At 36.0% G+C, this 120,512-nt stretch overlaps 1 protein-coding gene across 4 annotated transcripts; it reads left to right on the top strand.

The window, feature by feature from the left end:
• Positions 1–433: 433 nt before the first annotated feature.
• Positions 434–119,188, top strand: CNOT6L (CCR4-NOT transcription complex subunit 6 like). 4 transcript variants are annotated; one of them, XM_030877938.2, is made up of 12 exons: positions 434–511; positions 48,416–48,537; positions 50,964–51,150; positions 52,487–52,572; positions 76,014–76,103; positions 86,825–86,893; positions 89,561–89,718; positions 91,061–91,215; positions 101,522–101,673; positions 104,485–104,712; positions 106,906–107,108; positions 111,866–119,188. In XM_030877938.2, the coding sequence occupies exons 2-12, from the start codon at positions 48,426–48,428 to the stop codon at positions 112,076–112,078; spliced, it is 1,653 nt and encodes a 550-aa protein (XP_030733798.1). In that variant the 5' UTR covers positions 434–511; positions 48,416–48,425; the 3' UTR covers positions 112,079–119,188. The 4 variants fall into 4 exon arrangements, with proteins under 4 accessions (XP_030733798.1, XP_030733795.1, XP_030733796.1 ...); XM_030877935.2 differs by lacking the exon at positions 434–511 and adding an exon at positions 753–872; XM_030877936.2 differs by lacking the exon at positions 434–511 and adding an exon at positions 760–801.
• Positions 119,189–120,512: the final 1,324 nt, after the last annotated feature.

The following is a 120,512-nucleotide window of genomic DNA, read 5'->3' as shown; positions in this document are numbered from 1 at the left end:
CAGCCTCGGCTCCAGCAGCAGCAGGCGCAGCAGCAACCCCCGCAGCGGCGGCAGCCCCGGCGCCAGGAGGCCAAGGCCAAGGCCAGGCTCTGTGCGGCTCTCCGAGTAATAGCCGCGGCTCCGGCGGCTGCGGGGGCGCAGCTTCCTCCAGCAGGGCCCTTCGCGTCGGCGGCCGCGGCCGCGGGGCCTCTCCTGCGCGCCCAGGGTCACCGTCCCCGAAGCCCGGCGGCGCGGCCCCCTCCCAGCCCCCCATCCGTCTCCTCGCTCCCCTCAGCCGTCCTCCTCGCCGCCGCCTCTGCCGTTTCTCGGCGGCCCGGCCCGGCCTGCCCGCCCCGCGTCCCCTCCGGCCGGTGCCTCTTCCCCCGGCGGGCTGCCTGCATGTCTTTGCTGCCCTCAGCCCCGCCGCCACCGCCGCCGCCGCCTCCCCCGCCGCCGCAGCACCAGCACCAGCAGCAGCCGCCCCGCCGCCGCCGCCGCCGTCGCCGCCCGGACCCCGGCGCGCTGAATGCAGGTGAGGAGGGGGCGCAGGCCCTCGGCGACCCCAGGCCCGGGCGCCCTGCGCGCCCGCCCGCGAGTCGGGATCCGGGCCCTGCCCGCCGCCGCCGCGGATTCCCTTCGGGGCGGGCGGTAGCGAGGCCCGCCAGTGGGTGTTTGTGTTTGCGTCTGCGGCCGCGGCTCCGGAGGGGAAGCATCTGTGGGGGCCTGGCGCGCGCGCGCGCGCGCGTGTTTGTGTGTGTGTGTTTCCCCTGCCGCGGGGAAATGGCTGCTGTTGCTCCTTCTGGGCCAGAGGAAGAGAATGAGGTAGAGTGTTTTTGTGCCTCCGAGTAGGATCGAGAGTGTTGGGAAGAGGAGCGCGTCCCCGGGGAAATGAGGTGGGAGAAGGACAGATGTGCCTGGGGGTGTGCGAGTTGGGACTTCGGCGGCCGGGGAGGCGGCCTGAGGACCCACAGCGAGTGGGTGTGTGTCGGGTGCGGGGATGACCCGCGTCTCTGTCTGAAGCGGCGAAGGTTCCGGGGTGTGCGTGCGTGTGTGTGTTTGGAGGGGGGTGGTCCGCGCCCAGGGCCCGGGACTCTGGGGGCGGGTTCCGTGTGTTTGGGACCCCCGAGTGGCGTGTCCCTCCCCCTTTGTGGCCGAGGCTCAGGAGCCTCGCAGGTGAGAGCTGCTCCGCGGGGTCCGGAGAGGGTGAGTGTGTGTTCCGCACACACACAGCAGCGGGGCCCGGGAGCTGTGGGTCGGGGCCGCGCCGCCGTTCCCGGGGCCGCGGCAGGAAGCGCGCCGGCCTGCAGCGCGGCCTAACCGCCTCGGCGTCCGCCCGCCCGCCTGCCTGCCTCTCACCAGCCTCCCCGGACGCCTCCCGGGGCGCCGGGCCCGCGCGGGCCCAGGGCGCTGCCTAGGGCCTGGGCAGGTGAGGGTCGGAGGCGGGACGCACCGATCGCCGTCGCCTTGGCCGCCCCCACGTCTCCTGAGGAGAGGCGAAGGCATATTTCGGCGTTCCGACCCGCAAGCTCTACCCTCTGGCCGGCGGTGGGACCCGAGAGAAAGTGAATCAAAGCAGTAAATCTCGAGAAGACGCGGTGTCGAGATCCCTTCTTTTCATCCTTTCCTTAAGGCTGTGTGGAGGGACTGAGTACATATTTTCAGCTCTTTTTTCGTTGCAAATACTTTTTCGTTGATAATACTTAAGCATTTTTTTTTAAGGTAAAATTTTTCTCGGAGGGGCGGGGGAAGAAATGGAAGCTGGCTTCCCTGCCCTATGGTGTTGGTAGGATTGGATGGATTTCGTGCATTTGAAATTGTTTTATCCTGCCTCCTAGGGGGAAAGGGGTGTACACGCCGAGCTGAGGAGGTCGGTGAGGAAGAGGAAGTTACTGGAGCTGTCATCCTCCTTAGCACAGCCGACTCTTCAGCTTAGGCTGTTTAGATGCATTGTGTTCAGGGAGTTTAGCTGAGCCTTTTGTACACATGGGAAGCACAGTACTATATTTTAGGAGATACTACCTTATTGCCTCTAGTTATCTTAGTTGTCAGTCAAGATAGTCACGTATAAACAAGTTTTCCCTCACAGTATCCGAAACCTAGATCAGGCAGCCCGTATGGTCTACTCCAAGTGTGTGCTCTTCGAAGGCTATTTTGAGAGTAGTTTAAGCAGAACGCAACTGTAGAGGTAAATCTGCTGTCAGTAGGCATACAGTGCATTTCAGAACCAAATATAAATGGTATTTGAATGATTATTTGCTCTTTACTTTATCTACTCCACCCTCTATTTGCGTCTAGTTAGCTCATCTAGCTAAAACCCTATGGATGAAGTCGTCATACAGATTCCATCCTTGCAGGCCATGCTCTGTGTAATGGTCAGAGATTGCTCCTTTCTGAACCTGGTCTCACAAAGAAATGTTTCCTGCTGTTCACTGGGAAGTGAGCAGAAGAGCAGGAGGGGTGGAGAGCTGTTTTCTATGAACACTACTGGAAAAACAACACATGTTGTTCAGTGGAAAAAGGACTTGTTTTAGGGACCTCAAAACTCTGGCTATGCCACTTTTCTTGGCTGTTTTACCTTAGGCAAGGTACCTAATGTCTGTAAGTCTGTTTTCTCATAGGTAACAAGGGGATAAGACGTTTATAGTAAGGTTGTCCTGAGGATAAATTGAAAAAACATATGTTTGGCACATAATAGCTGCTTAGTTAAATACTAGTTCTTCCTCTTGCAGCCCTGACTGTAGGCATTGAAAAACATGTATAAGTACAAATACTTACTGGATTACTGAGAGAAATATTATGTCACCTTAAGTTAAAAAATCAAGACAACAGAACATTTGAGTCCTTTGATATGCATAAAGTATATATAAACAATGTTAAATGTATTTTAGAAGTCCTTTTTCCTTGAACTGACTGTCATTAAAATAGCCTAGTGTACCAGTTTATGGAGACTATCTAGTCATACTTGATTTGTTTTCATATTTTCGAATAGGCCATCTTTCAGTTTCATTACTGTTTTTGTGAGTTCTTGCTATGTAGCCCTGGAAAAAATTGTTTAAGCTATATATAGCACATATATGTTCCAATATAATCAAACATCAAAAAGGATCAAGGACCTAGAGTTTATTTATATAGATCCACAAACTATAAGTGCCACAGAATTGCTATGTAATTGTTTTAGTTCATGTTGACTGATTCTGGAGAAAACAAAACAAAAACTTTTGGAATATTTTCCTGAGTGGAAGCAAAAATCTTCTATCAACTTTCAGTAATTTTCCATTTTTATTATTCTGTGTGGAGTGGTAAGTGGGCTGTTCATTTAATTTTAATTGTATTGTGCTGGAAAAAATAATGGTATGGAGTTTAAGGTAAAGACAACAGAAAGGTTAAATAAAGCATTTTTTCTTTTTCTCTTTTTTTTTTTTTTTGGTGACGGCAGGGTGAAGATGATGTGGGAGGAGTTTCATTGGTTTAAGTTTGTAATGTCTCTGTTTACTAACACCAGGTTTCCTTAGGCCTTATATCATTATTATTTATATCAGCAATGTTAAGCTTAAAAAAAAAAACCTAGTAAAGCACTAAAATTTCAACACATTTTTGAAGTATTTTTGTGAAGGATAGGCGGGAGAACTTTATTAGAATGCAAAATGTCATGGTTTTGTTAAAGTGTATCTGTTATGGGTGTATGTGCATTTACAGTGAACAGAATTATCTGCCATATGGTTATATTGAAAGGAAGAATTCTTAATTTAAAAACTATGTGATAATTTTTAATACTTTAAAAACAATAAAATGGAAGTGAATTTTGCCCTTAACTAGGTATTTGATAATTTTCATTAGACATTATGAATTATGGTATTTTAAAACACTTTGTAATTTTTTTTAAATTGGGAGAATTGAGGAGGACATTTTTCTGTAATAATCATGAAAACAGGTGGTACTGAAATAATATGTTAAGATATGTGAAGAGTGAAATTTATTACTAACAGTGGACTCTTCTTGCTATCATTTTAAAGTAATTACAGTAAAATCAAGGTGGAAAATTGTTTAGGTTTTAAAATTTAATGTTACTTAAGTGGCCTTTTAAACAGTCTTTCCAAAATATCCCTTATAAATGTCTTTAATTAGGGGGAATTGAAATACTTAAGGTTTATGCATGTTTTACTTTGGGTAATGCTAATTAGGGTAATAAATATACCCCAGAATTTCAGTGGCTTAACACATGTAAGTTTGTATTTTGCTCACATAACAGTCCAGTGCAGGTGCTCCTTGTTAGCAGGCTTGTGGCTTACCTCCATGTGGTAATTGAGGAACCCAGACGCCTTACATCTTATGTCTCCACCATTCCCTGGAGCCTTGGAGCCCTGCCTGTTACCCACAGGACATTTCTTAAGAACCCCCAAAGACAAACATCTGCCCACATTTCATTGGTGATAATTTGTCACAGAGCCTTATTTGAATGCAAGGGGGATGGGAATGTAGTCCCTGGGTGGTGGACAACTTGGGGCATTTCATGATGTTATTTTAGATGGTAGCATATATTTGTGAAATTATGTCTGAAAGGTAAATTATAATACTAAAAATTGCTTTCCATCTTCAAAGCGTAAAATTGTGTGAAGGGGTGGGGAGTAGTGGGAAGAGAAGGGAAGGAATAAGAGCCACAGGAGGAGAAGAAGGACATTTCTTCCAAGGTAGGTTTGAATGACAAGTAAACGTCAGCAGCTATTTAAAGATACAGATTTTACAAAGACCATTACAATTGGATTTTATAACCTTTAGTGGGTCTCTCCTTTGCCATCCAGTTATTGCTTGCCGTTGTGGTCTACTGGGTTCTGGCTGTTTGAGTTATTTCTCTTTGTACTTTGAAATCAGTTGACTTTGAATTTCAGTTTCTGAGGTATAGTTTCATGGGAAACATATTTTTAAATTTTCTTTTTTCTGTTGGGATAGAGCATTACTATTATTATTGTTTTAAAATATCATTTAGATGGACCTTACTGTGTTCTAGTGTTTTCTGTTGCTGTTTTTTGTAATTCTAAAGTCATTATAATTAATATTTGTGAGGCTTAACCCAGAAAGAACAATAAAATCATCAAGTAAACAACAAAGGCTCAATTATTAACTTGTGTTCATGTTTCATAATGAAAATACTACAACTTTCTTTGACCACCTGCACTAATACTGAACCATAATACATTAATTTTATTTCTGGACTTTAATTTTAATTGAATTGCAGCTTACTCTTTTACTGCGTAGGATTATTGTAAAGTGAAACCTCAGTTCTGGGTATACTTTTATTTGTCTTTATTCTAAACAGTTTGGTTAGGAATCTGGGGAGTTTTATATGTGTCTGTATTCTCCAAAAGAAAGATTTTTGAGTAGTCTGGCTAACTTCTCCATGTTAAGTATTTCTAATGTTTTGCATTTTGAGCCTCTTCTGTACCCATTATTATACTTCGTTCTAAAAAGAAAGTAGAAGAGACCCTTGTGAAGCTTATAGCTTATGAATAAGGTAAATAAAGCATATAATTTAGTTGTTTCAAAACAATAAATGAACAAGTGCGAGTCACTACAATATAAACTGTTTGCAGACATTCTGTGAGGGAGTAACGTAAAATGGAATGGTGAGTGGGCCAGAGACTACTCAAAGTTGAGAGATTTGTTTTGGTAACAGCTTTTTTGAGATATAATTCACTTATAGAAGTAGCCCATTTAAAAAATATCTCAGTAGTGTTTAGTATATTCACATTTGTGCAGCCTTCACCAAAATTTATAGAACATTTTAGTCACCTGAAATATAAATCCTGTATTCTTTTGAGTTATCACTCATTCTCCCATACCCCTAATTCTAGGCAATCACTGATGTACTTGTATTTCCATATGAATTTTAGGGTTAACTTATCAATTTCTGCAAAGAAGCCAGCGAGAATTTTGATAGGAATTGTGTTAAGTCTGTAGATAATTTGGGGAGCGTCACCATCTTGACAGTATTAAATGAGTCTTCCTATTTATGAACGTGGGATCTTCCCATATATTTAGATTTTTAATTTCTTTTGACAGTGTTTTGTAGTCTTCAAAGTTTTACACTTTTTTTGTTGCATTTTCTCTTAAATATTTTATTCTTTTAGATGCTGTTGTAAATAGAACTGTTTTCTTAATTTCATTTTTGGGCTGCTCATTGCAAGTATGAAAAAATACAACTGACTTTCATGTATTGATGTTGTATTCTGCAGCCTTACTGAACTTGTTTATTAGTTCTAATAGTTTTTTAAATGAATTCCATCTGCTTTTCTGTATAACAAGGATCATGTCACCTGTAAATAAGTATAGTTTTTCTTCTTTTCCAATCTGGATGCATTTTATTTCATTTTCTTGCCTAATTGCCCTGGCTAAACATTGTTGAAAAGCAGTGTCAAGAGCAGATATTCTTGTCTTATTCCTGATCTTGGAGGGGAAAGCATTCAGTCTTCCACTATTTGATATTAGCTAATGGGGTTTTCATAGATGCTGTTTATCAGGTTGAGGAAGTTTCCTTCTGTTCCTAGTTTGTTGAGTGTTTTTATCATGAAGGGGTGTTAAGGTTGAGTTTTGAGGGAAATATGAAATATGAGTTAGAAAAGTGAAGATGCTAAGTCCAGTGATACATGGCAGATAATGATGCTTAACTTGTTTGGGAAAGAGGGGCTAGCTTTCCCCCCCTCTTTTTCCCTCTCCCTTCTTTTCTCTCTTCCCTACCCCTTTCATGATCTCTCATTGTCTTCCCATTAATCCCTATACACATTTGGAGGGCCCTTAATCCTTTACTGAAGATTTTCTGAATAATTTGGGTTTTTTGATCAGTGGAGAATATTGTTTCTTTTGAAAAACATTAATTAAAAACAGTGTGGAGAATTTTTTTTTTTTTTTTAGTTTGATAGCTAGGTTGGAGCAGGACACAGGAAGCAGAGAGAAACTAAATCATAAATGAAGTACTAAACATAGAGTTAAAAAGAAGGGAACAAACCTTTGTGATAAAAAATGCATGGTTAATGAAGAATTCCATGTTTACTTTGAACCTGGCTGTCACCTGACCTTTTTCCCAAAACATTTCAGCATCAATGGTTTCACTTTTGTAACTTTTCTGCATAGTTTTCTAAAAAGTTTAATAGATTTCTTAGGAAATTTTGCTCTGCAAGGTAAGGTTATGATGCACTTGATGTGGTGATTATCCTTCATTTACTTTTTGAAATTTTAATTACACAATTGCATGCAGCTGCGTTCTGATTAGGTAATTTAAAAAAAATTAATCATTTATTTTTGGTAGAGTTGGGTCTTTGTTGCTGTGTGTGGGCTTTCTCTAGTTGCGGCGAGTAGGGGCTACTCTTCGTTGCAGTGCACGGGCTTATCATTGCGATGGCTTCTCTTGTTGGGGAGCATGGGCTCTAGGTGTGCGGGCTTCAGTAGTTGTGGCTCACGGGCTCTAGAGTGCAGGCTCAGTAGTTGTGGCGCACAGGCTTAGTTGCTCCGTGGCATGTGGGAAATTCCGGGACCGGGGCTCGAACCCGTGTCCCCTGCATCGGCAGGCGGATTCTTAACCACTGCGCCACCAGGGAAGCGCCATGATTAGGTAATGTTAAAAAAAATATATTTCTGGGCTTCCTTGGTGGCGCAGTGGTTGACAGCCCGCCTGCCGATGCAGGGGACACGGGTTCGAGCCCCGGTCCCGGAAGATCCCACATGCCACGGAGCAGCTGGGCCTGTGAGCCATGGCCGCTGAGCCTGCGCGTCTGGAGCCTGTGCTCCGCAACGGGAGAGGCCACAACAGTGAGAGGCCCGCGTACCGCAAAAAAAAAAAAAAAAAAAAAAAAAATTTCTGTGTTTCATGTTATGTCTCAGAAATCAAATAACTTTGGGTTTAGCCAAGAATCTTTCTGTTCACAAGGCAAAAATTGATAAGTAGTAACAGAATTTTTGTTTTGTATCCTCTTTTGTAGCAGGATTATTACTTTTCATTAATTTTTTTCAGTCTACTTTAAAATCTCATTATAGGTAAAAATTTTCTAATTTTTTGAAGAAATAAGTAGTTCACTTTGCTGTGTGAGAGACTCATCATTCATGCTGAATGGACAGACGCCTGGTAATTGTGGTCTTTTATATTGTTTTCCTTTATTAACAGTAGAAATTGGTGACACAAAATAGAAGTTACGACACTTTATCTTTCTTAATAGTCATCTTTTGCAGAGAGAACCTCTCTCTGTAATCTCATAGTTTAGAATCTTTTTATTTTTCTCTCCCCAAATTACTTAGATTCCCTAAATGAGTAAAATAGTTCAGTTATATAATACCAGTTACAAATACTGATAAGAGAATAGAACTAGATTTAGGATATACCAACCTTAATGTCTTTCTATACACAGACTTTGCTGGGATCTTTACATGTATATCCATAGCTCTTTGATCATAATGTTTATATTTAAACAAAACCAAAAAACTGACAAGGTATGTTCTGCTATAGGTTCATATGTAGTGCAATCTGCTGCAAAATCTACATATAAATTCATGAAATAATATATTGTGAATTATGTACAGGATGATAACCTTGAAATAATAAGAATTTGAATCACCAAAAGTATATCTAACCTATTAATGAATATTTATTAAGCTTCTACTGGCTATAAACTGTTAAATTCAGGGTTCTGGGGAATAAAAAGTTCAGAATATAGTCTTTTATACCAGGAAGTGGAACTAATATTTATCAGACTACTGAGTACTAAGGACTGTGAAAGTCATCACCTTCCCTTTTAAATATGTAATCAAAATTAGTGTTCAGAAAAGTCCTGTGAATTAGACAGTATGATTCTCATTCTCTAGCTGGTTAAGAATGTGAGTCTTTGATCCTTCACTTTCTAGCTCTTGGGAAACTCATTTAACTTCTCCATGCTTCAGTTTCCTCATCTGTAATAAGGAGATAGTAATTAATAATCCTTATCCTACAGGGTTGTTGGGAGGGTTAAATGAAGTAATGCCTGTAAAGTGCTTAAAACAGTATGCGGCACGTCTGAAGTAAAAAAGCAAAACAAAACTAAAAAACGCAATATATGTTAGCTGTACTGTTTCTTATTGTTAGGAGCCATATGAGTTAAATAACAAATCTTAAATATTGATAAAACTAATATTTAAAACGATCTGTTTGACTCCAAAATATTTACTCTTATACAACTTACACTTATAGGGGATTTAAGCCTGGATAAATAGCAAGCAAGTGAAGGCAGAATATGCTAAGTGACAAAGAACATTAAGTGCTGTACCGTATAGCAGAGTACATATGGGGTTGTAGCCTACAGCGATAAAGAGAGGAGGTGGAAGTTGATCTCACCTTTATAGTTAGGAGGAAAGGAAAAGTTAATGGATTACTGCAGCATTCTCCTTGCTTGTTTCCCAACATCCATTATTGCTGCTTTAACTTCTGTTTCTTTGTAGGCATTGTCACCAGAGAAATCCTTTTAAAATTCTTTCAATATTGCTGAAATTCCCTACTTAAAATCCTTAATAATGTTACTGTTTTTTGGTTGCCTATTATGAGCTTAAGGGTAGGAGTTGGTAAGATTTTTATGTAAAGGGCTGTATAGTAAATGTTTTGGCCTTGTGGGTCATGGAAGATTTCTGTTCTATATTGTTGTTGTTGTTGTTTGTTAAATAAACAATCCTTTAAAAATGTAAAACCATTCATTGCTGGCAAACCAAGCTATAGTTTGCTGACCCTTGTGCTAGGAGATTTACATGAATTAACTTCTTGTTAGAATCCTGGCAAAGTTGATATTATTAATTCCTATTTTATAGTTGAGGAAACTGAAGGTTAGAGAGGCAAATTTGATGAAAGTCACATAGCAAGTAAATGACACAAGAGATTGAATTCAGATTTAGGTCATGGGAATTCCTCAACTTGTATACTTCCCAGTGTATCCTGCTGCTGCTTATTGCTTTTAGAATAAAATGGCGCTTTCATGGCGTTGTATGTAAGGTCCATCATGTTACTGGCCTCTTGTACCTTTCCAGTTTTATCATTTATTACTCCTCCTCCTTCAAACATATTCTCTAGCCTAGCCAACTGAGTGACTTAGATATAGCCTAGTTTGTGCTTTATACATGCCTACAATACCTTATACTCTACGACCTCACTGACTTTCTTAATAACTCACCTTAGATGCTCCCTACTCCAGGAAACCTTGCCTCACACTTCCAGTCTTTGCTTTATGCTTTTTCTCTGCGCTCCCCTAGCATCCTGTGCATTCCCCTTTTATGACATTTACCAGACTGTATTTTGTTTACCTGGTTTATGTCTCTGCTTTCTCGTTAGACTGAGATTTTTAAGGGCAGAGATATACTAAATGTTTAGTATATTTTAGGGGCTTAGTAACTGTTTATTAAATGAATGAATGAATCAAATGGCATTGCAGATGGTAGAAATTACATCAGCAGATACGTAGTAGCAGAAAGGTATGAGTCCAAATCAATAGAATTAGAAATGAAAAAGGAGAAATAAAAACTGACACTGCAGAAATACAAAGGATCATGAGAGATTACTACAGACAACTATATGCCAATAAAATGGACAACCTGGAAGAAATGGACAAATTCTTAGAAAAGCACAACCTTCCGAGACTGAACCAGGAAGAAATAGAAAATATAAACCAATCACAAGCACTGAAATTGAGACTGTGATTAAAAATCTTCCAACAAACAAAAGCTCAGGACCAGATGGCTTCACAGGCAAATTCTATCAAACTTTTAGAGAAGAGCTAACACCTATCCTTCTCAAACTCTTCCAAAATATAGTAGACGGAGGAACACTCCTCAACTCATTCTACGAGGCCACCATCACCCTGATACCAAAACCAGACAAAGATGTCACAAAGAAAGAAAACTACAGGCCAATATCACTAATGAACATAGATGCAAAAATCCTCAACAAAATACTAGCAAACAGAATCCAACAGCACATTAAAAGGATCATACACCATGATCAAGTGGGATTTATTCCAGGAATGCAAGGATTCTTCAATATACGCAAATCAATCAACGTGATACACCATATTAACAAATTGAAGGAGAAAAACCATATGATCATCTCAATAGATACAGAAAAATCTTTTGACAAACTTCAACATCCATTTATGATAAAAATCCTCCAGAAAGTAGGCATAAAGGGAACTTTCCTCAACATAATGAAGGCCATATATGACAAACCCACAGCCGCCATGGTTCTCGGTGGTGAAAAACTGAAACCATTTCCTCTAAGATCAAGAACAAGATAAGGTTCTCCACTCTCACCACTATTATTCAACATAGTTTTGGAAGTTTTAGCCACAGCAATCAGAGAAGAAAAAGAAATAAAAGGAATCCAAATCGGAAAAGAAGAAGTAAAGCTGTCACTGTTTGCAGATGACATGATACTATACATAGAGAATCCTAAAGATGCTATCAGAAAACTACTAGAGCTAATCAATGAATTTGGTAAGGTTGCAGGATACAAAATTAATGCACAGAAATCTCTTGCATTCCTATACACTAATGATGAAATATCTGACAGTGAAATTAAGGAAACGCTCCCATTTACTATTGCAACAAAAAGAATAAAATACCTACGAATAAACCTACCTAGAGAGGCAAAAGACGTGTGTGTATGCAGAAAACTATAAGACAGTGATGAAAGAAATTAAAGGTGATAACGAACAGTTGGAGAGATATACCATGTTCTTGGATTGGATGAATCAACATTGTGAAAATGACTCTGCTACCCAAAGCAATCTACAGATTCAGTGCAATCCCTATCAAACTACCAATGGCATTTTTCACAGAACTAGAACAAAAAATTTCACAATTTGTATGGAAACACAAAAGATCCCGAATAGCCAAAGCAGTCTTGAGAAAGAAAAACGGAGCTGGAGGAATCAGGCTCCTGGGCTTCAGACTGTACTACAAAACTACAGTAATCAAGCCAGTATGGTACTGGCACAAAAATAGAAATATAGATCAATGGAAAAGGATAGAAAGCCCAGAGATAAACCCATGCACATATGGTCACCTTATTTTTGATAAAGGAGGCAAGAATATACAATGGAAAAAAGACAGACTCTTCAGTAAGTGGTGCTGGGAAAACTGGACAGCTACGTGTAAAAGAATGAAATTAGAACACTCCCTAACACCATACACAAAAATAAACTCAAAATGGATTAAAGACCTAAATGTAAGGCCAGATACTATAGAACTCTTAGAAGAAAACATAGGCAGAATACTCTATGACATAAGTCACAGCAAGATCCTTTTTGACCCACCTCCTAGAGAAATAGAAATAAAAACAAAACTAAACAAATGGGACCTAATGAAACAAAATCTTTTTCACAGCAAAGGAAACCGTAAACAAGATGAAAAGACAACTCTCAGAATGGGAGAAAATATTTGCAACTGACAAAGGATTAATCTCTAAAATTTACAAGCAGCTCATGCAGCTCAATATCAAAGAAACCAGCAACCCGATCCAAAAATAGGCAGAAGGGACAGGAATAAAGACGCAGATGTAGAGAATGGACTTGAGGACTCGGGGAGGGGGAGGGGGAAGGGTAAGCTGGGACGAATTGAGAGAGTGGGTGGACTTATATATACTACCAAATGTAAGATAGATAGCTAGTGGGAAGCAGCCGCATAGCACAGGGAGATCATCTCAGTGTTTTGTGACCACCTAGAGGGGTGGGATAGGGAGGGTGGGAGGGAGATGCAAGAGGGAGGAGATACGGGGATGTATGTATATGTATAGCTGATTCACTTTGTTATAAAGCAGAAACTAACACACCATTGTGAAGCAGTTGTACTCCAGTAAAGATGCTTAAAAAAAAAAGAAAATGGGCAGAAGACTTAAATAGACATTTCCCCAAAGAAGATATACCGATTGCCACCAGACACATGAAAGGATGCTCAACATCACTAATCATTAGAGAAATGCAAATCAAAACTACAGTGAGGTATCATCTCACACCAGTGATAATGGCCATCATCAAAAATCTACAAACAGGGCTTCCTTGGTGGCGCAGTGGTTGAGAGTCTGCCTGCTGATGCACGGGACACGGATTTGTGCCCCGGTCCGGGAAGATCCCACATGCCGCGGAGCGGCTGGGCCCGTGAGCCATGGCCGCTGAGCCTGTGCATCCGGAGCCTGTACTCTGCAACGGGGGAGGCCACAAGAGTGACAGGCCCGCGTACTGCAAAAAAAAAAAAAAAAAAAAAATCTACAAACAAATGCTGGAGAGGGTGTGGAGAAAAGGGAACCTTCTTGCACCTTTGGTGGGAATGTGAATTGATACAGCCACTATAGGGAACAGTATGGAGTTTCCTTAAAAAACTAAAAATAGAACTACCATACGACACAGCAATCCTACTACTGGGCATATACCCTAAGAAAACCATAATTCAAAAAGAGTCATGTACCACAGTGTTCATTGCAGCTGTATTTACAATAGCCAGGACATGGAAGCAACCTAGGTGTCCATTGACAGATGAATGGATAAAGAAGATGTGGCACAATATATACAGTGGAATATTACTCAGCCATAAAAAGAAATGAAATTGAGTTATTTGTAGTGAGGTGGATGGACCTAGAGCCATACTGAGTGAAGTAAGTCAGAAAGAGAAAAATACCGTATGCTAACACATATATGTGCAATCTAAAAAAAAAAAAAAGCTTCTGATGAACCTAAGGGCAGGACAGGAATAAAGACACCGATGTAGAGAATGGACTTGAGGACACGGGGATGGGGAAGGGTAAGCTGGGATGACGTGAGAGAGTGGCATGGACATATATACACTGCCAAATGTAAAATAGATAGCTAGTGGGAAGCAGCCACATAGCACAGGGAGATCAGCTCGGTGCTTTGTGACCACCTAGAGGGGTGGGATAGGGAGGGTGGGAGGGAGGGAGACGCAAGAGGGAAGAGATATGGGAACATATGTGTATGTATAGCTGATTCACTTTGTTATAAAGCAGAAACTAACACACCATTGTAAAGCAATTATACCTCAATAAAGATGTTTTAAAAAGAAAAATAAAAGGTATGAGTCCAGATTCAAGGAGGAGTGGGACATTGAGTTAATATCTGGTTAACTTCCAGAGCTTCAGTGGGAACAAGGAGGTGATAAGGCAAATTGGAGCATGATTATTATGGAGGGGTTTGAATGAGGAATTTAAGTCTTATTCTAGGTTTAATTCTAGAGCACCAAGTGTGTTTTTTACATCTGTAAATTGGGGTTCTCTTAGTAATACCTGAACTTTATGTCATAATATCGTTTAGATGATATTTTATAGGACATGGCTGTATAATTGTTTTGTTTAATAGTTATTAATAGTTATTGCAGATATGGCTCTAGAATCAAGTAATTATCAATACTACTATTAAAGACTTTGGGAGCATTGAGTGATTTTGAGAGGCTGGTGGCAGTTTGGAAATAATTATTTAAGAAGTTTAATCTGGTTGAGGTATGCAGAATCAGTTGCGGAGATCAGTGTGGGAGGAGGGAGGCTCTTTTTTAAAGAATTAAAATTAAAATATGAAGTGGTAAGTCAGGAGAGAGATGTGTCAATTGGGATAGAAAAGAAAGCTTTTAAGTGACATCAATGGTTGAATATGAAGGAAGAAGTCAAAGATAACTGAAAAATCAGAAGGAGGATACAATTTGGGGAAGATAATTATGAATTTTATATTAGACAAATTGATTAAAATTGGAATTATTTCTATTTTTGCCTGAATTTAGGTCCTACTTACTTTATGCCTGAATACCCTCAGGATTGGTTTTCCCCTTCCTCCCTCTAATGCATGGGTGTTATGTTTGGATATGGGTGGATGTTTGGTTGTATGGACTCTTTGGCAGTCTGCAGAAGTCTGTGGAGCGTTTTTGGAATAATGATTTTTAGTGAATGAAATAAATAAGATTAAAAAGGAATGTGTTGGGCTTCCCTGGTGGCGCAGTGGTTGAGAGTCCGTCTGCCGCTGCAGGCGACACAGGTTCGTGCCCCGGTCCGGGAAGATCCCACATGCCGCGTAACAGCTGGGCCCGTGAGCCATGGCCGCTGAGCCTGCGCGTCTGGAGCCTGTGCTCCGCAACGGGAGAGGCCACAGCAGTGAGAGGCCCGCGTACCGCAAAAAAAAAAAAAAAAAAAAAGGATAGGATTAGCAGTACTAATACACATATAGTATATATTGTGTGTATAAATTGTACACAAACTTAGGTCATTTTTACTTTTATTAGTTTACAAGTTACAGTACTTGTAGCACATTTCACGATTAATCAACTTGGTCAAGAACTATTGCTCCATTCAAATTTTATTCTTAGCAGCTCTTTTATTGAATTTACACACATTTCTTCATTGAACTACAGTTATTTGTAAACACTGTTAAATATTCTTTGTGGAAAGCAACTTTAAATACATTTTAGAAAGAGATGGGAAATACATAAATGTTTACAATATAATAATCATTGTTTACCTTTTGCTCATCTTTCCTAGACTATAAGGTGTTTAGGGCAAGGAACATAGTTCTAATAATTAAAAGTAATGGATTTTTGATAAATGTTTATAAAGCATTACATTTTCTTTTAGTCTTTTTGTAAAACAACTTCGAAATAAAATTTTTAAAAATCGTTAATAAAACAATTCACTCTTCTCAAATGGAGAAATAATAGACATGCATTAGGTGCAACTGGGTTTTAGAAAATAGCAAATTTTATTCCTTGATTCTGTGATTCTGGGTAACTGCCTATTGTTCCTAGTATGTTGTAAGTATGCTGTCCTCATTTTATCAGCCTCAGAACAAGAAGAAGGAAATTCTGTATTGGTTAGCTCAGGAGGAAGGTAATGAGTTTAAGTAAAAAAACAGGAAATTTGTTCTTCTGTGACCTTTGATGAGTTTGTGAATTTGGCATTTTGACTGCGGGGTTGAATTTCAGAAGAGTTTTATATTTAGTTTGCTTTGTTGCTTTTGCAGAATATCTACCTGCCAAGAAAAAATAGGAATCCAAGTTAAAGGCTCTGCTGCCTTTGTGGGAAATAATGGACAATACTCTTCCTTTTGCTGACAAAATCTGGGTATCTGTATTTTACAATGACTGGTTTTTGCTTTCACATAGAGCCAAAGTATCCTTTTCCTGGAACCAAGCGTGACTCAAAGCCTTTGTAAGTTCTCTTTTTCTTTATCCTTTTAAGCAACTATTTTAGGAGCTGTTTTAAAGCTGACACCCCTTCCCTTCAAACCTTTTCCACTCAGCACAAAGCACCACCTTATTGGCAGTCATTTGTATGAGTAGAGTGGGTACTCTCCTTAGGCATTTATTCATGTCAAAAAGTTAAGGATTAGCTCTGTTGTTTAATGCTATCTGTTTTGGATCAGCCTGAGTCTGCATTGGCCTTTCCTTTTAAATTCTTTCATAATTAAGATGCTGGCACCTAGGAACCCTTTCCTGGATGGAGCTTTTCTTTGTGCCTTATCGAGTTTTATCCCAGACAGAGTTTAGTTACTAAGGCTTTTCTGTTTTATTTCTCTTTTTAATGGAGATTTGTAGATTTAGATATGGTTTTTCTAAATTCTAAACCCTGGTTCTCAGATAAGTAAAACTAGGTTTAACACCTCTTTATGTATATTTTGCTATGTATATCTAACGTTGGAACATTGTGCAATTTGGTTCAGGTCAAAAAGTATGGGACAACTATTATGATTACTGTCAGACTTTAATGTTAGTCAATAAAACGTTGTATTCAAGATTTAATTAAATTGTTTTCCCAAAGAAATAGAAAAGCTAAAACAATTAGAAAAGCTGTTCATTATGAAAAGTGTTCTTTAGTTAAATCCTTAGTTTTTTGTTTTTTTTGTTTTTTTTTTTTTTTTTTGCGGTACGTGGGCCTCTCACTGTTGTGGCCTCTCCCGTTGCGGAGTACAGGCTCCAGATGCGCAGGCTCAGTGGCCATGGCTCACGGGCCCAGCCGCTCCGCGGCATGTGGGATCTTCCCAGACCAGGGCATGAACCTGTGTCCCCTGCACCGGCAGGCGGACTCTCAACCACTGCACCACCAGGGAAGCCCAAATCCTTAGTTTTTGATACTACTATCATGTTCAGTTTCCTAGTAATGAAAACCAAATGATTTTTTAAAAATAAATTATTTATTTGTGGCTGCATTGGGTCTTCATTGCTGCGCGGGGGCTTTCTCTAGTTGCGGCGACGGGGGGCTACTCTTCGTTGCGGTGCGCGGGCTTCTCATTGCGGTGGCTTCTCTTGATGGGGAGCATGGGCTCTATGGGCATGGGCTTCACTAGTTGTGGCACACGGGATCAGTAGTTGTGGTGCACGGGCTTAGTTGCTCTGTGGCATGTGAGATCTTCCCGGACCAGGGATCGAATCCGTGTCCCCTGCATTGGCAGGCGGATACTTAACTACTGTGCCACCAGGGAAGCCCCCCAAATGAGTTTTTGAATTAGTGTTTAAATTTTCTTGATGCAATACGACATTCATAATTTATACACAGATGATTTTTTTTGCTTATGTAAACAGACTTAAGGCATTATATTTGTGAAATATTAGTGAATTATTTGATTTTACATACTGCTAGAGAGGCAGAGCCTGAAATTAGAAGGTAGGAGAAAGAAAAGATGAAGTATTTTATTTTGTTATGAAGTGTTAGCATGTTACTTCAGTTTTTTTCACATTTAACACGTTGTGCTGAGTCCAGTTTTTCTAGTGGATTTGTTATTTTGAGTCATAGGAACTCTCATACTCTTGACATGCTTACCTTTTTTTTTGGCTGTACCACACGGCTTGCAGGATCTTAGTTCCCTGACCAGCGATTGAACCCATGGCCCCTGCAGTGGAAGCAGGGAGTCCTAACCACTGGACCACGGGAATTCCCTTGATACGCTTACTTTTAAAAGTGTGGCTTATCTAGATGATCTGTGATCCTCTTAAAACTGCCCTTGCAGCCTGTCTTAGTTTGGGTCTGAACATATTTACTCTTTCTTTACAGCAGCAAAGATCTTTTCATTTCTGGTAGGTTTGAAGCAACAGACGTTGCTGTGGATTCTTGTTTACTCTTCGTTTAGATTGCACAGACAACTGATTTAGGAGAATACTTTTCTTTGGGTACTACTTTTTGATTAGGAGATTTAGGAGACTGCTTGCAGTAAACTTTCTGATCTTAAATTGTAGACATCTTTGTGAATAGAGTACTCTTGCTTCTGTTTTTTCCCTTCCCACTTAACTTTAGTAGGTTAACCATGGTGGAGAAGAGGATTTCGAAGGAGAATTTCCAGCATTCAGATAGTGACCTTTGATGATTAGTATGTTAAGGAGAATGCTGGAGAATAGACTTTGCGTGTTTATCCTTGAACACTTGCCAGATGTATTGGATAGTTCCCTCTTGACTTCATAATAGCATCTTGAGTACACAACAGGGTGGAAACCTCGTTGTCATCCTGTGGCAATTTTCCTGCTTATCCTGGATATCTTACAACTGCCCTTCAAAGAGGGATGTGAGGTATATTGGAGTTAGGCTGATAGAGAATTTAGAGGACAAGCGTACAAATTTTAAAAATCACAAATCATTTTTCTTATTTATTTTGTCAGTGTCTGAATTTGTGATTAAAGTAGGAAATGAAAGAGAGGAACTGCTAGTGTGAGAATTCATTAGACAAATGGGAACATTGTTTCCCTGTGTTATCTCAAAGTTTATTGAATAGTAAGCCGCACTGTAATGGATGTTACATTTGTTGTGCCTGTATCAGAAAATTGAACTGTTTCTGAGTCAGTATGTACTCCATTCAGGTTACTTGGATTCAGCATGTTAGGGTTACGATTGTAATAGGATTTGGGTATTCCTGGGTATCGTTGATTTTACAATGTTGTGTTAGTTTCAGGTGTACTGCAAAGTGATTTAGGTATACGTATACATATATTCATTCTTTTTAGATTCTTTTCTCATATAGGTTATCACAGAATATTGAGTAGAGCTCCCTGTGCTATACAGTAGGTCCTTCTTGGTTATCTTATACATAGTAGTGTGTGTGTATTCAACCCAAGCTCCTGATTTCTACCAACCCCCCCACGTTTCCCCTTTGGTAACCATAAGTTCTCTATATATCTGTAAGTCTGTTTCTGTTTTGTAAATAAGTTCATTTGTACCTTTATTTTTAAATTAGATTCCAGATATGACTTACTTCAGTTAGTATGATAATCTCTAGGTCCATCCATGTTGCTGCAAATGGCATTATTTCATTCTTTTTTATGGCTGAGTAATATTCCAACCATAAATCGTTATCCATTGTTCTGTCCTTGGGGACATCTGCTTTATCCATTCCTCTGTCCTTGGGGTTTCTGAGGGGACTGTATATATGAAGAAAAATGGGAATTGAATTAGCAATTCATTAATATATAGGCCTTGTGCTGGGCTGGTTTAAAATTAAGGCCTGTATGGACCTCCTACTCCTCATCTCTTCTGTTTCTAGATCAACTTTTTGAAAATCAATTTGCCTAAGAATGAGTTTGCTGAGATTAGAAAAATTAATTTCTTTCACTCAGCAAAATTATTTTGAAATTTATGTTGCCATGTGTATCAATAGGTCTGTCTTTTTTTCATATTCCATAAAGTTCTTTTATTTTAGTTTTTATTCTTTTAACCTTTTTTTTCAAAAAAAGTTTGAAGTATAGTTAATTTCCAGTGTTGTATATGTTTCAGGTGTACAGCAAAGTGATTTATATACAGCAAAGTGATTTATATATATAAATTCTTTTTCATTATAGGTTATTACACGATACTGAATATAGTTCCCTGTGCTACATATATAGGGGGTCTTTGTTGTTATTTGTTTTATATATAGTGGTGTGTATATGTTGATCCCAAACTCCTAATTTATCTCCCTGCTCCCCTTTCTATCCCCTTTGTTTTCTATGTTTGTGAGTATATTTCTGTTTTGTAAATAAGTTCATTTGTATCATTTTTTTAGATTCCCCATATAAGTGATATCATATGATACTTGTCTTTCTCTGTCTGACTTAACTTCACTTAATATGATAATTTCTAGGTCCATCCATGTTGCTGCAAATGACATTATTTCATTCTTTATTTTTTTTATTGGACTATAGTTGCTTTACAGTGTTGTGTTAGTTTCTTCTCTACAGCGTTGTGTTAGTTTCTTCTCTACAGCAAAGTGAATCAGTTATACGTAAACATATATCCACTCTTTTTCAGATTTCCTTCCCATTTATTTCATGTTTTCTTATGGCTGAGTAATATTCCATTGTATATATGTACCATATCTTCTTTTTTTTAAATTTTTTAATTTAATTTTTTTTTTATACAGCAGGTTCTTATTAGTTATCCATTTTATACATATTAGTGTATACATGTCAATCCCAGTCTCCCAATTCATCACACCACCACCCCCGACACTTCCCCCCTTGGTGTCCATACATTTGTTCTCTACGTCTTTGTCTCTATTTCTGCCTTGCAAACCGGTTCATCTGTACAATTTTTCTAGGTTCCACATATATGCGTTAATATACAATATTTGTTTTTCTCTTTCTGACTTACTTCACTCTGGATGACAGTCTCTAGATCCATCCACGTCTCTACAAATGACCCAATTTCATTCCTTTTTATAGCTGAGTAATATTCCATTGTATATCTGTCTCACATTTTCTTTATCCATTCATCTTTCGATGGGCATTTAGGTTGCTTCCATGACCTGACTATTATAAATAGTGCTGCAGTGAACATTGGGGTGCATGTGTCTTTTTGAATTATGGTTTTCTCTGGGTATATGCCCAGTAGTGGGTTTGCTGGGTCATATGGTAGTTCTATTTTTAGTTTTTTACGGAACCTCCATGCTGTTCTCCATAATGGCTGTATCAATTTACTCACCAACAGTGCAAGAGGGTTCCCTTTTCTCCACACCCTCTCCAGCATTTGTTGTTTGTAGATTTTCTGATGGTGCCCATTCTGAGTGGTGTGAGGTGATACGTCATTGTAGTTTTGATTTACATTTCTCTAATAATTAGTGATGTTGAGCAGCTGTTCATGTGCCTCTTGGACATCTGTATATCTTCTTTGGAGAAATGTCTATTTAGGTCCTCTCTCCATTTTTGGATTGGGTTGTTAGTTTTTTTGATATTGAGCTACATGAGGTGCTTGTAAATTTTAGAGATTAATCCTTTGTCAGTTGCAAATATTTTCTCCCATTCTGAGGGTTGTCTTTTGGTCTTGTTTATGGTTTCCTTTGCTGTGCAAAAGCTTTTAAGTTTCATTAGGTCCCATTTGTTTAGTTTTGTTTTTATTTCCATTTCTCTAGGAGGTGGGTCAAAAAGGATCTTGCTGTGATTTATGTCATGGAATGTTCTTCCTGTGTTTTCCTGTAAGAGTTTTATAGTGTCTGCCCTTACATTTAGGTCTTTAATCCATTTTGAGTTTATTTTTGTGTATGGTGTTAGGGAGTGTTCTAATTTCATTCTTTTACATGTAGCTATCCAGTTTTCCCAGCACCACTTATTGAAGAGGTTGTCTTTTCTCCATTGTGTATTCTTGCCTTTTTTATAAAAGATAAGGTGACCATATGTGTGTGGGTTTATCTCTGGGCTTTCTATCCTGTTCCATTGATCTATATTTCTGTTTTGGTGCCAGTACCATACTGTCTTGATTACTGTAGCTTTGTAGTATAGTCTGAAGTCAGGGAGCCTGTTTCCTCCAGCTCCGTTTTTTTTCTCAAGACTGCTTTGGCTCTTCGGGGTCTTTTGTATCTCCATACAAATTTTAAGATTTTTTGTTCTAGTTCTGTAAAAAAATGCCATTGGTAATTTGATAGGGATTGCATTGAATCTGTAGATTGTTTGGGTAGTATAGTCATTTTCACAATATTGATTCTTCCAATCCAAGAATATGGTATCTCTCTCCATCTGTTTGTATCATCTTAAATTTCTTTCATCAGTGTCTTACAGTTTTCTGCATACAGGTCTTGTCTCTCTAGGTAGGTTTATTCGTAGGTATTTTATTCTTTTTGTTGCAATGGTAAATGGGAGTGTTTCCTTAATTTCTGTTCAGATTTTTCATCATTAATATATAGAAATGCAAGACATTTCTGTGCATTAATTTTGTATCCTGTAACTTTACCAAATTCGTTGATTCGCTCTAGTAGTTCTCTGGTGGCATGTTTAGGATTCTCTTTTTATAGTATCTTGTCATCTGCAAACAGGGACAGTTTTACTTCTTCTTTTCCAGTTTGTATTCCTTTTATTTCTTTACTTCTCTGTTTGCTGTGGCTAGGACTTCGAAAACTATGTTGAGTAATAGTGGCGAGAGTGGACATCCTTATCTTGTTCCTGAACTTAGAGGAAATGCTTTCAGGTTTTCACCATTGAGAAGATGTTTGCTGTGGGTTTGTCATATATGGATTTTATTATGTTGAGGTAGGTTCCCTCTATGCCCATTGTCTGGAGTTTTTATCGTAAATGGGTGTTGAATTTTGTCAAAAGCTTTTCCTGCATCTATTGGGATGCTCATATGGTTTTTATTCAGTTAGTTAAAATGGTATATCGCATTGATTTCCCTATATTGAAGAATCCTTGCATCCCTGGGATAAATCCCACTTGATCATGGTGTATGATCCTTTTAATGTGTTGTTGGATTCTATTTGCTAGTATTTTGTTGAGGATTTTTGCATCAGTGTTCATCAGTGATATTGGTCTGTAATTTTCTTTTTTTGTAGTATCTTTGTCTGGTTTTGGTATCAGGGTGATGGTGGCCTCATAGAATGAGTTTGGGAGTGTTCCTTCCTCTGCAAGTTTTGGAAGGGCTTGAGATGGATAGGTGTTAGCTCTTCTCTAAATGTTTGGTAGAATTCACCCGTGAAGCCATCTGGTCTTCGACTTTTGTTTGTTGGAAGATTTTTAATCGCAGCTTCAATTTCATTACTTGTGATTGGTTTGTTCATATTTTCTATTTCTTCTTGGTTCAGTCTCGGAAGTTTATACCTTTCTAAGAATTTGTCCATTTCTTCTAGGTTGTCCATTTTATTGGCATAGAATTTCTTTTAGTAGTCTCTTAAGATGCTTTGTATTTCTGCAGTGTCTGTTGTAACTTCTCCTTCTTCATTTCTTATTTTATTGATTTGAGTCCTCTCCCTCTTTTTCTTGATGAGTCTGGCTGATGGTATAACAATTTTGTTTATCTTCTCAAAGAACCTGCTTTTTGTTTTATTGATCTTTGCTATGGTTTTCTTTGTTTTTATTTCATTTATTTCCACTCTGATCTTTATGATTTCTCTCCTTCTACTAACTTTGGGTTTTGTTTGTTCTTCTTTCTCTAGTTCCTTGTGGTGTCAGGTTAGATTGTTATTTGAGATGTTTCTTGTTTCTTGAGGTAGGCTTGTATTGCTATAAACTTTCCTCTTAGAACTGCATTTGCTGCATCCTATAGGTTTTGGATCGTCGTGTTTTCATTGTCATTTGTCTCTAGGTATTTTTTGCTTTCCTCTTTGATTTCTTCAGTGATCTCTTGGTTATTTAGTAATGTATTGTTTAGCCTCCAGTGTTTGTGTTTTTTATGTTTTTTCCCTGTAATTGTTTTCTAATCTCATAGCGTTGTGGTCAGATAAGATGCTTGATATAATTTCAGTTGTCTTAAATTTACTGAGGCTTGATTTGTGACCCAAGATGTGATCTATCCTGGAGAATGTTCTGTGCGCACTTGAGAAGAAAGGGTAATCCGCTGTTTTTGGATGGAACATCCTATAAATATCAATTAAATCTATCTGGTCTATTGTGTCATTTAAAGCTTGTCTTTCTTATTAATTTTCTGTTTGGGTGATCTGTCCATTGGTGTAAGTGAGGTGTTAAAGTCCCCCAGTATTACTGTGTTACTGTTGATTTCCTCTCTTATAGCTGTTAGCAGTTGCCTTATGTATTGAGATGCTCCTATGTTGGGTGCATATATATCTATATTTGTTATATCTTCTTGGATTGATCCCTTGATCATTATGTAGTGTCCTTCCTTGTCTGTTGTAACGTTCTTTATTTTAAATACTGTTTTATCTGATATGAGTACTGCTATTCCAGCTTTCTTTGGATTTCCATTTGCATGGAATATCTTTTTCCATCCCCTCACTTTCAGTGTGTATGTGTCCCTAGGTCTGAAGTGGGTCTGTTGTAGACAGCATATATACGGGTCTTGTTTTTGAACCCATTTAGCGAGCCTGTGTCTTTTAGTTGGAGCATTTAATCCATTCATGTTTAAGGTAATTATTTTTTTATTTTTATTTTTTTTTGTGGTACTCGGGCCTCTCCCTGTTGTGGCCTCTCCCGTTGTGGAGCACAGGCTCCAGATGCGTAGGCTCAGCGGCCATGGCTCACAGGCCCAGCCACTCTGCAGCATGTGGGATTTTCCCGGACCGGGGCATGAACCCGTGTCCCCTGCATTGGCAGGCGCACTCTCAACCACTGCGCCACCAGGGAAGCCCTATTGGGTTTGTTTTTGCAGGTCCTTTTCTTCTCTTGTGTTTTCCACTTAGAGAAATTCCTTTAGCATTTGCTGTAGAGCTGGTTTGGTGGTGCTGAATTCTCTTAGTTTTTCTTGTCTATAAAGCTTTTGATTTCTCCATTGAATCTGAATGAGATCCTTGCTGGGTAGAGTAATCTTGGTTGTAGGTTCTTCCCTTTCATCACTTTAAATATATCATGCCACTCCTTTCTGGCTTGTAGAGTTTCTGCTGAGAAATCAGCTGTTAATCTTATGGAAGTTCCCTTGTATGTTATTTGTCATTTTTCCCTTGTTGCTTTCAATAATTTTTGTTTCTCTTTAATTTTTTTCAGTTTGGTTATTATGTGTCTCGACCTGTTTCTCCTTGGATTTGTCCTGCCTGGGACTCTCTGTGCTTCCTGGACTTGGGTGGCTCTTTCCTTTCCCATGTTAGGGAACTTTTCGATTATAATCTCTTCAAATATTTTCTCAGGTCCTTTCTCTCTGTCTTCTCTTTCTGGGACCCCTATAATGCGAACGTTGCATTTAATGTTGTCCCAGAGTTGTTGTAGGCTGTCTTCATTTCTTTTCATTCTCTTTTTTTTATTCTGTTCTGTGGTAGTGAATTCCACCATTCTGTCTTCCAGGTCACTTATCTGTTCTTCTGCCTCAGTTATTCTGCTATTGATTCCTTCTAGTGTAGTTTTCTTTTCAGTTATTGTATTGTTCATCTCTGTTTTTTAAAATTTTTAGGTCTTTGTTAAACATTTCTTGCATCTTCTTGATCTTTGCCTCCATTTTTTTTTCCGAGGTCCTGTATCATCGTCACTCTTATTATTCTGAATTCTTTTTCTGGAAGGTTGCCTATTTCCACTTCACTTAGTTTTTTTTCTGGGGTTTTATCTTGTTCCTTCATGTGGTACATAGCCCTCTGCCTTTTCATCTTGTTTGTCTTTCTGTGAAAGTGGTTTTTGTTCCACAGGCAGGATTGTTGTTCTTCTTGCTTCTGCTGTCTGCCCTCTGGTGGATGAGGCTATCTAGGAGGCTTATGCAAGCTTCCTGATGGGAGGGACTGGTGGTGGGTAGAGCTTGGTGTTGCTGTGGTGGATAGAGCTCAATAAAACTTTAATCCACTTGTCTGCTGATGGGTGGGGCTGGGTTCCCTCCCTGTTGATTGTTTGGCCTGAGGTGACCGAACACTGGAGCCTACCCTGCGCTTTGGTGGGGCAAATGGCAGACTCTGGGAGGGCTCACGCCAAAGAGTACTTCCCAGAATTTCTGCTTCCAGTGTCCTTGTCCTCACAGTGAGCCTCACTACAGCCACCCCCCGCCTCTGCAGGAGACTCTCCAGCACTATCAGGTAGGTCTGGTTCAGTCTCCTATGGGGTCACTGCTCCTTCCTCTGGGTCCTGATGTGCACACTAGAGTTTCACATTAGAGTTGTCTCTGGATATATGTCCAGGAGTGGGATTGCTGGGTCATATGGTAGTCTATGTTTAGTTTTTTAAGGAACATCCATAGTGTTCTACATAGTGGTTGTACCAATTTACATTCCTACCACCAGCATAGGAGGGTTCCTTTTTCTCCATACCCTCTCCAGCATTTATTATTCATAGACTTTTTGGTGATGGCCATTCTGACTGCTGTGAGGTGATAACCTAATTGTAATTTTGATTTTCCTTTCTCTAATAATTAGCAATGTTGAGCATCTTTTCACGTGCCTGCTTGCCATCTATATGTCTTCTTTGCCAAAATGTCTAGGTCTTCTGCCAATTTTTTGCTTGGGTTGTTTTTTTAATATTAAGCTGTATGAGCTGTTTGCATATTTTGGAAACTAAGCCCTTGTCGGTTGCAGTGTTTGTACATATTTTCTCGCAGTCCGTAGGTTGTCCTTTTATTTTGTTTATGGTTTCCATTGCTTTGCAAAATCTTTTTAAGTTTAATTAGGTTTCATTTCTTTATTTTTGTTTTTATTTTCATTATTCTAAGAGGTGGATCCAAAAAAATATTGCTGTGATTTATGTCAGAGTGTTCTACCTATGTTTTCCTCTAGGAGTTTTGTAGTATTGGTCTTACATTTAGGTCTTTAATCCATTTGAAGAGATTGTCTTTTCTCCATTGTATATTCTTGCATTCTTTATCGTAGATTAGTTGACCATAGATGCTTTGCTTTACTTCTGTGCTTTCTGTCCTGTTCCATTGATCTATATTTCTGTTTTTGTGCCAGGACCATGCCATTACTGTAGCTTTGTAATATAGTTTGAAGTCAGAAAGTGTGATTCCTTCAGCTCCGTTCTTCTTTCTCACTATTGTTTTGGCTATTTGGAGTCTTTTATGTTTCCATACAAATTTAATTTTTTTCTAGTTCCATAAAAAATGCACTTGGTAATTTGATAAGGATTGCATTGAACCTGTAGATTGCCTTGGGTAGTATGGTCATTTTAACAATATTGATTCTTCCAATCCAAGAACATGGTGTGTCTTTCCATCTATTGTGTCCTCTAATTTCTTTCATCAGTGTCTTATAGGTTTTGGAGCACAGGTCTTTTGCCTCCTTAGGTAGGTTTATTCCTAGGTATTTTATTATTTTTGATGCAGTGGTAAATGGGATTGTTTCGTTAGTTTCTCTCTGGTATTTTGTTGTTTGTGTATAGAAGTGCAGCAGATTTCTGTGTATTATTTTTGTATCCAGCAGCGTTACCAAAGTCATTGATGAGCTGTAGTAGTTTTCTGGTAGCATCTTTAGGATTTTCTATGTATAGCATTGTGTCATCTGCAAACAGTGACAGTTTTACTTTTTCTTTTCCAGCTTGGGTTCCTTTTATTTCTTTGTCTTGTCTGATTGCTGTGGCTAGGACTTCCAGATCTATGTTGAATAAAAGTGGTGAGAGTGTCCATCGTTGTCTTCTTCCTAATCTTAGAGGAAATGCTTTAAGCTTTTCACTCTTGAGTATGATGTTAGCTGTGGGTTTGTCATATATGGCCTTTATTATGTTGAGGTATGTTCCCTCTATGCCCACTTTCTGAGAGTGTTTATCATAAATTGATGTTGAATTTCATCAAAAACTTTTTCTGCATATATTGTTTATATTTTTTTTGTTCTTCAGTTTGGTGTATCACGCTGATTGGTTTGCACATATTGAAAATCCTTGCATCCCTGGAATAAATCCCACTTGATTATGGTGTATGATCCTTTTAATGTATTGTTGGATTTAGCTTGCTAGGTGAGGATTTTTTTTTTCTTTTTTTTTTTTTTTTTTTGCGGTACGCGGGCCTCTCACTGTTGTGGCCTCTCCCGTTGCGGAGCACAGGCTCCGGACGCACAGGCCCAGCGACCATGGCTCACTGGCCCAGCCACTCAGCGGCATATGGGATCCTCCCGGACCGGGGCACGAACCCGTGTCCCCTGCATCGGCAGGCGGACTCCCAACCACTGCGCCACCAGGGAAGACCGCTAGGTGAGGATTTTTGCATTTATGTTCATCAGTGATATTGGCCTGTGATGTGTGTGTGTGTGTGTGTGATAGCTTTCTGGTTTTGGTATCAGGGTGATAGTGGCCTCATAGAACCTTCTTCTGGAATTTTTTTTTGAGATAGTTTCAGAAGAATAGGTGTTAAATCTTCTATACATGTTTTATAGAATTCTCCTGAAGCCATATGGTCCTGAACTTCTGTTTGTTAAGAGTTTTAAAATTACTGATTCAATCTCAGTACTGGCAATTGTTCTGTTTGTATTTTCTATTTCTTCTTGGTTCATTCTTGGGAGACTGTACCTTTCTAAGAATTTGTCCATTTCTCCTAGGTTGTCCATTTTATTAGCATAGTAGTTGCTCATAGTAGTCTCTTATTCTTTGTATTTCTGTGGTGTCGGTTGTAACTTCTCCTTTTTCATTTCTGATTTTACTGATTTGGCCCCTCTCCCTTTTTTCTAGATGAGTCTGGCTAAAGGTTTATCAGTTTTGTTTATCTTTTCAAAGAACCAGCTTTTAGTTTCATTGGTGTTTTCCTATTGTTTTAGTCTCAATTTCATTTATTTCTGCACTAATTTTTATGATATCTTTCCTTCTACTAACTTTGGGTTTCCTTTCTTCTTTCTCTAGTTGCTTTAGATATAAGGTTAGGTTGTTTTTTTGAGGTTTTTCTTGTTTCCTGTGGTAAGCTTGTATAACTGTAAACGTCCCTGTTAAAACTGCTTTTGCTGTGTCCCATAGGTTTTGGATCGTCATGTTTTTGTTTTCATTTGTCTTTAGGTATTTTCTTATTTTGTCTTTGATGTTTTCAGTGATTCGTGGTTGTTTAGTAGCATATTGTTTAGCCTCCACGTGTTTGTGTTTTTTGCAGGTTGTGTTTATGTGTGTGTGTAGTTGATTTCTAGCCTCATAGCATTGTGGTTGGAAAAGATGCTTGATATGATTTCAGTTTTCTTAAATTTACCAAGGCTTGCTTTGTTGCCGAGCCTGTGATCTATCCTGAGAATGTTCCATGTGCACTAAATGTATTCTGTTGGTTTTGGATGGAATGCTCTGTAAGTATCAGTTAAGTCTATCTGGTCTTATGTGTCATTTAAGGCCTGTGTTTCCTTGTTGATTTTCTGTCTGGCTAATCTATCCATTGATGTGAGTGGGTTGTTAAAGTCATCCACTAGTATTGTGTTATTGTCAATTTCTCCTTTTATGTCTGTTTACATTTGCCTTATATATTGAGGTGCTCCTCTGTTGGGTGCATATATATTTACAATTGTTTTGTGTTCTTCTTGGATTGATCCTTTGATCATTATGTATTAATAGTATAGGTCATTCCTTTTTTATTGCTGAGTAGTACTTCATTTTTTGTGTTTACCACATTCTATTTATTAGGCTGTTGATAGACATTTAGGTTATTTCCAGTTTTTGGCTATTACAGATAAAACTGTCAAGAACATTTGGTTTCAGTTAAGTCTTTGAGTGTACATGTGTTTTAATTTTTCTTGAGTAAATATCCAGCAGTGAAATGTCTGTGTCATTTGATAGGTATGTATTTAACATGTAACTTTTTAAGAAACTGTGAAACTGTTTTCCAGTGTGGTACTATTTTTCATTTTACCTGCATTGTTTGACAGTTCTCGTTGCTCCACATTCTCACCTGGTCAGTCTTTAAATTTTAGCCGTTCTAGTAGATGGTATCTCATTGTGGTTTAATTTTAATTTCTCTAATGACATTGAGTATTTATCATGTGCTTGTTTGCTATCCGCATATCTTCTTCGGTGAAGTATATATTAAGATGATTTGTCCGTTAAGAAAATTTTCTTATTATTGATTTTTGAGAATGATTTGTTTATGCTGGATAGTACATTTTTTTATTACACATATGATTTGCAAATATTTTCCCCAGTCTGTGGATTGATTTCTCAGTTTCCTACTAATGATTTTCAAAGAATGAAAGTTCTTGATTTTTATCAAGGTCAACTTACCAGTTTTTTGCTTGATGGATCATGTTCTTATTCTTTTGCTTAAGAAATCTTTGCTAAACTCATGATTATGAATTTTCTCCTGTGTTTTCTTCTAGATATTTTGTAATTTTAGCTTTTGTTTTTTTTTTTTTTTTGTGATACGCAGGCCTCTCACTGTTGTGGCCTCTCCCGTTGCGGAGCACAGGCTCTGGACACGCAGGGTCAGTGGCCATGGCTCACAGGCCTAGCCACTCTGCAGCATGTGGGATCTTCCCAGACCAGGGCACGAACCCACGTCCCCTGCATCGGCAGGCAGACTCTCAACCACTGCGCCACCAGGGAAGCCCATAGCTTTTATGTTTATAGTTCTCTGTGCCTCTCTAAAATAGAGATAATGAAAACACCTACAACTTAGAGTAGTTGTGATTACTAAGTGAATTAATAATACATGTAAATTAATACTTGTTAGCGAATTTGAGTTAATTCTTGTATATGGTATGAAGTAAAGTTTGAGATTCATTAGTTTGAGTATGGCAATCTAATTGCTCCAGCACTACTTGTTAAATATTATCCTTTCCCTATTGAATTGCCTTGGCGTCTGTGTTTTAAATTAATTGACCATATATATGTGAATTTACTTCTGGACTCTCTATTCAGTTCTCTTCATCTATTTGTTTATCTTTATGCTAATACCATGTCACCATGATTACTGTACCTTTATAATAACTCTTGAAATCAGATAGTATAAGTCTTCTATTTTATTTTTCCTTTTCTAAGTTATTTTGGCTGTTCCAGGTCCTTAAGATTTCTATATAAATTTTAGCATAAGCTTGTCAATTTTTATAAAAACTACCTGCTGGGATTTGATTGGGATTATAGTGAATCTGTAGGTGAATATGAGGAGAATTAACATCGTAACAGTGTTGAGTCTTATGTTCTATGAACATGCTGTATATCTTCATTTACTTTAGCTCTAAGTTTTCTCAGCAGTGTTGTTGTTTTCAGTTTACAGGTTTTGCACATCTCTTTTTTCATATTAATCTCTAAGTATTGTATAATTTTTGGTGCTACTATAAATGGTATTTTAAAAATGTAGTTTTGGAGGGGGGATATATTTGTATCATATCCTGCCACCTTGCTAAACTTATTAGGTCTAGTAGCTTTTTTTTGTAGAATCTGTGGGATTTTCTACATATAAACAATTGTGTTATCTGAGAATAAAGATCGGTTTTTACTCCTCCTTCTAGTCACAATGACTTTTATGTCTTTTTCTTGCCTGATTGCATGGGCTAGGACCATCCATACAAAGTTGAAAAGAAGTGAAACATTGCCTTGTTCCTGATCTTAGCAGGAAAGCATTCAGAGTTTCACTATAAGTATGTTTTTCATAGATGCCATTTATCAGGCTGAGTATGTTTCTTTTTATTTTTGAAATGAGAGTTTTTTTCTTTTCAAATAGGAATGGCTGTTAGATTTTTTAAAATGTATTTTGTGCCTTTGTTGAGGATTTTGTGTGTGTGTTTGTGTGTGTGTGTGTGTGTGTTGTATATACTAGTCTGGATATAGGTGGATTATATAGTTTTGTTTTGTTTTTTTACTGTTAAACAACCTTGCATTTCTGGGATAATCACCACTTGCTATGATATATCATCCTTTTGATATATTACTGGATTCAATTTGCTAAAAATTTTAAAAACATTTCATGTACTGTCTCGTTTTGGTATTAGGGTAATATTCATCTCAACTTTGTGGAAGAGTTTGGGTAGAATTTGTATTGTTTCTTCCTTAAAGACTAACTGTGGTTGAGAAGTACTGGACTACATATGATCTCTGTTTCCTTCTATTTCTAAAATTTACTTTTGTTCTTTTCATATAATAGGATGCATACATTCTTATAAATAAAGAGCAGTTCCTGTGTTTTATTATTTAATGAATGAAGTTCTTTGGAGGTGCAGTGGGAGAAGTAAATTAGTTTTGCTAGGTACAGGAAAACTAATTTGGATTTGGATTTGGATTTGATTTGGATTTTTCAGTGAAGCAGAATTGACTCCAAGGAACGGAGGATCTGTAAGAGAGGGGAAGGCAGTGGTGTGCTACAGTGGTGTGCTGGAGTTGGCTTGTGCTTGTTTGAGATGGCCAGTTGTTCATTTTTAAGGTATTTTGCAAGCCAGTTATTAAATACAACCTATTGAAAATTAAATTATGTAATAATTAAATCATATTAGAAACAAAGATAATACTCAAAACTCATCAGTTACTAATTATTTTGCTGTTGTGTCTATACTCTTGAGATTATTTACTTCTGAAATACAACCTAAAGCTGTGTTTACTGGGTATCCTATTGATAACTTGAAATTTGCTATTCATATGGGAGATTTACAGATAAGCAAATGCTACAAATAGAGCTCAGTTTGTTAATTGTGTACTGTTAGGAAATGATGGAGCAAATATTATTAATCCAGATTAAACTTTAATGTTCTGAGTCTGTTGTGAGTAGCACAAAAAAATTAAGGAAATATTTTTGCAGTATTAGACAACCATTATCAGCAAAGAAATTTCTCATGTTATTGACAAAAATAAGTAAAGTTCTGATATTTATTGTTTATCTTTTTAATGTAAATGAAATTGTTAACCATAATTCATGTTGGAACTGCATTCATTTGTCATTTGCTACCATACGTTAGTTACAGAAACAAGAATTCAGTAACAAATGAACTGAAACATTGTGTGAGTCAATTGGTTACATGAAATTTACAATAATGAGTATTGTATATTTTTTGATTATTTGTTAATTTTGTGGCACATTTTAATTTAGTGAAATTCATAACAAATTGCACACACACCCCCACATACACATCCTCACACCACACACTCTTCCCCACCAAAAGAGCTTATCTGTCATCTGAAGTGGAGCAATTCCTGTAGTTAGTTATATTGGCTGTGTCTTTCTCAGCTTCCCTGTCCAACACTTAGCAATTGATGGCTACTCTTTAATACTCAAGAGAAGGCTCTAGTTATTGTGAAGTTTCTCTTTGCCCTCTTGCTCTGTTCTCAGACTTTCCCAGGTCCAGCATATGAAGCAGTAATGGTGTGTTGGATAAGACTGAGACTGTAGGACCAGACTGCTTGGGTTAAATCCCAGCTCTGCTGCCCACTAGCCATGTAACCAGAGGCAAGTTTTCTTGCCTCTCCAAAATAGAAATAATTAAAGCACCTACAACTTAGAGTATTTGTGATTACTAAGTGAATTAATATATGTAAAACACTGTGGATAATGTTTTCAGATGGTTGGTGCTCATTGAGTAGTAGCTATAGCCTGATATTTGTCTCTACGTGGAAATTGCTGAGATGCTCAGCCTTTGGTGGAATAACTATCTGCTTGTCTTAGCACCTGGAGACAACTTTAATTGGCTAGGATGTCCTTAGCCAAGAATTTAGGAATAAATGTAACTCATAATTTAACTCATAACCTTTGACTTTTTCCTTTCTATCATAAGAGATTTTTTTGCAGTAGTACTTGATTTCTCTAAACACTTGTTTAACATACACTATACTCTGGACTCAGTTTTTGTGCAGGATTCTCAACCTTGGCACTATTGACCTTTTGAGTCAGATATTTCTTGTGTGAGGGCCTGTTCTGAGTAGGATGTTTAGCAGTATCCATGACCTCTACTCATTAGCAGCATACCCCCCAAGTTGTGACAACCAAAGATAAGTCTGTACATCGCCAAATGTCTCCCGAGGGGCAAAATCACACCTGGTTGAGAACTACTTTTTTAGAGGGGACTTCAGGTGTGTGCTGTGATATGAGACTGTGATTTGTTTTAGTATTTCTTGGAGAGAGCCATGACGGTTTTATTAATCAGTACTTATTTTTCAAGATTGCCACTAATTTTATTCAATAGATCTTTCTCACATTTTCACTTTAGCATAGCTGCTTGATTAGTTGCTGCTACTGGGATTGGTCGGTAGGGTATCTCTCTTTTTTTGGTGACTGCTCAAACTGATGGCTTGAAAAAATCTTTTCTTGCCCATGAAGGTGCAATGGATTTAGGCATCTAGGGAATTTTTCAATGGATAACAGCACCCAGGTCTAAACTTTTTTGTATGTTATTGCATTTTGTTTTCAAAAAAAGAGATAGGAAGTCACCTGTCTTATGATTCCACTTCTTATGCTGTGTTCAGAGGTGGCTGGGAAAACAAGTATATCCTACCCCCAAAAAGGAAATTTTTTGCTTGGAGGTAGTCTGTTGTCCTTAGGTATTCATAAGTGACGTTTAAACAGGATCTTAAAAAGAAAAAGAAAAGGAATAACAATGCAAGGTATTCTATTTGAATTAAAATTACTGAACAACTTAAGAGTAAATACAGTGAAAAGTGTTATTGGCAGTAAGTTTTTAAACATGCTTTTGAATATGATCTTTATGCTTCAGATATGTGTGTGTTTATGTACATTTTCTGGGAAGAATGTGGTTTTGAATCTATAAATTAAAAAATGTTTTTTTTTAATTTATTTAAATTTTATTTTTGGCTGCATTGGGTCTGTTGCTGTGCGTGGGCTTCCTCTAGTTGCGGCGAAAGGAGGCTACTCTTTGTTGTGGGCCGTGGGCTTCTCATTGTGGTGGCTTCTCTTGTTGCAGAGCACGGGCTCTAGGCACGCAGGCTTCAGTAGCTGTGGCACGTGGGCTCAGTAGTTGTGTCTCACAGGCTCAGTAGTTGTGGCAGTGGGCTTAGTTGCTCCGCGCATGTGGGATCTTTCTGGACCAGGGCTCAAACCTGTGTCCCCTGCATTGGCAGGTGGAGTCTTAACCACTGCGCCACCAGGGAAGTCCCCAGCTAGTGTTTCTTTTAGTTGTGGTTTGCCTTATCAGAATATTTTTCATAATACCAAATGATTTTTAAAATATCCTATATTTATAGTTTAAATAATACTAAGCAAAACAGGTTAATTTCCTTAACCAGAATATGGAAAAAAATTTAGAAAAGTATTGGTGCAACAGATGAATAAACCTTAGATAAATTATATGACATAGTATACTTCTATAGTGTTAGGCTTATAATAACTAAACAATTAAGCATAAAAATGCTTGAGTTTACTGCTGTTCATCAAAGAAAATATGGATGTTTAAATGGGCAATGATCTCTTTACAAGACTCATTAATTATGTGAATCTAGGTATTCTTAAATTATCTTTCTTATTTGGCAGAATTTTGTTTTTTGTTTTATTAGTCTTTGTATTTTACAGTATGAGCTTGTTATTTATCTTAATATTTTTGCAGATGTCTGTAGGATATAACTTTATCAGCATTGATAATGTGCTAGGTTATTATCTGAATTATGAAAGAAATTATTTTTTAAAATGTGAAAGTTTTGCATATATCTTCAAATATATGTCAGGTGTCTTTGAAAATTTTAATTAAAAAACTCTTTGTAAAATAACGGTGAATGCTACACACCTGTAAGAGTGACCAAAAATCCAAAACATTGACAACACCAAATGTTGGCGAGGATTTGGAGCAACAGAAACTCTTCATTGCTGTTGGGAATGCAAATTGGTACAGCCATTTTGGAAGGAAGGCTATTTGGTAGTTTCTTATAAAACTAAATATATTCTTATCATATGATCCAGTCAGCAGTCATGCTCTTTGGTATTTACCCAAATGAATTGAAAACTTATGTCTACCTAAAAACTCGTACATGGATGTTTATAGTAGCCTTTATTCATGATTGCCAGAACTCGAAAGCAACCAAGATGTCCTTCAGTAGGTGCGTGGATAAATAAACTGTAGCACATCCAGACAATGGAAATATTATTCAGTGCTAAAAAGTGATGAGCTATCAAGCCATGGAAAGACATGAAGGAACCTTAGGTGCATATTAATGAGTGAAAGAAGCAAGTCTGAAAAGGCTGCATACTATATGGTTCCAACTATAGACATTCTGGAAAAGGCAAAACCGTGGAGACAGTAAAAAGATCATTGGTTGCCAGGGGTTAGAGGAGAGGGGGGATGAATAAGCAGGGCACAGAGGATTTTTATGGCAGTGAAAGTATTCTCTACCGTGCTACATGGATAGTTAATTGTCATCATACACATGTCAAATAGCCAGAATGTAACAATGTAAAACAGCAAGAGTGAACCCTGTTGTAAGCTATGAACTTCGGTTGATAACGTGTCAGTGTAGGTTCTTTGATTATAATAAATAACTGTTGGGGGTGGTTGTGCTGTGTGGAAACAGGAAGTAAACGGGAGCTCAGTGCTTTCTGCTCAGTTTTACTGTGAACCTAAAATTGCCCTAAAATTAAAGTTTATTAATAATAAAAAAGTTCTCTTGTCATATTACAAGAACAATATATTGTCAATATTGAAGTTAGAGAATATAACTAAATAAGAAAAATAAAAATTACTCATAATTCTATTATTCTTTTAGACTTTTTCCTGCATATTGGTACAGATTTCATATACACATTGTTTTGTTACAAAGATGGGATTATTATATATTAAATCAGTTTTTGTTTTTAGTTAGCAGTACATCTTGAATACTTTCCCACAGATTTAAATCTTCAAAAAAGTAAAAAAATATGAGTTAGTGCCCTTTCACAATTGGAGAATGGACTGTTCTGATTTTTAAAGGTGCTTTTTGCTAAATATAGATTACCACCTTTCAGGTTGGGCTACAAAAAAATAAACATCCACTCTATACTGATTATAAATGTTATTCTTGAGGATTATTTATTGTAGAATTGTAGATTGGCACAAATGTTGGGTATTAGAGAGGGTCAAATAATAGAATTCTGGCTAAACCAATTTCCGTAGTATTTATATTTTGTGTATCTTTGAAAAACTGTCATTATTTGAATACCATGTGTTTTTTAAAGTAAATCATGGGATTTTAAGGTAGTTATTAAAGGAAACTTATATTAGGCTGTTATCAGTGTAAAAGAGCTACTAGTTTTATTGGAGGCTAGTTCTTAAAAGCAAAGATAACAAACAACAATGTATGTTGGTTAAAGTTAATTTTACTAAGACAGTATAGAATATATGATCTTTTAGTTACTATTATACATATTTTTGGTCACCATTTTGGAATGACTAGCATCACTTCCTAACCATCAAAGGGAGAGTCCCTTTTCATTTATTCACTTTGGAATTGATTCCTGAGAACAAGGAAGTTTATTATTTGGTATATTATAACTTTCCCTGTTCAAAGAGAATCATGAGGAAACTGAACTGTAGAAGAAACTTTCCCCCTGAAACAATTTATTTGTCTAGTTCAGTTTTATGGACTTGGATTGCTGTAGCTCTTTTTAGTCCTGTATTTGATGTATCTACGTATAAAAATTAAATTACGGTGTCTTTCATTAAATATTAGTTTAGAAATTTTATGATATTTTTAATGTAGCCATTAAATAATAGTGTTTTTCATTAAATATGTGTTAATTCGGAAATTTCTGAAGAGAAATTTGCTGGGATAGCCTAATAAATGAAACTTTCTAATATTATAGCCAACCATCACTAAGTGGGAATTTTAAATTAAACCTTGGGGACATAAGCTTGAGGTTTTGTTTCATTTCTTCTGTGGCGTAAAATCATGATTTTAGATGGAATAATCTAAATCTGGATTTCTACCTTACATTTGTTTTCAAAACCTGAAAGAAAGGATTTACAGTATTTTAGAACTAGAATATAGGCTAGTTGCTGACTCTAAAGAATCCTGAATTTAGAGCTAGTCTGCTCTAAGTGTATTCTCTCAATTTCAAAGAAGAGTATGAGTACATATTTTAGAATTGGGTCTTAGGCTAACTGGATCTATTTACTACACTAGTCATTATAATTGTGCATGCTGAAAAACTTGGGTTAAATGTGATAACAGTCAAATACCGTGCTATATAGTCTTGCTTTTATGATGGGAAGTGATAAGAATATTTTATATTTCATATAAGTACAGGGTTTTAAATGCATTTATAATTTTTTCAGATGATTTATGCATTTTTATTATTCATTTTTATTTTTTAATAAATTTGTAATTTAAGAATGTGACAGCTGAATCAGTAGAGGATATAGGACCTCTTGGAAGTGTGACTAGAAGAAATGCTGTTGAGCAAGAAAGTAAAAGGAAATGAATGAAGGAGGCAACCAGGATTATAGTATCATGTTTATTATTAGAGTCTCTATGGCTGACAGTTTTTCATGTTAGGAAAATGTTCTGTAGGAAAGCATAAACAGATTTTTGAACTTTCCATGATCTTTTCTCTGTCCACCTATACAGCACCATCTCTCCATGCCTCCAGTGATATTTTTAGCAACCCTGAACTGCTTGTAATCCCCTTGTCCTGCAAGCACATGCACGTGTGTGTGTGTGTGTGTGTGTGTGTGTGTGTGTGTGTGTGGATTGGGTGGGGGAGTAGCGGGGGAGGGATCTTCTCTTCAGATGGCCTGGGTCATATAAACTCTGTTAGCATTTATTACTCAATGATAAAGTTGACTTATTACAGCTCTTTGGCATTGTTACTAAGAGTTTGCAAAATGCTATGGATTTAACTTTTGTGATTTGATTTGCTAAAGTCAATTTATGCTCTTTTTAGGCTAACATTTATAAATGCCTTGTGGTAAAGCTAGAGATATGGAATCATATTCTGTTTATTTTCCTTTTTTATTCACTTAAGTGGTGTTTTGGATGGGAAAGCAATTTTCCCCAAGTTGTTTTGCTTTACCAAGAGACGTGAATGATTAAATTATTTCATTTCCTAAGAGTCTTTCTGATGATGATATTGTGAGTAATTATAGATTAACCAGTATATGTAGTTCACATCATCACAAAAAAAAATTCCCTTATGCTTATTATAGTCTATCCCTCCCTCCACCCCTAACCCCTGGCAACCACTTAACCAGTTTTCTGTTCCCATAGTTTTGATTATTGTGGAATGTCATATAAATGGATTTGTATACTACGTAGCTTTTTATAAAAAATTGAGATATAATTGACACATAGCATTGTATTAGTTTTAGGTGTACAACGTTAACGATTTGTTATATGTGTATATTGTGACATGATTGCACTGAGAAAGGTGTAGTTAACATCCATCACCATGCAGTTACATTTTTTTGTGTGTGTGATGAGAACTTTTAAGATTTCTCTTAGCAACTTTCAAATATACAGTATTGTTAACTGTAGTTACTATGTTATACATTACATCCTCAGGACTTACTTGTTTTGTAACTGGGAGTTTCTACCTTTTGACTCCACCCATTTTGCCTACGCCCCCACCCCCACTTCTGGCAGCCACCAATCTGTTCTCCGTATCTATGACTATTTTTCTTTATTTTGGATTCCACATACAGGTGAGAGCATACAGTATTTGTCTTTCTCTGTCTGACTTACTTAGCATAATGTCTTCAAGGTCCGTTTGCAAATGATAGGATTTCCTTATTTTTTTATGGCTGAATAATATTTCATTGTGTGTTGTGTGTGTGTGTGTGTATCACATATTCTTTATTCATTTATCTATTGATGGGTACGTAAGTTGTTGCTGTGTCTTGGCTATTGTAAATAATGCTGCAGTGAACATGGGTTCAGATATCTTTTCTAGATAGTGATTTTGTTTTTTTTGGATAAATACCCAGAAGTGGAGTTGCTAGATCGTATGGTAGTTACGTTTTTAATTTTTTGAGGAACCTCCTTACTGTTTTCCATAGTGGCTGCACCAATTTACACTCCTACTGACAGTACACAAGGGTTGCCTTTTCTCCACATCCTCACCATTTATCTCTTGTCCTTTTGATAATGGCTGTTTTAACAGGTGTGAGTTGATATCCCATTGTGGGTTTGATTTGCACTTCCCTGATGGTTAGTGATGTTGAGCCCCTTTTAATGTATCTGTTGGCCATCTATATATCTCTTTGGGAAAATGTCTGTTCAGATGCTTTGCCCATTTATGGATTTTTTTTTTTTTTTTTTTTTTGCTATTGAGTTGTGTGAGTTCTTTATTTATTTTGGATATTAACCCCTAATTAGATACATGATTTGCAGATATTTTCTCCCATTCTGTAGGTTGCCTTTTCATTTTGTTGATGGTTTCCTTTACCGAGCAGAAGTGTTTTAGTTTGATATAGTCCAATATGTTTATTTTTGCTTTTGTAGTCTTTACTTTTGTGTCAAATCCAAAAAATCATTACTGAGACCAATGTCAAGGAGCTGACCCCCTATGTTTTCTTCTAGTTTTATGGTTTCAGGTCTACATTCAAATCTTTAATTAATTTTGAGTTGGTTTTTGTTAATTGTGTAAGATAGGGGTCCATTTGCTTTTTTTGCATGTGGCTGTTCAGTTTTCTCAACACTGTTTATTGAAGAGACTGTCCTTTCTCATTGTATATTCTTGGCTCCTTTGTTATAAATTAACTGATCATACATTTTTGGGTTTATGTTGGGGCCTTCTACTTGGTTCCGTTAATCTATGTGTCTGTGTTTTTATGCCCAAAACCTGCTATGTTGACTACTGTAGCTTTGTAATATACTGTGAAATCAGGAAGTGATTTCACAGTGATGCCTCCAGCTTTGTTCTTTCTCCAGATTTCTTTGGCTCTTCTGATCTTTTGTGGTTCCATGTACATTTTAGGATTATTTGTTCTATTTCTGTGAAAAATGGCATTGGAATTTTGATAGGGATTGCATTGAATTCTTCTAGTCCATGAGGATGGGATGTCTTTCTGTCTTTTTGTGTCTTTATTTTCTTTCATCAGTGTCTTACAGTTTGCAGGGTACAGGTCTTTTATCATGGTTAAATTTCTTTCTAAGTATTTTATTGTTTTTGATGCAAATGTTAATGGGATTGTTTCCCTGATTTCCCTGATAGCTTGTTATTAGTGTATAGAAACACAACAGATTTTTATGTACTGATTTCGTATCCGGTAACTTTACTGAATTCATTTATTCTAATGTCTTTTGGGTTTTCTACATATAATATGTCATCTGCAAACAGTTTTACTTCCTTTCTGATTTGGATCCCTTTTTATTTCATTTTCTTACCTAATTGCTCTGGCTAGGACTTCCAGTACCATGTTGAATGAAAGTGGCAAGAGTGGGCATCCTTGCCTTGTTCCTGATCTCAGAGGAAAAGCTTTCAGGTTTTCACCTTTGAGTATGGGTGTCTGTTGTGAGCTTGTCATACGTGGCCTTTATTATGTTGAAGTTTACTGTATATAGCATTTTAAGTATGGCGTCTTTAATTTAGCATAATGCATTTGACATTCATCCATGTTGTGTGTGTCAGTAATTCAATCATTTTTATTGCTGAGTAGTATTTCAGTGTATGGCTATTCCACAGTTTATTCATCAGTTGAAGGATATTTGTATTGTTTCCAGTTTGGGGTGACTATAAATAAACTTGCTGAAAACATTTATGTATGGGCTTTTGTATGAACATAAGTTTTAATTTTGCTTAGGTAAATACCTAGGAATGGGATTGCTGGGTTCTATAAGTGTATGTTTAATTTTATGAGGAATTACAAAACTGTTTTCTGAAGTGACAGTACCATTGTACTTTCCCATTGGTAAAATTTGAGGTTGTGAGTGTGTGTGTATTTATGTACAAATATGTATATATTTGTAAGCATACACACAAGGATATGGGGTGTGTGTGTGCGCGTGCACGTGTGTGTTTTCCTTGTCAGTCCTATCGTAAGTTTTCAATGTAATCATTCTAATAGCTGTGTAGTGATATCTCATTGTGATTTTAAGTTGCATTTCCCTAATGCCTAATGTTGACCATCTTTTCATGTGCTTACTTTCTATCTGTGTATCTTTGGTGAAGTATCTGTTAAAATCTTTTGCCACTTTTTAAAAATTAGACTTTGTTATGATTTTGTTTTGAGAATTCTTTGTATATTCCAGAGTGCTTTTTCATATAAGTGTTTTGCATGTATTTATTCTCAATCTCTGGGCATGTCTTTTCATTCACCTTTCAAGAGTAGATGTTTTAAATTTTCAAGGAATCTAGTTTATCAGTATTTTTCTTTTATGGATCATGCTTTTGTGTTTTATTGAAGAAATATTTGCCTAATCCACAGTCACAAAGATTTTTCTCTTACGTTTTCTTTTATAAGTTTTATAGGTTTTGCTTTTGCATATAAGCTTATGATCCTTGCAAGTTAATTTTGTGTATGGTGCAAGGTGTGGATTGATGCTTATTTTTTTATTTTTGCGTATGGATGTCCAGTTGTTCCAGCACCATTTGTTGAAAAATCTATCCTTTCTCTATTGAATTACCTTTGTACCTTCGTGGAAAGTCTATTGACTGTATATGCGTGGGTCTATTTCTAGTTTCTCAGTTATATTTTTTTCAACTATATGTGTCTGTCTTTTCATTAGTACCAAACTGTCTGGATTATCATTGCTTTCTAGTAAGGCTTGACATCAGATAGTGGGCACATCCAAGTTTATATTTCTTTCTCAAAAGTGTTTTGGCTCTTCTAGGTCCTTCCACATAAATTTTAGAATCAGCTTGTTGATTTTTAGGTTGGGAAATATTCTAAAAAAGAGATGGAAGATGACTTAAACCATGAAGGATGGATAGGAATTTGACATCATTGAAACAGATGAGAATGTGTATACCAGAGGAAGTAGAAAACACAGGCTACACGAAAAAAATGGAAAGATAGAGATTTGGGGAAGAAGTCATAGTCCTGAGAAAATTGATGTTGAAATTTTTAATCTAGTCTAATTACCTCCTGTTTTCTGTAAGATAAATAGATTGTATTCACTGTTTTTAGGTAAGTGGGAGGCATTAAATACAAGAAACATTAAAGCATTGTCGTTGTTAGAGACTAAGACCTAATTTGGAATGATAGGACATTATGATAGAATCATAAGCTTTGGTTGTCTAAATTGATTGCTAGTGAAATAAAATGAAACTTGTCCAATAATAGCATTATTTTGGAGCTTTGAAGTGCTTGGTAGATTTGTAATTCCAGGTCTTCATTTTTCCTTTTAGTATTTATTTATGTTTTATGTTGCTGCTGCTCTTGTTTTCTGGTATCCCACATATGGGGAAAAAATTTCTAGATATGCAGAAAAGGAGTTACATTCTTATTCTTTCTGCCTTTTTTCTCCCTCATGATAGTACTTTAACTGACAAGTTAGACTAACCCTGACACTTCCCCTTTTACAGAGTCAGAAGTTATCTTTCTGGATTACTCTAAAGTTTTCTTCAGATTACCTTTATAAAGGAGTATAACAATCATTACAGTTATCTCATTTTCATTCAGGGGATTTTTTGTTATATATGCCTATGCAGTGGCAATTACCTGATAAAGGGAAAAAGAGTAGTAACAAGAAGAAATGCCAAATTCTTCGTAGAAGTATTTGAAAGTAGAATATTTTATTACTTTATTTTTCAAGTAGTGCCATTAAAGTGATGTAAGCTACCTGAGGGCAATGATGCTGTTCAGCTTGTTCACTGTCGGAGTCTTAGTGCGTGGTATAATACATTACAATCAGTACTCCTCCAGTAAATGTTTGAATAAATGTTAAACTGATCAGAAACATGAAATTCCAGAAGTCTGAAGGTTATTTTTTCCATAATGATGGGTGGCTTTACCATTGTAAAACACGGATTTTATTTTGCTTTGTTTTTGTTTAGAATGGTGACAGATTGGGAGATATCATGAAAACTTTGAATGGATTCTTTCTGAACGTTTGCATTGTCATCATCTACGGACTTGAGTTGAATATGTCATTGAAGACAAATGCCATCCAGAGGCCCTTGGTATAGAAGAGGAGTGGAAATGTGGATGAAATTGTTATTTATCTCAGGGTGTCTTCTCAGCTCTTGTGATTGCCATCAATCTTTATCAGTATGATTCTACTATATGCAGTGTGATTTGCTAGGTGCTGTTTTTTAGTATCAGCTCTTGAGCTCATTTAAGGAAGGTATAGATTTTGTATGACAGTTGTAATGATTAATACTTGTGTATAGCTAAAAATAGATGTTGATGAGGAAATAGAAACTTCAGAAATGCTGTAGTGCAAGTGTTAGTTTGCTTTATTAAAAAAGGTAAACTTAGACATATTTTCTCAGAAGGGAAAATGGTCTTAATGTTTAAGAGCAGTTGGGAGGGAAGGATGTTAGTCAAGGTGGGTATTCAATAAATAACAAACAATGTGTTCATAACCTTTGGAAATAAATGCTGATAAAAGACAGATTTATCTGAGAATATGTAAAGTGTAATAAGTCACTACATCTTGCTCCAAAATGGAAGCAGAAATATCTAATGTAGGCTTAATTTTGTCTTCTTTCAACTTTGGGAACTCTGCATCTCTGCCTAAGATTGCTTTGCAAACTACTGTTGAGACGATCACTTAATATTTCTATGGATATAAGTGCATGTCTACTGGCTTGTACTTTAGGTTTGGATTCATTGAGTTAGAAGTCTGGTTCGTTATGAAGCACTATTCGGTGGTTGTAGCATTCTCTTTCTTATTCTGAGTTCTAAATAAAATAGTATTAATTGTGTTGAACTATAGACTGAGAGAAAATGATCTTAAATTTAGAGAAGGTGGTGGGAGGAAAGCTGTGGTTTAACACCATAAGGACTTAACATCTTTATATGTACTATAGAGCCCGCTGTTTTTTTAATAAGATGCTTCAGATGACCAAAATTAGCAGAAGTTTAGTTCTGGCCTTTAACAGTTTGCTCTGATTTGGCTCAGATTATTATTATTCGGGGATGGGGCAGGGAGGAGTTATTTTACATTATTTTCCTAGCCCCAGATATAAAACCTGAGATTTGGGAATCCTTGGCAATAGTGTATTTGGGCGTAACTCATATATATATGTTGTAACATGCTATTCACTGAACACGATGCTATGTAGGTATCTTGTATTTTATTTACAGTTTTGGAAACTCCAAGGTAAATTTTTTAAGGCAAAGTAGCCCTAGTGTTACATACAGTGTTGCTTTGCAGCTAAAAAAAGATTGGAATACATTTTCCATGAAGTCAGTATTTTACAGGTTTACGTGAAGTTTTTGCTTAATTATACAGAAGACTGAGAACTAAATTAACGAAAATCTTCACTATATGTAGTAATTAATCATCCTTCAGTTACAGAGATTAAGACTTGTTTACTTTCAGGATAGTTCATAGAAACTAAGAAGTAGGAGATAATCAGGTTGTTTTTCCAGGACTGACGGTTGCTCTCAGAAATTTTGCCCTAGAATCTGAGGGGGCTGCGTTGGTGATAAAATGAGATTCAATGAATGGAGTGGAGAGGATGGTAGGTTCAAAGAAGCTTATGTAGTCAGTATTTGGGGAGCTATGTGGAGTATTTTTCATAGTGTCAAAATGGGGTTTGAAGACTGGAAGTTAAAAAGGCTGTGTTGTGAAGGGGCTTTTAGTTTACTTTGTTGTGATCAGGATCCCCAATATAAATTAGGTTGATATAATGGGAGGATCTTTGGTGTATAGCAGGAACTGATGTAAGATATTGCAGAAATTAGAAACTCTTGGAAAAAACAATTAAAAAACCTGCCTCTTCATCAATTTGATAAAGAAGATAGGAAAAGGAAATTAGCTGCTAGGCTTTACAAAATAAAACATTTCTCTTTCTTGGATGAAAAGTGTCAATCCAGTATTTAAGCCTTGGACTGACCTATATCTTAGACTGTTGAGAAAGCACATTAACAGTGTAAATTACGTTTGAATTATTATTTTATATATTTATTTTGAATTAGGTTTTTATGGTATGTCTCCAGGATGGAAGGTTGATGCTGAGGAACTGAGAGGGAAGATAAAGCTGAATAGGAGTATTCAATAATACCAGTTTCCTAAATTTGAGCTAAGTTTTTAGTAGCATGCTTGAAAACCTGATGTTTGGGACAGTAGTGATCACCAGATCTATAGACTCTACTAAATTACTTAGTTAATGCAAATGAAAAATGTTTTAACTTCAGTTAGACTATCCAAATTTAGTTTCATTTTGAAGGATTAAGTGACTTGTATTTTTATTGACTTCCTAATCAAATCCAAAGGAGACCTTTGACCCCTAATATAGCAGTATTAATATTACTTTGGTTTTTACATACTATAGACACTGGTAAACATTTTATGGATGTGTTTTGCAGGAACAGATTTTATAAATTTTATTGGACCTACAAAGATGGAGACTTATGAAAAATTAAAGAAAAAGAAATATAGTTCTTATATAGTAGCTGTTTTAGAGATTAGCATTAGTGGGCCAGAAGAGATGATGATGATTAATCTCCTATCTAGATTTTGTAAATAGGGAAATTGAACATGTGGATTAATGACCATTTCATGAGATTAATTTTTAGAAGAGCATTGACTGTTAATTGGGAAAGGTGAGAGGAAGATGGTAGTTTTTAGGATTATAAAGCATATATGATCATTCCACAAATACATATTCAGTGCCTACTGTGTGGTAGGAACTGTATAGAGTTATAAAAAGGATATGCCTCCACACAGAAACAACTTATTGTTCCCTTAAATAACACACCATCTAGTGGGAGCCATGATTTAAACTGCCAAATTAAGTTGACCTGTGCACTATATTTTATAAAAGTGATTTAAAATTAATGAAACATAGTTTTTGCAAATGTCACAGTCTTTAAGTTTTTTATCCATTCTCATTGTAGATGATGGATTTGTAGCATGTCTTTGGATCTGAATCTGTTTGATTTGGTTTTGCTTTAACTTGTATTTTTGTAGAATCTTATATTAGTGTGCAGGAGTACCCACAGAGACACGTGTACCTTATGGTGCATAGTAGAAATTCTGAAAACCTTGTTACCTAAAAATTTTATATTCAGAAATAATTTACATAGGCCAAAAGTGGTAAAAATCAAGCTTTTCCCGAGGAAAATGATCATACTCCTTGTGCTGTGTGAAGATTCGGGACATTTATGGAAAATAAAATATGTTTCAGTATCACCCAGTTGTGTGATAAGGTTAGAGCAGAAGAGCTTAACCTGGAAATTTGGAAGCTAATTACTGTTAACAGATGAAAAAATCTGGAAAACTTTCTCTTTGCCCCTTTTAGTAAATAGGAAGGAATGACTGTTTTTCCTTCCGCAATATGAGGACAAATTATGGTATGGGAAATTTTGATTGTATTCTTTTCTAGCTTTGATTCCTTGATACATGATAGAATACTTCCTATTTTTCTTTGTTCTCTTTATGTAACAAATTTCAGACCATCTGAAAGTAACTCTTACATTGAGATAGAACTTCTAAACTACTTAGAAACACTCCCAGTTTTAGGCAGTTGGTTTTCGTGTGTGTCTGTATGTCTCTGTGTTAAAATAGGAGCAAAGAACCAACTATAAATACTATGAGGGTATTTACTGATAGCATGCAGGAGTTTAATTAGGTTCAGGATTTTGTAAGTTGCTATTCTTGTTAGATCTGAACGGGATTTCATTTTCTGCCAATTACCGAGCAGTAACTCTTGTATTAGACCTCTTGAATGATTACTTTTATGGCCATTTGTCGTCTGATTCATACATTGCGTTCTTGAGTTTATGTCTAGCTGGTCATCACTGATGATTGTTCAGTGATTATTTTGGCAGTTAACTGAAGAAAACTGTTTAATACTAGTTTCAGGTAGGGTGGCCATGTAACTCATTATCCAAATTGGACACTTTTGGGAGTGAAGAAGTGTTATCAATAATTACCTAAGAATAACAGATATAAACCAAGACTGGTCCTTGCAAACCAATATACATGATAATCTTAATTAGATGCTTTTGATTGCAAGTAACAAAACATAAACTAGTAGTTTAAACAATAAGTAAAATAGATTGACTTGTGTATCCAAAAAGCCCAGTATTTGAGAGTGCTACAGGCGTGGTTTGGTGAGGACTCTGGCTTTGTTTCTCTATTTTCTCATCTTTGACTGCTACGGCTGGCGTTTCTTATAGTTGGATGCTTGCCAACAATAGCTGGGGCTGTATTCTTTTTCATTTATGACCAGCAGGAGAGAGAAGCCTGCTCCTCCCATAAACATAAAATGAGTCTTAAGCCTAGTGATTATTAAATATTTCTGAATTAATCTCTGTGACAAGGGGAATGTCATGTGCTAATTGTCTTAGATATGGAATATCTGAATATCACTGAGACGAGGAGGATAGGATTACTCTGATTCTCTTAGGCCAGTCAGAGTCCATTCAGGAAACTTGCATAGGGTCAGTCTGTCTTGGGAAGCAAGGCAGCTAAATGAAGGGGAAGGGGTGCAATGGATGTATGGGAAGCAACCACCATGTTTTCTGTGAAGTCCAGTGTCCCTGCTTCTTTGCATTTTTCCTGAGACATCTCTTACTGAGTACCTGCAATAGCCTAGCATACTTTAGATGTGTTTTCCTTCTAGTGAGAATTTAGTAGTAGCTTGGCAAGGGGGGAGAAGAAGAAAATTTACCATCTCATTTTTCTTTCTCTCTTTTTTTTCTATTAGATTATAATTGTTGATTTTTTTTTCCCCTTACAGACTAATAGGGATGCCAAAGGAAAAATATGACCCTCCAGATCCTCGCAGAATTTATACCATCATGTCAGCAGAGGAGGTAGCCAATGGGAAAAAATCTCACTGGGCAGAATTAGAAATCTCGGGTGAGTGGAATCTGAAATATTTAATCTGGGCTATAATAGCAATGATGAACAAGAGTTGAGTGTTATACTTATTTCTTTGCTGTACATTTTTAATTAGATGAATTAATTGAGAAAATACAAGATGCTGAGGCACTAGTGTTTAACTTATTGATTTATCTGTGACTAAATATCTTTGTTCCCATCCTTTCTTTTGAGATTAATACTGTGGGCCACAGTTGGCATCTAAAATTGAAGGCATTGGGAGTTCAGTTTCTAAGTAAAACTAGGTTCTTTGATATAATAGATTTTGTTTTGGCTATTGCAGAGTAATCATTTTTGCAAATTGATATCTTTGCCGTCCTCCTGTCATCCCATTGTTGGTAGAATGGGAAACCTAGGAGCTATCTGTTTATTCTATAAATTACATGTTTAGGAGTTGTTAAAGTAGAATCTGATTCCTAAACACTCATAACCAGTCTAATAGTGAGCAAAACATCAGACAAACCGAAGGACATTCCACAAAATTCCTAGCTAGTAATCCTCAAAATTGTCAAGGTCATGAAAAACAAGGAAAGACTGTGAAACTGTCACAGATGAGAGAAGACTAAGGAGACATGATGACTAAATGCAAAAAATATGATCTTCCAGATCCTCGAACAAAAAGGTGTAAAAACTGGTGAAATTCAAATAAAGTCTATAAAGTAGTTATCTTCGAACAAAAGGGTGTAAAAACTGGTGAAATCAAATAAAGTCTATAAATTAGTTAATATTGACACTACGTACCAATCTTGGTTTCCTAGTTTTGACAAATGTACCGTGGTAATATAAGATGCTGGTACTAGGGGCAACTGGATGAGGGGGATATAGGAACTGTATTATCTTGGTAGCTTTTCTGTAGATCTAAAATTATCACAAACTTAAAAGTTTATTAAAAATAAAATATAAGTACAGTTTTTCTTTTATGAATTGATACAATACAGATTATATTTAGAAGGTAATTTTTTCCCCAGTAAGCTTTCATTTGGAAGAGTTAAACGCATATTATGGTGTCAATAGCAAGAAATACCTGTATCTTTAGCTAAAAGGTGGTGGTTAGGTGATTGATAATTAAAAAAAAATGAATATGAGCAAATCCTATTAGGTTAACCCAGGGATTCTCAACTTGGCACTATTGACACTTAGGGCTGGACAGTTCTTTGTGGTTGGGAGTGGTTGTGTGCGTGTCGGATGTTTAGCAGCATTCCTGGCCACTACCCACTAGATGCCAGTAGCACCCCTCTAGTTTTGACAACCAAAAATGTCTCCAGATTGCTAAAGTCCCTTGGGGAGCAGTATTGCCCCTGGTCGAGAACCATTCGGTTAAACCCTGGGTAAAACTGAAATAAGTTTCTTTTTTACTAGAGCCTCTTTTCACTTGAAACCTTTGTTTCCTATTAAAATGCAAAATCCTAATTGGCACTTTAAGCCTGATTATAGACAGCATGAAGGAACCTGTGAACCCTGAACAGAAGATCTAAGTTCGAGTCTACTGCTTGATAGCCATATGAAAAATAACATTTCCCTATTGAGACTTTTTGCCGTCTCTACCTTCCACTGCTCTTTTAATCAATATCTGTTAGCATTTTACTTTGGTAAAGTTTTCAGAGTCTCTTCATATAAGTTTATTGTTAAGATAACATCACATTTTACAGAAGCTGAAGTTATGTGATTTGTTTAGGCTTATATGGCTAACAAATGGTAAAAATCAGGACTGTGAACCAAGTCTTCTTTTTCCAGTACATGTTCTACCATAGCTGTCAGATGCTGACTGATAGGTAAAGCTTAATGAGTGACTATTTCCTTGAGTATGTTGCACTTAAATGCAAAATCTTAAACCAGAGTTATTAATGTATAATTGAAATATGAGAAGGCTGGGGAAGATGTCTCCTTTGGGAGTAAAATGGTTTTCCCGGCGGCTAATCTAAGGTTGGTTCTAAATCATAGCAATTACTCCTGTCTATTTAAAGTTTGTGGACTAATTCAGGCCCTAGATATAGATAAACCTTGCACTATTAATTTTCACGAAGTATGTGAGAAGTGCTTTTGTGAGGATCATAACTTAGAGAAAAAAAATTCAGGACTGTTCTACTACAAAAGCTCAATTCAGCCCCATGCTTTCTCCTTGAGACCATGTGATCACCCTGACTCCAAGGGTCTCCTCATTATGCCACATCTTATTTAATACATGGAAGATTCATGAGAAAGAATGGTTGTCGGAAAAAAGTGGCATGAAATTAAAGAAGGACCAGGTGTGTTTGGAAGCAATCAAGTAGCATTAAATACAAAATTAAAATGCCAGAGTCACAATATCTGTATGTATTTGTGGGCTCTTCTCCCACTTTTTAGTCCTTGTAATTCAGTCTTTGTCTTGGGCCAAAAGTTTAATGCATCAATATTTTGCCTTTTAGGTAGAGTGCGGAGCTTAAGTACATCACTTTGGTCATTGACACACTTGACAGCACTGCACCTAAATGACAATTACCTTAGTCGCATTCCACCTGATATTGCCAAGCTTCATAATCTGGTTTACCTGGATCTGTCATCCAATAAACTCAGAAGTTTACCAGCAGAACTAGGAAACATGGTGTCTCTCAGGTGAGGAAATATAAATGTGACTCACTGTATAAAATTCTAAATTTACCAAATAAGAATATTATGGAAGGTTACTCATCTTACAGTAGGAGTTCCATATGTATGTGAAGGTTAAATGATATAAATTGTCTAAGCAGAGTGCTTGAGTTGGGCTCCATTGAACGCTTCTTTTCCTTTCTTCCTTTAAATTTGGAGGTTTCTGGCTAGAAATGTGCTTGTATGACCAATTTCTTTTGACAGACTTGAGGTGGGATAGGGCTATAAAATACCTAAGTCTCGCTTTACACTCAAGTGACAAATCTCATCAGAATTATTTGGGGCTAGACTAGTCTAGACTAATGAGAAATAATTGGGAAAATGATTTGTTTATAAGTAAAGGTTTTAGAAACATCTATTTTATAAGGCAAGTTATGCTTATATATTACAACTCCTTAAGGAAATCTTAAAACCTGATAATAAATGGATTTATTTCTAGTCTTTCAGAATTCTTTAAGAAATTTCTTCATAGGAGAAAATTGTATAGGAATCTTGAGACCTTGTATAAATGTTCCCAATGAAAACAAGGATTGCTTTTCTACCTTATCTGCTGAATAGTAATGTTAAAAAATTGCCATCACATGTTTAAAATTAAATATTTAATATCATTTAAAAATCTTGTTCTTTGCCATCCCCTTACTGTGTGTTTTTGTTGTTTTTTATATTTTTTAGTCATTTATTTTATACCTTTTGGTCATTAATTAATTACAAGGGCTGTTTATTTTTTCTGTAGTCTGCCCAAAATTTCACAATCATAAATCAGATCTCACCTGTGCTATCCTATTTATACTATCCTATGCTTTATTTTTAATGTTTATATTCTGTGTCAATGATTGTTGTATCTTGAAGTGATAATAGTTGTATTGTTATAAAAATTGATACAGGGAATTGGCTACTATAGTTAAATCCTGAAGTTTATTTTAAAAAGATTACTTTTTTCTATGAATGAGACTAGGTTCAAGGGTATCTGCTGTCTTTGGGTACATAAAATATGTGTCACTCTGATTTGCATCTGAGAGGCATTTTGGGTGAGAGAGAAAAGGGAGCATATTTAGCCTGAGAATGACATACAGTTCCTATACCTTTAACTTTAATCTGTGCTAGAGAATGAGTAAATCATAGAAACACTGTTAATAATTGTGGCAGTTACAACATTTTCGGATGAATGTAGAGAAATATACCCTGAATGTAGACATCATTCATGTTATGTTAGAAGGCAGGTTAAGAACAACGACTGTAGGTATTAATAAAGTTTGATATATTAAACTAAAACAGTTTTTGTGTTTTTTTTTTAAAAAAACAGGGAATTGCTTTTAAATAACAATCTGTTACGGGTTTTGCCTTATGAACTTGGTCGGCTCTTCCAGCTACAAACTCTAGGTTTGAAAGGTGAGTGATTTTTTAAAAATGATAGCATTAGCACTCAGCATTGAGGTTTTCTTAGCCTTTTAAAGACCATTTTGGTTACAATTAGGCCAGGTTTTAGTATAATTTCGAGAATGTAACTATACATTACTCTTGAAAGAAAAGTGTTTCTTCTCTATCAAATTGAACTTCACGATTTCAACAAGCTGCCATCATTTTAACAAACTTGTATGGGGGAAATTTCAGGTTTTTTTGTTTTGTTTTGTTTTTATATTTTACTGAAATTTCTTAGAGGAGATAGTTTAAATTAACATTTAGCACTGTAGTTTTTTTTCCCATTTTTTAAAAAAATTGAAAACAGTGATGTAACATAATGAATTTTAACCTCAGCCAGAATGTCTGGTTTTGATAGAGTAGATAGCATTGGCATATTAGGTTTATAAGAGGGAAAACATTACAGTAAAAATGAGCTATGTCTAATAAGTGTAGTTATTGTAAATAGTGTATTAATCCAAAATGCATGTTCCTCTGATGATATCATCTCAGTTTGGAATGAAAGTCATACTCAAATCACATAAATACTGAGATTTGTATATTTTTCTCTTATAGCATAGCATAAGAAGAAGGGTTTATTTTGAATGCAGAGGACTAAATACAGATTTACTCTATTGGTTAAACATTTTCCGTGCTAATGAGGAGGGAACGTTAAAGCCTTATGAAGTATACACTTTCATATGTTTTATTTTCCTTCTTCAAAGACTACTGAGTCTCATGAACGTGTTGTTTGCGTTTGCTTAAATCATATAGTGGAGCATTAAGAAAGAAGCTTGAATAAGAGTGGTAAGATTGCTGACATTATTTGTTGAAATGACAAAAGTGGTGTTAGGCTTCCTTATACAGTTAACCCTTCGTAAGTTGGATAATTATATGAATGGTCTAACTCTTGTGATTTTAGGTTCTTTGTAGGAATTTACTGATGCTTTTTATCATGTATGAATTAGACATATGGGGAATACTTTTTATCTAAAGTATTTTCTTGAGGATTAACCCAAGGCATTTGAAATTTAACTGTTGGGACATTTCGCCTTATTCTCTGTGTGCTAAATCTTATTCTTGTAAATGTAGCTGAAACAGCCATCCAGCTAGAGTTGGAATGGGGGCAGGTCTGTTCATGCCTATTAAAAAGTATGGAATGGTTGTCATTTTTATAATCTTAGATTTCAGAATTCACACTTTTCATACTGATTATAATAAATGGTATATTTTTTGTCTCCAAGGATAACCATTGTTTCTAACTTTCAACATCAATCAGAACAGCTGTTTTCCTCCTCCTAATCTTGATGGAGAGCATGTCAATGACAAATGAATACCTTGCTATTGAACCCAGTTGGACTTACCCTTCATACCACATAACATTCCTGGAAAAGCAAATATTATATATCTTACTGTTTCATAACTCTATTCCATGTTATCTCATATAGAGACATGTTCTCTGGGCTTCCCTGGTGGCGCAGTGGTTGAGAGTCCGCCTGCCGATGCAGGGGACACAGGTTCGTGCCCTGGTCCGGGAAGATCCCACATGCCACGGAGCGGCTGGGCCCATGAGCCATGGCCGCTGAGCCTGCACGTCCGGAGCCTGTGCTCCGCAACGGGAGAGGCCACAACAGTGAGAGGCCTGCATACCGCAAAAAAAAAAAAAAAGAAAAAAGAGACATGTTCTCAGAAAATTTAGCTTAGTATCAACTGAATGAATCTTTCTGAATATCCTTTATCTCCTGGGTTCTTCATTTACTAGTTAAAATGTTAGTCTTCCAAACTACTGTCTTTGGTTGGACTTTGATTCTAGTGTCCCTTGTCTACTGATGATTCACATTTGTTAAAATCTCACTTTAGACTTTCAAATCAGGCACCAGCTCTGCTTTACCAGCTGTAACTTAGCTTTGTCCGTGCCTATGGATAAATTCCTTTTCATTAAACTTCAATTTAAATTCAATATAAATACCTATCTGCAGGCTTTCCTCTTCTGTGAGAATCTGTTTTTCTGGCAGTGCTATTTTGTGTTCAGGTGATCAGTACAGAAGAGCAGATACCTTTTAGAAATGAAAGAAAGCCAGAGCCCTCCCTGCCATCTTTCAAAACTTTAAGGTGGTAAAAACAGGATTAATTTTATGAAGGAATTGAAGGAATAAAATGTTCCTAATGAATGGTAGCTTTATATTCTTAGGAAGGTAAAACTTGAAATAATTTCTTAATCAGTTTTAATAACCACATAGTGGTACTTTGTGCCCAAAAAAGGGGGGAGGGAGTAGAGTGGAGCACTTAAAATAGCACTGTGATATATTTAAAAGAAACAATGAAAATGGATGGCCTCTAAGATTCCATTTTGTCTTGAAACCAGAAAAAGGAGTGCCTTTCTTCCATTTCCTGTCTTCCTCTGAAACATAGATACTGAAATTTTGATAATGAATTTGATCATCCTGGCTCAACAAGTTAATTTTTAGAAATGCTATTTTGAGACTTGAGGAGTATGTGTGGTGGGTAGGGTATTTGAAGAGTTAGAATAAGAAGGCCAATTTAAAAACTACAAACATGGCCAGTCCAGGAAGTTGGAAATGTTCTTTTAAGTCACTTAAAAGAAAAATCCAAACTGTATTAGTTTTATGGAAGAAAAGGTATAAGTGAAAACAATTCTCATATAGTTATTTTTAAATAATTTAGAATTCATGTCCTAAGGTATAAAGCAATACTTTCTCTGACATATGGGCCAAACAGTTGTCCTCAGGCATTAAACATTGATGTCCCCAAATAATAAAAACTTTAGAACTTCAATAATTGTGAAGATTTCTAGCTTCCTTCTAAGAATTACTTATCTCCCTTAAAATAAAATGAACCATGGCAGTTGAAGATTCTTTTACTATGTAAACTTTTTAATTCATGAAATATATCATAATATACAAAGAGTAACATTTTAAAGAAAATAAGTAACTACACACCCATTATCTAACGTTCTCAGTACCTTTTTAAAAAATGCATTTAAAAATCCGATTGCCACTCATATAGGAGGCAAAGTACTTTCTTCTGTATTGTATAATGAGCTTCTGGAAATCAGTAAATAAAAGACAGTCTATTAGAGAGCATATTAATAATTCATATAAGAGGATTTACAAATGGCTGTAAAATTAGAAAGTTGATCAACATTATATAATAATAACAATGCAAATTGAGACTATACTCAATTTTTACCTATCAGATTGGATGAATTCCAAAAATTTGATAAACTAACTGTAGGTGAGATTATTGGGAAATAGGCACAATCAAACCTTGTTGGTGTAGATCCCCTGTATCTTTTAAGTTTCCTGTGTGCCTTTTCTTGATTACATCTTCATCACTTCTCCCAGAGGTTATTACTGTCCTAAATTCTGTTAGTTTTCTTTCAGTCATCCAACAGGTATTGATGAGCACATACTATGTGCCAGATACTGAGCTTATATATGTATCTGTTAAGGGTGTTTTAACCTTTATATAAATGGAATCCTACTGAATGTAATTTTCTGTGACTTGGTTTTATTTGACTTTATGTATTTACGATTCATACATTTATGCATTCGTGTAATTGTAGTTAATCTGTTTCATTGCTGTGTTGTATTCTGTTATATGAATATGCTGTAATTCATTCTACTATAGATATTTAGATTGTTTCCACCTTTTTTTGACTACTATAAGCAATGTAGCCATGAACATTCTTGTACATGTCTCCTGATAGAGTTCCTAGGAATGGAATTGTTGGGTTATAGAAAGAAGCTTATACATTCTTAGGTTTATTAGGTAATGCCATAATATTTTACAAAGTAGCTATACTAAAATATACTCCCGAAAGTAACAGTTGCCATTTTTCTGTCTTCTTCCCAACACTTACTTAGTATTGTCAGATTTTTAAAGTTTTGCCAGTTATTAAGTGTGAAACAGTTTCTAGTCCTACTCTTAATTTACATTTTCCTAATTGATAATAAAACTGAGAATCTTTTCATATATGTATTGGCCACGTTTCTTCTCTGAAATTGCTATTGATATCTTTTGCTTATTTTCACTTGGAATTTTTAACTTTTGTCTATTTTGTATTGTAAATGTCTTCTTCCACTCTGGCTTTTCTTTCTGTTTTCTTTGTTGGTATTGTTTAATGAATAGATTTGATTTTTTTTTTTTTTTTGCGGTACGCGGGCCTCTCACTGTTGTGGCCTCTCCCGTTGCGGAGCACAGGCTCCGGACGCGCAGGCTCAGCAGCCATGGCTTACGGGCCCAGCTGCTCCACGGCATGTGGGATCTTCCCGGACCGGGGCACGAACCCATGTCCCCTGCAACGGCAGGTGGACTCTCAACAACTGCGCCACCAGGGAAGCCCTTGATTTTTTTTTATTGTAGTTGAATTTAAAATTCTTTTCTTTTGTGACTAGTGCATCTTATGTTTTATTAAAGAAATCCTGCCCTACCCCAGTCATAAATAGTTTTTCTATATTATCTCTTAAAAGTTGTTGTAAAGTTTTGCTTTTCATAGTTAATTCTTTCATTCATTTGGAGTTGATTTTTTAATATGGTATGAGAGGTCTAATTTTGGGAGGGATCTCATTTTGTCTTTTCCTTGTGAATAACCAGTTGTCTCAACATCATTTAGTGACTAGTTTTCCCTTTTCCCACTGATCAGCAAAGTCACCTCTCTCATATATCAGCAATGTGTCGTAGGCTTGTTTTGGGATCTCCATTCTCTGTACCCAGCAGTCAGTTTGTCTCACCTTGCACTGATTACTACATTGTCATAATTGTTACTGTGGCTTTATATTAAGATTTGATATCTCTTTTGGGAAGTCTCTTTACATTTTACTTTTGCAATGTCTTGGCAGTTTGGGTGCCTTGAATCTTCCTCATACATAAGAAACAGCTTGTTAAGTTTCACAAAAAATGCTGTTGGGACTTTGGAACTGCATTGAATGTCTGGATCAATTTAAGAAAAATTGACATGTTAATTACATTGAGTCTTCCTATCCATGAATTTGTGCATTCTCCCCATTTATTTAGATCTTATTTAATGTCTTTGAATAAAATTTTATAACTTTCTGCACACTGTTCAGGCATATCTTTTGTAGATTTGTTTCTAGATACTTTATAAGTTTCTTTGTTCCTCTTATAAACCATGTCTTTTTTAAGTTGCTTTTTCTGCCTGTTTGCTGTTGGGGTATACGAATTACCATTAAAAAGAAAAAAGATCTTATAGTAAGCCTTCTTGGCTAAATTCTTCCTAAAAGTTTGTTTACAAATTCTTTAGGTATTGTATGCAGATAATGATTTCATCTGCTGATAAAGACTTTGTTCCTTTCAAATTCTTATAATTTCTTTTCCTTATTGTAATGTACTGGCGTGTTTAATACAATATCTAATAGAAGCATTAATACTGGGCATGCTTCTAATCACAATTTTAAAGGAAATGTTTCCAATATTTTTCCATTAAGAATATTTGCTCTATATTTTTGGTAAAAAGTTTTTAGGTTCTAGAAGTTTCCTTATATTTCTACTTTGCTAATCCTTATTTGGGTGCTGAAGTTTATTAAATGCTTTTCTTCATCTATTGAGGTGATTACATTATTTTCTCATTTCATATATTGAAGTGGTAAATTATATGTAAGCGTCCCCCCAACCTGCCCCTTTAAACCACACTTGGATTCCTGAGGTAAACCCAACTTGGTGCTTTTATACACTGCTGGATTTATTTTGATAGTGTTTGTCAAGAACTGTTAAGGCTCTGAGATTTTACCCTATTACAAGCTAATAAGTTAGCCAATTATTGCTTCATGGATAATGGTAGAAGACATGAGACTCTTGGGTCAGAGACAAAGAACGTTATCACTCAAGCAACAAGGTGGACCCAGACACATGCTGTATACACAAAGAGTTTGCATTGCAATTGAGTAATCTAAGTCCAAAGGTGCAGCACTTTTCAAGCAAGCAGCAAATATTGTAGCTAGCTGCAAAAAAACCAAAACAAAACAACTAATCCTGATTCTCCAGGGGTACAAAGAGTTATATGGAAGTATTGCTCTGATTGCCTTGACCTGTTTAGTTCCCTATTTAACTAGCTATGGAAACTGCTCAGTATCAAGAGACAGATAAGTCTCAGAATCTGTTGCACTCACAAAGAATGAAGGGGGGAAGCACAGGGACCCTGATGGACTGCCTTTCACAATAACTTTTTAAAGGAATTTTTCATGTATGTTCATGAATAAGATAGACATGTGTTCTTACTGTTCTTACTCAGTTTTCTCAAAGAGTTTGTATAATATTGAATGAATCTGTTCCTTGAAATTTTGGTGGAACAAGACTATAAAACTACCATTGCCTGGTGGAACTATCACCTCAATGTATTTGTAGTTATAAGAATCATTGAATCTTTCTAATTGCTGATGAGTCAGTTTTTTTGGACTGTATCTGTAATATTGGAATTTTTCAGCTTTTTAAAGTTTTCAAATTTGCATAAAAACGTTCATAATATTCTCTTGATATATTTTTAGACTCTTGTTTATATTACCCCCTTCTTCATTAGTAAGATTATTTGTGCTTTCTATCTTTTTTCTGATTTAGTCTCCCCAGAGATTTGTCAGTTATGTTCTTTTCAGTGAGTCAGTATTGGCTTTTATTTTTAAAAAACTGGTTTGTTTGTTTTTCTTTATTCTGTTTTGTTTGGATTTATTATAGTTTTTTTCCTTTTTTCTCTTTTTAAGTTGGATATATGGCTTATTCATATTTAGATTTCCTTATTTTCAAATAAATATAAGCAGTTAAGGCCATAAATTTTTTTGGCAAGACTATAAATTTATTTGGCAACCCATGATTTTGATATGAAATATTCTCATCATTTTTGCCTAAGTATTATTAATATAGGTTATCATATCTTCTTTGACTCATCAGTTATTTAAAATTTCCATGCACGTGTGATTCTAAATTTACCTTTCTTTATTGTTAAATTTAAACTTAATTGCATTATAGGCTGTTAGGGTAACCTGTATGAACAAGTTCTTTTACATTTGTTGATTCCTGCTTTATGGGCTGGTATGTGATCAATTTTTATAAATGTTTTACTGCATCTGAAAAGAGTATTGTTTTTCTAATTGTTAGGTACAGATCTATATGTTTCTCCATTAGATCAAATTTGTTAGCTGTGTTCCTCATATTTTCTGTATCTTTATAAATTTTTGACTGTTTGCTCTTTTAATAATTAAGGTATATATGCTAAAATTTCCATTTAAATGCTGAATTTGTTCATTTCCCCATGTAGTCCAGTCAGCTTTTGCTTATAGCCTTTGAATTTATTTTATTAGGTATACCAACTATGCCTATATATTGCTATACCTTCTGGTAAATTGAACCTGATATTAGGTCATGAGCCTCCTGTTAGGGTTTTCATCTTACGATCTTTTTTGTCTCATATAGCTATGCAAGTTTTCTTTTGGTTAATGTTTGTATAATACATCTTTTCTCCTTTGTTTACTTTCAACCTTTCTGTGTACTTATGCTTAGGTGTGTCTCTTACAAAAAGTATATAACTGGTCTTTGTTTTTAATCCAGTCTGACTTTATTTTAATATGTGGGTTCAGACCAATTGCCTTACCTCTATTGCAATTATTGATATTTTTGTCTGGTTGCCATCCTACTTTTTGATTCCATTCTTTGTGTGATTTTTTTGTTTTCTTTTTGCCTTTCTAAAAACAGATTTTTCCCCCCTTGTTTGTTTCTTGATCTATATACTTCTGTTGGTGTGGGATTTGTACATTCTATTTCTGGACTCTCAGTGGTCACTCTTGAAATTATACCTTGAATATATTTTTGAAAAATTAAATTTTTAGCAACTTTTTTTTACTGAACTATATGTATGTAGTAAAATTGACCTCTTTGTTGACAGACATTCACATTTGGTGAATGTTGACAGATGTATGCAGTTGCATAACCACCACTACAATTGAGAAATAGAACTGTTCTGTCACCCTCCAGAATTCATTTGTGTTCATTGAAGTCAACACCTTGTCCCACTCTTAGCCCTTGGCAACTACTTTTCCAGAATGTCATATATAGAAACATAGTATGTAGCCTTTTGAGTCTGGATTCTTTCATTTAACATAATGTATTTGAGGTTCATCCATCTTGTGTATTTCAGTAGCTCATTTCTGTTGCCAAGTAGTATCCGATTGTGTGGATATACCACCGATTTTTATCTGTTCACAAGTTGAAGGACATTTGGGTTGTTTCCAGTTATGAGTGATTAAGAATAAAGGCACTGTAAACATTTGTATAGATTTCTGTGTGAACTAAGTTATATTTTACTTGGGTAAATACCTAGGACTGGAACTGCCAGGTGGTATGGTAAGTGTATGTTGGACTTCATAAGAAACTGCCAGACTGTTTGTCTAATAATCCAACATAGTGGATTTATCATTTTGTATTCCTGCCAAAAATATGAGAGAGTTTTAGTTGGCTCTGCATCCTTGTCAGTACTTCTTGGTATTATCAATTTTTTTTTTAAATTTTTCATTCTAGTAGGATGTAATATCATTGTGGTTTAGCTTGTCATTTCTCTAATGAGTAATTATACTTTTCATGTGTTTATTTGCCATCTGTATGTCTTCGTTGGTGAAGGAAGTATTTATTCACATCTTTTGCCTAGTTTTATTATTGAGTTGCTTTTTTTCTAATTACTGAGATTTTGAGAGTTTATTATATGTTTTGGATTCAAGTCCTTTTTAAAGTATGTTTTGCAGATATTTTCTCCCAGTCTGTGGCTTGTATGTTTATTTTCTTTACAGGGCCTTTTAAAGAGCAATTTTCCGTTTTGATGCGGTCCCATTTATCACTCGTTTTCATCTATGGATTATGTCTTTGGTGTATTTACCAAATACACCGAAGATGTATTTACCTCACCCAAGTACATCTAAGATATATCTACCTCACCCAAGTACATGAAGGTTTTCTTCTAGAAATTTTATAATTAGGTTTTTCATATAGGTCTGTGGTCTGTTTTAAGTTAGTTTTTGTAAATATGGTACAAAGTTAGTTCTTTTGCATATGTACATCCAGTCATTCCAAGCACTATTTGTTGAAAAGATTATGCTTTCCACGTGGATTTTCTTGCAACTTTGTCAAAATTCATTAGACCCAAATTTATGTGGGTGGGTCTACTGCTAGATACATAAACTGTCCACTGATCTATGCCAATACCAAAATGTTTGATTGTTGCAGCTTTGTGGTAAGCCCTGAGATTATATAGTATGTGTTCTCCAACTCTGTAGTTATTTTTCAAAATTGTGTTGACACCTCTAAATGCTTTGCATTTCCATATAAGTTTTAGAATCAGATTGTGATTTTTGCAAAATATCCTGCTAGATTTTTTATTTGAATTGTATTGAATATGTAGATCAGTTTGGAGGAAGAATCATTTTGTTAATCTTGAGACTTAATACTGAGTCTTCCAATCTGTGAATACAGTGTACCTCTCTATTTACGCAGGTCTTCTTTATTTTTTTTTGATGTTTTGTAGTTTTCAGCATGCAGATCTTGCAAATATTTTGCTAGATTTATATATTGTTGCTGGATTTGCTACTTATTTGATATTTGATGCTATTGTAAATGATACTACTTTTAAAATTTCCAGTTATTCATTGATATTTTATAGAACTAAAACACAATTCATTTAAAAGTATATTGACCTTATTCCTTGCAACATTTGTAAACTTATTACTTCTAGGAACTTTTACAACCTTTTAATCTGTGAACAGAGACCTTTTCATTTCTTCCTTTCCTTATTTTTTGCCTTATCACACTGGCAAGGACAATATTAAATAGAAGTGATGACAGTGCATGTCCTTGCCCTGTTCTTAACTTTAGGGAGAAAGTGTTCAGTCTTTCACCATGAATTATATCAACTGCAAGTTTTTTGGTGCTTTTTCAGGTTAAATAAATTTTCCTTCTATTTCTTCACTTTTGCTGAGGATTTTTGTCATTGATGCAAGTTGAATTTGGTCAGCTACTTTCTGTGCAACTGTTGAAATGATCATAACTTTTCTTCTTTACTTGTTTATATGCTGATTTACATTGGTGGTTTTTCATTAATAATCAGACTTCTATCAAGAGGTAGAACTCACCTTTTATTCCCATTTTAAATACCACTTAGCCATAATGTATTTTGTTTTTAATATATTACTGAATTTGCTAGTATTTTGTTGAGGATTTATACATTTATGATTGTAAGGCATTCTGTAGTATTTTTTTTTACAATGTTTTTATCTAGCTTGATAAGGATACTACTGACTTCGTAAAATGAGTTGGAAAGTGTTACTAACACTTCTATTTTCTTGAAGCATTTCCATTTGTATTATTTCTTTCTTATATTATTGGTAGTATTTTCCAGTAAAACTATATGGGCCTGAAATTTTCTTTGTTGAAAAGTTTTTAACTACTAATTCAGTTTCTTTCATTGATATAAGACATTGAGGTTATCCCTGTCTTAGTGTAGCTACTTCAACTCTCTTGGTTACTGTTTGCATGTCATACCTTTTTCTGTGCTTTTACTTTCTATCTATTTATGTCTTTGATCTATAGTGTCTCTCTTCTGGATAGCATATAATGAATCATGTTTAATTATTCATTCTGCTAATCTCTGCTTTTTAATCAGAGTTTAATCCACTTACATTTAATGTATTTGCTGATAAAGTAGGATTCACGTCAGTCATTTTGCTATTTGTTTTCTGTATGTGTTGTGTCCTTTTTGTTCCACTGTTCCTCAATTAATGCCTTCTCTTGTGCTGAATGGATATTTTCCAGTGTACAGTTTAATTCCCTTGTTTCTTTTACTATGTTATTTTGAGTTATTTTCTTAGTGGTTACCCTGAGGATTATAATTAACATCTTAGTTTACAGCAATCTAATTTGGATCAATGGCAATTTAGTTTCAATAATATAAAAGAACTTTGCACCTGTAACTCCATTCACTTCTCTTTTATGCTGTTATCTTTACAAATATCATCTTTTTACATTGTGTGCCCATCGACATAGATTTATAATTATTGCTATATGCAGTTATCTCATATCAGGAGAAAAAAATAAAAACAAAAATTACATTTATACTGTCTTTTATATGTGCTATGTAAAGTACCTTTATTGGTACTCTTGATTTTTCATATGGATTCAAGTTACTGTTCTGTGTCCTTTCATTTCAGCTAGAGGAATCTCTTTAGTATTTCCTGCAGGGTTGGTCTGCTAGTGAGAAACTCTGTTTATTTGGTAATGTCTTAGTATCCCCTTTATTTTTGAAGGACATTTTTGCTGGATATAGAATTCTTGGTTGATAGTTTTTGGGTTTTTTTGTTTTTTGTTTCTTTTTCCCCTTTCAGTACTTTGAATATGTTATTCTACTGCCTTTTGGCCTCCATGGTTTCTGATGAGAAACTAGCTGTTAATCTTATTTTGAGGGTCTGTATACCATGAGTCACTTCTGTCTTAGAGCTTTCAAGATTCTCTTTCTGTCTTTGACTTTGCACAGTTTTATTATAATTTGTGCAGGAGTAGATCTCACTTACATTTTATTTTACTTGGAGTTTATTGAGCTTCTTCTATTAATGCTTTCCATTAAATTTGGGATCTTTTGACCATTTTTTCTTTACATTTTTTTCCTGTTCTTTTTTCTCCTCCTCTTCTGGGACTCCCATTTTGCATATGTTGGTACACTTGTTGTCTGATAGATCTCTGAGCTCTGTTAATTTTTCTTCATTCTTTTTTCTTTTATTCAGGCTGTGTAACTTCAACTAACCTCTCTTCAGGGTCACAGATCTTTTCTTCTACCTGTTCAATACTGATATTGAGCCCTTCTAGTGATTTTGTTTTGTTTTGTTTTATAATTTCTATTTGGCTCCTTTTTATAATTTCGGTTTCTTTTTTGATATTCTCTGTTTGGTGAGATATCATTCTCATACTTCATTTTAATTCTTTAGACATGGTTTTCTTCAGCTCTTTAAGCATATTAAAATACTGGATTTTCAAAGTGTTTTCTATTAAGTCCTTGGGTACAGTTTTTATTGTTCTTAGGGACAGTTTTTATTGATGGCTCTTCTCCGTTTGTATGGGACATACTCTCTTGTTTCTTTGTACGTTTCATAGGGTTTTTTTGGTTAAGAACTGGACATTTAAAATAATGCAGCAACTGTGGAATTAGACTCTCTCCCCTTCCCAGGGTTGTCTGTTGTTGCTGCTTGTTTTATTTGTTGTTTGTTGCTTTAGTGACTTTTCAGAACTAATTCTGTAAATTTTGTATGCTTTGTCATGTGTGGCCATTGAAGCCTTTTTATTCAGTTTATGGTCAGCTAATGGTTGGACAGAGATTTCCTTAACTGCCTGTAACCAGTAAGTCTCCCACTCCTGGCCAAGAGGCTTGGTGTGTGTTTTGGGGCTCACCTTCATTACTCAGTCAAGAAGTTTATAACTCCGCCTTGTCCTTCACTTCCTTCATTGCAAAGCCTCAAGGTCAGACAGAGGTGAGAGCTTAGGCTATTTTTAGGTCTTTCCTAAGCATGTGCATAGGCCTCCATGTCCATATGACCTTCTAGAGTCCCAGGAGTATGTCAGAGCTTTTTGGACCACGTAGTGACATCTCATTCCCAAGTTTTTCCTTTTAAGCTTTTTGGTTAGTCAGTTGTTTGCCCCAGCTGTTTCCATGACCTTGGACACCTACAACTTTAAAACATTTTCCAGTAATAGTTTCCTCCTTCCCCTCCAGGAAGAAGTCTTTTAACGCTATGCAAGAGTAGAGGAACCACCACACAGGTCAGATAATGACTAGTGTTTGTGAATGAGGCTTTGAGAGTGCTCCAGCTCAGTTTTGGTTGCTCCAGTGGCTGCCAAGCTGCCCTGGCAATGAGGGACCAGGAGAAGGTTTAAAACTCGACAAATCACTGTCCTTTTTTTCTTGAATAAATACCCCCTGGGTTGCCGTAATCATTTAGTTAATTTCCAGAGTTCTGACATAGTTGAGTCTGCAATTTTTGCTAGCTTTTTTGGGTTTTGTTACTGCTTTTGTGGAGGGGCAAAATTTTGGAGTTCTTCTCTGCCATTTTTGCTGTTCTCCATTTCTTTTTGAGGTGTGGTAGTTTCTGTCTTAGAAGGAACTTATTCATTTCTTCTAAGTTGTTGAATTTATGCACATAAATATTTTTTAATATTCTCTATCCTTTTAATGTATCAAGGGCTGTTCCATCTTTCATTTTTTATGTTTATAGTTTGTGTCTTTTTGTCCTGGTCAAAGAGAGGTTTGTCAATTTTATTGCCTCTTTCAAAGTACCATCTTTTGGGTTCAGTAGTAATCTGTTGTTTTCCTATTTTAGATTTTATAGATTTTGGCTCTTTATTAGTTCCTTCCTTTTGGTTTCTTTGGGGGTGTATTTGCTCTTCTATTTTTTAGATTCTTAATATGGAGGTTAGGTCACTGATTTTAGATTTTTCTAATATAAGGGTTTGATACTATTTTCCTCTAAACACTGATTTAGTTGTATCAAAGTACTTGGGGATTTTCCAGATGTCTGTCTGTTGTCAATTTCTAGTTTTGTTATGGTCGGATAGTATGCTTTGTGTGATTTCATTTCATTTAAATATGTTATAGTTTGTTTCCTGGCCCAAAGTATGGTCTCTCTTGGTGAATATTCATGTGTATTTGAAAAGAATGTATATCTTCCTGTTTTTGAGTAGAGTATTATGTAGATATCAGTTAGTTGTTTAACAGTGTTGTTAGGGTCTTCTTCATCTTTGTTGATTTTCTGTCTACTTTTTATATTGGTGCCTGGTAGAGGAGTATTAAAGTCTCAAATACCATCTTACAACTCTTTAGAGATATTATTCTACTGTATTGTTACTGTACTGTATTCTGTTGTTAATGAATTTTGTTGGCATTCTCATATTTTTTTCTTTAGAAGTAATTGATCCTTTTTCCCTATCTGGTTTTAAAGTCTTGTATTTGCCATTGGCATTCTCTAGTTTGCAGTACAATGTAAAGTGAAAGTTTTCGTAAACTTCTTTGTATATGTTGTGCTTCTTGTATCAGTTTATTCAATTTTTAAAAAGTTAGCTTTTGAAAGTTTGCAGCCTTTTTCTTTTTGAATATTGCCTCTCTCATTTCTCCTCTCTCTCTAATCTCCTTTTGGCTAGGAGTCGGAATGTGTTTACTGTTTATTCCATCTGTGTGTCAGAGTCTAAAATTTCCTCTCATATCCTTGTTTTTGTCGCCTCTGTTATCCTTGGGTTTTCCCAGAGACTCTTTAGCTAGGGTCTGAGGCTTGCAGTTCTTGACCTCTAACCCTTTGTTATATAGGAGCTCTATTGATGTGATGAAGTGTGAAGGAGAGGAAGAGTCCTCTAGTCCTATGATTAGGTCTCAGTCTTTTGGTGAGTCTGAGTTGGGTATCCTCCCTCCCCACACACTAGAGGGGGCTGGAGTGGGATAAGAGAAATATTGGGTTGGTTAGGCTTTGGTAAAACCTCACTTGGTTGTACTCTGGTAAAATGGTTTCCCTTGTGGGCAGAATTGGTTAAGGAGAACATTACTTTCCCTCTCCCCTAACAGAAGCACAGGGGGATTTTTCTCCAGTATTTATAGTGAGAACCCAGTAGGACCCTGGGGAGTAAAACGCACCAAAGTGTGGGGCCCTGCTTGTGTTCAGGACAGCAGTTTGCCCTGTGACCTCAGTTGCGGAGGTGGGAGTGACAATTTCCAGTCTCTTTACACGTCAGACCAGAAACCAAAGTACTGTTCTCTCTTTCTAGAGCTCCAATTCAACGTGTATTAAGATTTCTTGTTCTAACTCCCATATTTTTATTGTCTCATATTTTACATTTTCTGGATGCTCAGTGATGCATTCTGGGTAATTTCTTTGAATATAGTTTTCCTGTTCACTTATTTTATTTTCAGCTGTATGTCATCTACTGCCTAACTCACTCATGTTTTTTTCCCCTAGTACTTTATTGAATTATAATTACATACAGTAAAATACCCAAATACTTAAGTATGCTGCTTGACTAATTTTGACAAAAGTAACTGCCTAACTCAAGATGTAGAACATTTCCATCAACCCAGGAAGTTTCTTTTTCCCACTTTCAAGTCAGTTGGAAGCTACTAACCAGATTTTCACCATAGTTGTACTATTTTACACTTTCATCAGCAACTTCTGAGAGTTCCAGGTACTTCACATTCTTTCTAACCACTTCGTTGGTCATTGCATTTTAATTTTAGCTATTCTGATTGGTGTGTGTTGCATTAAAGCTTTTTTTTCACATCTTATTGGAGTACAATTGCTTTACAATGGTGTGTTAGTTTCTGCTTTATAACAAAGTGAATCAGTTATACATATACATATGTCCCCATTATCTCTTCCCTCTTGCGTCTCCCTCCCTCCCACCCTCCCTTTCCCACCCGTCCAGGCAGTCACAAAGCACCGAGCTGATCTCCCTGTGCTATGCGGCTGCTTCCCACTAGCTATCTACCTTACGTTTGGTAGTGTATATATATCCATGCCTCTCTCTCACTTTGTCACAGATTACCCTTCCCCCTCCCCATATCCTCAAGTCCATTCTCTAGTAGGTCTGTGTCTTTATTCCTGTCTTACCCCTAGGTTCTTCATGACATTTTTTTCTTAAATTCCATATATATGTGTTAGCATACGGTATTTGTCTTTCTCTTTCTAACTTACTTCACTCTGTATGACAGACTCTAGGTCTATCCACCTCATTACAAATAGCTCAATTTCGTTTCTTTTTATGGTTGAGTAATATTCCATTGTATATATGTGCCACATCTTCTTTATCCATTCATCTGATGATGGACACTTAGGTTGTTTCCATCTCCAGGCTATTGTAAATAGAGCTGCAGTGAACATTTTGGTACATGACTCTTTTTGAATTATGGTTTTCTCAGGATGTATGCCCAGTAGTGGGATTGCTGGTTCGTATGGTAGTTCTATTTTTAGCTTTTTAAGGAACCTCCATAGTGTTCTCCATAGTGGCTGTACTAATTCACATTCCCACCAGCAGTGCAAGAGTGATCCCTTTTCTCCACACCCTCTCCAGCATTTATTGTTTCTATGAGATGATATCTCATTGTAGTTTTGATCTGCATTTCTCTAATGATTAATGATGTTGAGCATTCTTTCATGTGTTTGTTTGCAGTCTGTATATCTTCTTTGGGGAAATGTCTATTTAGGTCTTCTGCCCATTTTTGGATTGCGTTGTTTGTTTTTTTGTTATTGAGCTGCATGAGCTGCTTGTAAATTTTGGAAATTAATCCTTTCTCAGTTGCTTCATTTACAAGCATTTTCTCCCATTCTGATGGTTTTCTTTTGGTCTTGTTTATGGTTTCCTTTGCTGTGCAAAAGCTTTTAAGTTTCATTAGGTCCCATTTGTTTAGTTTTGTTTTTATTTCTATTTCTCTAGGAGGTGGGTCAAAAAGGATCTTGCTGTGACTTATGTCATAGAGTATTCTGCCTATGTTTTCCACTAAGAGTTCTATAGTATCTGGCCTTACATTTAGGTCTTTAATCCATTTTGAGTTTATTTTTGTATATGGTATTAGGGAGTGTTCTAATTTCATTCTTTTACATGTAGCTGTCTAGTTTTCCCAGCACCACATACGGAAGAGGCTGTCTTTTTTCCATTGTATATTCTTGCCTCCTTTATCAAAAATAAGGTGACCATATGTGTGTGGGTTTATCTCTGGGCTTTCTATCCTTTTCCATTGATCTATATTTCTATATTTGTGCCAGTACCATACTGTCCTGATTACTGTAGCTTTGTAGTATAGTCTGAAGCCAGGAGCCTGATTCCTCCAACTCCGTTTTTCTTTCTCAAGATTGCTTTGGCTATTCGGGATCTTTTGTGTTTCCATACAAATTGTGAAATTTTTTGTTCTAGTTCTGTGAAAAATGCCATTGGTAGTTTGACAGGGATTGCACTGAATCTGTAGATTGCTTTGGGTAGTATAGTCATTTTCACAATGTTGATGGTTCCAATCCAAGAACATGGTATATCTCTCCATCTGTTCGTTATCACCTTTAATTTCTTTCATCACTGTCTTATAGTTTTCTGCCTACACACACGTCTTTTGCCTCTCTAGGTAGGTTTATTCGTAGGTATTTTATTGTTTTTGTTGCAATAGTAAATGGGAGTGTTTCCTTAATTTCACTGTTAGATTTTTCATCATTAGTGTATAGGAATGCAGGAGATTTCTGTGCATTAATTTTGTATCCTGCAACTTTACCAAATTCATTGATTAGCTCTAGTAGTTTTCTGATAGCATCTTTAGGATTCTCTATGTATAGTATCATGTCATCTGCAAACAGTGACAGCTTTACTTCTTCTTTTCTGATTTGGATTCCTTTTATTTCCTTTCCTTCTCTGATTGCTGTGGCTAAAACTTCCAAAACTATGTTGAATAAGAGTGGTGAGAGTGGGAAACCTTGTCTTGTTCCTGATCCTAGAAGAAGTGCCTTCACTTTTTCACCATTGCAAACTATGTTGGCTGTGGGTTTGTCATATATGGCTTTTATTATGTTGAGGAAAGTTCCCTCTATGCCTACTTTCTGGAGGGTTTTTATCATAAATGGGTGTTGAATTTTGTTGAAAGCTTTCTCTGCATCTATTGAGATGATCATATGGTTTTTCTCCTTCAATTTGTTAATATGGTGTATCACGTTGATTGATTTGCTTATATTGAAGAATCCTTGCATTCCTGGAATAAACCCCACTTGATCATGGTGTATGAAACTTTTAATGTGATGTTGGATTCTGTTTGCTAGTATTTTGATGAGGATTTTTGCATCTATGTTCATTAGTGATATTGGCCTGTAGTTTTCTTTCTTTGTGACATCCTTGCCTGGTTTTGGAATCAAGGTGATGGTGGCCTCGTAGAATGAATTTGGGAGTGTTCCTCCCTCTGCTATATTTTGGAAGAGTTTGAGAAGGATAGGTGTTAGCTCTTCTCTAAATGTTTGATACAATTCGCCTGTGAAGCCATCTGGTCCTGGGCTTTTGTTTGTTGGAAGATTTTTAATCATAGTTTCAATTTCAGTGCTTGTGATTGGTCTGTTCATATTTTCTATTTCTTCCTGATTCAGTCTTGGCAGGTTGTGCATTTCTAAGAATTTGTCCATTTCTTCCAGGTTGTCCATTTTATTTTCAAAGAATTACTTGTAGTAATCTCTCATGATCTTTTGTATTTCTGTAGTGTCAGTTGTTACTTCTCCTTTTTCATTTCTAATTCTATTGATTTGAGTCTTCTCCCTTTTTTTCATGATGAGTCTGGCTAATGGTTTATCAATTTTGTTTATCTTCTCAAAGAACCAGCTTTTAGTTTTTTTGATCTTTGCTATCGTTTCCTTCATTTCTTTTTCATTTATTTCTGATCTGATTTTTATGATTTCTTTCCTTCTGCTAACTTTGGGGTTTTTTTGTTCTTCTTTCTCTAATTGCTTTAGGTGCAAGGTTAGGTTGTTTTTTCGAGATGTTTCCTGTTTCTTAAGGTAGGATTGTATTGCCATAAACTTCCCTCTTAGAACTGCTTTTGCTGCATCCCATAGATTTTGGGTTGTCGTGTCTGCATTGTCATTTGTTTCTAGGTGTTTTTTGATTTCCTCTTTGATTTCTTCAGTGATCACTTCGTTATTAAGTAGTGTATTGTTTAGCCTCCATGTGTTTGTATTTTTTACAGATATTTTCCTGTAATTGATATCTAGTCTCATAGCGTTGTGGTCGGAAAAGATACTTGATACAATTTCAATGTTCTTAAATTTACCAAGGCTTGATTTGTGACCCAAGATATGATGTATCCTGGAGAATGTTCCATGAGCACCTGACAAAAAAGTGTATTCTGTTGTTTTTGGATGGAATGTCCTATAAATATCAATTAAGTCCATCTTGTTTAATGTATCATGTAAAGCTTGTGTTTCCTTATTTATTTTCATTTGGATGGTCTGTCCATTGGTGAAAGTGGGATTTTACAGTCCCCTACTATGAATGTGTTACTGTCAATTTCCCCTTTTATGGCTGTTAGTATTTGCCTTATGTATTGAGGTGCTCCTATGTTGGGTGCATAAATATTTACAATTGTTATATCTTCTTCTTGGATCGATCCCTTGATCATTATGTAGTGTCCTTCTTTGTCTCTTCTAATAGTCTTTATTTTAAAGTCTATTTGTCTGATATGAGAATTGCTACTCCAGCTTTCTTTTGGTTTACATTTGCATGGAATATCTTTTTCCATCCCCTTACTTTCAGTCTGTATGTGTCTCTAGGTCTGAAGTGGGTCTCTTTTAGACAGCATATATATGGGTCTTGTTTTTGTATCCATTCAGCCAATCTGTGTCTTTTGGTGGGAGCATTTAGTCCATTTACATTTAAGGTAATTATCGATATGTATGTTCCTATTCCCATTTTCTTAATTGTTTTGGGTTCATTATTGTAGGTCTTTTCCTTCTCTTGTGTTTCTTGCCTAGAGAAGTTCCTTTAGCATTTGTTGTAAAGCTGGTTTGGTGGTGCTGAACTCTCTCACCTTTTGCTTGTCTGTAAAGGTTTTAATGTCTCCATCAAATCTGAATGAGATTCTTGCTGGGTAGAGTAATCTTGGTTGCAGGTTTTTCTCCTTCATCACTTTAAATATGTCCTTCCAGTCCCTTCTGCCTTGCATAGTTTCTGCTGAAAGATCAGCTGTTAACCTTATGGGGATTCCCTTATGTGTTATTTGTTGTTTTCCCCTTGCTGCTTTAATATGTTTTCTTTGTATTTCTTTTTTACAGTTTGATTAATATGTGTCTTGGCGTATTTCACCTTGGATTTATCCTGTATGGAACTCTCTGTGCTTCCTGGACTTGATTAACTATTTCCTTTCCCATATTAGGGAAGTTTTCAACTATAATCTCTTCAAATATTTTCTCAGTCTCTTTCTTTTTCTCTTTTCTTATGGAAACCTTATAATTCGAATGTTGGTGCGTTTAATGTTGTCCCAGAGGTCTCCGAGACTGTCCTCAGTTCTTTTCATTCGTTTTTCTATATTCTGCTCTGCAGTAGTTATTCCCACTATTTTATCTTCCAGGTCACTTATCCATTCTTCTGCCTCAGTTATTCTGCTATTGATCCCATCTAGAGTATTTTTAATTTCATTTATTGTGTTCTTCATTGTTGTTTGTTTCATCTTTAGTTCTTCTAGGTCCTTGTTAAATGTTTCTTGCATTTTGTCTATTCTAGTTCCAAGTTTTTGGATCATCTTTACTATCATTATTCTGAATTCTTTTTCAGGTAGACTGCCTATTTCCTCTTCATTTGTTAGGTCTGGTGGGTTTTTATCTTGCTCCTTCATCTGCTGTGTGTTTTTCTGTCTTCTCATTTTGCTTATGTTACTGTGTTTGGGGTCTCCTTTTTGCAGGCTGCAGGTTCGTAGTTCCCGTTGTTTTTGGTGTCTGTCCCCAGTGGCTAAGGTTGGTTCAGTGGGTTGTGTAGGCTTCCTGGTGGAGGGGACTAGTGCCTGTGTTCAGGTGGATGAGGCTGGATCTTGTCTTTCTGGTGGGCAGGTCCACGTCTGGTGGTGTGTTTTGGGGTGTCTGTGGCCTTATTATGATTTTAGGCAGCCTCTCTGCTTATGGGTGGGGTTGTGTTCCTGTCTTGCTAGTTGTTTGGCATAGGGTGTCCAGCACTGTAGCTTGCTGGTTGTTGAGTGAAGCTGGGTGCTGGTGTTGAGATGGAGATCTCTGGGAGATTTTCGTCATTTCATATTATGTGGATCAGGGAGGTCTCTTGTGGACCAGTGTCCTGAAGTTGGGTCTCCCACCTCAGAGGCACAGCACTGACTCCTGGCTGTAGCACCAAGAGCCTTTCATCCACACGGCTCAGAATAAAAGGGAGAAAAAGTAGAAAGATAGAATTAGTAGAAGAAAGAAAGAAAGAAAGATAAAGTAAAATAAAATAAAGTAAGATAAAATATAATAAAGTTAGTAAAATAAAAAATAATTATTAAGAAAAAAATTTAAAAACAAAAAAGAAAAAACGGATGGATAGAACCCTAGGACAAATGGTGGAAGCAAAGCTATAGAGACAAAATCTCACACAGAAGCATACACATACACACTCACAAAAAGAGGAAAAGGGGAGAAAATCATAAATCTTGCTCTCAAAGTCTACCTCCTCAATTTGTGATGATTTGTTGTCTAAAGTAGGGAAGGAAGGAAAGAAAGAAAAAGATAAAGTAAAATAAAGTAAGATAAAATATAATAAAGGTATTAAAATAAAAAATAATTATTAAGAAAAAACAAAAACAGATGGATAGAACCCTAGGAAAAATGGTGGAAGCAAAGCTATACAGACAATATCTGACACAGAAGCATACACATACACACTTTCAAAAAGAGGAAAAGGGGAAAAAATCATAAATCTTGCTCTCAAAGTCCACCTCCTCAATTTGGGATGATTTGTTGTCTATTCACGCATTCCACAGATGCAGGGCACATCAAGTTGATTGTGGAGCTTTAATCCGCTGCTTCTGAGGCTGCTGGGAGAGATTTCCCTTTCTCTTCTTTGTTCTCACAGCTCCCAGGGTCTCAGCTTTGGATTTGGACCCGCCTCTACATGTAGGTTGCCAGAGGGCGTCTGTTCTTCGCTCAGACAGGACGGGGTTAAAGGAGCAGCTGCTTCGGTGGCTCTGGCTCACTCAGGCCGGTGGGGGGGTGGAGGGAGGGGCACTTCGTGCGGCGCGAGCCTGCGGCGGCAGAAGCCAGCATGACGTTGCACCAGCCTGAGGTGCGCTGTGCATTCTCCCCGGGAAGTTGTCCCTGGATCACGGGACCCTGGCAGTGGCGGGCTGCACAGGCTTCCGGGAAGGGGGCTGTGGACAGTGACCTGTGCTCACACACAGGCTTCTTGGTGGCAGCAGCAGCAGCCTTAGGATCTCATGCCCGTCTCTGGGGTCCGCGCTGTTAGCCGCGGCTTGCGCCCATCTCTGGAGCTCCTTTAAGCAGTGCTCTTAATACCCTCTCCTCGTGCACCAGGAAACAGAGAGGGAAGAGAAAGTCTCTTGCCTCTTTGGCAGGTCCAGACTTTTCCCACACTCCTTCCCAGCCAGCTGTCGCGCACTAACCCCCTTCTGACTATGTTCGCGCCGCCAACCCCAGTCCTGTCCCCGCGCTCCGACCGAAGCCTGAGCCTCAGCTCGCATCCCCGCCCGCCACGGCGGGTGAGCAGACAAGCCTCTCTGGGCTGGTGAGTTCCGGTCGGCACTGATACTCTGTGCGGGAATCTGTCTGCTTTGCCCTCTGCACCTCTGTTTTTGTGCTTCCCCCCTCCGCCACCTGCAGTCTCCGCCCGCGAAGGGCCTTCTGTGTGGAAACCTTTCCTCCTTCATGGCTCCCTCCCACTGGTGCAGGTCCCGTCCCTATCCTTTTGTCTCTGTTTATTCTTTTTTCTTTTGCCCTACCCAGGTATGTGGGGGGGGGTTTCTTGCCTTTGGGGAGGTCTGAGGCCTTCTGCCAGCGTTCAGTAGGTGTTCTGTAGGAGTTGTTCCACGTGTAGATGTATTTCTGGTGTATCTGTGGGGAGGAAGGTGATCTCCAGGTCTTACTCTTCTGCCATCTTCCCGTCTTCCTCCAAAGATTTTTTTTAATAGTTATAAACTTCATTTCAGAAAGGTCTTCAATTTTTGTTTTTTCAAATCTGTTTGCTAGACTATTTTTGCATGCTTGTCTTAATAAATACCACCTTTATTTCTTAAGAGAATATATAGACTGTTAACAGTAGTTTGTTTTTTGAAATTTGATAAATCTGTACTCTCAGTATTCAGATACCCCTGATCACTGTCATAAAAAAAATTCTTATTTCCCTCTACATTTCATTAACTCATCTTGGTAATGATAGGTTTTCTTTTCACTTGAAATACCTTCCTTTTCTCCATGTGTAGTATAAATATTCTAACTAGGAAGACCCTCGTTTATATCACTCGTTCTTTCTCATACAAGGCTGTTTTTCTTTCAGTTAGAGTATTATCTTCAAAGATAAATGTAGAACCTATGGGTTACTTAAGGGTGCCAAGTTTTGATATTACTTCAGAACTGACCAAGATTAATATGTGTATGTGTGTGTGTGTGTATGTATGTATGTATGTATATATGTGATTTGACACACCCAAATTACAGGTGTACAGTATAAACTGAAATCTGGAAAGAAATAATTCTTCTGAAGTTTTTCTTTATGACTTGCTCAACAAAGAGTATTTAGTTCCTATGATTTCTTTAAATTTATGTAACAGATTAAGTACAGTAAAATTCACTTTAGAAAATTAGTATTTTGTTTTATAGTGTATATTTGTTTTGTCTTCCAATTGTAACTCTTACAGATTTTATTTTTCTCTTTGTCTTTAGGCAATCCTTTATCACAGGATATTCTCAATTTATACCAGGACCCAGATGGAACCCGAAAGCTACTGAACTTCATGCTTGACAATCTTGCAGGTAAATATTAATGACAAAGCAGTAAACTCTACAGATATTACCGTTAGCTAATAGATCACATGTTGCTTAAGAGCTTCTGACCATTTTATTTTAGTTGTTGTTGTTATTATTTTTAAAATTTTTTTATTGGAGGCATCTGACCATTGTTTTATAACTGCTTGTAGGATTGAAGTTCCTGGCATTAGTATATTCCATGGTAGTGGGACATTCTTCTTTTCACGTACTGAGTGCTTTATGTTAGGATCATTAGTTACATTATCTTATTGAATCTTTTTAGGAATCTAGGAGGTAGGAATTTTTACTGGCATTATACAGATGCAAATTCTGAGATTCAGAGAATAAAGTAATTTACCTAAGTACACAGCTGATTAATGCCAGAGCTGTGAACTCAAGATTGTCTTGCTCTTAATCACAAAGATACATAGTTATCAATTGTTTGAATTTGATGCAGAATGTTTGGAACCTACATATTGTGCACATTTTTCATGAATGAAATGACTTGTTTGATTCACTACACATCTGTGGAAATTTTGAAAGCAAGATTTTAATTAAGAACACCAGATTTATCTGATCAAAATAGTGGTATTCCAAATGAAAAATTTTTAATGTAAGAAAGCTATTAAGTATTTGACTTAAAACTTGTTTGTTTGTTTAAACACTCAAAATATATTTAAAAGAATGGAGATGCTACTAAATTCAGATATTTTTCTTGGAATAATACCTTTCTGAAATACAGAATCTTAAAACAGAGTTAGAGAAATCTAGATCCCAATAGAGGCCATCATCACAATATTTTGGCTGTACTCTTTTTAATTGTATTATAGAAGACACCCACCTACATACAAAATTTTAAAAAAATCGTAAGATTTACAATAAGGTGAAATCAAATTAATGTAATTTAAAAGTTTTTTGGTTGATTGATGAGAGAGATAACAAACTTATTAGAGAAGTCCTTTTAGTAAGAAAGTAAGAATATGTGGCTGTTAAGTTGTATACAAAGCATGTGTATGTTATTTCCTTCTTGTTTAAAAATTAAGTATCTCTTGTCTCTATGGATATAGCCTGTTGACCCAGCCATATGGCACGTGTGGTGTGTGTGTGTGTAATTTTTAAGGCGTTTTTCATGTGTTTTAGATATAAGCTCTTTGTTGATACATATGTTGCAAATACCTTTTCTGGTGCTCTTGTTGATTTTCCACTCTCTTAATTTGTCTCTTGATGAACAGAAAAAATTTAACATACTCTGCTTTATTGATCTTTCTAGTGTGGTACTGCTTTTGTGTTCTCTTTAAGAATTTTTCTCTACCTCAAGCTCATGAATGTATTCTCCTATGCTAGTATCTAAAAACTCCATTTTTTACTTGCAACACTTAGAGCTATAGTCTTCCCAGAATTGAGTTTGTGTAACACAGGAGTCAGTTTTTCCATGTGTGTATTATATTAACCCTTAGCCATTTATTGAAAAGACTGTCCTTTCATTACTGTTTTTTTGTGCCATCTTTGTCATGAATCATCAGTGTTCTTATGGTATTTCTAGATTCTCTATTTTTTGTTCTCTTCATCTAGTCTTTATGGCAATATAACATTGTTCTTAATTATGGCAGTTTTGTAAAATGTTTTGAGATACAGTAGAGTAAGTCTTCCCTCTTGATTTGATTATAAAGTCTTGGCTAGTTTTGGCCCCATGCTTCTTTTGCCTTGTATTTTCATTAAAATTGCTAGAAACAGCTTTTCAAATTTCTCCCCTCACCCAAGTGTAGGGATTTTGATTGGGGATACAGTTGACTCTTGAACAACACAGGTTTGAACTGCACGGGTCCACTTATATGCAGATTTGTTTTTCAAAAATAGGATCTATAGGATCCACGTTTGGTTGAATCTGTGGATGTGGAACCGTGGATATGAAGGGCTGACTGTAAGGTTATATGCAAATTTTTGACTGTACAGGAGTCAGGGCCCCTAACCCCTGTATTGTTCAAGGGTCAACTGTAGATTGCTTTGGAAAGAATTGACATGTTTGCAACACTGGGTTTTCTAATCTAACAGTGTAGAATATTCTTTTATTTATTGTGCCTTCTCTAATTTATTTAGTTTTAGGTTTCTGTGTATTGGTCTTGTGCGTTTTTATTACATTTATTCTAGGTATTGACTTTTTTGATGCTTTTATAGTCTTTTTGAAAATAAATAGTATCTTAATGGATATTGCTGATTTGTGGAGTGCAATTGAGTTTTGTATACTTCGTGGTATTCCCACCTTGCTGAACACTTGCTAAATATGTATTCAACCACTTTGCTCAATTCATTTTAATCCTAATGCATTTTAATGTCAATTTACGCAAGCATATCATCTGTAAATTATACTTTTAATATTATTTTTCTAATTCTTATATCCTTTATTCTTTTTCTTTATTGCACTTGCTAAGACCACCAGTAAACTGCTAACTAAAAGTGGTCATAATGGTTATCATTTAATTTCATAATTTATTAGCTTTTAATAATTTATATTTAAGTAGGACGTTCACTGTAGTTTTTGTTTTTTTTTGCGGTACGCGGGCCTCTCGCTGTTGTGGCTTCTCCCGTTGTGGAGCACAGGCTCCGGACATGCAGGCTGAGCGGCCATGGCTCATGGGCCCAGCCGCTCCGCGGCATGTGGGATTCTTGCGGAATGGCGCACAAACCCGTGTCCCCTGCAACGGCAGGCGGACTCTCAACCACTGCGCCACCAAGGAAGCCCATTCACTGTAGATTTTATATTGATAGTTTAATCAAATTAAGGGTTTTCTTCTCTTCCTAGTTTGCTAAGAGAGTCTGTTATTTTTTTATTTTTTTGCGGTACGCGGACCTCTCACTGCTGTGGCCTCTCCCGTTGCGGAGCACAGGCTCCAGACGCGCAGGCTCAGCGGCCACGGCTCACGGGCCCAGCCGCTCCACGGCATGTGGGATCTTCCCAGACCGGGGCACGAACCCGTGTCCCCTGCATCGGCAGGCGGACTCTTAACCACTGCGCCACCAGGGAAGCCCTGTTATTTTTTAATATGAATAAATGTTGAGTTTTATCAGATGCTTTTTTTCTGTTAAGATGAGTATAAAATTTTTGTCCTTTATTCTGATAATTTGGTAATTGCATTGATGGTTTTTCATATTACCACCTTTGTATTCCTGGAATAAGCCCAAGTAACTTGTAATATATTATTATTCTTTTTATATATCCCTGTTTCTATTTGCTGATCTTTTACTTAGGATTTTTTGCATGTGTGTTTGAGCGAGACTGGCCAGTAATTTTTCTTGTCAAGTTTTAATATAAAGGTTATGTTGGCCTCATTAAAGTTTTAGGGGATTATTTTATCATTTTCTGTTATTTAGAAGAGTTTATTTATAAAGATTGGTATTCTTTCTTTCTTAAATATTTGGTAGAATACATCTGAGCCTGGGGTTCCTTTGTAGGCAGTTTCAATTACTGATTTAATTTCTTTAATAACTATAATACTTGTCCGATTTTCCATTTCTCTTTTTATCAGTTTCTGAAAGTTTTTTTTGGTAATTTGAATATTTTATCTAATTTTTCAAATTTATTGGCATACAGTTGTTCAGAATATCTTTTTATGAGGTTTTAATGTCCATTTAATATATTGTGATGTCTCTTTTCCATTCCAGATACTAGTTGTTTGTGTTGCCTCTATTTATTTCATGAATAGTCTTGTCCAGGGATTTATCAATATTTTCTTTGAAGAAAAGAACCAATTTTTAGCTTTTTTGGTCATCTCTATCATACTTTTTTTCCCACTTTCAGTAATTTCTTATCTTTACTTTCTGCTTTCTTTGGGTTTCATTTGCTGTTTTCTTTCTAACTTCTTATAACACTTAAATCTTTCACTTTTAGACATTTTTTTCCTCTGATGTATTCATTATTAAATCTCCCTCTAAACATGACTTTTAGCTGTATCCTTCAAGTTTTAATTTGTATAATTTTCATTATCATTCAGTTCAGCATATTTCTCCAAGCACTCATTTCTTCTTTGACTGATGAGTCATTTAGAAGTTTATTTTTTTATTTTTAGGGGAGTTTTTCTAGTTTTCTTTGTCATTGATTCCTAGCTTAATTCCATTGTGGTCAAGGAACGTACTCTGGTTTAAATTCTAAAAATATGTCATATATTAGCCAGCTCATGCTTAATTACTTTTTATAAATGTTAAATATGTACTTTAAAAGAATGTGAATTCTGTAGTTGTTTGGTACAGCATCCTATGTATATTAAAGTTTGCTAATTTGAATGTGTTATATATACTTAGTGATTACTTTGTTTTTATTCATTACTAATAGAGCTATGTTAAAATATCCCACTTTGATTACAGATTTGTTTATTTCTTCTTGTAGTTCTTGCAACTTTTAATTATATATATTGAGAATATATTTTCATGTGTTTCATCTTTCTGGTTATTTGAAGCTTTTATCATTATGCTATTCTTATTACTTTCATATTAATATAGCTACATGAAAAAATATAGCTGCGTGAGTTCTATTTTGGTTAGAATTTGCACTGTATATCTTTTTTCTGTTTTTTCTATGTTAAACTTTTTTGTATCCCTATATCTTAGTAGTTTCTTCTGTCTTCTTACTTCGGGTTTATTTTGTTCTTTTTCTTGTTTGAAGTAACAACTTAGATTGTCGATTTGAAATCTTTTCTCATTTTCAATGTAAGAATGTAGCACTATACACTATAATTTCCCTCTCAGAACTACTTTAGCTGTATTCCATACATTTTGATATGTTGTATTTTCATTTTCATTCTGTCCAGTGTATTTTAAAAAAAATTTCCTCTGAGTCTTCCTCTTTGACTCATGGATTATTTAGAAATATGTTACTTAATTTCCTGTTGTCTGTTACTAACTTTTTGTTTGATTCCAGTTTGGGACCAGTTGGGAAACCTTCTGTATTATTTCAATTCTTTTAAATTTCTTGAGGTTTGTTTTATTGTCTATCTTGTGGTTTGTTGGGTGGAGTATTCTTCACATGCAAATTAGATCATGCCAGTTGCTGGTGGTATTTAATTCCTCTATATTTTTTGTAACTTTCTGTCTAGTAGTCTTACCAGATGTTATAGTGCTAAAATTGCCAACCATAGTTGTGGATTTGTCTGTTTCTCCTTTCAGCTTAGTCAGTCTTTGCTTCATGTATTTTGAAGTGGTGTTGTTTATGTATACATATTGAGGATTGCTACATCTTCTTGATGAATTGATCTTTTTATCATTGTGTAATAACCTCCCTTGTTCCTAGTATCTTTTTTGCTCTTAAGTCTACTTTATCTGATGTTAACATAACCACTCTGCTTTTTTTTGGTTTGTTTAATGTTTACGTACTCTTAGATTCAGCTTCACTATGTGTATGTGAAGTGAATTTCTTTTATTAGTGTACAGTTGACTTATATGTTATGATTTTTATCTACTCTGCCAAGATTCCACTCATTTAATTTGTGTATTTATTAGACTACGTACATTTAAAATAATTATTGATATGTAGAACTTGAATCAGCCATTTTGATACTTGTATTCTGTTTGTTTCCTTTGTTTCTCCTTCATTTATCTCTTCTTGGTTTCTTGTGGGTTACTTAAACATTTTTTTAGGATTCCATATTTTATTTATGCTGTTTTAGAGTATATTGTCTTGTATAGTTTTCTTAGTCGTAACTTTAGATATCACAATATACATACGTAGCACAGTCTATTGATAATGGTGTCTTATCACTTTAAGTGAATTATTGATGCCCTACTTCCATTTGTGTCCCTTCACCCTCCCCACTTTTTAATTTTTTTAATTTTTATTTATTTATCTATTTATGGCTGTGTTGGGTCTTCGTTTCTGTGCGTGGGCTTTCTCTAGTTGTGGCAAGCGGGGGCCACTCTTCATTGCGGTGTGCGGGCCTCTCACTATCGCGGCCTCTGTTGTTGCGGAGCACAGGCTCCAGACACACAGGCTCAGTAATTGTGGCTCACGGGCCCAGTTGCTCCGCAGCATGTGGGATCCTCCCAGACCAGGGCTCGAACCCGTCTCCCCTGCATTGGCAGGCAGATTCTCAACCACTGCGCCACCAGGGAAGCCCCCCACCCTCCCCACTTTTAAAATATTATTGTCCCTAGTATTTCCTCTACCTGTACTAGGTACCACACAGGCGTTACAATTTTTGTTTCAGCCGTCAGATACGATTTAAGAAGCTTATGCGGAGAAGATTAATCTGTTATATTTATCCTTAATATTAGTCATTCTCTGTTCCTTCCATTTTGATGTTCCATTTCTTCTGTTACGTTCTTTCTGTTTAGAGAGCTTCCTCTAGTCATTCTATAAGGGCTGGTCTGCTAGCAACAAAGTCTTGTAGTTTTCCTTTGATAACGTCTTTATTTTTCCTTGATTTATGAAGGAAAGTTCTGCTGGATACAGAATTTGAGGTTGACAGTTCTTTTCTTTTAGCACTTTATCACTTCCTCTGGCACCATGGTTTTAGAAAAGAAACTTATTGTTCCCCTTTAGGTAATGTGTCATTTCTCTGAGGTTTTTGTCTTTAATTTTTAGCAGTTTCATTATGATGTGTTTGGTGTGGCTTACTTTGGTTTTATTGTTTGAAGTTTGCACATCCTCTTAAACTTGTAGATTTATGTTTTTATTAAATTTGAGAGTTTTTAGTCATTATCTCTGAGAATACTTTTAAGTCTGCATTCTCTTTCTGAACTCTGATGATATGAATCTTAGATCTACTGTTACAGTCCCACAGGTTTCTCAAGCTCTGTTCATTTTTTTTTTCAGTTTCCTTTTTATTGTTCCTATTGAGTAAATTCTCTTGATGTGTTCTCAAATTCAATCATTTTATCTTTGGTTATCATTATTATTGTGCCCTTCCACTTCTTTCTTTGGGTTTTCTGTTTTTTCAGTTTTCAAGAGAATTTGTAATTACTTTTCGTAGCAGCTCTATGATAGCTGCTCTAAAATTTCTGTCAGATAATTTCAACATCTGAATCATCTCTGTGTTGTTGTCTGTTGGTAGTCTTTTCTCACTTAAGTTGTGATTTTCCTGGTCTTTGGTATGACCAGTGATTTTCAGTTGTGCCCTGGATAGTTTGAATATTCTGTTAGGAGATTCATGACCTTTTAAAAACCTCAATAGCAGGCAGCCAATTTAGGTTTAGCATGTGGGTTCTGTTGGTCCTCCCAGGCTCAGCTGGCACCCTCTCTGTGGGGAGACCAGGCCCAGTGCTGCCAGCCACTGGGAGGTGTGGGAAATCAGAACTTTCCTTGCATGCCTCGCCACCCTGGGTCTATTCCTGGTGGCTTCAGGGCTGTCTCGCACTTAGTGTGGCATGTGTGGGAGATAAAAATGGGAGAATTGTTTTTATCACCTTAGAGGTATGATGCTGAAAGACGTATTAAGATGTCAACTGCTGTTCTTCTTTTCATAATGAGAATAGACTTATCTTCAATTTTGATCCAAATCCTTGTGCTGTGTCTAGGACCATGTAGATTTATCTATTAAACAGTCTTTATCTGATTTGATAGTTGGCCCATATAACTCTGTATTCCTCTCCTTTGTCATATCATCGGCTATGCAATTTTATCTTTGAAAAAAGTCAATTTTAAGTATGTGCCACACATGAATATATTATTCTCCTTGTAAGAAATACTTAAATTCCGGTTAAGACTAGATTTTCCTTTGACCACTACCTTTAATTCCAGTCCCCTCCGTGTAAGTAAACACACTTGTAAGTTGGATGTGTATCCTTGTAGGCATGTCTATAGACATTACATATAAAAATTATACCAGTAGAAGTTTTATGGTATTGCTTTGCATGTGTGTTTTAAATTTTTTTCTAATAAAATATATCCTATTATTATAATGTATCTTATTATTTAATTAAAATGTATCATATATATTTTTCTACTTTTTTCTCACTCAACAGTATTTCTTATATACCTTTCCACTTTAGCACACATGTATCTTTTTTCTTTTAAACTGTAGCATAGACTTCTGTGAAATGGATAATAACCATTTACCATTGCTTTTGCTGTCACAAACAGTGGCATAATGAATATCTATTTGAATGCTGCTTTAAGCAGATAGGGTTGATACCAAGAAATAGAATTGCTGGGTCACAGGGACATGAATGTTTTAAATTTTAAAAGATGATGCCAGTTTGTCCTCCCAGAGAGCTGTACCAATTTGTATTCCCACCAGTTGTACATGCAAGTATCTGTTTCTTATCCCCTTCACCAACCCTGATGTTAGTAAACTTAAAATTTTTTTTTGTCAATTTGGATAAAGACATGCTATCTCATTTTTTAATGTTTCCTGGTTACTGGTGAGATAGAGTATTTTTTCCTATGTTTTTGTTCTTTGGTTGTTGTTGGGGAATATTATACGTTTTACTTACACTGATATATTGTGCTGTATCAGTTAAGATATGGGAAGCGTCAGAATGTTGACATCACCTTACTTGTCTTATTTTGATATCTTTTGTGCTGTCTGAATGTTTAACTATTTGCTAATAAGGATCCCAGCAGCTAAAATGTTCCTTGTTTACTCTTCATTATATTTACATAATGAGCTTTCCATTTTTTGAGATAGTTGCCAAGATTCTGGCATGGCACTTCTAGCAGGCATGATTATTTTCCAGGATTCAGTGTGTTGGACCAGCTGGATGGTTTGTTTGTCATCTTATGATGACCTTCATATGGACTGTGCAAAATAACGTTCATTTCACTTTGTGAAAAGCATGGCTGCTAAAACAGGCATCCTTTTTAGGTAGACTTCAGAACATCAAAATGATTAGTAAAGTGAAACTTTTTTAAAGGTCTTGGATACTGTGGTCAAAATTTCTATGGCTGGATGATGATGGAGTGTTTTTGTTTTAAAGGAATACATTTCTTATCCACTGATTCCCTGGGTAAATCTGTAAACTCTAATCAAATTGTTCTGTAACTGCAAATGTGTTTAAAAGGGAGAAGAAAAAGAGGAAGTTAAATCTTAATTTAGGAATTTTCTTTCATCTGATAGTTGGGTAACATTTAGTTCCATAGTATTGACCATCATATCTGAGCAGTTAATGTTTAACCAGTGCCTTCCTTTTTTCTGTATAATGTAGCTCTAATCTCTTGCTTTGCATTGACATTATGAAAGAGAGAAAGAGTAAAATTAGGAAATGAAAGCCCTGTTAGAAAATTCAGTAATTTTTATTATGCATGCATATTTGTTTTTTTTATTTTAAAAATATTTGAATATTTTGTTCGTCAGTGTGTTGAAACTTCACATAGCTTTGATTTACCAGCTGGGAACAAAGCTGGGTCAACACAATTTATATGTGTAATTAAGACATAACACCTTACTTAAGTTTTTGTTTTTGTTTTTTTAACATCTTTATTGGAGTATAATTGCTTTACAATGTTGTGTTAGTTTCTGCTGTATAACAAAGTGAATCAGTTATATGTGTACATATATCCCCATGTCCCCACCCTTTTGCGTCTCCCTCCCACCCTCCTTATCCCACCCCTCTAGGTGGTCACAAAGCACCCAGCTGATCTCCCTGTGCCATGCAGCTGCTTCCCACTAGCTATCTGTTTTACATTTGGTAGTGTATACATGTCAGTGCTACTCTCTCATTTCATCCCAGCTTACCCTTCCCCCTCCCCGTGTCCTCAACTGCATTCTCTGTGTCTGCGTCTTTATTCCTGTCCTGCCTTTAGACACTATAAAACTCTTAGAGGAAAACATAGGCAGAACACTCTGTGACATAAATCACAGCAAGATCCTTTTTGACCCACCTCCTGGGGAAATGGAAATAAAAATAAAAATAAACAAATGGGACCTATGAAACTTAAAAGCTTTTGCGTAGCAAAGGAAGCCATAAACAAGACCAAAAGAAAACCCTCAGAATGGGAGAAAATATTTGCAAACAAGCAACTGACAAAGGATTAATCTCCAAAATATACAAGCAGCTCATGCAGCTCAATATCAAAAAAACAAACAACCCAATCCAAAAATGGGCAGAAGACCTAAATAGACATTTCTCCAAAGAAGATACACAGATTGCCAACGAACACATGAAAGGATGCTCAACATCACTAGTCATTAGAGAAATGCAAATCAAAACTACAATGAGGTATCACCTCACACCAGTCAGAATGGCGGTCATCAGAAAATCTACAAACAATAAATGCTGGAGAGGGTGTGGAGAAAAGGGAACCCTCTTGCACTGTTGGTGGATGTAAATTGATACAGCCGCTATGGAGAACAGTATGGAGGTTCCTTAAAAAACTAAAAACAGAACTCCCATATGACCCAGCAATCCCACTACTGGGCATATACCCTGAGAAAACCATAATTCAAAGAGTCATGTACCAAAATGTTCACTGCGCACTATTTACAATAGCCAGGACATGGAAGCACCCTTACTTAAGGTTTTAAATAGGTACTTTTTTATAAATACTGTGTAAGTATAAATGCCACTACTGAAATTCCTCATGTTCTTTTTGGATATTAGTTACGTGTTTTATGCAGAACTCTTCGTCAACTTCCTTCAGCTTCTAAATCTTCGTTATATTTCAGTACTATATTTTTAAGTCAGTTTGTGAGGCATTATAGCTGAAGAGAAAACAGAAGCTGATTTGACATTACAAAGCAAATGATACTGATTTTAGAAAGACATAAAAATATGTTTAAAAGAATATATATTTTTTCCAGTTCATCCAGAGCAGCTTCCTCCGAGGCCATGGATTACATTAAAAGAACGAGACCAAATTCTGCCATCAGGTAAATAGTTTTTCTTATTCTTCCTTGACTTTTTTCAGATATACTTGAAATGCCATTTGGGCTTTGTGATAAAATTGACAAGCCTTCATTTTACCTCCCCTGAGTAGATGCGTTTTAAAATACTGATCAATAGACTTAAAAGTCTACCCTAAGGCTTATGTACAGGGATCTCATACCTTTCACAATGATGCAGCTCTTGGTTTTAAAATTAGTTCTTGTAATAGAGCTTTCCAAGTGGCATCTTCACATAGGGTTTGGTGATTTAAGAAAAATGAGTAGTAATGAATTTTCTTCTGAAAAATTTTAAACTACTTAGATACTTTATCTTTCTTGAGTGGGTAGGCTGATAATGCTTTGTAGAAGGATAATTTAGACTGAGTTCAATTTACTGTATTGGAAACAAAATACGATACCAGGCCAAGGGTATAGAAATGATATAGGGTGAAGATTTGAGCAGTTTAATAATGTGATTTAGCATTTCTAGAACTGCAGTAATGTAGGAAATAGAAACCTTTGTCTTTTGGTGCAGACCAATGATGATTTGACATTTATAGGGCTTCTTACTGCTCATTAGACATTTTATGATTGGGAATTCTGCTTAAAATAAGTTGTTATGAATTAATATTCTTCTTAATCACAAGTGATAGTTTTCATGATACCTAATTTTGTTTTAAAAATGAAAATGTTACTGTTTTAATATGAAGGCAAACCAATCACTGAATACTGATACTTAATTTTAAAGAGTAAACCACAGAATTTATTATGTACTTTTACAACAATATAAAGCCCGTCTTTTTTTTTTTTTTTAATTTAAGCTAAGAAGTGGAAGGATTCAGAAAAAATCATTTGCTTAGGTATCGGGAGATGTGCGAAGTGTAATGTGTTCATGGTTCTATTTATATTTTAATAACACTGAGAAATATTATCATATTAGTACATTTCTGTATCTTCTAGAGGTAATAATTTTAAAACCACCACACTCTGGAGCCATAGTATCAGCCTGTTCTAAGAGGTACTGTATCAGTGTTATCAAGAATAACACTTCTGTTATCAGGATTCACATTGATGGTCTGAGTAGAACGAATACCTCAGTTTTTCTACAAAGCCTTAAGTTAGGCAGATTTATTTTGTGTTTAGCCTTCCTTAATGTGTAATTAATTGTTCCCTTTCTGGTATTAAAATGATATTAAAAACACCATTTTCTAGTTCTTCAAAGTAATCCCTTTCTGAGCACGAGTTAACATAATCTTGAAGAAGATCTTTCCTAATATCACATACCTTCATTTCCATTAAGAAGAGGAACAACAGAAACAAGTTTTCATTAGTTGTTGAATTCTCAAGTAATGTGTTCTTGGGTTTTCCTTTTTGAAAAACCACTATGGATTTTTCTTGGGATGTCTGACTTCCGTGAGTAGAATCAGTGCTACAAAAAACAAAAAAAAAGATATTAAAAATGCCTTTTACTTCTGATGCATAGGGAGATGTGTATAATAACTAACAATGGTTAAGGGTGATTTATAGCCACAAAACTATAATGGTAATTAAACTATGTAAGAATTAATCCCAGATAGTGAGAAGAGGTACCAGTATACAAAATGGCCACCAGTCAGATTTCCAGGGGACCGTTGAACTAAGTTTCTCTTAATACCTTTCCCATCATCTGACTTTGAATCAACTTCAATCAAGTGTTACTTCATTCTTGGATTCCTCACCTTTTATTAAGTACTTGATTCTCAACTGTGTCTGCCCATTACAATCACCTGGGAAGCTGTTTAAAAATATTAATACCCAAATCCTAATATACTAACTTAATTAGTCTGGAGTAGGGCGCTGAGTATCAGCATTTTTTTTAAAAAGTTCTACAAACTGATTCTAATGGACAGCCGGGATAGAGAATTAATGATAAAAATCAGGGCTTTTCAAACTGGTGTGCATGTGCATACGAATCACCTGGGGAGTTTGTTAAATTGCAGGTTCCAATTCATTAAGTCTTTGTGAAGGCAGAAATTCTTCAGTACTGAGTTCCTAGGTGGTAACTGATGCTGCTGGTACTTAGAGCACATTTTTGAGTAGCAGGGATACAAGCTGCGTTTTCCTATTAGTTTGCTTGTAGTCCTTTTATAGGCATTTTAAAATGAGAATTTAGTTTTAGAAATGAACATTTGATTTGGTAAAAAAGGATTCTCTTATGACTGAACTTTGTTAGTCCATATTCTTCTGGCTTAGAGCAGTGAGAGCATTAAGAGGCCCAAAAAAGTACGAAGTATGGATATTTTGTTAATACAAGTTAATGAAATTAGAGCCTTTTAACGAGAAAAATTAAAATTTACTTTTATTCCATTTATAGAGAAAAGTTTTGCTCAGTAAATTATGTGCAAAAAAAATGACATTCTGATTTAAAAGTTGAACTTTTATTAAAATATTCTAAAAAATCACAAATATGAAGTATTAGTCTAATTCTGGTAAAAGGACTTTGATGTGATGGATTCCAGTGAAGTTTTATAGGTATAGTTTAATGGAATCTTGCCCAAGGCATTTCACGATGATGATATTTGGGATATGTTTGTGTGGCATGTGTGCTTGTGTAGGTGTATATGTGATATTGCTTTAGAAAACATTGCCTAATTTTCTCCCTTTTGTCTGTTGTTTTTTTCTCCCACTTCTTAGCATCATTCACGGTTATGTGTTACAATGTGTTATGTGATAAATACGCCACCCGGCAGCTATATGGCTATTGCCCATCCTGGGCATTAAACTGGGAATACAGGAAAAAGGGAATTATGGAAGAAATTGTTAACTGTGACGCAGATATCATTAGTCTTCAGGTAACACTATAGAAATTAAATTGTCTTTAACTTAAAGGTGAACCTAAAAATTATAGAAGATCTTACTTTTGGGAGAGTTCCTGTGTTCGAAGGAAAACCCAAAGCAATTATTTTCTCTCCTCTTAAAAAAAAAGAACAATTTTAATAAGCACCTCAGATATTTCTACAACTTCTAGAGAAGTTAGAAATTTTGAAAAAATATAAAGAATAATGGAGGGGGCTTCCCTGGTGGCGCAGTGGTTGAGAGTCCGCCTGCTGATGCAGGGGACATGGGTTCGTGCCCTGGTCCGGGAGATCCCACATGCCGCCGAGCGGCTGGGTCCATGAGCCATGGCCACTGAGCCTGCGCGTCCGGAGCCTGTGGTCCACAACGGGAGAGGCCACAACAGTGAGAGGCCCGTGTACCGCAAGAAAAAAAAAAAGAATAATGGAGGAAAACACCTAATCCCATATCCCAAATATAGTTGCTGGGTTAAAACTTCTGAAGTATTTCTTGTACACTTTAAAAAAAATTCACTTGCCTATTTATTTACAGATATGTACAGATATGTTTTCAAAATAGAGATCACACCATTGATGTATTTTGTACCTTGTTTATTGCACTTAACACACTTCCTATGTTACTAAAATTCCTCAAAGCCAATTATATGAATATATATTAATTGATTTAGCATTTTCCCTACTGTTGGACATTCAGGCTGTTTATGTTTTCACTGTTACAAAATCATGTTGTTATGAGCATTAGCATACATAAATCATTATCTTCACACTTGATTATTTCATTTGGAAAGATTTGTTAAAAATATGTTATGGGTCTAACTTAATAATTACTACTTTAACACAGACCATTGGATTATTGGTATTCAGGTACCTAAAAATTCCTTAAGTAGAATTTTTTGTTGGTAGATCTTAAGCTTTTCACTCTTGAGTATCATTTCTTTCTACCACAGTTGAGAAATTTGAAATAATTTTTAAAATTACCTCTTTATAATATAAAATTTGCTATTCCATACCACCTAATCTATAATATGACCAACTTTCAATTGTTCATTTACCAGTTGAGGAAGTGAAGTATAGTGGAATGAATTCTAAATTGGGAGTCAAGAGACTTGGGAACAACTACCTGTGTGAGCATGAGAAAATCACGTTATTTTCTGGTTCTCTTAGGTTTTAAAAAGCTGCCATTGTCAAATGGTGGCTGCTATCAATAAGATAAGGTACTTAGATAATATTTTTTAAGTGAAGTATTTTAACTTGGTCACACCTTACTCACAATGCTGCACGTTTTTATATCTTAGTTTTCCTCTGTCATGTCAATGATAATGTTTCTTTGTCATCTCAGGAAGTGGAAACAGAGCAATACTTCACTCTCTTTCTGCCAGCATTGAAGGAGCGTGGATATGATGGATTTTTTTCTCCAAAGTCACGTGCCAAAATCATGTCTGAGCAGGAGAGAAAGCATGTGGATGGTTGTGCAATATTCTTCAAAACAGAAAAGTGAGTTAAGGAAATGAAGCATAATAGTGTACTTATTTCTTTAATTCCCACACATTTGAAATTGTCTTTGGTTTGACCCTGAAATAGACAGGTAATATAAAAGTTTAAAACTACTGGTAATGTTTTATTTCTTAGGCTGTGTATTGAAAATAAGAATGTTTACTGTATTATTCTTTATGCTTCTTTTGCCAAATTACATTAAAAATATTAAAGAGTATATACTTGAATATGATACTATATTTATATATTTTCATGAAGTAAAATATTAGTTTTTGTGTAAAAAAGAAAGATTTTTTTTGCTAGTTGACCTTTTTCAGAATCATTCATTTTATGAACTTTTCATCTTTTTAAATTAACATTCTATATGTTTATTTAGTCATTCATTCACTAAATGTTTACTGAGCATTTGCTTCGTGACAAATGCTGTGCTAGTCACAATAGTCTCAAAGACATACAGTTTCTATCCCACTCAGAGCTCTAGTAGGAAAATCACAATCTAGTATGGTATATATGAGGCGGAGATATGCAAGGATAGATAAGGGAGGACACGCACAGAGCTTATGGAGGTAGGGAGTTAAAGGATTGACTGAGACAGGACAATGGAAAGCGGTCATGACCTGAAATGGAAAACAGAAAACATGACCTTTGTTTTTTCAGGGCTGTAATATAGTTGATGAAAATACAGTCAAAGATAAGATGATGACTGCTTATTAAAATACATGAACAATCTTGTAGAGACCTCTGTGCTTTTAGTATTCTTGAGTTTAAAATGGAAAAGATTATCTGTTCAGAGTTAGCGACAAGAATTAAAGGAGATAATGAATGGATAGGTACTTCATAAATCATTAAGTGTCCTGGAAATATTTATATTATTGTCATATTTCTCTGTTTCTGTAATCCTTTGCAATATTAGTATTTCTCTCTTACTGGGTTTATGATATTGTGCGCATTGGATTTAGGAACTGCATTTCCTACTTGAGGGTGCAGAGCCGTAACACACTTAGAAGGCTATCTCTCCCTTTTTTTTTTTTTTTTTTGGTTTGGAGTTGTGAAGAGTTTATTTTGTGACTGTTTATTTCATTCTTTTATTTATCTATTTATTTTTATTGAAGTATAGTTGAGTTAAAATAAAGTGAGTCAGTTATACATACATACATTCTTTTTTATATTCTTTTTCATTATGGTTTATCACAGGATATTGAATATAGTTCTCTGTGCTGTACAGTAGGACCTTGTTTATCCATTCTATATATATAACAGTTTGCATCTACTAACCCCAAACTCCAAATCCATGTCTCCCCCACTGCCCCTCCCCCTTTCCGTTCCCCCTGGGCAACCACAAGTCTGTTCTCTATGTCTGTAAGTCTATTTCTGTTCATAGATAGGTTCACTTGTGTCATATTTTAGATTCCACATATAAGTGATATCATATGGTATTTGTCTTTCTCTTTTTGACTTACTTCACTTAGTATGATAACCTTTAAGTCCATCCATGTTGCTGCAAATGGCATTATTTCATAGAAGGCTATCTGTTGAACGCTGGCTGAGTGACTAGATGGTTAGAGGCAGATTCCTTTGGTTATCATCCTGAGGAAAAGAGAGAAGTATATTTTTGCCTCATAAAGGCTGCCAGTTTTACAGTGGAAAATTTGAAGGAACCTCCAATAGAAGACTGAAATATATGGATTCTCATAGAGATTGTATCCTGTAGTTAATAACTTAGGTTTGATACATTAGATAGGGAATCATCTACTAAACGCCTGTGACTATTTTCCTATATTTTCCTGTTTGGTGCCTATTATAACAAATCATTTCAATGTTTTTATTGATACAAGCCTATTTATTACCAGCATGGCATGTTATTTTAAGTAAATGAATTAAGTGAATTTGAAAGATATTTGAACCCCTTCTTCTCACTTATTTGTACCTACTTTCATATCTTTTCTGTGACTTTTTAATAGAGATTTTTCATTTGTTTAATAATTAGTACAGGGCCCTGAAGTATTTGAGGTCAGGATATGCTAAATTCTTCTAGTGGGTTGCTGATTTTTTTTTTAAACTAATTTTAGTATAACAATAGCTATTACTTTCATAGTGTTTACATGTCCGCCAGTTTCTTTTATTTATACTGATTATCTTATTTAATTTTTAAAGCAATCCTCAGAGGTAGGAATAGAGCTATTTCCTCATTTTTATAGATGAGGAAACCAAGACATAGAGATTATCTGGCTTCACAGTCAATGCTTTTAACCACTGTACTAAACTGCATCTTTAGATTTCTTTTTTTTTTTAATATTTATTACTTTTTTTAATTGAAGTATAGTTGATTTACAATGTTGTGTTAGTTTCAGGTGTGCAGCAAAGTGATTCCGTTTTACATATATATATATTTTTTTCCAGATTCTTATATAGGTTATTACAAAATATTGAGTATAGCTCCCTGTGCTATATAGTATGTCCTTGTTGTTTATCTTTAGACTTACTGTTTCAGCTTCCGCTATCACTTGTACCTATTAAAAGGTTACCTCATTTGGGAAATACTGCCTTGAATTTGATATTTGTTACCAGTATTCACGCACAAATTTCCTTGAAACAATTAAAAAAAGAATTACTGATAACATTGAGACATGTAACATCAATCTGTTTTTCCATTTGCCATTGTTTCTTTCTGAAAGATGATAATACATAAAATTTTTTTCATTCCCTTTACAGTTTTGAGAGGAAAATCTAAAATGCCTTGATAATTTACTAGAGGTAATTAAGATTTTGAACTAACAATTGTCTAGGAAACTTTAAACAACCAAGTATTTGAAAACTGATACTTGAATTATTAAAAATGCTGTAAATTATTTAAGAGATAAATACATAGGAAATACTTCGGTGCATCATTTGCATTTCTTTCCTTCTTCAACTTTTTGCCTAAATAGTAACATGGATCCAGCAACAGATGAAGACCTTGAGTGTGATATGTTGTTAAATTCCACCTGTTTTGAACAGTGCCAAATAACTTGCTGATGTCATGTTATATGTCCAATGCCAAACTGTTTGGAATTTAACACAAAGTATACTATGCTGCATTTCTTCTACCCCTTCAGATTGGAGAAATGATGCAGTGCAAAGAAAAGACTGTTTGGAAGCCAGGTGGTTTTCCTGCTCATGTAGCTGTATAATCTTGAATGAGTCACTTACCCTTTCTGGGCTTATTTTCTCATTTGTACATATTTGTGTATTACCTTGTAAGAGAATTTATATGATTTACAAGACTAACAGTTAAAAGATAGCTGTAGAAGAGTGCTTCAATTCTCTGTACTCATTCTCAAGGTCTTAATCTTCTAAAACCAGAGTATCAGATAATTTCTCATCTTCATTGATGAAATTTTTTTCCCTTCATGGAAAACAGTGGTACAGAATGGGTAACAATAAATGGAAACTATAATATTCACTATTTTTAGCAAAATATTATAATAAAAATCTCTTATCCATCATGATGGAAGGATAGTATATTGCTTAGTAATGGCTGGGATACAGACCATTATTCAGAGAATTAGAGTACATTATATTTTATATCGTTTTTTTGTTTTTGTTTTTGCTGTACGCGGGCCTCTCACTGTTGTGGCCTCTCCCGTTGCGGAGCACAGGCTCCGGACGCGCAGGCTCAGCGGCCATGGCTCACGGGCCCAGCCGCTCCGCATGTGGGATCTTCCCGGACCGGCGCACGAACCCGTGCCCCCGGAATCGGCAGGCGGACTCTCAACCACTGTGCCACCAGGGAAGCCCAACCCCTATATTTTATATTGTATACATTATACTTTATATTATATACATTCTAGTTTAATCTTTGGGGATTCAGAAGGCACTTCAAGATTTGGTAGCACCTTTTGGTCATTATGAACATCATTTTTTGGGTAATTAGGTGCATAAAGATACCAGAAAATGGAAATTTGGGTTGATAAGATGCCAGAGATCACCTTTTCTTTGTCCTTTATCTTAATAAGTGTTCTCTTCAGTGCAAAATATTTTATAAAACAGACATATACATATAGGTCTGTATTTTGTGTGTGTGTGTAAGAAGAAACTGTTATTATAGATAAGTTTTTTAGAGTCAGAAAGTTTCTCTTTCCCATGTTTTATCCTATAGACTAAACAGTTAGTAGAAATGGAGTCTTGGAGCCCGATACGCAATTTGAAGAAATCCAAAATGTTGAAAAATGGAGCTGAAACCAGATCTAGACTTGCTTTTCCTGAGGTTAGCATTTCTGATCTGATCATGCTTTGTTTCAAATCAGTGAGAAAGGGAAAGATGAAAACAGCAGTTTTAGAACAGTGTGACCATTACACTGTGAAGAGGCAGTCTCTTCCAATAGGACTGGGAACTAGGTTGTCATGGTGCTTAGTCCTTACTGTATTGCCTCTGCTGTCTGTCTCAGAGGTACCAGGTAAGGCCAAGTCCTTGTTTCTCCTTCTATATTATGACAGGTGGTTTTGTGGTTGAGAAGCGGTCATTCAGAGGTTATAGTGTTGTCCCAAAATGACCTATTGTGATAATCCTGTCTTACTAGTTTCTCAGTTACTAATTTTTTCTGTCATAGGTGGTGGTTGTGTTTAGAATTTTAAAATCTGAGATTGTGGTTTCTGGTTTCCAGTGTTAGCTTTCCCATTAATTTAATCTGAAACATAAAATTATTGCTTTATGCCAGTTTCCTTTACCTTTCCAGTATGGATAATAATAACTGTTCTGCCTAACTTCAGAGGTTTCTTATGGGGCTAAAATGATCAAGAATGTGAAAATGCTTTTAGTGGTTAAAAGAATTGTACAAATATAGGTAGGATGGTGAATATCCTCTTTTCTTCCCTGTTTATCTCACTCTCTAAGCTTACCTTTTCTAGCAGATTGTTTTCTGGCACTCCCATGATTACTTGAAAGGACCTCAGAACACATTTTATAGCATCTTATGCTGAATATACAACAAAAACTTCTATTTGGTTTAGGTTTAAGAGTGAGTTTAACGTGATCAGAAAGGGTCGTAGTTAACAGAAAGTAGAAGCAGAGTGAAGGTTATTTGGTTGTAGGTAGGAGGGGAGAAAGTAAGAAGTAGTATTGTTCTAAAGTAGTGTGGATAGAATATGGATAACTATTTCTTACTGTTTTATAAATGTATTATAAATATAGAATAAAATAAACACAAGATAAGTTATAGGAGATTATAACTCCCTATACTGGTGCTAGAAATCTCATTTTCTAAAGGCAGAGTCCCTGAAAAGTTCTTATGGTTCAAGGAGTATACCTATGCTCTTATTTAATTCTCACTGGAAAGAAGGAATTTTCTTTTCCTTAGTTCTCAACTATCTCTTTGGTTCTTCAACTACTGGTGAAGCTGAAATAATAAAATTGAGCGTATAACTCTGACCCTTTTAGAATCTCTAAGCCCCAAGGAGGGAGGTGTAAGTTATAATGACATGTGCTCTATTTAGGAAAACTGGTTTTATTTTTCTGAACTTTTTGAAACCAAAGACATTATAAAGCAGATACCTCAAGAAGATTGGGAAGTTTCAAAAGTCAAAACTAGGGCAATACAATTATAAATTATACTAACAATGAGGAAGAAAGTTGGAGGGGTAGCTGGAGGCATCTAATGAACCGGGTAATTGTTCAGGATTCGTTTTAAAAGGAGTGTTTTTTGTTTTGGGTTTTTTTGTTGTTGTTGTTTTTGATTAAAAAAGTCAATAACCAAGTATGTGTTGAAGAAAAAGAGTTTATGAACCTATGTTCTTTGCCATGAAAATTAAGAAAAAGGGAAAATCGAGTGAAAGTGTTAAGGCAACGAGGAGGATATTTTAAATAACGTGTGCACTGTAAAGGGGTATACCTATGTGGCTTGTGCCATCACTAATTGACGATCAAGAAAAAACCAGAGGTGTGCAACTTCTATTTTGCTTTCATGGTCTCTGTTGAGGAGAATTATTTTCAAAGTGGAAAGACTAAGACCAGGTAAGGAGGAGATTGGCAAACCAAGAAGAGATTGGTAAGCCAAGAGAGTCACTAAAGTGCCTTAACTAGTTAGGTTTCCATATCAATATAATTATATCCCATGTCCCCATAGTATTAAAATATCTTGCCAAAGTATGATTAGAGGAGTATTGTGTTGGCCACAAAGTTCGTTGGGGTTTTTTCCATAAAATGTTACAGAAAAACTCGAACGGACTTTGTGGCCAACCCAATAGATGGCATAAATATTGGTGTATAGGAAAAGTTCTAATATATTGGGGACAAGTAAACCACTTCATTTTTCAAAAAATTGGCGAGCCTCAGTTTTCCTCATCTTCGTAATGGTAATAGTAATACTGTCTATTGCAATTTGAGTGCTCCAGAAAGAAGACTCCAAGTTACTTCGGTGTTTAGGAGTTTATTAAGGATCAACAGCTGTGGAAAGGAAGGGGAAAAAGCAGAAATTAGCATAGTGAGTAGAGCTGTGTTGCAGACCAGGACAGCCTCAGCTGACCCCACCCTGTAGCTTTAGAGCTGAAATGGCCTGTGAGAGTTAACCCAGGAGGGACCAAAATCCCCAGACCTTTATCTTTTGCTTTTGATCTGTAATTGGATACGTGCCACTCCTAGAAGTACTTGACCTTGGTGAGGCAGCTCTCTGCAACTGGAGCAATTCCTGAAGGATTGATGAGGAATCTGGGCAGCATCTCTTCATGTCCACCCCGTTGCAAAGTTTTAACAAATTTTAGGACTAATATGTATGAAGTACCTATCACAGGTCTTGATACAAAGTGGATCCTCAATAACGGGCCCCTTATTTTTTTTATTATTATTATTTGTACTGTCCTATTGAGAATTTTGATTATTTAAGAGAAGACATATATATACATATAAGATTTATAAAAACTGAAAAGCTGGCAGGGATATTTAATCTTTTGGAAAAACAGAATGTAGTTTCCAAGTACCCTTAATATCTGAATGGGTGAACTAATGGGCAGAAGCTCATGAAATGATACTCAACAGAAATAAAGTCTGCTACTCTTAGATTATTAAAGGAAAGGAAAGAGGAAGAGGTAAAATTAATTGAGAGCACAGAAGAATATTTATATGCAAAAAAGTTCATTACTAAACTAAATGTTAATTACTATAACTAACGGCATTAGTTATAATAGCTCATATCAGAAGTAAATGTGCAACACAGAATAGTTCAATTATGGTGAATATAGTGGACTATAATGCAACCATAAAAATTGATTTTTGAAACATATAGTATTTTATAGGGAAACATCCATGGTAGAATGTTCATTAATATAGACCTAGAGTATTATTCTAATTGTATAAAAAATGTTTGTGTGCACGTGCATGGAGAAAAGTCTGGGGAAATATATTGACTTGTTGATGGGGGTGTTAGATTGCAAGTGACTTGAAATTTTCTTTATATTTTTAACTCATCCCCAAATCTCCATAGTAAACAGGTAACTTACTAAAATCATTTTTTCACTTGTTTGTTTTTAAGCATCTATAAATGCAGAACTGAAGAGACCTGGTTTAAGAGCTAAAAGAACCAGAAAGTTTTAGATATATATTAGTACTTATTTGGCTTATAAATAGCATGGCTGTCCCCAAGTGCAATTTCAGTCTTGATTAACAAAAATACAGTCCAAAATGAGGAAGGCAGTAGTTCATTTTTGCCCAGCTCTAGGTACTGCACCTTTGGGTGAACTTGAGTTTTTCAAATGAGCAACTGTTTTACACCATATATCATATAAAGAATTGATAATTTCTTTTCTTGAGAAGACTTGGGGATGATATTTAAAGTAGTGTCAAATGGAAAAGAAATTCCATATTCCTGTAAAGAAATGATATAGATCTAGTTTTGATGGAAGAAAGATACAGGGAAACATTTTAGTTAGGGAAGGCAGTTCTAATAATTAGACAATTCTAATAATTAGATATATTAGTTCTAATAATTAGATATTAGATGTGGGGGGGGAGAATATCTAATTATTAGAACCCCTACCAAATAATAGCCTGACTTTGGTAGAAGAAAAATATTCCAATATTAAAAATATAACTATTAAATAGGATTTTCAAACTTTCCTACAGAACCCTAGGTTCCTATAAATAAGCCTTAAGAGTTAATATTTACAAGATATTTCAAAAATTAAATACAAATAATTAAACTGTAATTTAAAAATAACATGTTCACTCAGATGTTTCAAATATCAGATTTTAACACTTTGGAAATTGATAACATGTTCCTGATATGCTGCTTAGTTGACTTGTTGCAGACCTCTGAATTGAGTTTTTGCCTGCTTTCTTTTTCTGAGTTCAAAGTCAGTTATTTACCACTTATATCTGTGTGTCTGTGTGAATCAGGATTTTTATTATTAATGCTGTGTAACCAAAACAGAATAGAGAAATAAACTGGGTACTGAGACTGATATGACTATAATTATCATCTATACCCTCTGATTTCAAATTTTTATAATCATCAAAACAGATTCATCATCTTCAGTGATTGATTTATTTAAACCTAATACTGCCTTTATGTTTTATGTATAAGAATCTTACCAGAAATTGTTTGAAAAAGGTATTCCACTGCTTAAAGACATTTTTAAAAGTCTGATATGGAGGATGATCAATTCTGTCTGTAGAACTTAGTTTGAATCTGCCTACTTCTCTTTATTTCTCTTGCCTTAGCCTAAGCCACCATCATCTGTCATCCAAACAACCTCAGAAACTTTCTAATTGTTCTCATAATTCCTGAACTGTGGCTCCTGTAATTCATTCTCTACAATGCAGCTGCAGTGATCTTAAAAAATATAAATCAAATAATAACATTTCCCCGCTTCGAACCTGTTCAGTCAGTCTTCTTCCTCTTAATCTCCAACACCATTTCTACCCTTGCATTCCTTTCTAACCTATAAACATACAAAGTTGTTTGCTGATCCAGGACCTCTCACTTCTTCCTCTGTCTGGAATGCTCTTGATTCCATTCTTCACCTTGGTAGTTCCTCATCCTTCATGTTTCAGTTTAAATATCTCCTCTTTAAGGTAGAGGGTGCAAACTACACTCCCTTTAATCACTCTGGCGTAGGAGTAGGCACCTGACCCGACCTTTTATTCTTCTCAGAGCATCTGAGACATTCAGAATTGGAGCAAGGAGAGGAGTATTATTTCGTCTAGCAGTGCCCTGCAACACAGTAAGATGTTAGTATTTTTGAAGGAATGTGTGCAGGCTTCTCTTTCAAAGCTAGGAGGAAGATGGGGTGGGGACCTTTTATAAGAGCAAAGATGTCTTTTCTCCACTTAAAACCTAGTGAAACGTGGACAGTATATTTAGTAGGTTTTGGTTGTTTATAAATACTCCACAAACTTAATAAAACTAGGCTGACAGAGGTTAAATGGCTTGACCAAAGTCATACTGCTATTAAATGACAGTGCTAGACTCAATGCTATTAAATCCTACAATACCTACTTTGGCACTAAGGAAAGGAAATATTAGTGCAGATGCAGAAGCTGTAATCACAGCGAGAGCCATTCCTCATCTTATAGAATCTTTCTTTCTGTTCACTTACATTCACCTAATTCCAGCTTTCTAGTAAAAGCCAGATGGAAAAATCGGCTTCGACTTAGCCGAGGTAAGGATGTGTCCCTGCATTTTCTTTGACAGATTTCTTGATGTGGTGAGAATAAAACTGCAAACAGGGTAGGTAGATTTTATTCTTATTTTTTTTTAACATCTTTATTGAAGTATAATTGCTTTACATTGTTGTGTTAGTTTCTTCTGTATAACAAAGTGAATCAGCTACACGTACACATATATCCCCATATCCCCTCCCTCTTGCTGTTCTTTCTTATTGATCTGCTGACTTAGTTAAGGTTGTGTTCACCTTTGAATACCAGAAAATCCCAGCAGTAGCTTAAAGAAGTAGGAGGAGAGTAATTTTCTCACACAAGAAATCCAAAAATGGCAGTCCAGAACTGGTTCAGCTGCTTCTCCATTCAGAGTGGGCTGTCTTTTACCCTCCTGTTTCTCACCACAGGGGCAGAGATATAAAAGGGTAAAGGAATACACACATACACATACATGCACACACACCATCTTTGCTAGGTGGCACTTCCAAGAAAGTTTCTACAGTAATCAGACCTTTTTCCTCTCATTGGCCAGAACTATATCACAAGGCCTCTTGCAGCTAGAAAGTGACTAGGGAGACAATGAGTAGCATCTATATCTTGTGCTCCCTTCATTTAATGGCTTTTAGCATGATAGTCCAATTATCTAATAACATAATACTAATGCATTGTACCTTTTAGATTTACATTGGTGCAGAAGCATACAGTGGAATTTAACCAAGTGGCAATGGCTAATTCAGATGGATCCGAAGCTATGCTGAACAGAGTGATGACAAAAGATAATATTGGTGTCGCTGTGGTATTAGAGGTCCACAAAGAACTATTTGGAGCAGGTGAGTGCAGTTTAAAATATTCTTACAAAAAATAAACACCATCTGAAGTGCAGTGAGTCTTGTTGATATTTATTGCGTAGTTATTTTCTTGTCTTTTGAGGAAAGTTAAGGGAAACAGGCTGGAAAATAGCACTAATTGTGTAAAACGTCATCTATATCTTGGAATATTACTTGCCAGGTAATCTGTAAAAAGAAAAGTCTTTACTATGCCATTAATTCCAAAAGGTTATTCGAAATAAGAATAGTTTTAAGCTGAATTTGGAAATTATGATGATTTGGTTCTCCTTTCAGCCATATTTTTAGCTTCTTGACTGAAATCTTTTGTCTTTAAGGTTAAGTACTTGGCACAGTTTCTCTAATTTCTTTGTTATATCTCAGTCATTGTCAGGGTAAGAGCGGCATCTTTTATCTACCTGGTACTTTTGTTTTCCACTTTAGATATTTATAGCTTCCTTCAAAGTAAGAAACTCATTATGTACTTTGCATATCCAGACCTTTCTTTCCCCCTCTCTACTGCCTGCCTTTCAGTATTTCATTGTTTACTTAACTATATTTTAGGTAAGAGCAAGGAGAAGGTGTCAAGACCACATCAGGGCTTTTTTTTTTTTACATCTTTATTGGGGTATAATTGCTTTACAATGGTGTGTTAGTTTCTGCTTTATAACAAAGTGAATCAGTTATACATATACATATGTTCCCATATCTCTTCCCTCTTGCATCTCCCTCCCTCCCACCCTCCCTATCCCACCCCTCCAGGCGGTCACAAAGCACGGAGCTAATATCCCTGTGCTATGCGGCTGCTTCCCACTAGCTATCTACCTTACATTTGGTAGTGTATATATGTCCATGATTTTTTTTCTACCTGTAGAAGAAAAGATTTTTGCCTTAAGTACTGATAGAATTATTCAGACCATGCATATCTGTCAAACCTCCTTTTCTCACTGTTCTTCAGGTTATCCATCATCAAAGACAATCAGTCTTTGATGTGAGATTTTAAATTCCGTCTTCTTTTGTAGCCTCTCCATTTTTACTGACTTTTATGTCCTTTCCAGTCTCATTCTTCTCAAAAGTTTGGTACTTTTTTTCTGGTAATGCGAACATTGAATTTCTTTTAGTTTTACTCTCCTTTTAATTTGCAGAAGAGTAATTACAAATTATATAGTTAAAACTTTCACATTCTGAAATACCTCTCTCTTATACTCCTGGAAGAGTAATTTAATATTATAGAAGGTGCTTATGGCCTTTTTGAAGGGGCAAGTTTTTAATATTTAGTGTAGTGAACATTTAATCTACAGCCAAAAGTGACACTGTAAAACTCCTAGGGAAAGAAGAGAGCTTAGAGAATGATCAGATTGCTTTAAAAATGACCATTTCTGTCACATATGAAAGATACTTCAGTTATTTGTTTACTCAACATTAAAGATAATTATAGCTTGGTAAGACGGAAACTTTACCAAAATAGTAGGCTAAGAAAATCAGGTCTTTCTGCAGAGTTTATCTTTTTAATAGAAAATGTTAAGAGATACTTATAGAAATTCTATAGAAAAAATAATTTTGTATGTATCTAATATTCCAGCAGTACAAAAGTATATAGAGTAAAACGTGAGAGTCCCTTCATCTTATTCATACCCTCTCGGAGTAACTCTTAGTCATTCTTTACACATTACTAACGTGTATGTGTATAGTTTTATTTAAATGGCATCGTACCATGCATATTGAGTTTTGAGCCTTAAAAACTTTATGGACACTTTTTTTCTCTGTCAGTACACAGTTTTCACAGTTTGCCCCTTCAGAGGTGCTTATGGCCTCTTTGAAAGGGCAAGTTTTTTAATGTGTTATCCTCATCCACCATGTTAATATTTATTTTGACAGAATTATAAAACAGTATTTTAGGGGAAAAAATAACCTTAGAGATTTTATAGTTGAATACCTCATTGTCCAAATGAGGTATTCAACTGAACACCAGAATGGCTAAGTGATTAGAAATAAAGGTTAGTAATTAGTAATAAAGCCAAGTCTGAAACCCATGTCCAGACTTTGAGAGCACACTACTCCCTAATTCTCAATTTTTAAATTACTTCTTTTGGGTGTGTGGTATGAATTTGTTTTGGTAGCAGATTCATAGCAAATTCACTGCCTTACTTTATTTTGTATAGGTTAATATAATGTTACTGCCTCTTACTGCTGACCCTGTCACTGGTGTGCTCAGGAAATGCAAGGTGAATACGTACTGGGCAGTAGGAAGAACTTAAATTAAGGTTTAGGTGATTCAAGTAACTGAAAACCTACCTCAATAGGTTATTGTGATGTTTAAATGACAGAGATATTTAAGCTGCTTGTTCACACTAAGCTCAGCAAATCAAGGTACTCTAACTAATTGTTGGTTACATCACAGTGTAGTTCCTAACTTGGGTAGAGAGCAGGAGTTGGCAAACTTTTTCTGTAAAGGGCCAGGTTGTTAATAGTTTAGGCTCTGAGGGCCACATATGGCCTCTATCACAATCTTCTAAAAAATGTTTGGTAGAATCTTTAAAAATGTAAAACCAGCCTTAGCTCATGCAGGTTGTACAAAAACAGGTGGTTGGCCAGACTTAGCCCATGGGCTGCAGTTTGTCGACCCCCATGTTGGGATTACCAGAATCTCAGCACTTTAGCTTCTAAGAACTACTTTATGAGATAAAGGGGAAAATATAAATGAATGGGAAAGAATAAAGAAGTGGTTATGGGTTTGGGGGAGAAAACCTTAAGATACTGCTTTTTTGATACATAAAGTATAATCTTAACCTTTGTTTCCCTAATGCTTAAATTTAGGTATGAAGCCTATTCATGCTGCAGACAAACAGCTGCTTATAGTGGCAAATGCCCACATGCATTGGGACCCAGAGTATTCTGATGTGAAACTCATTCAGACCATGATGTTTGTCTCAGAGGTTAAAAACATTCTGGAGAAAGCCTCAAGTAGGCCTGGCAGCCCAACTGCAGATCCTAATTCCATCCCGCTGGTGCTATGTGCAGATCTTAACTCATTGCCAGATTCAGGTATTTATAACATCATTTCCTCTTCGCTTTCAGTTTTGTTTTTACTTCTAGTTGAAAGGTCAGTTAGCTCTTAACTTTTGAGTAGAGACTTTCTCTTCTAAATTAGAGAGTGTATCAGTAAGAATCCCAGGAATGGGACATGGAGTAATTGAGGAGAGTTTATTTAGTTAAGCTATTTCCAAAGATGTGTGCAGGGTTAGGGACACAAAACAATGAGTGATGCAGTACCCTGTTACTAGGGGAGATAGGGACCCTTCACCACCTGTACACCTAAGGGGGAAAAGTGGTGGGAGTTGTTATCAAAACTTGGAAAAAATAGTTACGAGGAGAGGGCCATGTAATGGGAGTGATGGATTTGAATTGGGATGCGATCAATCCCTTGCAAACTGACAAGCCAGGGGAATATATATCCCTGCCTCACTCTGCTACTGTCCTCTGATCTCTCGCCACTGCTGTCTATTGACCAAATCCAACTAGAAGCTAGAGCGGGGAGGGGTTTGCAGTTGATGCAAGTAAAGGTCAGCCTCCTGCCCCATAGAATGCAGTGGAGAAGGGTGACCTGAAGAAGCAACCAGAAAATATTCAGCACAGGTAGCTATCTAGTTTAATAATGTTGGCAACCTTTAAGTGAATTCATTAAATGATGCTTGAATTCTGATATTAGGTGCAGAAGAGTAATCAAAATTATCTTAGGATTTCACATTACTTCTTGAGCTCCACTTAACTACTTTATGTCCTAACTTAAATTATTTTAGATCTTTGTAAAAAATCAGTTCTGCACTTAGATATTAAAATTCAAATGTAAAACATTATAGTATCAGTTTTGCTATTACTGAGGCATATTCTAAATTTTGTATATTTTCAATAAGCTACTTTAAATTGTTTAAAATAACCACTCAAGAATAAATATAACATAACCCAAATGCCTACAACTGTAATATTAATAAAAGTCTCAAATCTAGAAAACACCTTTGCTTTTTCTCCTTAGCAAATAAATGTCGAAATCATCCTTTCACAAATGTTTGTATTCAGCCCCTAGGCTCATTGACACCTTAACTATGTCCTCCTTTTTTAATCCTTTTCTTTTTTAGAGTAAATTGTTCTCAAGCACAGGTTTCCCCCATCTCATTTGATTTGGTTAAGCCAATGAGCTATCATTTGGCATCACAGCATGCCAAGTTGACTCAAGCCAGACTGTCAGGGCTGGATCCTGGTTCTGCCACTTAGGAGCTATGCAATCTATAGCTAAGTTCCTCATTTTTAAATAAAGGGATAATCATTTTGTCCACTTCATAGAGTTGTTTGTAAGGTTTAAGTGTGGAAGGCTCTTACAACAGTGCCTGGCATGTAGTAACTGCTAGATAAATGATAGCTCCTTTTCAGCTATTCACAATACTGATGTTGTGCTCATCATTTATTCATTATATATGTTGCTGTCATTCCTGATCACAAATAGAAAGCGATGACTGACAAACTTTAGTAATCATCATCCTCATAAGAAGGGTTGTGGTACTTTTTTCATGTTTACTTATTCAGTGGAAGTGGTGAGCTTTTTCTGAATGCCTCTGCTCTCTTCAGCTTTTTAGACACATCTAGTATTTTTGAGCAAGTGGTATACCTCCAGCGTATAATGTACTGTTTAGTGTCACTGCAGCTCAAAACAAAGAATGATGTGGCCTAGCTGAAGCTAGACATTGCAGTGTTGAAGATGCAAAATCTATTTTTATTGTCAATGATTTAAAATTTTTTATTATGTATGCTATATTTTACATATTCCAGAAGTTGTTGATGGACTGCATAGAATGTTGAAATGCTAAAGAGATAGTGCTTTGCAATAACATTCTAAAAATATTTAGGGTCAAGACCCTCCTGGTGAATGCCATCCTAGACCCTGGGAATCATCTTCAGCTTGAAGAACCATTAAGAGAACTGAAGATATTTCTGGGTGATCAGGATATTTTGCTCTGGAGTAGGCAAATACACCTCAGTTTGATGGAACCATGTGAAATTGCTGGTATTTGATTTTTTTAGCATCAACTACAAAAAGGCAGTTTCATATGTAAAAGTAAATATTCAGTATAATAAAACCACTCTGAACTTGGTGCAGGCACCTGGCAACAGATTTTGGCCATGAAATCTTCTGTAAGGTCTAAGTGCTAAATGGTAGTGTTTCTTCCTTCTTTATTCTACTAGGTGTCGTGGAATATTTAAGCAATGGAGGAGTAGCTGACAACCATAAAGACTTCAAGGAACTAAGGTACAATGAGTGTCTTATGAACTTCAGCTGCAATGGAAAGAATGGAAGCTCAGAAGGGAGAATCACACATGGCTTCCAACTGAAGAGCGCCTATGAAAATAACTTGATGCCTTACACCAATTACACCTTTGATTTCAAAGTAAGTGACAGCCTCTGGGTTGGCACAGAAATTATGTCAAATGCAAACACGTGACAAGAAAGATATGTGTTATTTATGCTTAACAGTGTAATCTTCAGGATTTTTTACATTCTCAAAATGTCTTGGCTACGTGTGCACGTAACGTAAGGAGGTTTCTTAGGTTTTGTGGTGGTTATTGTTGACTTGAGAATTCTCTTTGAACCCTTATTTGTTCGAATTTCAAATAACCATGATAATGGAAAAAAATTCCGAAATACTTTACTTTGTGTATGCCAGGCACTGTTCAAAAGCACTTTATATTTATTAATGTAGTTAATCTTCACTTGTCCATACCATCCCTAACTTTCAGTAAGGATCCAAATAATAAGCAACCTGATATAGCTACATTCATCTTGAATGAATTTGTGGAGTATTCCCTCAAAATTTTCTTAGTACTTTCCATTGATATCTTATTTATCTTTAAATTTTCCAGGTTTCTCGGTGAGATGGGTTAGAGAAAGTTGTGCTTAGGGTCTATTTTATATCCATGTTGTCATACTAATCAATGCCCAGGCAGTAGACCATTCCAGCTTAGTAAAAGGACAAGAAAGATTTTTTTTTTTTTTTGCAAAATAAGAAAAAAAAAAATTAGAGGGCCAGTTGTACAAAACCAGTTGTTCTTTTGAAACATTGATTGGTAGTGATTTTCTGTAGTCAGTCCCTTTCCCTTTGCCAGTTTTCTAATCACTCTGCCTGTAGCTCTTCTATTGTACCTTTGTTTGACTTTCTGGCATTTCAGGCATCTATCCTAAAGTCTTATACTATCCTGAAAAAATGTAGATGCTAGAAAGTGGTTAGGAGTAAGAATCCTAGATGGGGAATTTAATAAAATACCAAAGGAAATTTATGAATTGGGCTCTTACACATCTCCGATAACCTTTTTCCATTTTCAGTGCTTGTTAGCCCCTTTCCAAGAAACAGATAGTAGGAAGAAAGGAAATTTGTGTGCTTATGTTATTGGTCAGTTTTTGTAATCAAGAAGTGGAAAAGAATTGTTTAGAAGTTGAATCTAATTTTAGTATTTTTGCTGTTAGAGTAGAAAATACTATTCAGAGATAATTGATTTTGTTCAGATCACTCATATGCAGTAATGTGCTGGTAAATATTTAATAATCAGTTTTCTGAGAAAAAAAAGAAGCCCGAATTTGTAGTGTTTGCTGATTTCTGCGGTACATGCACTCCCATTGTAGTAGATTTCAAGCTCCCAACGTCATACCATTGAACACAGAGTTGGGATGAAGTGCTAAGAAAGCAAGTTCTAGCTGACTCTATCACACCACGGCTTCTTGTGTAAGCTTAAAGGAAAACCTCGGGACTTAATGATACACAGATTACTGTAGGTTAAATCCTATACAGTGGTATATAATACAGCTCTGCCAGCACAGCGCAACCCAGAAAACCTAAAATAAAGTTCCTTAAAATAAGTGTTCAGTAATTCTACAACTCTTATTGTTCTTTTGGTTTGTGTATAGGTAAAAAGACCAAATCATTTCTACCTTAACTAGGCTTTTATAAAGGTTACTTTTACCTTATCCACAAAGTAAAAATTAGGGAAATAATGTTTAGAATATTAATCTAAGCCATCTTCCTCGATCGTCTGAGTTGTTTTCAAATCTTTTGTTGATGTTCCTTCAAAAGAACTTACATGTATTAATAAGTGAATAAAAGAATCTTATTGAAGCATTTATGTTGTCTAAAGAAGTACAGTTAAAGAACCAAAAGTGCATGGTTCAGAGAGTGTTTGATGTTAGCATATGTAGGATAGGATGAGAAATGGCAGAACTGTAAATCCGTGCGAGAGAGGCATGAATGGGGAGGATAAATAACGCTGGCTGGCTGGATAGATGGATGGGAGGGTGGAATAGGATGGAAAAGAAGGATGATCAGAGAACAAACTAAGGGCATACCTGACTAGAGAGAATTAAGCTTTTGGTCCAAGTAGCAGACAATAAACTTTTCAATTTCTTACAAAACATTTTATGTAATTAGTGCTGTGCCAATATTGAAGGCAGTTGGTAAAAAGGGATAGGTAACATCAAATGTAAAAATGTCATGTGATTAGCATTAAATACAGATCGAAGTATAGTATTCTGCCATTGCATCAATGGAGTACTGTTAAACTTTGTTTACTTGACTTAGCATTTCTTACTTACTTGGTTCTCAAATAAATTAGAAATGTAGAAACGTGGTATTTAGAACTCAGAGTCATTTAATCTAGAACTGATTTGGAATGACTTGAAGGGTAAGCAGTTAGGAGAATTACTTGTACACAAGGTATCTTAGTGAGTTTAGGTTGCCATAACAGAATACCATAAACTGTGTGGCTTATAAAACAACAGAAATTTATTTCTCACAGTTCTGGAGGCTTGAAGTGTAAGATCAGGTGCCAGCATGGTCACGTTCTAATGAGGGTCCTCTTCTGGGTTGCAGACAGCTGTTTTCTCATTGCATCCTCACATGGCGGAGTGAGAGCTCTCTGGGGTCTCTTTTTATAGAGCACTAATCCCATTCATGAAGGTTCCATCTTTATGACCTAATCACCTGCCAAAAGCCCCACCCTCTTACACCATCAGGTTAGGGGTTAGGATTTCAACATAGAAATTTGGGGGGAACACAAACATTCAGTTCGTAACATCAGATAAGTTGAATAAACAGCCTAATTCAAACTTGCCGCTGCTTTCACCATCACCTGCCCCCCCTCCTGCCCCGCGCCAATCTAAGGGTGTGTCTGAACCATTTAATGAAAAGAGGAAGGACAGTTTTCCTATTATGTCAAGTAGTAAATCTTTCTGTTACACATTGTGAAATTTATAGTGTATAATTTTCTCGCATTCTTCTACAAAACAAAACTTAGCATAACGTTACCTCAAACTATTTTCATTGTTTTTACTTTTTTCTCATATACACTTCTATAGACTTACCTATAGACTTTACTAATATAAAGACTTTTCCCACCTTTTTATGATCTTTTAAAAAAAGAAACAGTTTGAATCAGAAAAGGTTAAGAATCGTTAGTCTATAACCTTCTTTGTGAATATGATACAGTGTACCAGGTGTATATATGTATAAATACTTGGGCGAGTTCAGACATGAACTTGCTAAGGATTTGGATAAGAGCTTTTACTCTGGATGTTTCAAACCAAGAAAACAGTTACAAGTGATATCTCCAGTTCTTACTTTCTGGAATGTTTAACATCTTTATTGGGGCCTATGTTTGCAAAGGATTCTCTGACTCTAGTAGCTAATGTGCATAATGCTACTTTATAATAAAGTGATAAGATATAAGAGGTTTTATTCAACATAACTAACTGAAAATGTTTTGTTTGTGTTTTGTTTAAAACACAAATGTTTTAAATGTGTTTGCTGAAGCAAAGGGTGGTCTCATAAAAGAAAGTAAAACCACTGAAACTCTTGTCAAACCTTTTCCTAAAATGTCACTGCAAAACTAGGCATTAGCCAAAATGAAGGGATAAAAATACATTGCGCTAATATTTCTTGACTATTTGGATTTGGAGCATTAATGGCAGAAAGTACTCCCCTGGATTCACGTAGGTTCCTTAATCTGTGGTAAAGTAAGGTTATAGTATCTAATGTTGAATAAGGCCCTCTCCCTCAAAAGAACTGTTTTGTTGTTTTGGTCTTGGTCATGTCAAAATCAGCAAACTAAGGTAATTGTTTCCGAAATTTCACAGTATAATTTTTTTCATTGAATTCTTTTTTTTTCTTTTAATAAAGTAGCCCATTTCACTGTGATACCATTTAAAACTATTAGCTAGAACTCCCTGTGTATAGTATTTATGAATAGGTATTTCCAGGTGTGGAACTCTTTCTTCATACTTGGGCTCAGGCTCTCTTGATGTGGGAAGGAAGAAATCTGACTTCACGCTCTTGCATACATAGCCTGGGGCAAAAAAAAGCACACTAGTTTTGAAACTTACTGATCAGATAAACCGAATCATCTAGCTCTGAGAGATACAACTGAATACATAGATAGGTCTTTACTGAATGTTTTTTCCTGAGGTACTGTTGTTCAGCAAGGAATCCAGAATTTATAGTACACCAGGATTTGTGAAAATGAATATTCTAAACTTAAGAACGGATTAGAATGATTAAATATGTGCAGTATTTTGTATATATGTATAAAATTTGGGAAAGCTGAACTAGGATTAGCAAATCTGAAAACATGCTTTACAGTGGCTTCATTCAGATGTGTTTGATTGATGTACAAATAACTGAATATCATACCAGTTATCATTACAAGAATTATTCTTGTCATAACTTTTCATTAACTTTGTATATGTTTGTATAAATATTCTGATTTTCTGTTTATTGTAACAGAGTCAGTGCAGTTTCCATATTGTTTATACTGATAAATTAGATTTCACTGACCCAAGCAAGCCAGTTCTAAAGATGCCTAGACATGATTTGGTGTGCTTATTTAGCTTCTCAATTTGCTTACCACTTATGCACATGTGCAAGGCTTTAAGATGCCACTAGGGTACTGTGTTTCCCTGTCCAGCCACCTTTATTTCATGTAATACCCATTCAAGATTTGAGCTCTATTTGACCCATTGTGAAGACAGCAGGTGTACCAGAAATACAGGTTACTCAGGTATTTGGCTTTTACAAATTATGAATTGTTCTTTTATATATCTTAAGTTTTTCTTTTATCTAAGCATATATTTTTCTTTTTTTCCCAACTCCCAATCTCTTTTCAGGGCGTGATTGACTACATTTTCTATTCCAAGACTCATATGAACGTGCTTGGTGTCCTGGGGCCTTTAGATCCTCAATGGCTGGTTGAGAACAACATCACTGGGTGTCCACACCCTCACATCCCTTCAGACCACTTCTCACTGTTAACACAACTTGAACTCCACCCTCCACTCCTGCCTCTTGTCAATGGTGTTCACTTGCCTAATCGGAGGTAGTGGAGTACTGCCCCGCAAAGACGGGGATCTGTTACTATGGACCTGTACAGTTGTAAATCAAAGTATGTAGGAGTGAAGTATGGCCATCCTTAAGCTGCTTCTTCAGGTTCCTTTCATTATGTGTTTGCTATAAGATTTTGTACAATTTTGTGCATATTGGTATCATTTGGCACTAGGGCTGGAACCAAAGTATTATCACTCTCTTTCCAAATTTTTAATTTAACATGTTTTTAAGTTGGACCTTCTTCATATTATATTAGGAGTCAGCCTTCATAATTGATAAATCACCAATCCAAGGCCCAACAACAGGGTATTTGTTTTTCCAGAACAAATACTTGCTTTTGAATGGTTTCAAGTGAGCCAACCATTTTTCATTTTTGTGAAAGGCAGTTTTTAAAAACTATAAATAAAAGATTTTAAACTGAATGATGGCATGCCTTGCAGGAAACTGCCTTGAATTTCTGTTTTCCATGATAACAAACTGATTTTTGGCTCCCCAGTCATTTGCACATTAACAAAGCACTTAAATTTGCTAGATCTGTACATAAACTAGCCATAATGAGAAAAACTGAGAAATGAAAGGTGATTGCACAATATGGTTTCAAAATCAAGCATTTAACAGCACACAACAATTTGTTGGGGAAGTGCTGGTTGGTTTTTTTTATTTGTTTGTTTTGTTTTTTGAGGAATCGTTCTGTATTTTGTACCCCTATTAGTTATAACCTTACTAGAAGTGTTAATTCTAAGCCTGTCTGTTCAGTTTCTTTATAGGAAAACAACGGGTAATTTCTACTGCCACACATCTTGAAAATAGAATTTGGTCTATTTAGGATGCCCACAAAATTAGTGTCCAGTATTTTTTATTGTTTCCATCCACCCTTTTCTGCCTGGTTGTGCTGGAAAAAACAGATATTATATGATCTGTATCATTTTTGCTGTTATGGTCAAATGTTTAAAAAATAACTACCGAATGAAAAGGCCCTGATCAAAGTTTTAGAAGAAAAAAGCTACAAATATTCCATGTGTTTCCCAGAGTAGGTCAAGTGGCTGTTGGTTTTGGCTTTTTGAGGTGACAGTGGAAAGGATTTGGGAGAGAGAACAGGGAGTAGTTGAAAACCTTGGATCATTTTTCCTGACTCTAGTTGCCAAATGGCCATTATATGCTTTTAATCTTTGTTTCCGTTGTCTGTCAGGGTTGAATTAAGAAGCTACTGGTTTATTCCCAACTGTTGATGCTCTTTAGATATGTTAGAATCCTTTTTTCGCCCAGGAGGGGCCAGTTGAAAATCTGTGACTCAAGAGGCAGTGGTTGAAATACCATTTAATGGGGGAAAAATTGGTTGGCTACTTGATGTTAATTATGGCACAGTAACAGGAAAAGGTTGTGTCTGTGTTTTTAAGTTTTTCTTTATTCTGCTTTTTTGCTGCTATAAGAGTTTTCTGAAATTTATATTTTAAACTTTTCATGCACTTTACTGTTTCTAGTCTCAAAATGTGATATTTTTAATAAACAAGAAACTTTCCATTATGTGAATGAAATTTTAAAAGAAAATAGCCTATATTTGTGTTTCACTAATATATAAAGTACAGGTCAAATTTAAATTATTTAATTAGTTTTAAATATATACAATTTGTCTCCTCTTTCAAACCTGACATCTTAGGCTGTTTTATTAGTCTTAAATGATGCATTTCCTGTGGTCATTTTATACTAATTTCTTCCATAGTAAATTAATCAGGCTACATAATATGATATTTCCCCTGAAGGGTAATTTTAGTGCGACGAGGGAGGTGGGTTGATGTAATGTCATATATGGGATTGCATCAGAAGGGTTCTGTAAAGCCTAAACTCCCTTTTAAAAGTGCCTAGTGATAGAGGCGTTGTTTGTCATCTATTATAATTGGAATGTCATTGTAGTTGAGTGAAGTTTGATGTAAATAAAATATTCTTTTAAAAATGTCAAGATATCAGAATAAACAAAATAAACAAAGAAACAACCCTTAAGATGACAGATTTTCCTCAATGTGCAGGTATCCCTTCTTATATACCTCAAGCATTCAACATCTAGCCATGCAAATTGATTACATAGTACTGGAAAGTAGAATAGCATGAAAAACTTAATTTTGTGGACATTACCTTTTTTTGTAATCAGCTACTGTATGTTTTATTTTAAATCTTTTGTTTTGGGTGGGTTTTCTGCTCTGGAGGTATATGCACTAACAAAACATTTTCCTCCTTTCATCTACGCATGTTAATTAGCAATGTGAGCAATATTTCTTACCATACTTCACTCCCAATATTTTTTGAGATGTTTGTATAAAATGGAATTTAAAGTTCACTTATGATTGTATATGAACCACAGAGGAGCCCATTTATTAATAAAAAAAACTTTTTTAATAGTTAAATGTAGAGGGAAAAATAAAAAAAATTGGGAAACATTGTAAACAGCTTAAGTTTATTTTGTGTATGATTGAGGCACTCTGTTGCAGGAAGGTGTGTAATTGGGTTCTCTCTGCTTCCAAATGCACTCTTTCAAACCATTCATTATCCTGTGTATTTTTAATGTGGTTTTAGTAAATGTTGGTAGTAGCTCTGTTAAAGTAGGTAATTGTGTTCTGTTTTGGGTGGCAAACACACTTGGGGCATGGTAACCCAAATTTCATGTGCACGGTTTCCCTTCAGCCCACTGCCCAAATTTCACACACCCTTCACCCTTTGTTCCCTTTGTAAAAGGAGTGGTATCTGTTTTGAGCTGCCAATTCAGATGATCAGAAATGCTGCTCTCCTCAGTATTGTCTTGTTAAAAACACATGCCATTTGGACCTTTGGCATGAAAAGCCAAAAGGAAGAGGTGAATGACATATGGTATATATTCAGTGAAAGTAAAATATTTATGCTCATATACTTTCTGGTTCTCAGAGTAAGTTAATAAGCTTTATGCCATGGGGCTGCTGCATATTTTATCTGAAGATAAGAGAAAATTTGGGCATTTTTAGATTGTGATAATGTTTTTTTTTTAACTGTTAAATATGATTTCTGGTATTTTTCTAAGAACTGGAGTGTTCTTTAAATTTATTGAAACCGTGCTGTTTGAGGAGGGGAAAACTGCACTGTTTGGCATTACAGCAGTCATACAGTGCATGTCGTCACTCACTCTCTCAGGCATCAGTATCCGCCTCATAGCTTTACACATTTTGATGGGGAGTCTTGCAGCATCCTCAGGACTGACATCTGGGAAAGGCTCAAATCCACGTACTGCTCCTTGCTTGTTGACTTTGTTTTAAAATATTGTGCCTGGTGTCAACTTTTAAGCAACAGCACTGCCTAAAAGCAAGCAGAGAACAGAATCCCAGCACCATTCTATAGGCAACTTTTTAGAATTCAAATATAGTAAATCTGTTCAAGATTTATGATGTTTTATGTAAAAAAATTTTTGTACAACGTAGCTGAATATTTTTGTTTCATTTCTTTGATGTAAGGCGTGTGAACGTTCGTTTGAATATCACATGTTAAAGTCAGGTATGGCACAATGGGTTCTGAGACCAGCTTTTCCTCCCTCCCATTTGCCTTGTTCCAAGCTCTTTCTTTTCAAATTACTTTTCTGCTATTCATAGGCAAATATTTAATTTTACTAATAAGCATCCTGTGTGAATGTATTACAGAAGCCACTGTGTTTTAGTGTTGTAGTTTGCAGAAATATAAAGCTTCATTTCTTATTTGTCCCTATTTGGTGTTTTAAAGTTACTTATTAAATCACAGAGAAGCAAGGGAGAAAGTTGAAAGATCCTGAAGGCTCATATCACTTGATTCTACGGTGGGTTGTATTAGAATTGAGGATGTGACACATTAAAACTGGAACACGGGCAATCATATGGTGTTCCATTTTAAAATTGTATCTCCTAAGTATCTACCATTAAATGGGTGAAAGATTAAGTTTGTATTTGCATTTCCAAGAGTTTCTAAAAATCACTAGTGCCATGTATAATTTCAAATCAAATAGCAAAGAATAGAGAAAGCACAAGAAAAAAAAAAAAAGGTTAAATGTGTTCTTCGATGGAACCAGAGGCATATGGTTCTTCATTCCCAATCCAAGGCTAGATTTTCTAGCAATAAAAATGGACTGTGTCCCCAGTACTTACTTCTTTGTTTCTAAGGTCTTGTATTCTAAGTTTCTGAGGGATTTTAATAGCTTTGTAAAATGCACTGACTGATCAGTAGCTTCAGTCACGGAAAACGTCATCAGTTTCTGATAAATTTGGCAGGCCCTGAGAATAATGGTTTCCTAGCAAGCAAAGACTTTAGTGCACATTTTCAAAATAGCACTCACAGAAATGTGAGTTCTCACATTGGTAAGGTAGTCTTTCTCTTCTACCTGTCCTCCCCCTTAAAAAAAAAGAACACCTTTCTAATGTGTAGAAGATTTGTTTAACCTTTTCCTTCTGAACTGTATCCTGTTTGTAGAACTCTGTGAATTATTGGTACACAAATTAACTAGGGAAATTAGAATATTTTTCTAAGCTAGGAGCTTTAAAGTTTTGAATTTGTAGACAGATGAGAACTTTTATACTTATGGTTGCTTTGAGTGATTGTAATTTTTTAACAGCATCATGATTACTAAATTTGAATTCAAACCTAAGTAAATTAGTTCATCTTAACCTGGTTTACTTACCAAAGTTGTAATCTGTTTAAGAATAGGATGCCAAGAACATCTTGTGTTTTACAACATGATACATCTTCATTGTGTGTCACCTTAAAGCTTAAAAGAAAAAAGAAGGTTCTTATACCTATACTGCAGGGTGTTCTGAACAAGATCCACAGAAAGAAAAAGGTAGTTCTTTTCAGGAAGGTGGTAAGGGAGAACGTGCATGTTTCTTGTTTTTAACCAGATGCCTTGTGTAAGTTTTCTGTTAAATCACAAGTTCTATAAGAAATAGGGAAATACCAGGAAAAGCAAGCTTTATTAGCCTAGTTAGTAATTTCTTTTGGCATAAGTTTGTTTGGTTAGACTTGGTTATTCTTGGAACCAAAGGAAAACAAGCATGTTGAGGTTTTATTCAACAAACATTATGACATCGAAGTAATGGAATTTTAAGTAAAATAATTTTCACTTTCAGAGCATGTGAAATAAGGACATTTCTGCATATTAAATGTTAATTTTCTATGGCAGTGGTATAAAATTTAGTAGCATTGTACTGACACGAGAAATTGTGTCATCAGAAATAAATCACATCATGAAGAGTGTTTGCAAATGCCAAGTGATATGAGTCTTTTGGCACAGTAGCATTGGGTGTATTCAGCTTCCAGAAACTTTCAGAAGGCATAGTTTGGTGCCTACTAGTTGTTGTTTTTGTTACAACAGTCTCCCCAAATTTAGATAACTTCCCTATTTGTATGTCTGTCACTTTTAACTCGAAAGCATAAGAATCACGGTAGCCCTCTCAGAAGTGGTCCTTTCTTGCTCATTTCAGTTTTGTGTTAGTTCCGAATTACTGATATATGACTATTTCCTTTCAAGTTATCAATGGTTATATGTACCACATTTGTTTAATTAGTTAACTCACACAATTGGCTCAGCGTTGATGTGTCAAACAATGGCTTTGCTTCTCACCGAACAGGCTTAGTTTCCCGCTACTTGTTTAAATCTTGACGCAGTAAGTGATGCAGTAGTCTGGGTGTGTATTTATTCAGAAACTGTACTGTCCTTTCTCTGTGCTTAATTTGCTTAAAATATATTTCCTTACATTTGAAATTCTTGAGCGGTGCTCTGCCAGGTTTTGGGGGTGTGGCTTGGATGGCTGTGTTGCTGCACACTGGGTGTGGAATTGTTCAGTGTTGTGAGTGGCAAATTTCTTAAACACCAGCAGCACTGAGAAGTGCACTATGGGCATTCGTACAGTTGTCCACATGCAAGCAATTCTTTCATCTAGGAGAAGCTGAAGGGTAGGATTCGTTGGAGTACTTAGTATATTTTGAGAGGGATGAATGTTTCACCTTTGGGTTTTGTTGTCTGAGTGGAGTGGGGCGGCATGGAGGGAGGTGGGTTTTGTTTGGGTTTTTTTGGAGAGTGTGTATGTACCTTTTCTCTCTGAAAGGGCCAGGGTGTTGGTCAAATTCACCGTGGATTAATTTATATATTTTTTTCTATTGTGATTTCTTTCAACCATAAAACAAGTGCCAACTAATTGTCCGTGAGATGACTGACTCTTCCACTCAGTTTACCATTTGAATAGGGAAGGGCTCATTTATTTTAATTTCTTGGCATTAAATGAATCTCCATTGTTTTGCATACATTTGAGTCATTCTGTGGCCTCTAAAGTGTTTTTGTAACTAATTTCATGGTTGGAAAGCAAAGCACATGAGTTTAAAACTGAGCAAGAAGTTTTGGTAAGTTTCCTTGCAAACTTGGTAGTTTCTATTGATGCTATTCCAAGACAGATTCTACTGTTTTAGGTTGTGTATTTACTTTGCTTTTGTCCTAAGAAAAAGCCAAGCCCTAAATCAATTTGTTAACGTGTTCTAATAATCAGTTTAAAATCTGAGATTTTCTTCCTTCTCTTTTAATCAGAAGATTTAATGAAGTGCCATGTAATCGTGGGTTACTAGTGTTTAATGTTTGATAGCCTGGTTCTGTGGTGTCCTAATCATTTAACACTCTGTCATCCCCGGAGAAAGTGGTTCTACTCTTACGGAACACATTCTCTCTGACAAAATCACCAGCTGCTTTATTTTTCTATTTATTACGGTTAAACAGTTGATGAGGTCTGTATCTTGACCAAACTGCTCAGCTGAGATGTTTTTCACAATAGACACTGTACAAAATATGCGTGCAAAAGGACACAGTTGGGTGGTAGTATTTTTTCATTAATGTGAACATTGACTAAACAAAGCAGTCCTGCCTTTTAAATCTTGTGGCAGCTCAGGAGGGAGGTGCTTAAGAACCTTAACTACTATGTCAGATGACAAAATACTTTTTTCCATTTTGGAGATTGGGTACTGCTCACACATGATGTATAGGGCTAAATATATGCTTGTTTCCTCGCACCTGTGTACTTCCCCTTCTCTCCCTCCCGTTCCTTCCCCTGTAGGCAATAAATGGCCATTTTGCAACTGCATACCTTTGTCTTGGTTTTTTACTCTTTATGTGTGCAGTTTAAGGGTCTGCTTTAAGGTCAGCATATCTCTTCTAAAGTGAAGTTGGGAGTCAAGGTCAGGCAAAAATTTCAAATTCATACTACTTTTTTTTTTTTTCCTGGTGAAAACTACATTACTACTTAAGTAACACTTCGTTTAGAATAGATTTGGAAGATAATCGTAGTTATGAGACTTGCTTTGGCTGAAGAAATCTGAGCAGAGGGCCACGTGTCACTTCTGAGTGGGGCTCTAAGAGCCAGTGTGCAATTTGTCATATTCCCTTTTCTTGCCTTGATGATCATAGAAACCTATATTGAGATCAAACCTCTCATCCTAGATCCTTGAGTAATGATGAACAGAGCTCCCCTGCTGAACTACATAGGACATGTAGTGTGAGTGAAAAACAACCGCCAAATCTCAGTGTCTTAATTCAGTAAACGTTTGTTATTACGGCATAATCTAGCCGGTCCTGACTGATAGACAACTATCAGACAGATCTGCCGAGTTACCAGTATTGACCAATCTCAGCAGGTGAACCTGCCAAGACTTAGAGTAAATTCATTCAACAGACATTTAAGTATCTGCTGTGAACAAGGTGGACAGGTTCCCCATCCTCCAAGAATTCACTTTCCGAATCCTCTTCTATTTACGACTAAGGAGAAAATAATGAAGTGTTTTTGTTAAAGGTATCTTAAATCTTAGAATCTTGGAAGAGGAGCGGGAAAGGCACACAGTGAAATAATTAGGAATTCTGAAAACTATGTTTAAGGATATTCAGTAGAAAAATGATATTAACACATGGTGTGATTGGGACCAGATTATTTTTAAATGAATAATTCAATATTATTATTGAGTGAAACATAATAAAAAACTGAACTGCCCAGTTTAACAAGTGTTTAGGGAAGATACTGACAGATTATTTTGGAACAGATTGCTAAAAACATCAAATCTCTAGGCTGAAAGCTCAGTGCCTACTGATTTGTTTTTTCCACTAAGGACCCATTGTGAGCCTGTCGCTGACCCTGAGGACCATCTCTTTACAGAGGCCTTGATGTTGGCCAGCATTTTGGAAGTCCTCCAAAAGTAGAATCACTCACCTCTGACGTGGATCTTGAAGGGACCAGGTTTCAGGATACTGCCTTACTAAGAAGACATACAGGGCAATCAAGACATTCACCAGGTGACCTTGCATTCCACCATGTGATCTTGGGCAAAACACATCCTCATTGGTAAAATGAATATAAGAAACTAAATCCTATGAAATGGTTCTCTCAAAAAGCAGACACCAAGACGAGGGCTTGCAGG

This window comes from Globicephala melas, chromosome 5 (genome assembly GCF_963455315.2).
Source record: "Globicephala melas chromosome 5, mGloMel1.2, whole genome shotgun sequence".
NCBI lineage: Eukaryota > Metazoa > Chordata > Mammalia > Artiodactyla > Delphinidae > Globicephala > Globicephala melas.
This window is presented reverse-complemented; position numbering and strand designations above follow the sequence as displayed.

Bases quoted from the DNA above. Each gene is read 5' to 3' on its own strand.
- CNOT6L (XM_030877935.2), top strand. The intron at 89,719-91,060 runs GTAACACTATAG...TTGTCATCTCAG, and splicing joins CAGATATCATTAGTCTTCAG to GAAGTGGAAACAGAGCAATA. The intron at 91,216-101,521 runs GTGAGTTAAGGA...TGTACCTTTTAG, and splicing joins ATATTCTTCAAAACAGAAAA to ATTTACATTGGTGCAGAAGC.